The sequence below is a fragment of the Gigantopelta aegis genome, chromosome 9 (genome assembly GCF_016097555.1).
Source record: "Gigantopelta aegis isolate Gae_Host chromosome 9, Gae_host_genome, whole genome shotgun sequence".
Taxonomy (NCBI): Eukaryota; Metazoa; Mollusca; class Gastropoda; order Neomphalida; family Peltospiridae; genus Gigantopelta; species Gigantopelta aegis.
Window position 1 is genome coordinate 55,423,434 of NC_054707.1, and position 144,179 is coordinate 55,567,612.

Consider the following 144,179-nt stretch of genomic DNA (forward strand, 5'->3'; position numbering starts at 1 on the left):
CTGTGTACTTCACACAGCCAACTGTGTATTTCGCATAACCCATTGTGTACTTCATATAACCCACTGCGTACTTCACCGCACCCACTGTGTATTTCACCGCACCCACTGTGTACTTCACCGCACCCACTGTGTACTTCACCGCACCCACTTTGTACTTCGCCGCAACCACTTTGTACTTCACCGCACCCACTGTGTACTTCATGAAACCCTGTGTACATATTTGCGTCCATATAGCTTCATCGTCTGAAGTGCTGTAGACTAGTACTCAACAATTGGTATGTGTTGTCCTGTCTGTGGGAAAGTGCATATAAAACATATTTTGCTATTATTTTTGACACTAAATCTCTGTCTGTCTGTTCAATATCTCTGTCTCTTTTCATCTCTTTTTCTCTCTTGTCTGTATTATAGGCGTAATCAGATGGCAGCGACTGATGGGGAAGTTATTATAAATTAGGTTTCAACTGGTGGCTAAAGCATCTTCACTTATCCCCCCCCCCCCCCCCCCCCACACACACACACCCAATCCGTCCGTCTCTCTCTCTGTCTCTCTCTCTGTCTCTGTCTCTGTCTCTCTCTCTCTCTGTCTCTCTCTCTCTCTCTCTCTCTCTCTCTCTCTCTCTCTCTCTCTCTCTCTCTCTCTCTCTCTCTCTCTCTGTGTTACGTTTTAGTGTTGTTTTCGTCTAGGTTAATTGAATTTATTATGTATGGTAGGGCGTTGTCCCTCCGTAATCTTTTCGTTTCCGGAGCATATCTTTTTTATCAATTCATATACGATCATCAAATCGTGCATGTACAACTTGGGATGGCGGTGTATCGCATACCATAACTGGGTCACAGCGACCTACGTTTCACGCATCACTGCACATGAAAGGAAATCCTTGTCCATGCCATATCCTCCTTGTCCATTCAAATCGGATCATCAAACCTTGCATGCAAGTACACCATGGGATGACGGTGTGTTGCGTACCATAACTGGGTCGCAGCGACCTACTTATCACACATCGCTGCACATTAAAGGAAATTATTGCCCCTGCCATATCTTCCTTAACAATTCATATAGGATCAATCATCAAACCATGCATACAAGTACAACTTGGGATAGCGGTGTGTTGCGTACCACAACTAGATTACCACGAGCTAGTTTCGACAAGCGTGTTATGTACCTCACCGGTACTCTTGTTACTTACTTTCTTTGTTCAGATACACTAATTAATCTATTCTTATTTTACAGTAATTCTATTTCTGAAACTCGTATAACAACATTTCTGTATATGAACATAACATAGAAATTACATTATGTATTATATTACTATCCTGACAGATATCTCATATATAATATTATTCTACCTTTTTTATTGCTTTTTTTAATTTAATTTTTTAATATTTTTTTTAAAGAAAAAAATTCGTATTCTATCTAGAGCACTTTAATTTGGTTTTGTCTTATTTCATTTCAAATTAATGTCATTTTAAAAGAAAAGAAAGAAAGAAATGCGCAACATCAATTGTTATAAGAGGTTTTTTCAGTTGTTAAGCATGGTGTTTTCAACGAGTGCAAATTGCACCTAATAACAAATCGATTTCCTCTCGGATTTGTACAGTTTTTTTTTATGACCAACAATCTCGGCTGATCATTTCCGGTCCCGAACTTGAACAAGGTGTTTGGGTTTAGCCGCGGATAAACCCATCTGGATCCCCTGGAAGCATAAATAATGACCAGATCTTTTATTCCAGGTCATTGATCAGCCAGAATACATCTGTAGCACGAGGTGTGGCTAAATGTACTGATCCGATGAACGGTTTAAATCAATTAAAGATCTTAGCCCAAACTGGTCGAGATTGAAATTGCTAAAAGGCGGGCTCCTTGCTAATATACCGGCCTCGGTGGCGTCGTGGTTAGCCATCGGTCTACAGGCTGGTAGGTACTGGGTTCGGATCCCAGTCGAGGCATGGGTTTTTTAATCCAGGTACCGACTCCAAACCCTAAGTGAGTGCTCCGCAAGGCTCAATGGGTAGGTGTAAACCACTTGCACCGACCAGTGATCCATTACTGGTTCAACAAAAAGGCCATGGTTTGTGCTATCCTGCCTGTGGGAAGCGCAAATAAAAGATCCCTTGCTGCCTGTCGTAAAAGAGTAGCCTATGTGGCGACAGCGGGTTTCGTCTCAAAATATGTGTGGTCCTTAACCATATGTCTGACGTCATATAACCGTAAATAAAATGTGTTGAGTGCGTCGTTAAATAAAACATTTCTTTCTTTCTGTGCTAATACTTTCCAAACGACGACGGCGGGGCATAGAAGGAGCGGCTAAATGGTAAAACTCCAATCCGTAGTTCTCTATGGTTTATTAGTGATTGCAGTTAGTAACCCAATAGATTTATGTATGTTGAACTTTTGTTTGATTGTAGATTTGTAATACTCAAGTGATGAAGTGGTTAGGTCCACGAGCTTAAGGCTGGTCGGTACGTGGTTCGCATCCAGGTACCAGATCCAACTGGGCGTGAGATGTTTACGGTTCACTACACCAACTACTACTAGTATCTCACTACCTCTAACCATTAACCCATGTCATGGGAAACAAAGATAAAATAGCTAAACTAGTGTGTGTCCAAGACAGCGTGCTTAAACCTTCACTGGACATAAGCACGAGAAGCTTAAATGACATGTAGAAACGTGGCTACATCGCTGTTACAGGTTGTGGTATGTGTTGTCCTGCCTGTGGGAAAGTGTACATAAAAATCGCTTGTTGGCGACTTGAACCAAACGTTTTCGTAGTGAAAACAGGTTTTCCCTCACCTTGATATTATAGTTATCTGTCCCATATGAGAAACAATGGTTTTAGATATTAATTTAATTAAATATATAACCAGCTGAGACATGGCTATATTTTTAATTGTGATATATCATTTATTATAATATACTTGTTATTAAATAAGTACACAACACCAGTGATGCAGAACAATGTCCGTCGTTTATTCAGTTTATCGCGTTTCAGATTATCTCGTCAAAATTATGTTTTGTTAAGATCCATAACTGGATTACAAAAGACATGCTTTTATATGGATAAGTCAGGAAGTAAGTAATACTGATATTTATTATTATTTCACTGTTTAAGCAAAACATTTATGACAATTTACAAGACTGGTCAGCTGGTATAAATAGCCCTGCTTCATTTATTACTACTACAGGCAGATGTTGAACGGTACTTGCAACTTAATATTTCTTAACATTATAAAAGGGCCTTATTGAAGTTTAGACGCAATCGGTTTGGATTAGCAGTAGATACTGGTCCATTTAATAATACAATGTATGAGTAAAGATGGAGGAATTTTTTAGGAAATAATAACGAATCTTTCATTGACGATTTCTTGTGCGTAAAATTATACACTGATTTGAGAATGTGTTTTATATATATATATATATATATATATATATATATATATATATGTATCACCATCGATTTTTTTTTGGTGTAAATCTATCATTGTTTCTGTATCATGTTTCTCTAACAAACATGTAAAAATCCTGTTTAAAAAAAAAAATGTATTTTGGACCAATGACCTTAAAGTAAGTCGTCTGTGTGTGCTGCCATTGTAATCCGTGTACGACTAACAAATCCTTTATTGATGTCTCAAACTACATATTAATGACTTTTTCTTGTTTAGAATATCAGTGTCTGTATAAACTAGGTGTGTGTTGTCGTCCAAATGTCTGTAGTAGCCCAAACCGGATTTTATCTTACAATAAATTCGTACGTACGAAATAAGTATATATATTACGAACTAAAATGAAAAATGACTGCTATAAACATGCTATAAACATTAGCACACGACCGCTAACACATTGAATATACAGACACTGGTATTGTAAACAAGTTTAGTCACGAAAAGTCACTATTATTCGAAAACATCTTATGATTGCTACAACTCAGGCCAGTACTTTAATAATGTAATAAAACTTGTCTAAATAAGCAACGTCAGTACTGCATAAAATGTCCGTCGTTTACGTGCACCATACACCAGTGTCTGACTAATTAATGCGCATGTTACTTTTAACTATTCAAGTCAAAAAACAATATGTAGAAGTGATACGATTGACACGTGCATTTGTAAATTGTCTTGTCTAAATCAATTCCTATTGTCGATACTGTTGGAAGTTTTCTTAAAACAGACATAAGCAGCGCATCTACCACCAGGTAGCAAGATAATAGGAATGTAACTTGACATGTAAGAGATTTTAAAAATATTTTATTAGCATTCGTTTCCACCCAGAAAATCGCAGTTCCATTTTGTACCGGTTTTACTACATAACAACAAAATAAAAGCATATAGATTTATCCTTTTTCCTGCATTTTTCCTTATTGTTTATATACTGGCAAGATAATTGTATTGATGATTGATCAGATAAATTTCTATATTTTTTGTTACTAATCAAAAATATAGTTTTTGGGAACAGAACTACTTTTAGTAATAATTGTCCTCTATATAAATACAGATAATAGTCAGATTTGTGCCCCTACAGATAATAGTCAGATTTGTGCCCCTACAGATACTAGTCGGATTTGTGCCCCTACAGATAATAGTCAGATTTGTGCCCCTACAGATAATAGTCAGATTTGTGCCCCTACAGATAATAGTCAGATTTGTGCCCCCACTGAGGCGTGTTCCCACCCTCCACCTCCACCTCCACTCTAACTCTAGATACTGTTCCTAATGGTATATCCATTTATTATACAATCGCTATATATTTAAATTTCTGTATTTTCTGTCACTGATTAAAACTATAGTTTTTGGAACAGAGCTACGTTTAGCTACGCTATGTTTTTCTTGCTGGGGTGTCGTCAAACATTCATTCATTGATCGGCGATGTTGACCTGTGAATCTACAACGTAGACTCTAGTGTGTTATAGGTAGTATTAAACCAAATAACTTCCGGCTGGGTCAAAGTTCGAGGTGCACCCAACTTTTGATAGAGAAGTGAACACCACAAGTCCTGTGATCGGTTATAAATGTGAGTGTGTTGGTTGTAAAAAATAATAGTTTCATCTGTGTAAACAAATATGCAATTTTATTTCATCTAGTACCAATGTTTTCAAGTAGCCTGGGTTACCTGTAAAAAAAAGTACTCGAATTTTGTGCAGAACTAGGGTAGTCATAGACGCTACCCGATATCTCAGAAACGAGCAGCTTAACCCCCAATTTTTTCGGATTCACTTTAAGTGTGAGGGGTGGTAGTATTTATATCCGTGGTGTTTATGTCGATTGATACGCTGCAGGTAGGAGTTTTAGCCACATATGTTACTGTTGCCGTCTATGGGATTTGATTTGGTAGTATACACCCTTTATAGATATTCAATCAACCATTTGACTCGTGCTTACATCCACTGAAAGTTGAAGCACGACTGTCTTGGTCACATTCTTCGAGATTCCCCTGTGGGTGTGTCCAAGACAGTTGTTTAGATATTCTAGCGACAAGGCAATCAATACGCGTGACCCTACTGCTCAGTAAAACGGTTCATTTGTGTTATTTTTCATATTGTATACGACTGCAGGATAAATACAATAACCGGTCTCTATCTTAAGATATTAGCCTTACAATAATTAGATCGAATGGCGAATACCTCGCGGCATTCATCATTAACCTTTGCAGGGTAAAACCAATATTTTAAGACAACAAGCATTCTGAGAATACTGCTAAAGCAATACATGTCCCCTACCGGGCCAAAACAATTTTTGTTTAAGAGCCATAACTCTGTGATAAATTGGTAAATCGTCTTGAAAGTCAAACTTGATCTATAACAATATATGATAAAACTAAATACAAAATGTCAGCTGAATATCTTGAGGCATTGAGAAAACAAAGTCCGGAAAACCATATGTCTATATTCCCCTCCGGTTGTATCGGTAGGGGACTAATAACTAGTTATTCGTTTTTCACTGGGAAGAGATACCAGAATGTTTACAAATAAACAATATAACATGACCAATCAGAGAAGCAATTGATTTTACTCCGTAAATTTAATGAAACACAAGGCGAACTCGACAGTCATAACTTTCTAGGCGGGCGGTCAGTCTCACGATATATATTACTTTGGAGAGAGCGAAAAACAGCGCTCACGGCGGATCTGATAAACGCATAATGTCGGTGATCTAAAGGTGTCGAGTACTGCCGGTCTAGTACTTGGCAGTCCATAAAGAAGAAAACGAACGGAAAGAAATGTCTGTTTATTAACTCAACAGCCCGTTTTAAAATACGGCTATTATATGTCTAATATGTAATGGCTGCCACTCTTGGTTTAAAGAGGGAGAGCGGAAAGCCGTTGCCGCCACATAGGCTACTACTATCCAACAGCGGCCAGGGATGTGATACATCCACGTTGACACATATAGAGTAGCACATATTATCAACTTTCACATAGTAGTCGTGAAGCGCTGTCTGGAATGGGAAAAATCCAAAAATGGGTTCGCCGAAGGGGGTCGATCCTTAGACCCATCGCACCTCATTGGAGCTCTCTGTTATTGAGTTAAATCCAGACCGCAGAGCGTGAGACAAGAAATAAGGCAGTTTTAGCAGGATGACACGAATTAAAAAAAAAATACATAGGATTAATCAAAGAATTCATCGGCTATTGGCTTTCAAACAAGTACACACATGAAGTGATAAAACACAAAGGATAGACTGGTTTATAACAAAAATTGACTCCTTTCTTGTTGATATTGCGTTTTTTAACATTGCTTTTTCATTTATTTCACAATTTTGTTTAAATACCTTTTGAGCCATGGCTTGCCATAATCTCTTAACTTTCCTTCGACTCTGTACTGTGTAGAAATACGGCCTTGACCAAGATAACTGTTTCGTCGTTATATTTTTACAGGGATCTTTAATCCAGATAAATAACCCATCAAATATATCAGAAAATAGCGTCTCAGATTTTCATTTCATACTAAAATATAAAACAAACAAGGAAACACGAATGTTTAAAAACATTATGTTTTAAAGACAGTCAAAGACGAGCAACCAGAGTAATATTCACTCAGCGTTGAGAGAAATTCTGTCAATGTTTTGAAATAATGTATGGATGGTGTACTACAGGGAGCGATGATATCACCACTACTTTACGTAGTAGAAATGTCCAGGTCGCCGGCTGTGTATTACGATGATGACTGATGCTGCAGGTTCGAGGCCCGCCAATGTAGAGGTTGTGATTGACAAAGTTGCCACTGTGTTCTGTACTGTCGATAGACTAAGCGTAACAGCACGGACGAACTGAGTTCTGAGCTCATGTCATCCAGGTTGATTCATATCTGCAAATGAAAAGGAGAAAAATAACCATTAGTAAAGTGTTAATATATTTGAGTACAATGAAAACTTTATAAAATTCAGTAAAAGAGATACAAGACCCGGACTTAATTAACGGTAGCCTTTATAAGGAGGTAAAAGTTAAAGTTTGTTTTGTTTAACGTCACCACTAGAATCAGAATCATAACTGGGTTTTTATGTGCCCCTATACTCCCATGGTTTCGGGCACGTCCATCTCAGGGCCGGTGTCTGGCATAGCCAGTGAGCCGACCTGGAACAGGAACATTTATATTTTGGGGACAATTTTTTTTATATATTTATAAGTGGGGGAAGGGAAATAATTATTTTTGAAAACATCAATAATATATATATATATTTAAATAAAAATTAGTGTGGTGCAACATTTTGAACGGGCATTGCCAAAATTATAAAATTTACCAATTCTGCAATCATGTATTTATATGCTCTAAGGAGGTTGGGTTTGGGAGGGGTGAACCAGCCTCACGTGAGAGGTTAAGGTTATAAGTTTGAGAAGGAACCTTCCACTAGAGCTCATTGAAATATTAATTTATAAAGAGGTAAAATGCAGAATTGGAAGTTATCTATATACTAAAAACATAGCTTATGATTTGTATGCTGTCAGTGTTTAATTATATTAAACTTAAAACTTAAAATGAATGGGTTTGGGGTAAAATAGATGATTAAATCTATAAGGAACAAAAAGGTACGGCTATAGTAGATTCAGATGGAGGTTCCCATTGATTGAGTTCTGGTGGTAAGCAAGCAAAGCTGGGTTAGCTAGATGGCGAGAGGCCGGACGCACCATCGAAAACGCATTTACCAGGGAAGAGTTCAAACCAGACCGAACAGAAAAATGTTCGTTAGACTGGTTAAATCAAATGACCACATCGAAGGCCAGTCATATAGTTCGCGAACGTTAGCGTCGCTGAATACGGGGCACAATTCATCAACACGGCGGGATGTAGCTCAGTGGTAGAGCGCTCGGCTGAAGGTACGATAGGTCGTATTATATTATTGATCGATCTTAATAGATGTGTCTGGGTTTTTTATTGAGTCTTAGTCAATGATCCGTGCCTGTATGTACGTCCTTGCAGACCTCACCGTTTACGGGGAGCTATCACTCTCGCTCCCCATCACTCCCCCGAGACTAGTTCAAGGACAATCATGTTTAGCTCCCCTTAGCTTAGTTCCCAGTAACCAATAAGGTAACATCTTAATTGGCTCCCCATAATCTAAGTTAAGGGAGCAATTAATCCCTGTTCCATGTCGAGGTCTGTCCTTGTGTTTTTGAAAGTACATATAAAATATATCTAGCTGCTTGATATTGGATAGGAGTAGTCTATTTGGAAGCAAGGGTTTCCTCTGTCACTATAATAACGTAAGTGTCAAAATAACCACGTTAGACACCAAATAACCCTGGTGTACAATTGGCTGAGCTGTCGTTTAACAAATATTCTTTTACCAATATGCAATGTTAGTTAAGGATGTTTGAGATATAATAAAATGACGGTGAAGAGGGGAAGCACGGATATTATTTTGCACGCAGCTGGTTTGCGAGAAATGTTTTAATGTAAATATTGCAATATTATTGATTTGATTCTATAGTAACGTTGTAGCGAAGGACGGCAAACAAACTTCCCCTACTCATTTCCCCTAAGTCACTAACCTCCCCACGTATGCAATCATTCTGGAAGAATGCTCATTTGACAGAACGTCTGGTTTCATATTTATTCTCTGTAACTAATACATCGACAGAATGACGAAAAACGAAAAACACTCCTTGCATAGACAGACGTTCTCTTGGCATCTTGAAAATAATACCAGAATTAGAGTTTGACTCTCAACTGAAAGAATGAACACCGTGCTGTCAATTAATAAAATTGAACCATACTTCTAAGAACAAAAAAAAATAGTTACCTTTTTTTTTCACTCGACATGACTGAATTGACAAAACTCGTTGGAGGGAACATGCGCATGTGTTTGTTTTATTGATGAATAAACGAACATTATATAGAGATTATTATTCGAGCTTGTGTGTTGGTAAAATCAGTATGACTCACACGCGAGTGTAATAATTTCTTTATTATCAATATTATTCCCCCCTTCCCAACCAGTGCACCACGACTGGTATATCAAAGGCCGTGGGATGTACTGTCATGTGTGTGGGGAAAGTGCATATAAAAGATCCCTTGCTGCTAATAGAAAAATGTAGCGGGCTTCCTCTAAGAGTTCGAGTAAAAAACCAATTACCAATTTTTTTTACATTCAGTAACCAATGATTAATAAATCAATGCTCTAGTGGTATCGTTAAACAAAACAAACTGTAACTTTTACCATTTGCTGGTATACGGCTTTAACCTTATTGGCAGAAACAACTGTAAAAGATAACCAGAACAGTAGGATATTTTGGGGAAGGTAGTCCGGGCCCGGACTGTATCAGGACCATACGTGGGGGAGGGGAGGGCGGCAAGTTCAAAAAGTATTCTGTTCGCAAAGTACGACAAGACCCAGTGGTAAAGCGCTTGCTTGGAGCGCGGTTGGTCTGGGATCGATCCCGGTCGGGGGGCCCAATGGGCTAACTCTTGTTCCAGCCAGTGTACCATGACTGGTATATCAAAAGCTGTGATATGTGCTACCTGTGGAATGGTGCATATAAAAGATCCCTTGCTACTAATTCAAAAACAAAATGTAGTGGGGGTTTTCTCTAAGACTATATGTTAAAATTACCAACTGTTTGACATCCAATTGCCAATGATTAATAAATCAATGTGCTCTAACTTTAACTTGTTTTAACCTTATAGTAGTGTCATGATTCTTTTTACTGGACTCTCCCAGCTCCCAGCTCCCAGCTCCCAGTTTGTTTAGGTTAGGTTCGACCCTTTTCTCTTTTTTTCTCTTTTTTTTTTATTTTTTTTAGATAAACGGGTATTTGAAATTCGAGTTTCTGCCAGCCCTCTAACTACGATCATGGTTGTGACATTTTAAAGGGACTATCCAGAATTTGCTGCTATTCTAACAATGAGTGTTTTAATCACTAAAATTATTTGTGAAATGCACTTTATAGTTTAGAATATTAGTGTGTCTTATCGCTCAAAAACCGCGAAGAGATTGTACCGCAATATAATTTCGTAGGAAGTAAAATAAACTTTTAGCTACTACAATCATAAGAGCGACCAGAAAAAAAAAGCATTGGATAAACAGGCACATACATTTTAAACAAGAAAATGTATTCAACGTGTAAAGTTAGTTGTTAAAAAAGCACTGTCAGAAACATTTTACAATGACAGCACCCTCAGGGACAGCGCCTTTAAGAGGAAACCAAATCTAAACTACCAATGTCAATCAGGGCAAATGAACACTATGATCTGTGACGAAACATGTTCCCGGAGAACAAAGCTCAAAACGCGGACTTGTTATTACTTGGCTGAAAAGACAAACGGAAATAAGCAGCTACAGATCACTAGCGGGTTTTCATCGTTAAGCAGGGATGTGCGTTAGAACCACTGAATTAAATTTACTCAGCTGCGGGCACATAATTACGCAACGCGATAAAAGTATCAAAGAATCAAAAAGTGTTTCTAGGAATTCTTGCCCCGAGCCATAGCGGAAAGCGGCGATGTTTTTTGTTTGTTTGTTTTTTTGTTATCTGCTGCACCTATGTGTAAATGAAAGAACGCGTAGCACGTGTGTAATCATCATTTAATAATTTAAGCCGAAAGTTTTAGCCACTCTGATGGTTAGCGTTAAGTGTTCCAGAAATATCACAAGTCAATTGGATTTTAACACTCCAAAATCTACAAAATAAAATTAAAGTACTCTGGCATTATTCATTAATAAAATAAGACCTCTCCGTTATATAACATCTAATGCAAAATACAAACACATCTATAGTTTCAATAAATTATTTTTAATAGTTATCGTCAACTGCCACCATACTATATAACATTAAAGTCTCGTTTTAAAATATACTTTTTAAAGTGACAGACCCTAGTTTCTAAACAATACGGTCTATTTTTCACACTGTTGGTGCCGTTTTTGATAATTGAAATTAGACAAAACATCCATTTTATTGTCTAGATTATCCATTTCCGTACATCCAAAGTGTTTCTAGCTACCCTATACCCTAGTGTTTGTAACACGACGAAATGCATTTTTGTAATTCTAAAACGCACGTACCTCTAAAATGTTTCAGTCTATTTAGAGGAAGAAGACGACGAAAAGGTTAATCCTTCTTTTAATGTCACAGATCCTTGTTTTAGTCTATTGTAACTGTATCTATATAGATTACTTGCAGGATTATAGTTTAACCAAACTTGGTGTCCATTTTTACGGATTGAAACTAGGGTCTGCGACTTTAAAAACACACGCTTTAAGTTTCTAACTGGTGTTCTACGATTAGTATAAAAAAAAAGGTCGTGGTATTTGCCATTTCATGTTTGGGGAAAGTGAATTTCAATATGACCGGCGAGCGTTGCAAGTAACAGCCGCTGATTAAATTTAGGTCCCGGGTTCAAATTCCAAAAGTTTTATAACCATAATTTCCGGCGCACCTTTAATATACTAAATAAGAAAAGAAACGCAAATATTTCTTTAATTTACTTAGCATTGTTCCGGTTTTTTTTTTTTAATCTTTTAAATTATCAACATCTTATGAAAATTTTAGGCCCATTTCGACAGTTACTACCGAACCACCCCCCCCCCCAAAAAAACCCAAAAAAAACAAACCCACCCTAACATTTGTTAATAGATTTGCGTTTCTTTTGTAGTTCAGTATATTTGTTTATTTGCAACAAGGGTATTTATATTAACTTTTTGCAACGACAAAATATCATGTGACACGGTCACATGTGTCAGTCGCGGTCATTGTTAGGATTGGAAAATTAATGATGGGTCCACTAATCTAAATGTTTGTGTTGTTTAACGACACCACTAGAGAACACTGATTTATTAATCATCGGTTATTGGATTTCAAACATTTGGCAATTTTGACATATAGTTTTAAAGAGGAAACCCGCAACATTTTTCAATTAGTAGCAAGGGGTCGTTTATATGCACCATACCGCAGACAGGATAGCACATACCACGGTCTTTGATATACCAGTCGTGGTGCACTGACTGGAACGAGAAATAGCCCAATGAGCCCATCCTAGGATCTATGACCCTGAAATAAGCGAGCGATGTGGAGTTTATAATCCTCACCTGCGTCAGTTGACAGACCTCTTCCCTAGCTGGGCTGCATAGCCGAAGTTGTCCAATCCTCTTTTGCCCAGTTGTGGAGCGAACCCATACATATCTGTAGACTTTTTACCCAGCTGCGCGCCAAATCCAAATTTATCCGCTGATTTTTTGCCAAGCTGTGGGGCAAATCCAAATTTGTCACCAGACTTTTTTCCTAGCTGTGGGGCGAATCCGAACGTATCTGCAGATTTTTTGCCGAGTTGTGGTGCAAATCCAAAATGATCAGCGGACTTTTTCCCTAATTGTGGTGCAAATCCGAAGTGATCCGCAGATTTTTTGCCAAGTTGAGGGGCGAATCCGAACGTATCTGCAGATTTTTTGCCAAGTTGTGGGGCAAATCCGAAATGGTCCGCGGATTTTTTGCCAAGTTGTGGGGCAAATCCGAAGTGGTCCGCGGATTTCTTGCCAAGTTGTGGGGCAAATCCGAACGAATCCGCAGATTTTTTGCCAAGTTGAGGGGCAAATCCGAACGAATCCGCAGATTTTTTGCCAAGTTGAGGGGCAAATCCGAAATGATCCGCAGATTTCTTGCCAAGTTGTGGTGCGAATCCGAACGAATCTGCAGATTTTTTGCCAAGTTGAGGGGCGAATCCAAAATGGTCCGCTGATTTTTTGCCAAGTTGTGGGGCAAATCCGAAATGATCAGCCGATTTTTTGCCAAGTTGAGGGGCAAATCCGAAGTGGTCCGCTGATTTTTTGCCCAGCTGAGCAGCAAATCCGAATTTATCTGCAGACTTTTTGCCTAATTGTCCGGCAAATCCGTAATGATCTAATCCTCGCTTGCCCAACTGAGCCGCGTATCCGAACGAATCGATTGACCTCTTTCCAAGACGAGCTCCGAAACCGTAATGGTCGAGCCCTCTTTTCCCGAGCTGCGACAAGTACGCGAACTGGTCCAGGCCCCTCTTGCCAAGAACCGGGGCAAACCCGTAATGATCCATAGCACGCTTGTAAGCATATCCGAACCGTTTCCCAAGCTGGCCCATAAATCCGTACTGGTCTATGGCCCGTTTACCAAGTTGTCCCATAAATCCGTACTGGTCCATGGCCCGCTTCCCTAGCTGGGAAATATATCTGAACTGGTCCATACCCCTCTTCCCTAGCCTTGCTCCAAACATCACTGGATCGATCTTCTGTTTTTCCTGATCATTGGAAAACATATAAGAGTCCATTCCCCTCTTGTTACTAACGTCATTAAGACTCTGTTTTGAATCTACTCCATGAAAGTATCCTAATGAATCAGCACCAGAGTCGCCGCCATAGCCATTGTCGTCTGCTCTCACTACAACGGCTATCAACGTTATTGTGAACAATCCGAGGCCGAGTGGTCGGTGTACTAGGAACATCGTCACGTACAAGCTGAAAAACAGACAAGACAACAGTTACTTATTGCAGTTTACGACTATTGGTGTATAATATAATTATGGTAAGGTTATTTTGTCGCGTACAAGCTGAAAAACAGACAAGGAAACAGTTACTCATTGCAGTTTACGACAATTGGTGTATAATATAATTATGGTAAGGTTATTTGGTCGCGTACAAGCTGAAAACAAAACGCAAAAAACAGTTACTCATTGCAGTTAACGACAATTGGTGTATAATATAATTATGGTAAGGTTATTTGGTCGCGTACAAGCTGAAAAACAAACATAACATTGGGTATAATATTAAAAAAAATTAAACACAAACTTAAGAAAACAGTTACTTATTGTAGTTTACAACAATTGGTGTATAATATATAAAAAAGGTGAAAAACAAACTTAAGAAAACAGTTAATCATTGCAGTTTACGACAGTTGGTGTATGATATATATAATAAAGTTATCTGGTCACATAAAAGCTGAAAAACAATCAAGAAAACAGTTACCTATTGTAATGTACAACAACTGGTGTATAATATAAGATAAGGTTATTTGGACAGTTAATCTAGAGTGAGAGAGAAAACCCGCTCCCGTTACATAAACAACTACTACTACTGCTTCTGCTGCTGCTGCTGCTACTGCTACAAGAACAACAGCAACTACTACTACTACTGCTGCGGCTGCTAATACAACATCAACTACTACTACTACTGCTGCTGCTACTGCTACAACAACAATAACAACAACTACTACTGCTGCTACTGCTACTGCTACTACTACTACTACTACTACTACTACTACTACTACTACTACTACTACTACTACTACTACTACTACTACTACTACCGAAAGACAACATGCGATTTGTATATATGCCTTTTCCCATATATAAGATAGTACATACCACGACCTTTATTGGCTTTAAGGCATCATTTGATTGGATCGTACTATTATTTGTTGTATGGCATTATTTGACTGGATCCAACCATTTGATACGAAACTGTGGTGTTGAATATAACTGCTGTAGAGGAAGCTGGATTATCCTGTCTTGGATAGAGGAGCCGGCCAAGGCCGACACCTGTGCCCATGACAGGCTTGCGCTACAACAGCTTGCTCTGAATGTGCGCGTAAATCCCTATGACATGACATGACAAGTTGAACTCGTGCCCAGGATGAACGTGCTTGAGCCTTTAGTTGATATGGACAGAGTTTTCCTTCCTCCTCCTGGCCGAAAGGGAAATTACTCAATGGGTTCCCAACCTAAATGAGTTCAATCGATTTATGAAATTTCTCGATCTACCGATGTTGAATGAACCCATTGGGGGTGCAGCTCAATGGTAGAGCAGTCAACTGAGATGCGATGGGTCATAGAATTCACCGCTTGTGGCCTGTGTGGTAGCGGAGGGTTTCTTCTCTCTTTATCAACACAAATCATCAGAAGAACCATATACTGAACACCCTATAGTATGATTATGTGCTGAGGTGTTACACAAATATTCATTTCTTTTACTTTATTTTTACCCAGTGGATTCATACATTGATGGGAGGAGCGGTGATGGCCCGGGGGAACGGGGAGGGAGGGGGCGGGGGGCGGGCGGTTGGTCGACCCTGTGACACATTGCACACATTGCTACACAGCGTTCTGGAAGTTGTAAACTACCACAATTAGAATGCGTTTTCCAATGACAATGTTCTCTCAATTACGACTGCCTGTTTTGAAGACTGACCAGAGAGTCTTGCTGGACTCTCAAACCGCTACCACTGAAGCGGTCGCCGCGGTTACTCGACGGCACTGATTGCCGGCGCTGCTTTGTTAAGATGGTCTAAATCTTGAAACGAGCGCGCTGGATTACTCTCCAAGCCTGATTCATACGCTTCATAATATCTGGATGATAATAAATGGGTGAATTTCAAAAGATATGCCATTATCGTCTCCAGAGCGGTCTTGTTAGCTTTGCTCTATCATTGGACAAATTGCAGTACTTTAAGAGGAGAAAATGTCCTCAAAAGAAACTCGCTCTCTTTTTTCGTAGCATTGGAATTTTTTTATAAAGCAATCAGTTTGGTGTGATTGAAGCATTTTCTTTTTTATTCTACTGGTAATTTATAATTCAGATTTAAAAAAAGTTTTGAATTGCGTGTATTTATATATAGCAATGGTTATATTGCTATTTATGAAAATATGCTGTTCAAAAAGTAAAGAATGATTGATATATATATATATTTGTTTTATTGGGATAAAAAAAAAACGATTATAAAAAATTAACATCAATTAAAATCAATAAATTTAAAGGTTAAATTATAGTAGCTAATATCAATCACTATAATACTGCATTTTGTAAAATAATCCAAATTATATTAGTATTCCTATATCAGCATCATATCTCTGCACAAAGCAGAGTCGAAAGGGTGTTAGGCAAAGTCTAGATTGCTTCCAAGATCCACCACAAAGATGGTCGTCCTTAGGAGGACTGCTACTCCCCTAGGAGATACGTAACTGGATGTTTCATCCTACTTGCACCGCCCGTAATACAAACGTGTACAGGATAGAGCTCAATGGAATATATATATATATGTGTGTATATATACAGCTATTTTCTAAATTTTATGTAAATAAAATTAGAATACCGGGTACATTGAATTTTCTAAAATTATCAGAATTAAATGTAGTATACATAAATGGTCGTTTAAAACGTATTATCATTTGGTTGTTTTAGTTTTAACACTATTTTAACTCGATAAATGTTTGTTAAAGAAATGAACTAGCTAGTAACATTGGGAGTAGAGTTTTAATTCGGAATGTTGGTAAAACGCAGATCGGAACGGAATATTAGGGTAAAATGCCCATTTTTCATGAAGGCATGGGGAACATCTGAAGGGGCAAACGAGCGTTTTAACTGTTTTTCAGTGGACAACAAAATGAGCTATAATAATATACGGATATTTCCGCTTTCTCACCTGTCTGTGATATTGTTTCAGCCGTATATATATATAGCAGTGGCGGATCCAGAAAATCAGTTTAGGGGGCCCCCAATGACATGAGGCGGAATGCCAATGGAACTTTGGGGGATGTTTGGAGGGGAGCGTAAAGAAATCACAATTAATATATCATTAAAATTATAAATGTCGCAAAATTTAGGGGTGCCCGGGCTCCTACCCCCCCCCCCCCCCCCGATCCGCCTCTGTATAGACACTCTATTATGCTATAAAAGTATTATTATGTCACATTACTAGACTGTTTTCCGCGAATGACACCTCATGACATGGTCTACGGAATGAGATCGAAACCCCGCTGACGTCATATAGGGTACTACTACCGAAAAGCAGAAAGGAGTCTTTCCTATGTGCACTTTCCTAACAACAGAACAACACATACCACAGCTTTTGATTGATCAGGCGTTGAGCGATAGTTGGAACAAGACTTGGGACAAATTTCCACCAAGGGGCTATTTTTACCCCAGAGGTAAATGCGTTTACATTACAAACTTTACCTCCTAGGGGTACTTTTGCACCACATGGTAACGTTGCCCCAGGAGTAAATAAGTGCATATAAACAGGGCTTAAAGGTACATCGTTATACCAAGGGTTCAATGCACCCAACTGACAAAGCTAAATCACCGAGTGTGAATAGTCAACAACAAACGGCGAGGTGTATTTAACCAACATCTGGTTTATTAATAAGATTTTTATCACTTTGTTTATCTACTACGTGACAATAAATGTGATTAAAGTTATTTGTGCGCAAATCGTGCTGAAAGTTTAGGATTTTTCACATCAGCAGATAAGAATGCAATTCGGTATTGACCAAAACGGGATTAGTGTTTATCGGCACCACGAACATATACTGAAATACTAATAATAATATAAGTGTAATAAAATGGTTCAATGCGTCGTGGAAAATAGTATATAAATAATATATTTGAGAAATAATTATGATATCGATGATTATTCATCTTGTCATGAATTTCGGTGTTTGGAAGTCATAATTAAGGTGGCGTGGAGTGGAGTGTTTTTATGGTATAGTGTTGTAGCAACTTAAAATGTCCTAACTGTCCATGACAATCCTGGCAATTACATAAATGACCACGGCAAAAAATATGCCGTGGAAAAATAGTGTGCACGGCATTTTCCACGGCAGTTTTAAGGTTCTTGTGTACGAGAGTAGTTTGATTTGTCAGTGTTACAAAAATAAATAATTACCTAAGAAAGATGAGACAGAAAATTAAAACGTCGCGGCAATCTCCACGGCACTGCCGATTGCCCTGATTAATCGCCAGGCTTACATAATACCCCAGTGTGATTTGTTTCGGTTAGGTGTGGTTTGTATAGAGTATGTATAACACGTATAGCACTTCAGCGCACACCATAGCAATAACTATGCCATGCAGAATAATAGATTAATTAATTCATTCATGTTATTTTCGTCTTTATATCCAATTAAGGTTCAAGTACGGTGTCCTTGGCACACACCCCAACTATCAGGACTGTTTGTCCAGGACAGTGGGTTAGAAAGTAGTGAGACGCCATTATAGTGGCCTTACATTTATCCACCGAGTGGTTAGACTCGATCTGGGTGGGATCCGGTCCCGGGAAGCGAACCCAGTACCTGCCAGCCTTACGTACGGTGTCTTAACCACTACTACCCCCACGGGGGTCGACCGTAGATTAATGGCAGATCATCAGTGTGTATCATGGCCCTGGAGCTGGGTCAGTGCAGTTCTTATCCCATCAACGATTACACGCTGACGTATTAAGTACACATCTCCTCTATAAGATTACACACTTTGCGTATTCTACCACCTAATGGCACTGTGGAACAAATTGGTTGATAACCGATTTTCCCAAAACAAGTTGCTCCGTTTGTGATTTAGTTTACACGAAATGTCAATCAGATTTGAAAGACCGGTTGTCATAGTCGAGTGGCGCCAAAATACATTCGCTGACAGTCGTATGGGAATTGTTATAGGAGACGCACCCGGATCAGTCGAAAGAGACAAGGCGTTGAAAATATGATGGTTTTTCGATGACTGCTGTAATTAAAGGGATCTTAATCCGAACGCCAAAACATGTCCTTTCACTACGCGTCATTGCTTTTAAATTGGTGTTTAATGTGGAAAGGTAAAACTTTCTACAATCGAGTAAATACAGAAACGTCTTTCAACTGACTTTATGACAGAATAGTGACAGTTGCGAAATGAAATCGTACAACTGGGCTTTTCCAGTGACAAATCTTATTTTGTTGAGATATTGTTTCTTTAATTTTCAGTATTAATACATTTTTGAGGGTTCAAGCAAGGAAAACGTAGTAATTTTGATACTTCTGATAATAAACAATAACCATAATTACCATATTATGAGAATGAAATAATTAGCTAAGACAGCCATCGGAAGATAATGGCAACTTGGGATGTCAGCTTCATACTACTGCTACTGCTACTGCTGCTGCTGCTGCTGCTGCTGCTGCTGCTTCTGTTGTTGTTGCTGTTGTGCTACTACTGCCATTACCATTACCAATATTTATTTAACTACTACTACTACTACTACTACTACTACTACTACTACTACCCCTGCTACTACTATTACTACTACTACTGCTACTACTACTACAACTACAACTTATACTACTACTACTAATACTAATACTAATACCACTACTACTCCTACTCCAACTACTACTACAACTTATACTACTACTACTACTACTAATACTAATACCACTACTACTACTACTACTACTCCTACTCATACTACAACTTATACTACTACTACCATCACCACCATTATTATAACTTTCATTAATTTGTTTATTTATTGTTTCTATTCATTCATTCATTCATTCATTTATTTATGTTGCTCTGCTAGCATTCTAGTGTTATTGTTATTGCTATCGCGGTGGTCTAACATACTAGTATGCGAGACACGAAACTGGGCGTTCACTAACACAGTTTCCCATGCAAATATCTGTATCTAAACCCCTATCTCACACCATCTAATATGAACAGCGCAATTACAGCTAATTTGAGTGGCCTGCTTTCTAATGACAAGGACGCGAGGTGGTCAAGTGGCGTGGTTCTATCTCCAGCCACTGACCGACCTTAGATTGGTGTGTGACCACTGGGCGGACGTCTTGTTGCATATATATATATCCCGTGAACAGCATGCTTCTCCAGGAAATGACACAGAAAAAGAACCAAACATCTCATATTTAGTGGCAGCGAGTTCTCGTGTGTGTGTGTGTGTGTGTGTGTGTGTGTGTGTCGCTCTCTCTCTCTCTCTCTCTCTCTCTCTCTCTCTCTCTCTCTCTCTCTCTCTCTCTCTCTCTCTCTCTCTCTCTCTCTCTCTCTCTCTCTCTCTCTTTCTTGCCTCTGTCTCTCTATGTGTCTCTGCCTCTGTCTATGTGTATCTGTCTTTGCCTTTGTCTGTCTATCGGGCGTAATAGAGTCGATAAAGTTATCACCGAAATATCATGACTGGTTGGCTTTCAAGAGTCACAATCAAGAGAAAGGTAAGATATTGTTTTTGTTATTACCTTTACAATGCACATGAAGTATCCGTTTAAAAATCGAAAATGATGCAGGTTCAGTTTTTGCCTCGCATAACACAAATATTCTTCACTCCCAAATTAGTCACGTGACGAAATATGTGACGTCACAAGAGGGAATTGGTGCATTCGTCAATTTGTTTTGAAGTAGGCCCCTAGTGACAGAGCTACTGAACAGTTGGTAATGGTCTTCTAAAATGCACATTGCTGCTATCACTTTCTTCTTCACTGCTTTAGATCGTTATTCGTGTAGTCAACAACAACATGTTGACAATTGATATATAAGTGGTTTTGTTCGAATCCACAGCTCCGTCGTCTTTTATTGACAAACATAATATAGTGTATGTTGTTGGTGGTGGTCGTTGTTTTCCTCCCTCCCTCCCTCCCTCCCTCTCAGGTGAGAGAGAGTGTCTGTGTGTGTGTGTGTGTGTGTGTGTGTGTGTGTGCGTGTGTATGTGCGCGTGTGTGAGAGTGTGTGTTTGTGTGTGTGTGTGTGTGTGCGCGCGCGCGTGTGAGAGAGTGTGCGTTTGTGTGATGCTGTGGATGTTATGTTAACTGTAAGAGAGTGTTTAGTCGTTAATCCAAATCATTCATCTTACAGTTGGAAGCTGTCTGTTTCTTTAAAACCTCTCACACTCCTAGACAAAATAATTGCTGTTGTTTTGGATATTACTTTTAAAATCAGTCTAGCTCATTTCGAAGGGATCATTTGGCGTGCAGTAATGGCGGAAACGTTAGCTACAAGGACAAATGCAATCTTTCTTACTGTATTATTTTGAAAATCCAGTCTAAATTTAATGTAGTATCCCTTGATGCACTTGGCTCAAGGGTATAAACACGTCGTACAAGACGCTTCAAATGAGATGTGCTGTCAATTAGCCGACAGAGGGCGCCAGGGTTCACTGAGTGACTAGCTTCGATGATGTCTGTTATTTCCATTATTGCTTTGTCATTAATTTTCCCTATATCATCTTAGAACGCATTTTCAGTAATTTCTGTCGTGTCTTCAGAGCGCCTTGTTCATAATGTCTTTCAGTTCATTCATAGCGCCTTTTACAATAATATCTTCTCAATTATTTGCAGCACCTTTTCAATAATTCGTCTCTGTTTATCTGTACACTTTCTTTGCTTATCATTTATACTGTTTTGTCAAATATTTCCGTACCAAATTATTTTATAAATAATAATTATGTTGTTGTTGTTTTGTTTTGTTGTTGGGGGGGGGGTTGGTTTTTTTTTTTGGGGGGGGTTCTTTTTTCTTTTTTTTTGGTAGGGGGGTGGGGGGGTTGTTGGTTAACCGTTATTTTCGTGTTTTATCCTACTGCCCCCTTTTCTTTCTCTCCCTTGAATTCCATCTCATTTTTTTCCCGATCTGGCAGCTCCTCTTATCTTTAAACTTCTTTTGCTGTCCATGTCTACCAGCGGTCGTTAGTTAGTGCCGTGGGTCAGACCAACTTTATTAGCGGCAGAGAACGAAGATGCCACGTGGGTGCAGGGAAATCTACAGAGACTGCACCCGTGGAGGAAGTTGAGACCGATAGGTGATGGTGTGGACAGCTCAGAAAACAGAGTCGGAGGAAACTGGCAGAAAGGGTCAAAACAGACTGAAATCGTGGGAGAAATTGGAAAGGTGTTTTTTATATATTAAGATAATGAGAATGATAGGCAGAGGATGATAGATGATAGCTTTGACGGGATAATAATTATAGTTAATTTCTACACAAAATTACAATTTGTTTGTTGATAATTTCTTCTCAACGTATTTTTAGTCTAAAAAAAAATGTCTGCCTATAACACTTTTTGCTTCTTGTCAGTGTTGGTTTCTATATCATTTATAGCGTGTTTTTTTCTTTTAAAATAACTAATTTGTCACAGAATCGTTTCAGCCTACCAAACATCTACAAAGTCTTGGAGAGCTTTTAGGAAAAAAAAATTCGGAGACTTTACATGATACACTCCAAATGATTTTGTTTTAAAAACACTATGACAGATACACATAGCCTGCAGTAATTTAATAGAATATAAGACCATGTCTAAAACGAATGCCTTTTTAAGCGTAAACGTGGAGAAGACACTACATTACTTTGCCTTCGATGTTTCTTTACACACCCATCATTCCCGTTATTTTGATCTTGGTATGACACGACTCTGGAAGATTAATGGCGATGTCTTTCAAATTTCATTCGATTAAATCAGAATCAATTGAATTTGTCGACCCTATACTAAATTTGATTACAGACACTCGTTTACGTAATCACACCGGTATTCTGATTGGTATTTGATATTTTGTTTCGGAGAATCTCTCGAAATTATAGTCTGAATATTGCTCTATTCTCAGAGACTGGTCTCGGAAACAAAGTCTCTCAGACTTTGACGATACATCATGAAACAAGTGTCGAAAGCAAGGACTCGATCACTTGTAAGTCTCTGAGATGTTATAGGTGTATGGTATGCTTTACAGTGCCAGGCTCATTTATAACCAACCTGTCAACAATTTCTCTCTAAACATTTAATAAAACTTTATCAGTAATATCTCTCCATGTCCATAATTGTATTCAACTGATTGTCTTGTAGCCCATAGTTGCGGCTTAACCATACATAAAACATGACAGTGGCAGTCCTCTTACAGGCAGATAAGGAATATGTCATCTGATGAATGGCAGTCTTCCTTTAGTCAAAGCACATCATAGTGCTCCCGAGTGGCAGTTATGATCTTGTCAAAACATAGTTCACCTCTGTTTATGCACAGATGCGATGTTTGATTCTGATACGGTTTTGTCGTTCAGATTAAACCTGATGTCTATATATACATACATTTGCAGCCAGCAGTGACGTCTAATTAACATACATGTAGGCGCCCTTTACAACAGGTGATGTATGTCTGCTTACGTAGACGACGGCAAAGACGTTTTTACATTAGTACAGTCAGTGTCATACATCGATATTAATATGGACAGAAGGTATGAGAAGATGGTCGTCTGCTTGCGAAATGGTCTGTAATTACATCTATACAATACGCCCCGCTTCCCTGTCTGCCGCAGTTCCACGGATCATGTAAACTGTGTGAACCGCACGTACGTTCAGCTTCGATTTTTGCACCAAGATCAGAGTCCATCAAAAGATAGGTCTAGTTTTCCTCAGTAGTAGATTTTCTCACATTAAAGAGACGGTCCCGAGTCTGTTGTCATTATTAAGGTGACAGAACAGTTTTATAAAGCCCGTCTTTGACGGGTCTCATTGTGGTATGGCGTTGCCCGTCCGTCTGTAAACTTTTCATTTCCGGAGCATATCTTCCTTATCAATTCATATAGGATCATCAAATATTGGATATAAGTATAACTTGGAATGGCAGTGTGTCGCGTACGTCAACTAAGTCATCGCGACATAGTTTTGACGCATTTCTGCACCTTAAAAGAAATCCTAGTCCGGGCCGTATCGTTCGTATCAATGCATATGGGATCATCAAACATTGTAGACAAGTATAACTTGGGATGGCAGTGTGTCGCGTACCTAAACTAGGTCACCGCGACCTACTTTTCGCGCATTTCTACACATTAAAGGAAATCCTTGTCCGAGACGTATTGTCCTTATCAATTCATATAGGATCATCAAACTTTCCTTGCAAGTACAAATTGGGCTGGCGATGTCTTGTTTACCATAACTAGGTCACCGCGACCTACCTTTGACGTGTGTATCATGTACCTCACCGGTACTCTTGTTAACGACAAAGATTACATGTTAAATACAAGATTACATGTTAATACAAGTAGAGATCAGTTAATGCAGGATGATAAATAATGTAATAAATGTAACTTATATCACTTTATTTGTCCATGATTATATGTAAACTACACCCACCATTGTTTTGTACGTGTGCATTTTGTATAGCTATGTTGTGTATTCAGCTGATGAGTTGTAAAACTCAAGGCAAATAAAGAATGTGAACTTGAACTTGTATGTGTGTTCAACGTCTTGATCGTCAGTGTACATAAAATGTAATTTTACTTCCTTTCTTTTTCCATATGAAATTACTGGGAGCTACAATCCCGTTTGAGATACTGCAAGGATTAGAACTGCCAGAAACATACCGATTATTCAGTCACTGACATTACAAACAAGAACATGTATTTATTATGTAATATTAATCGTTAAAAGACTATATTTGTAAGAAATATTACAATGGAAAAATATTAGGACAGTCACTTGAATTTCAAAGCTGATTGTTGAAAAAACAGAAGGATAACTGTTATTGGGTACAAAATCCGTATCTCTGGATCGAGTTCAATACTAATAGCGAGTTCAATACTAATAGCGAGCGAGTTCAATACTAATAGCGAGTTCAATACTAATAGCGAGTTCAATACTAATAGCGAGTTCAGCTGAGTGAACGTAAACCATTGTTTGTTCATGTCGCCATGTTGCACTATTATGATAAAAGGCAGTAAGTGGCGAATTAAAGATTTCGAAAAATTCATTTTTTGTGTATTTTTAACCATCTTGTACAGGCGTTTTTAAGTCTCTGAATGACTTTGTTTCTCTAGGTTAGTGCTTCAGGAAGGTATTTCGCTGGTATCTGTTATTATTACCCATATAGGTAAAAAAACAACCCGAACTACTTCGACGTCATCGATTGGCACAACATAACCTTACAGTAACGTCAACCAAACGAATTGAATGATATAAATTCAAGATCGATTATGGGTAGTAAAAAGGATATTAAACTTGCTACCATTTCGTATCATGTTTATGTTCCGAGTGAAATAAGTTTCAATTGTCACGAGCTTTAGCGAAAATCATTTCACTAATTTGATGATGATTATGTTGGTGTTGGTTGTTTATGATGATGATGATGGTAGTGGTGGTGGTGTGTTTGGTCGTGGTGGTGATGATGATGGTGGTGATGATAATGGTAGTGATGATGATGATGATATTGAAGATGATGATGATCATTGTAGTGGTGGTGGTGGTGATGATGATGATGATGATATGATGATGATGATGATGATGATGGTGATATTGAAGATAATGATGTTGGTGGTGGTGGTAGTGATTATTAGAATAATATGTTTTGTGTTTCTGATAAAGGTTCGAGCACGCTGTAATGAACATTCAACTCATTTGCATGTTCTAAAGCAGAAGTGTATGTGTGTGTGTGTGTGGGGGGGGGGGGGGGGGGGCTTTTGTCAAGAAAAGGTACGTTACTCTTTTCTAATAGCCACATAATATTGTTCTATCATACCAGCAAATAGCTAAACTTTGTATTGTTTGAAACGAGGAGGAAACTTAACACATGGAGGTGGCACTCTAAATGACGAGTATTTCACTAATAATCAAAATATAAAAGATTCCTTTAAATCACGTTTATATCAAGCACAAAATAAGCGCGGTTTTGGGATTGACCAACAGGCAACGGTCAAGGTATGTTGCTAATGAAAGAAAAAAATTGAATTGAAAATTCATACAGGCGTATTACAGAGACACATCCAAAGTACTTGTGCATTTTATAGATACGTCAGAAGGAAATATCTTAAAAAACTCTTTGTATATTGATTTAACACCAGATCATTACGGAAAACCTAACGTCAATGTACCGCAATAAAAAAAAAATCCGTTTGACATCACTAAAAGCGTTTGATAGTGGCATCGTCATTTCATGGTGGGCTGACCGCCCGTGAACAACGAGGCAATGACACATACATCTTTAGCGTTAGGTGTAATTGTCGCCCATCCAGTGAGTACTTCCTCCCAGTTCCCGAGTCTCCAATTTGACAACACGAATAAATTCCATTACAAAATGGCCGGTACGATTTTAGAAACCTTTTTCAAAGATAGTGATTAAAAGTTGGTTACTGAAATCAAGTTACGTAACAGTGTAGTGATAGGAGTAACTGAGGGAGAACATCGCACGTGTGCAACGTTACATGTTAAATTTACGAAACTAGTGCTTAAAATGTTTTAGTTGCTGGATTAAAGCGAGGGTAATGTATCGAGATTATTGCATGATCCTGTGTGCCATAGACATTTGCGTAATCTAACTCGGTCGATAGAGAGCGCTCGCCTGAACAGATTGGGTCGAAGAAGCGGACTCCCTTGGTGGACCCATGCTCTTATTGTTTTGTTTTTCCGTGCTGCAACCAGTGCCCCATGGCTGGTATATCAAAGGCCATGGTATGTGCTGTCATTTCTGTGGGGAAAAATGTATATACAAGATTCCTTGCTGCTAATGGAAAAGTGTAACGGGTTTCTCTAAAAACTACGTGTTAGAATTACAAATATCTGATGGTTTAATTAATAAATGTGCTCGTGTTGTGTCATCAAACAAAATAAACTTTGACTTTAGATATTTCAATTCGGATAATCATAATAAAAACACTAGGAGGTGTGGGCGGCCTGATGTGCGATTGGTCCTAGGATAAACTCCCAAGATGGAATGGGACTTTTCCAGTCGCAAAGTGTTCCGCAACAAGGGTACATTAAATGTGCGACCTTTTTTAAAAACAATTTTTAGCAAAAATTAAACTAAAATGGGCACCTTTTTGTGTTTTTCTGGAAGGTTTTTCTGCTAGTTATAATATATAAACTCCGTCTCGTTTACAATATAGTACATGTATTACATTTCTACGACATACCACGGATTTTGGTTTTCCAAGTTATAACATGCCAGTGATTTTATGACAAGGGTCTATCCTTCAGCCCATCGAACTTCAGGAAAACAATATTACCAACGGGCTAGACATTGTTCTCTTCGCGACATACGTTTCTTTAAAACTAAAACCAAAATTACTGCACTGCGCTATCGTCGCTATTCCATCGCGTTCATAGCAAACCATATGGATCCATAAATTATTTACAGGCAATATAGGAAGTATAAAACTGGTAAAACTGCACGGCTAATTCTGTTTGTTGGGTGTTGCTCAAGATTGGACATTGATTGTATGGAGTGGTCGGCCGTCCATCATAATGCGGCTCCCCGTAATGGCCGCCTTTCCAAGCTGATGACCGACGTCTCTCTGATGCCGCTTGTTAAAATAATAACATTTCGCCGGCTTCCTTGACAATATGCTAAAGTAATGGTTTGCCACTTGCACGGATGATGAATGGAGTAAAACACAAACGTTCATTAGCACGGTTCTGAGAGTCAGCCTCGATGTTTTAGACCGGGGTTGTTCTTCCACAAACAGCCAATCTATCGATACTTCTTCGTATATTGGTGACGTAAAAAGATATCAGCGCGGAGACAATGTTACGAAGATGGTGCCTTATTAAATAAGGGCATCAATTACCGTTAAATCGGATGCCGTGTTAATCACCGCGTCGTGGAACGAAGAACAAAAAAGTTTCAAAAGATTGAATGATGTAGTTATCAAGAAGTATATTGCGAATTTGCGATACTGTACTTTGAAGATTTTCAGATTTTCGTGCTAACATCCAATTAAGGTTCAAGCACTTTGTCATTGGTACACACCTCGGTTAGGGGGCGGTGTCTAGCTTAGTATGTAGAATGCTCGCTGGCGATGTCCAAGTTTTGGGATTGAATCCAATAGATGGACCCATTTTTATTGTGTTTTTCCCGTTCCAACCAGTGCCTGGTGTATACGACTGGTATATGAAAGGCCATATTATGTGATGTGCTGTCTGTGAGGAAGTGCATATGTGTAATAATAAGTGCTTTTATTTTTTGCTTCCAATATATATAGGCTTATGGCCTTACATACAATAATAGAATTGAACTATAAAAGATCCCTTGCTGCTAATAGGAAAATGCAGTGGGATTTTCCTGAAGACTATGTCAGAATTACCAAGTATTTGACATTCAGTAGACGGTGATTAATAAACCGATGTGCTCTAGTGGCGTCGTTAAGGAAAACCAAACCTTAACACCTTGGTAATGTGGACTATAGTTGTTAGTGGTTAGTGAGAGAAGTAGGTGAACATACTGGCGTTACGTCTCCACTCCGAACTGTTAATACTCACTTTGGATGGGAGCTGGTACTGGGATGCGACCTATGGTTTTCTGTATGATTGTCTGCACTTTACATACATTTTACATTTAGAATATAGCAATTTTTATGTACAATACATTTTGTGGAGTGCTTTTTATCCCATCCTACTCTGACATGTTACTATGTAAAAGAACTTAAAATATTAAGAGTCCTTGAGCGTTATTCGTATCTCTCAATACCACGGTGCTAAACTTCGGAACATGACCCCCACTTAGAGAGCTTTATCAATTAGGTCAATTATTTAAGATTGAGGGTTTTTTCTAATGTTACATTTAATTCTTAATGAATTCTTGTTTTTTTTGCATACGCATGAAAACAAACCTAAAGACCAAAATATTACATATGTAATTCATCATCTAAAATACACAAAGTTTAGTTATTTCAATTTTAAATAAATTCCTCTAAATTTTGAATACAAGTTCTTTTTTTGTTTTTACTTATAGCTGATTCTGTTTGTATAACATAACATTAGGGTCTGATGCCATGTGGAGGTCATTATAACTTGTTTCATTAAATATGTGTCATTCGTAACGACTGATATACAAACACCAAGGTGTGTGCTGCCCTGTATCATATTGGGACAGCGCATAAAAAAGACCACGAACAACTAACCACTAACCCACTGTCCTGAACGTGTGTGCCCAGAACAAAATGCTTGAACCGTAACTGGATCGAAAATAAGCATAATAGAAATAAAATAGTTCACATAGATGGTAATGTGCCGAGGTGTCGTTAAACAAACATTCCTTCCGTTTCCGTTTTCGCTTAGGCTGGTCGGAATTTGCAAATGCATTTTGTTATCACGAAGCTATTCAAAAACATTGCCATCTCTCTCGCTCCCCCCCCCCCTCTCTCTCTCTCTCTCTCTCTCTCTCTCTCTCTCTCTCTCTCTCTCTCTCTCTCTCTCTCTCTCTCTCTCTCTCTCTCTCTCTCTCTCTCTCCTCAACCTCACGCACGCACACACATACGCACACACACATTTGAATCCCGCTTCTATTGCAGTTGGGAAAGAAATCGACTGTAAAGGACCTCACAGCGGAAGCCTAGATAAAAGTTAGTACTATTACTCGGTGGGGATAATTACCGGCTTAACATCAGTCCAGTTAGGTTAATAACATTAGGTGGAGCAAACCTTAGTCAAGGGGCTCGTTACCACGGAGGACAGTTTAGAGAAATGGCTCCTAATTTCTTGTGAAACACACCCAAATTGTCGTTGTCAGTATAAGGATTGTTCTCATCAACACGAGCGATTCAGGGACCTCAGGGAGGATTCCATTATATCAGTTAACAAAATGGACGCTCAATTTGATTTGACAGGTGAATACTGCCTGTAATACATAGCTGTGTAATCACAAATCACCACAGAGGAATGGTTTCGATGGCTGCGAGTTCTGAAAGTATTTATGTTTCTCTGTGAGAATTAGCTGGTCAGTCATCATGAATTACAGTGTCATTAGTATAAACTGTGTCTTAGAATTCGCTGGCCTGTAGGAACGCTATCTGGAGGGTGGGGCACAATCTTTAGTGGGTTGGGGGGAGGGGGCACATGCTCTGGTGGGATGCACAAGCTATATTTTTGCCTTTGTATAGAGTAGGAAAAAGAACGTACATGTTCGCCCATGAGGGGGGCATAGGCCCCCAGCGTACCCCCCCCCCCCCCCTCCGGTTTCTACAGGCCTGATTCGTCTTATTACTTCCATGTTTGCTAAGAGTTTCTGTTCTGTAGAGAATATGACGACATCCGTTCTTTTTAATCTTAACAATATTGGTATAGTGTAGAAAGCAATGGATAGTTCTATAACGCCGTGGCAAGAGTAATTTCAGAAATGATCACCTCAAGGAAAAGCTTTTGTAAAGTTCACAAAACACAGAGTAAAATTAATTTGAATAAAACACCCCAAAATGTCCAGTTTTGGAACGCGAGTTTGCACATACACATATTAAAAAGTCACACACATCCTAAACACATCCAATTAAGAAAATGTCTACGGTAATAATCATAATAAAGAAATGCCCTTGAAAAAAAGAAGAAGAATATAGTTCAAGATAAAAAAAAAAGTGCCAAGGAGAGTTGGCGATTGCAGGGGTGGCATTCCTCCTACGGGCGGTGCAAGAGTGATGAAACATCTTGATATGTATATCGTAGTGGAGTGGCAGTCCTCCTAAGGTTGTTTCCTTGATAGTGGAATCACAACTTTGTCAAACTTCCTTTCGACTCTGCCGTATGCAGAGATACGATTTTGATATCGAAATACGGTTTTTTGTTCAGATTAAATTTATTGCTTCAGAACCACCAGACACAAATAACTCTCTTGTAATAACGGTTGGAAACAGTACTTACGTATAAATGTTTTTGCATTTACCATAGTTTGACACCCAATAGCCGATGTATTTTTCGTGCTAGGGTGTCGTTAAACATTCATTCATTCATTCATTCATTCATTCATTCATTCATTCATACGTATTAATATAAGAGATATGGGATTTTTGTCAGCAGCTATTTTTGAAGCAATGACACGTGAACTAAACAAAAAAACGTTGCTGCAGAACTCTCTTTGTAATTTGTGTTCTTGATCAATGAAATAAAAAAGGTTAAAAATAACGAGACTGAAAAATAAAATGGCGAATCGCATGACAAAGTCAAACTGTTATTTCCCAGAAAGAAAGAAAGAAATGTTTTATTTAACGACGCACTCAACACATTTTATTTACGGTTATATGGCGTCGGACATATGGTTAAGGACCACACAGGTATTGAGGGAGGAAACCCGCTGTCGCCACTTCATGGGCTACTCTTTTTGATTAGCAGCAAGGGATCTTTTATATGCACCATCCCATAGACAGGATAGCACATACTACGGCCTTTGATGTAGCAGTCGTGGTGCACTGGCTGGAGCGAGAAATAGCCAAATGGGCCCACCGACGGGGATCGATCCCAAACCGAACGCGCATCAAGCGAGCGCTTTACCACTGGGCTACGTCTCGCCCCGTTATTTCCCAGAATACCTCTTCGAAGTTGATACAAAAGACGAACTGCACTGCTCTGACCAAACTAATCACAGCAAAATTATATTTGTGTGACCGTGAAACTTATAAGGTTGTCTCCGCCGTTGTAATAAGCAGTGGAGCGTGGGAACGAAGCCTACAAGAGCGCGAGCTGTGTTTCGCTAATTACAAAAACAATGATGTGCTCTTCAAGTAGAAAGACGACATTAAAGGCAACGCCACACGAAACGAGTGTTCGTACGATCACAGCCACGAGAATTGCCGATTTTGACAAGACAAGCATTACGATTTCATCAGTTGCTTTCCAGTCGGTTATTCTCGTATGAGGAACTCGTGTCGTGTGGCATCGCGTTAACGCAACCTGTTCTCCAATACGTCTGCAATCATAGACGTTTCCACAGTCGTCTTTCTGATATTGGGGGCAGGACGTAGCCCAGTGGTAAAGCGCACGCTTAATGCGTGGTTGGTCTAGGATCGATCCCCGTCGGAGGACCCATTGGGCTATTTCTCGTTCCAGTCAGTGCACCAAAAGCCGTGGCATGTGTTATACTGTCTATGAGATGGTGCATACAAGATGCCTTGCTACTAATGGGAAACTCTAGCGGGTTTCCTCTCTAAGACTATATGTCAAAATTACCAAATGTTTGACATGCAATAGCCATTGTTTAATAAGCCAGTGTGCTCTAATCGTGTCGTTGAAGAAAACAAATGTTAACTCTGATATTGGCATCAGAAACAGGACCTTATTTCTCTAAAAATCGATAATAAATAAAAATTACATTAAAGCCGCACACCCTAGTTCCATCCAGCGAAAATAAATTATAATTTGGTTAATCTATAAACCTGTAACACACTTAGATCACGTGTTTATCAAATGGAGTGAAAAAGCAGGTTTTATATCGATAAATACCATGGGAATCCCCATGTCCCAATTGCTTGAAATAATTTTGAAAGTTAGTATTCTGATGTCACCGGTAGATGTCGCTCGAAGCACAACAATGCCTACGTCACGACACATTTCACAGACTTGGGGTGCGTTCCTTTCACCTCTCCTGGACATGTTCCAACTGTTCTGTCCTGGTTGTGTCCCCACTTCAAATATCGTAAGACTTAGCAAAATTATTGGTTTTAAGGGTTTGTAACGTTTTGTATTGAAACACTTACTTGTCTGAACTTTATTGTTACTGAAAATTTTCACGAACTGTGAAGAAATATCTCACAAATGAACAACAAGCAAACGACAACAAATCGGATGTTGATTGCGCGAACCGTGCACGAGAAAACAAACCGAACCAAAATGATAACGGTCACGTGGTATACCAACGTCTGTGACGTTTACACAGGAAGATTCCCTCTAAAAATAGATTTGACCTCGCTTGCTTAACGGTTTTTTCTCGAGTGCGCGCGGCATTTTAAGAAATACAAAAAATGCATTTCGTGGTTTTACAAACATCAGGATTACCAGGATTACCAAAAAGCACTTCAGGTGAATGGAAATGTCCCTTTAATTGTTAGAAACTAAATCTAGCTATTGCATCACCCTAACTGAACGATGATGGAGTGAAATCCACGTCATCCTTCTCGGCAATTTTAGTTTTTGAATTATGGACCATTGCCATAATTCAATTATTTTTACAAAATGTCATTAATAAATGGAGTATGGTGGTTATGAAGATGGTTGAATAAAGTACATTTAGGGACAAATCAAATTATTTTTGTTCAGGAAATACTTTGTTAGACCATTAAATGGACTCTTTAGTTCAGTAAAACTATAAACCTCTAACACATTTAGGTAAAGTTACAACAGAGTTAAACAAAAGTCTGTGACGTTGACAGGGGGAAAACACTTTTAAAACATAAATAGACTAGTGTTCATCTTCATAACCGTTATTTCTCAGAGGTACATGTGTTTGTTTGTTTTTTAAATATGAAAAATGCATTTGATGGTATTAGATACACCAGGATGACCAAAAATACTTCGGATATATATGAAAATGGATAATTTAAACAATAAAATCTAAGTAATGTGTGATATCAATGATAAAAAAAAACGGCTCCAAAAGTGAAAAATAGGCCGTAGAAAAAACCCCACCTAGGGTCTGTCATTTTAACTAGAGGCACTAACAGTAGTAGTGAGAGTAAAGATAAAGTTTGTTTTGTTTCCGTTAAACGACACGGCTAAAACACACTGATGTGTTAAACACTGACTAATGGATGTCGAACACTTGGCAACTTTTCACAGGTGGTTTTAGAGAAAACTCGCTATATTTTTCCATCATCAGCTAGGGATCTTTTATATCCACGTTCCCACATACCACGGTCTTTCGTATACCAGTCGTAGAGCACTTGCTAGGACGAACACAAAATCGGATGATGATGATGATGATGATGATGATGATGATGATTAGTTTGACGTGCTCATATACCACAGAGGTTTCGAACCCGCTCATTACGAGTCCGATCTCTGTTATCATTAGGGGACGAGACATAGCCCAGTGGTAAAGCGCTCGTTTGATGTGCGGTCGGGTTGGGATCGATCCTTGTCAGTGAGCCCATTGGGCTATTTCTCGCTTCAGCCAGTGCACCACGACTGGTGTATCAAAGGCCGTGGTATGTGCTATCCTGTCTATGGAATGGTGCATATAAAAGATCCCTTGCTGCTACGGTAATCGAAAAAATTAGTCCATGATGTGGTGACAGCGGGTTTCCTCCCTCAATATCCGTGTGGTCCTTAACCATATATCTGACGCCATATAACATTAAATAAAATATGTTGAGTGCGTCGTTAAATAAATCATTTCCTTCCCGTTATCATCAGGGCGAGACGTAGCTCAGTAGTACAGCGCTCGCCTGATGCGCGATCGATCTAGGATCGATTCCCGTTGGTGGGTCCATTGGACTATTTCTCGTTCCAGCCAGTGCTCCACAACTGGTGTAACAAAGGCCGTGATATGCACTATCCTGTCTGTGGGATGGTGCATATAAAAGATTCGTTGCTGCCAACCAAAAAGAGTAGCCCATGAAGTGGCGACAGCGGGTTTCCTCTGTCAATATCTGTGTGGTCCTTAACTATATGTCCGAAGCCATATAACCGTAAATACAATGTGTTGTGTGCGTCAATACATAAAACATTTCGTTACTTCCTTCCTGTTATGATCAGAGACCTGACTTGGGACAAAACAAAATCAGAGAATGGGTTCATGGACGGTGCTCGATCCTATGACGCAAGCACCTCGGGCGAATGCTCTACAGACTGAACTGGGAAGTAAGAGTGCTAGTAGGACAAGTAGCAGTAACATGAAAACAAATGTTTAACACATTGTAGTACAATTTTATATATACAGCATCTATTTAAAATGGGGCTCCAGTGGTGTCGTTAAACAAAACAAACGAAGACGATGGTTGATTCACCCGCCATCTTTTTCTACAACAGTCCATAGCATTTGTTTCTGTGACAAAAGGCATTTCCTTACGTTCTGGGGTTATCTTTACCCATTAATTTTGATATTTCCTTGTTTAAGCCCCGAACATCAACTGTATGGATTATTTAATATGAGACTCTACTACAAGTTCCTGGTAAGCTGTGTTCACGCTTACATTGTCTCGGACTGCGACTGGAACTCGAGTGTCTGATCAAACCATACGCAATCGTCTGAGAGCCAATAATCTACGCTGCCGTCGCCAGGCTGTTCGACCACCACTCCTACCACGTCACAGAACGGCCAGACGTCACTGGTGCACGCTTCATCTGCGGTGGCAACGTGTTCAGTGGGGTCGAGTGATATTCACTGATGAGTCCAGGTTTAGTCTCCAGTTCAACGACGGTCGGGTTCGTGTCTACAGACGTCCTGGGGAGCTCTTCGCTGACGTTAACGTTAGACAACGTCACCGGTTCGGTGGTGGCAGCGTCATGGTGTGGGGCGGCATCTCTATCCACCACAGGACCCCCCTCTATGTGGTGGATGGCAATCTGAATGGAATCCGCTATCTAAATGAGATTATCCGGCCGTTGGTTCTCCCAGGCCTTCAGCAGATTGGCGGCGGGGCAGTTCTGCAGGATGACAATGCCAGACCCCACCGTGGTAACGGACTTTCTCAGACAACAAGGTATCGCCAGGATGGATTGGTCAGCATATTCGCCTGACTTGGCCCCAATAGAGAATACCTGGGACGAATTAGGCAGGAGAGTTCGGGATAACCATGCCCCTCCGGCCAACCTTCATGATCTGGGTCAACTTCTTATGGCAGAGTGGCAGGCCATTCCCCAAGAGTTCTTCAGACGTCTGATCAACAGCATGAGGCAACGATGTGTCGAGTGTATTCGCGCCAGGGGTGGATTCACACACTATTAAACGAATGTTCTAATGTGTAAAATCCATGTTTGACAACCTTCAACTTTGACAGCATGTCATGTGACTTTTTTGTATACAGTGACGTTTATTTGTGGTTTTTTGTAAATATGGAACAATAAATTAAATTGTTGGTGTAGTTTACATCATCAATCTAATACACTCTGAAACTTATTTGGTTATACATTTTTGACCCTTAAATTCTTTTGAGTAGTATACGTTAAACTGGACTATGGACTACGGACTATGTTACGCCGTTGCTAACGCACTCGCTGCTTATTCTGACTGTGGCGTCACTCTCACTTCCGCATTATACCAGTTTAACTAAAACGGTTTTCGTTCACACTTACATTTAAACTGATTTAGTTATACCAGTTTAACTAAAACAATATACCGAAGCTATACCGGTTTAGCTATACCGGTATAATGAAAAGATTGCGGGCACACTTCCATTTTAAACTGGTTTGGTTATTTAAGCTAGTTTATTTAAGCTAGTTAAAAGTGTACCGGCCTCGATGGCGTCGTGGTTAGGCCATCGGTCTACAGGCTGGTAGGTACTGGGTTCGAATCCCAGTCGAGGCATGGAATTTTTAATCCAGATACCGACTCCAAACCCTGAGTGAGTGCTCCTCAAGGCTCAATGGGTAGGTGTAAACCACTTGCACCGACCAGTGATCCATAACTGGTTCAACAAAGGCCATGGTTTGTGCTATCCTGCCTGTGGGAAGTGCAAATAAAAGATCCCTTGCTGTCTGTCGTAAAAGAGTAGCATATGTGGCGACAGCAGGTTTCCTCTAAAAAAAACAGTGTCAGAATGCCCATATGTTTGACGTCCAATAGCCAATGATAACATAAAAAAATCAATGTGCTCTAGTGGCGTCGTTAAATAAAAGAAACTTTAGTTAAAAGTGTAAGTGTGAACGCGGCTATAGAAGAACTTAAAAAGGAAATGACGTTGAGGAGCTAAGCCCCGAGGAAGGAAAGCAGTGTATTTCGTCCTAAAAATAAACATACTACATGCTGAGACGAAAGAAGATGCTGCGCCAATTGATCATCGTTTTCAGTACGTACAGTAAATGTCAAAGTGAAAACTTTATTATCAATGGACAGTATAACAATTTTCCCTTTCGGCTATTCAACATTAAAAAGTAGGATTTTTTATTTGATTTTTTATTTTTTGCTTTTTTTAAATTATTATTTAGTTTTTTTGTAAATTATATATGTACATCGAAACTCCACAAATAAAAAAATCGGCAGAAATGAACTGCTGAATGTAGAGTTAAATTTGATTTTTTCTTTTTTTCTTTTTTTTTAAGCAGGAAAGAAAGATGAGATTTTTATGATTCCCCTGTAAATCCGATCCCACTAGTTAGGGAGCTGTTAAAGGCTACTATTACGCGTAACTGCACTGGAATTAGAGAAGGACGGCCGCGGAAAATGTTAACTAATGCCCCGCCTCGCGGCTTGCTCCGAGATGATCACTTGCGCCGGCATGATGTGCGGTTATTACACGGAGCGGTCGGGGCGGCCTGCAATTCCATCCCTCTCGGATATATTAGCCGGTTAGTAATGGCAGATGAGCGCACAATTGGCGAAAGCCTACAAGTGATGAAGAAGGTCCAACACGGTATATTGCCCGCAGTGAGCCGGAATAATGACAGGATCAAGCATCGTCCACGAGGAGGCCCCGGGTTGTAGGGCACATTAGGGGATGATCGTCACCACAGACGGAGAGAGAGAGAGAGAGAGAGAGAGAGAGAGAGAGAGAGAGAGAGAGAGAGAGAGAGAGAGAGAGAGAGAGAGAGAGAGAGAGAGAGAGAGAGAGAGGGGGGGAGGGGGCCTTTTTAACATACTGGTGGATACTGGGTTCGCATCTCAGTACCAGCTCAAAGACTTAGTGAATATTATCAATGTAACAATGAAAGAAAAACTTCTTTCACTCACTAACCACTAATAACTAACCAATAACCTCTTGTCCAAGCATCCGTGGCCATAGGCTTTTTTTTTAAAAGGCTGGTGGGTAGTGGGTTAGCATTCCATTACCGGCTAAAATCATTAGGGAGTATTAACGATGTAAAAGTGTAAGAAAATCTTACAGGGTTCTCTCGCTCACTAACCACTAATAACTAACCAATAACCTCTTGTCCCTGCATCCGTGGCCAAAGGCGTTTTTAAAGACTGGTGGGTACTGGGTTAGCATCCCATTACCGGATCATAACCCTTAATGAATATTAACGACGTAAAGGTAATAGCCTTATGAGTGTCCAGGACAGCGTGATTGATCCTTTATTGCATAAAAGCACAAACATGCCCCAAGTTCAGCCAGCAAACGTTTCGCTAACGTTCGCGAATTAGTTAATTGGTTCCCGACGTGGCCATTTGGTTCACTGTGAAGCGTAAAAAACAGTCTAGCGGACGTTTTTCTCCTCTGTCTGGCTAAACTCGACACTAAGGCTTGTCCATTGCATGTCCGAGTATGGATTCTCCCTGTGATGGACTGCTGGAAAGATTTTCTCCCATTTCTCTGAGATGATACCAATTGTTTTTGGTAGTCGTGCTATTTGTACTAGCTCGAAATACTGAACATATTGTTCCTTTTTTTAAGTACACGTGTTTGAAGAGTTTGTGGTACGAATTTTGTAGCCGAAGTAACAAAAACAAATGCAAACAAAGCTGGTCTATTATTAGTAAAACCAATTTTGAAGTGACAATGTTGCATTCGGAGTACTACATGCGGATGCATACTTCTAGCGGATTAACTTCCTCTACTAATACCTGAGTGAATCGGTTATCAGAACAAGGCCACATGGACAAGCCTGTTAAAGTCTGACGCCGCGTGCTGTGGCTTCTACAGTTGATTGATCTGTACAGCAATCACAGGTTTAGTGTCATTCGGGTGGTTTTCGTGTTGCACATATCCTGCTTATAAACCCTTATAAACCAGAGGTAAGTAAATATGTAAAACACCGTGAGGAGAGACCATTTGTTGCTAATTGGTAAACGAGTCAAATGTATCGACAGCGGGTTTCTTCTCTCACGCTTTAAACCACGTTTCGTAAGCACTCAGCTATATCCCATCCAGTATGAGGAATGGTTTCTGTGGGATTGATCCCTTGAATGGTTTCCCTTGTAATAACCTGTGCTCCACCACTGGAATATCGAAGGTCGTGGTATGTGCCATCCTGCATCAAATAATATACAACACACACCGTTGCTAACCGAAAAGAGTAGACTTATGTTTTTGGCATCAGTTTTCCTTCCACACTAGAAACACACTAGAAACTCTGGGTAAGTAGCCGAAGGACATGGATTGCGTACCCAGGATAGAGGCCTTGCGTCTTATTTGGATACATTGAAAATGTTTCCTGAATGGTCATTAGGTGTCATTTATAGAGGATCATGGAAGCAATCACGACTTTGCCTTACACGTCCTTACGATTCTGCCTTGTGCAGAGTAATCACGGAATACGGTTTTGTGATTCAGATTTACCTTACAACGAATTGTTTGAAAAACGAAAGTGAGGTGGATACGTTTTTAAGCAATGGTATCTAACGTATTTCATACGTATCCTCAAATAATAGGTTTAAATTAAGATTTTTTTTTTTTAATGCAGTTTCCAAATAACAATGTCTTGTGTTTGCACCATTCACTTAGGTGGAAATCAGTCTCGGTAGTGTTAATTTCAGTGAATAGTTAGGCTTCGACGTGATCTGGTTCATCACCACGGAGCAGCCAATCACAAGGTTCTCGCCAACGCGTGTGTCTGAAAACCACAAACCTGTTTATATCAAGTAACCATGCCGTATGTAAAACTATAGTGACCTGCGGGGAGGTTGTTTTTCGGTGACTGTATTTAGGTGCGTATAATCAATGTTTCCTACACGTGTCATTACCACGACGACCTACTCTAAACCACATCGCTTACCGCCATAGTTAACTGTTCAGCCCATCCTAGGTTGCTTAATTGATTCAGCGAATCATTGGATAAATCACTCTTTTTTGATAATTAACTTGAAAAAAAAATATTAATGAAAAATAACACCCTCCATTATTCACATCGAATAAATTTTAATAAAAAAACAACCTAAAAACATGCTGGTATTAGAAAAAATTAGAAAGTATGCAGGTCTTTAGCTAATTAACTATTATTTTAACGTTTTTGTTTCTCGTATGTTTGTTTGTTTGGTTTTTGTAGTTTTTCTTTGTTGGTTATTGGGGCAACTTAAGTCACATATGTAACAATGGTCGCCTGTGGGATTTGATTTGGTGATGTAAAGCACCCAGTACAGTGTGGGTAATGTAGTGTATACTACAGTAATCCAAACTCTTGTAATCCAAACCGGCTGGACGAGCTCTGTCGTGATTAAGTTGGCACGGCTCTATAGCTGTTCACGGTGTTGATGTGATGTTAATAACATCTCCGACTCAATAACGTCAGTCCGGTCTAGGCGAGTCAGTTCATTTCTACTTGTCTGTCATATGAAGACGCTATTAAAGTTGTCATAATCTGACATTCGATTTTATTATCTTTACGGAGCTATTTCTCATTCCGGCCAGTGCTCCACAACTGGTGTAACAAAGGTTGTGGTAAGTGCTATACTATTTGTGGCATGCTGCATATAAAATACCCCTTGCTGCTAATCAGAACGAGCACCGATAGCCAATTGTGGGGCTGTTGTGGGATTCCTGTCTCATTATCGCCGATGCTATATAACCGTAATTAATATTTGTTGAGTGTGTTGTTAAATTAAATTTTAAAAATTAAAAAAAAAAAAAAAAAAACGCAACATTCCTTCCTTTAAGGAACTGCAAATATTGTATAAGACACGCATTATAACGATATCACGCGCAGTTATGCAATATCACGCCCCCTCTGTAGGACGTTCCTGAAAACTTCCTATTGTAGGTGAGACTGACAACGCTCATCTTAAAAAAATAAAATAATATTGAGACACATGGAGCGCCATCTTCCGGTAACAGTGTATTTGTGGTTCGTGCAAGGCTGTCGTAAAATGTCCGTTCATTCACTAGTTGGCTCTGGTCAATATCAAATACAGGGTTCCAGTATAACCATACGGAATGGATGAGTGTTTAATGACAGCTCAGCATAAACAAAAACAACTGCAAGGTCAGATCAAACGTTAAGAATAAATAAACGAACGAATGAATGAACGAATGAACGAATGAATGAATGAACAAACGAATCATGCATGCATGCCAATATACAACTTATTTTACTAGTATATAAAACTAGTATATCAAGAACGATTTTATGAACATTAACTATATAAAACTTTACACAAAAAAAACCCCAAATAATTGAAAAAGAGTCATTCAATCATTTGGCACGTATTTCGATCCACTTACCTACAGGCGTGGGAAGATACCTGCAGGTAGACTGGTCACTAACATATTAATTTGCCTTCCAACGGAAAAGTGGGATGTATTATTTTCAGACTTGGAGGGCCTAGTGCCCCTGACCACCCCACACACGTTTCCGACGTCTATGCTAAGTTACAAGCACGTCTATCGTGGGCACATTATCAGAATTCACTGCGAAAACATGCCCAAAACAGGGGAAACAGCTAGGCTGTGTTCAGCCAGACCGAGCAGAAAAAACGTCCGCTAGACTGGTTTATACGCTTCACGGTAAACAAATGGCCACGTCGGGAACCAATCAAAGAGTTCGTGAACGCTAGCGAAACATTAGCAGAGCGGCGTTCAGACAGACCGAGCGAAAAAACGTCCGCTAGACTGGTTTACGCGCTTCACATTTAACCAAATGGCCACGTTGGGAACCAATCAAATAGTTTGCGAACGTTAGCAAAACGTTTGCTGGCTGAACTTGGAGCTGGTTGAAATTGGGGACGGTCTCTAACTGTGGTATTCGAGGTAATACACTGCAAATTAGGAAACGTGAACACGAGGACAGGTGATTACACGCAAATGCATTTTTCATTAATATTACATCACGTCAAATCATATAACTTATACGAGTTACGTCACAGAGAGAGAGAGAGAGAGAGAGAGAGAGAGAGAGAGAGAGAGAGAGAGAGAGAGAGAGAGAGAGAGAGAGAGAGAGAGAGAGTATCTGAGCGTCAGTTCGTGACACGGAGACTTCTTTCGGGCGAAATATGACAAGACATTTTTATTCTTCACTTTACGGAAATCACTGCTGTCTACATTATAAATGATGTGGCGTCTTTCAGACATTTCATTGTAAATAGTAACACATTTCGTGGTTCAATTATTTTTATTTTTATTTAAAGGTCCACCGTCATTTCCGCTAAAACTAGTAGTTAATTACTAGTACATGGTGCTAAAACCTATTTCTTTCTTTTGTAATTGTAGTCCTGCCATTTCGAGCATAGCTGATTCGTTCTCCAGAATTGATAGTCGGAAATGAGCTGTTATTTCATCTGCTATAAAATTATTTTATGGACGATTTTTTTTAAGTGCGCAACAAATCTGACCTATTTATTTCATACAATTTCATGTATCTGATGCTTTTAAAGCTTGATATAAATTGCTCACAAAATGCTGAAATACGATCTTAGATATGATTCTATATGTGCCTAAATTTCATCTAGATAACACTCCTATCAGCACTCACCCCCCCCCCCCACCACCACCACACACACACTATTTATGCCCCACCTGCACCACCACACCCTTAAATTCACAGACCTAGATTCAACTCGTGAAAATGACACTGAGTTTGGTTAACCTTCAAACCTATAACACATTTGAATAAACTTACAATAGAAAGAAAGAAACAAAATGTTTTATTTAACGACGCACTCAACACATTTTATTTACGGTTATATGGCGTCAGACATATGATTAAGGACTACACAGATAGTGAGAGGAAACCCGCTGTCGCCACTTCATGGGCTACTCTTTTCTATTAGCAGCAAGGGATCTTTTATATGTACCATCCTGTAGATAGGATGGTACATACCACGGCCTTTGATATACCAGTCGTGGCGCACTGGCTGGCGCCAGAAATAGCCCAATGGGCCCACCCAGAGATATGTGCGTTTTTAGAATTATGAGAAATGTATTTTGGGTATTACAAAGACCTGGATGAACAGAAACACTTCATATGTACGAAACTGGATACTATGTTCCAAAACGGATCTACGAGTGAAAAATACGTCGTAGTGTTTAAAAACTAGGGTCTATCACTTAAAATGCTAAATAAGTCATGCAAATATGTTTTTATTTCAATAACCCACTGTTTACGAAGTTTAGACCTAGCTACCGATATGTTTTCTTGTTTTGCTGCTAAGTTTCCTATATTATGACATTCAGCTAAAAGCCGCGGCGTGATATACGCCTTGAGATGTAATTAAGTGTCGATGTAGCGATAGATCACTCGGCTACACCTGGTCAAAATTACCAGCTTGACATTTTCCATTAGCTCACATACGTAAAGATGTATTAACAACATCCTTGCGAATGATAAACGGGTGTATGGTATTCAGATTGTATGGTGGGAATGACAAATACAAAATAGTTAATATTTACGATGTCTTCTCTATTAGGTATTTTTTAATATTTGTTTTTAATTACCTTTATGGGGCGAGACGTAGCCCAGTGGTAAAGCGCTCGCTTGATGCGCGGTCGGTTTGGGATCGGTCCCCGTCTGTGGGACCATTGGGCTATTTTCGCTTCAGCCAGTGCACCACGACTGGTACATCAAATACCGTGGTATGTACTATCCTGTCTATGGGATGGTGCATATAAAAGATCCCTTTCTGCCAATCGAAAAGAGTAGCCCATGAATTGGCGACAGCGGATTTCCTCCTTCAATATCTGTGTGGTTCTTAACCATATGTCTGACGCCATATAACCGTAAGTAGAATGTGTTGAGTGCGTCGTTAAATAAAACATTTCCTTCCTTCAATGACCTTTATAAACATATGTGTTTTAAAAATTGGTATTGTTAGGGGTGAAATCTAGACAAGTCGGTAGAGCGCTTACGCGAGGTGTATGGTTCGGTGGACACATTCTCTGATTGGATCGTTCCCATTCCAACCAGCACCACACGACTGTCATCTCATAGACGGGGTGTATGCTGTCCTGTCTGTGGGAAAGTGCATTTAAAAGAACCATTCTCTGATTGGATCGTTCCCATTCCAACCAGCGCCACACGACTGTCATCTCATAGACGGGGTGTATGCTGTCCTGTCTGTGGGAAAGTGCATTTAAAAGAACCATTACTGATAAAGGAAAAATGTATCGTGTCATCTCATAGACGGGGTGTATGCTGTCCTGTCTGTGGGAAAGTGCATTTAAAAGAACCATTACTGATAAAGGAAAAATGTATCGTGTCATCTCATAGACGGGGTGTGTGCTGTCCTGTCTGTGGGAAAGTGCATTTAAAAGAACCATTACTGATAAAGGAAAAATGTACCGTGTCATCTCATAGACGGGGTGTGTGCTGTCCTGTCTGTGGGAAAGTGCATTTAAAAGAACCATTACTGATAAAGGAAAAATGTATCGTGTCATCTCATAGACGGGGTGTGTGCTGTCCTGTCTGTGGGAAAGTGCATTTGAAAGAACCATTACTGATAAAGGAAAAATGTATCGTGTCATCTCATAGACGGGGTGTGTGCTGTCCTGTCTGTGGGAAAGTGCATTTAAAAGAACCATTACTGATAAAGGAAAAATGTATCGTGTCATCTCATAGACGGGGTGTCTGCTGTCCTGTCTGTGGGAAAGTGCATTTAAAAGAACCATTACTGATAAAGGAAAAATGTATCGTGTCATCTCATAGACGGGGTGTGTGCTGTCCTGTCTGTGGGAAAGTGCATTTAAAAGAACCATTACTGATAAAGGAAAAATGTATCGTGTCATCTCATAGACGGGGTGTGTGCTGTCCTGTCTGTGGGAAAGTGCATTTAAAAGAACCATTACTGATAAAGGAAAAATGTATCGTGTCATCTCATAGACGGGGTGTGTGCTGTCCTGTCTGTGGGAAAGTGCATTTAAAAGAACCATTACTGATAAAGGAAAAATGTATCGTGTCATCTCATAGACGGGGTGTGTGCTGTCCTGTCTGTGGGAAAGTGCATTTAAAAGAACCATTACTGATAAAGGAAAAATGTATCGTGTCATCTCATAGACGGGGTGTGTGCTGTCCTGTCTGTGGGAAAGTGCATTTGAAAAGAACCATTACTGATAAAGGAAAAATGTATCGTGTCATCTCATAGACGGGGTGTGTGCTGTCCTGTCTGTGGGAAAGTGCATTTGAAAGAACCATTACTGATAAAGGGAAAATGTATCGTGTATCCTTTGAAGACTACGTGTCAGAATTACGAATTTTATGGCATACAAATAGCTGATTATTAATTAATCAATGTGATCTAGTGGTGTCGTTTAACAAAACAAAACTTTAACTTTAGAGATGTTAATTTAGCATTTATTTCCTTTTCATTTGCGTCGTTAATTTTAGCTAGAACAGGGGAAAACACCCCACCAATGGGTTTACTGACGGTCATCGACCTTAAGCCCTACCAGTGGAAGGAAGCTTTACCTCAAAATGCCACCGCCTTGGTTATAGCAGCAAATATGATACACGTGTATGTCCGAAAATCCAAGAATACCAATTGGAAAATGATCAAACAGCCATATAAGTAATACTTTTCTTTTGTCGTCATCTGTATCACTATATCAATCGTTAGCGTGAACGATAGGTCATCTCGAATTTGTTTCTAAAGACAATTGACAAAATAACACTACCCGGGCGCATCTTCTGGTTTTCAGAACATATGGCTTCATTTGTAATGAAACCAAACTCTTCATGTATTTCGAGAAGTTCTTTTGTGTCAAAATTAGAAACAAAACACAACAACAATGAGTCCAATGATCGTTGGCGTGAATCCTGATGATGTATTAACATACTAATGAGTATTCGTGGTAAACATGACGCGTGAAGCGCACGTATCTGTGGAGGTAATTAAAAGTCACGAGTCGTTGTTCCAGAGGTAAACGTACCTTCACGTTGTGTAGAAAGTGTGTTTCCAACTACTACAAATAGTACGAGTACAACCAGAACTTACTGAATTTTCTAAAATATATAGATAATTTAAGTAAGAAGTAAAATGTACACTTCCTTTTAATTAGGATCGAAGCCATCAAAGAGTTCGTTTTCTGGTCAATATATTTTAATGTATAAATAAAACAACACTGCTTTACTTTAAAAACTATTAATATCATTAATTTATCTCTGTTTGGGAGGGGTTTTGGGGGTGGGGTTTTTTGTTGATGGTGGTGGTGGTTTTCCTCCCTCCCTCCCTCCCTCCCTCCCTTTCTCTCTCTATCTCTCTCTCTCTCTCTCTCTCTCTCTCTCTCTCTCTCTCTCTCTCTCTCTCTCTCTCTCTCTCTCTCTCTCTTTCTTGTAATTCTTGTTTGGTTTTTGTCTTGTTTTTTTGTTGGTTTCTTTGGGGGAAGGGGTTGGTTTTTAACGGTTTATTTATTTTGATATATATTGCAATTTTTTATTAACTCATGGGTGCATTAAAAAGTTGACAAATCGAATAACTAGCAACAGCTCTGATCGCCATGGGTGCTCTCTGTCAGCTTAATGGTGAAAAACAGTTCTTTAAAATACTGTATCAGGGTCTGTCATATCGCTAAATCTCGTATGATTTTGAATTTATCATTCGTGTATGAGTCCCCGCAGACGGCGGTGTCTGAACAGCACATTCCTGACATCTGCGGTGCCTGTTCCATTGTCAGCTTCGTATAATCTAAAATGTTACGCAATTCTCGTGAGAACAATTGACGAGACAGACAGCCAGTCAAGTTGGAGAGAATAATTCCAATTTGTTCGAAACAGAGCGCTAGGGACGTTTCTACTGCGATAAAATTATAATCCAATCAAACTACATGTGCAATATGTATACACAAAAAGGTAGTTTTTTTTGCGAAGGACTTTTCCTAGGGAGTGACAAGAATTCTAAATAGGGACATCTTGAATGTCGTGTCACCACACACAACCACGCGCACACGCACACACACAACCACGCGCACACGCACACGCACACGCACGCGCACACGCACGCGCACACACACACACACACACAACACAACACACACACACGCCATGGAAAGTGAATTAAATAAATTCTAGAACTCCTGCTTTAAGATTATTATTATTATTATTATGTTTTTTTTTTTTTTTTTTTTTTTTTTTAATATTTATTTTCCCCAGTCCATTCTGACCATGTCAAGGATGGGGAGCCTTGAATTCATGGCCTTACATCAAAGTAATATAATTTATATACAAGTACACATATCTAATTTGTTGTATAATAATGTTATATAGTCATATATAACAATTTGATACATAAATGCATTTGTAATGTTTCTGTATAAATTTAAGATTACAAGTCCCCTTTATCTCTAGTTGGTTTTCGCTAAAGGACTGACATTTTCAATTTCTGTTTTAGATTATCAGGAAGAAATAGTCTTCCACGGTCCCGGCGAAAGCCATGGGTTCGAGACGCCCGTTCTTGGAAATAATCCGCCCTTGAGTGATCTATCATACATCATAAATTACCTAACACCTCGGGCGGACATTATTTCATCGAGTTATATCCGGTTCTCTTGCCAAACAACATCAACAAAACACTATATATGAAACAAGATGGAAACCCCTGAACATTGTTCTAGAAAAGAGCGCAATATGTCCTCCAAGCCAAACATGTTTTGTTACGACACAAATGAACGAAATGCCTTGCATGTTGGCGCGGAATGAAGCCACTTTGTGCTGTTGTGATTGTCTCCTGAAGCATAGCTCTTCCAGGGTGCTAATATCCAGGGTATCATTGGGTCAGTTTGTTCTTAGCGTGTGTTCTTTTTTTTTTTAAACCAAAAGAAATTTTTTACCCGAAGCTAAATGGATCAGTAAAAAAGTTCACAAACTGGAACACAAATGAATGCATTGGTATGTACAGGGACTTCGCCCTGAAAAGGAAAAGGTTTTTTTTCTTTTTCTGGGGGTTTTCTCGAGAAAATTGACTATATTATGGCATTGTGTTAATCTACTTTAACATTATAAAATGATCAAGGTGCGTAATATAAGCCGTAAAATACAGGACTAATCTTTCATTAGCATATTCAATACCGTATCTATGTACAAGACTTATTCCAAAAGACGTTCTGATGAAATCGTTAGGGTACGCAATCATGATTTTTTGTCATGTGTTTTGCCTTACATAAGAGAACTTATTTTGACCATGATATGTGGTTTTTACACTATCAATAAGAGGACTGCCATTTTATAGCACAAACCTGTTCAGGATCCAAAAACCTTTCTACAGTTCTATAAACAAATGGACGTCTGAATGCACACACGGGTGTGCATATAATACTGTTTCAAGTAAGAAACTGTAAGTAGTTTACAAAAAATATTGCTCAAATTCTTTTAAGCGAGAAGTTCCTTTAACAAAACAGGCATGAAACACCTACAAAGGAATGACGCCTCTTTTATATAGAAAACCTATTCTGCACTTTTTTGTGTAGGTTTAAATTCGTCAAATAAAATTTCGAGTGGTATTCTTTCTACAAAGTATAAAACCTGTAATGTTCTGGGGAACGGCAGTCTTTCTATGGGCGAAACGCGACCTGTGGGAGCAGTCACACCTTTAACCAAACAGTCTGTATTCTCTGTTTCATGCACAGAGATACGGTCGATTTTAAACTCACTGGACAGGCGTTGTTTTCATCACTAACACATAGTAACATTGTACTAAAAATTAAGAATGTATCACATTCCTAGTTCGCCCCTTTACCAGTCTACCAGTTTCCAGATTCGTTATTGGCGACTTCGAAAGAAGTTCAAACCCAAATGCAAACAGTGTTATCTAAATAGGGCCGTAGCCTAGAATTTTTTTTTTTTTTTTTTTTTTTTTTTTGGGGGGGGGGTAACTGAGTAGTTAATAGTCTAAAACTCCTTAAACGGTTAAAAAGCTATGGCCCTGCTAAATGCAAAGAGATGTTTCCTTGTTAAACTTGTCATTCTAACATGTTTTGACAATCACAGCATTTTAACAACTAAAATTACACATGAAACATATTTGCTTGTTTTAAAGTGTAAGTGTCTGTATGTATACAATATGTTTCTTGTTATCCTAATGTTTGTAGTACCTCAAACTATAAATTATCTCCAAGTACAAAACAGTTTATATTAGAAAGAAAACAAACTGGAATCTGAACTACTAGAAACATTAGGACGACCAAACACGCATTGAATTATATACACACACTAATATTCTAAACAAAGTTTTGTATTCAGTTGTTAAAAAGGATTCACAATTTGGAAATATGTTACAATGGTTGCAGACTCGGAACAGTCGCTTTAATGTTCGTATCTATAAGAATGGCTCAGACAGGTCTATCCCGGGCGCTACTTTCAACATCGTCAGTGCGGAAGGAGATTGAGAATGAAGGCTGCTTAAGTTTGAGCTTGGTCATATTTGCAATAAAGGCATCTTAATAAAATACAATATAAGACCGTCATATGACTGGAATATAATTCAGAAGAAAAGTGTGATTGCGATTTGAAAGATGCGCCAAGAGAGTCTAATTCTGGCCATATAAACATCGCAGATGTCACGGGTGGTTTGTCGTTTTGCCATTCATACAATATTTAAACAACCAGGCGCAGCAACGCCTCGATTCCTGCTCGTCTTTGATCGCGACTTTAGCAACACTCTTGGTGACACTTATCCCATTTCACAACCTTTTGTTCTTCGCTAAAAATAATTCGTTTATTTTAATAATTAAGAAATATCTTCCAACCCGATTGTCGGCGCATTTCAGGGTATTGCCAGGAGAGTTGTGTCCCTTTAAATATTCATTTTGATCGTCTGACACTTTGTGGTTGCTTACACCTCATTCGTTTTAACTAATAGTCTAATGTGTTCATCAATCACCATTTCTGTCTGTACTTCCGTTCCGCGATCTTTCACTTCCATTTAACGGACAAGAAATTCTGTAAATAATTTGTAGACCCTGCAGGGTGCCTTGTCTCTTTCACGTATTCTGTTTCAGATAAATGTATCTCTTTTTCTTGCTTTTGTTCACCTTAAGTTATTAGTTATTGTTGCGGTAAGTACTTAAAAGTCGAGTCAACAAGTAAATTACCCGGATTGTTGTCTTCAAATGAACCATTTCCACAGTATTGGAAAATATGGTATATCTGGCGATTTCTGACTGCTTTCGCTCTCGTCGTTCCTAAATTTAATTTCAATATTTTACACCCATTCGTGTAATGTCATTCATATATTTACCTTTGTTTGACACCCAATGTTTTTTTTTTCGTGACTGGGTGTCGTTAAACATTCATTCATTCATTCATTTATTTATTCATTCATTCATTCATTCATTCATTCATTCATTCATTCATTCATTCATTCGTGTGTCTTATCAAAACTTATCTTGCTTCTAATTGTAAACGAGAAACCTTTTTTACGGCTATTGGTATTTTCTTGGGAATAAACACACAACTGTACATCATACGCTATGTTCTTACAAGCAGAATTTCTATTCTATTCGAAGCTTGCTTCTTTTTTCCCATCACCTGTTATATTCGCCTGTCTTCCCATACTTACTTACTTAATCCCATTCGTGCTAAGAAGCACATACGGCTGTAACCAGAGATCGCCACTGTTGCCTGTCTTTTGCCAGCTTCTCCAGCAGCCCCCAGCTCAGACTGCCCTCTCGAATTTCCTTCTCTACCCTCGTCCTCCATGTTTCTTTCAGCCTTCCTCGTTTCCCTTTTCCAAGAGGAGTCCATCGGAGTGCCACTCTTGGTAGGGCTGTTTGAGGCATTCTGATGACATGGCCAATCCAGCGCCATCTTCGGCGCTTGATCTCCGATACCAATGACTGTGTGGAGGTTTGTTTATGGAGTTTTTCGTTGGTTAAGATGTTGGGCCAGAAGATATTCAGAATCCTGCGAAGGCACCGATTTTGAAAGACCTCCAACTTCTGACCGATGGTCTTGGTCATTTTCCAGGATTCTGCTCTATACAGTAGAGTGCTTGCGACAGTGCTTTTAAAAAGGCGTACCTTTGTCTTCAAACTAATCTTGCTTGCTTTCCAGATGTTTCGGAGCGATGCAGAAGTCTGGCTTGCCTTGGAGATACTTGAGTGGATTTTTGCTTCACTGTTTCCATCGGCTGTCATCTTAGAGCCAAGGTAGGTGAAGTCATCAACTTCTGCAACTTTGTCACCATGAAGGATGATGGATTCGTTGGACTTGGTGTTCATTCTCGTGATTTTTGTCTTAGGAATGTTGATCTTTAGTCCAATCTTCTCTGCAGTGGTTGCTAGGTTTCGTGTCTTGGCCTGTATGTCTATATGACGGTGAGAAAGTAAACAGATGTCGTCTGCGAAATCCAGGTCTTCGAGCATGTTTGCGAAACTCCACTGGATCTCTCTTCTTCCTGATTGTTCTACATTCTTCATGATCCAGTCTATCCCAATTATGAATAAGAATGGTGAAAGAATACACCCTTGTTTTACCTCAGTGTTTATGCTGAAAGGGTCACTAAGAAGTTGTCATTTATAATTTGAGAACAGAAATCTGTATATGACAGCATGACGATGTTTAAGTTTGGAGGGTATACCACAGTGTATGAGTATCTGCCAGAGCGATTCCCTGTGAATACTGTTAAAGGCTTTTTCAAAGTCGATGAAGTTGACATGAGTTCCAGGATCTATCTCAAGGTGAAGGTGTTATCTCTGTAAGACATTTCTTTCCAAAATCTAGCTTGTCTTCCCATAACACTTGTAAAACAGACTCGCACTGCATCCCTTCCCAATGTGGGTGCCCCTCCTCTAATGTGGGTGCCCCTCCTCCAATGTGGGTGCCCCACCTTCAATGTGGGTGCCCCTCCTCTAATGTGGGTGCCACTAATCCAATGTGGGTGCCCCTCCTCCAATGTGGGTGCCCTCCGTTAATCTGCCGCTCGCCATTATTACATGTTTACATTCATATAATTCAGTTCATAAATAGTAGTAAATATAAGTATTTGGTTATAATGTTTATGGACATGCAATGCAAGCTATAGTCTATACATTTCATAACAAAAATGTATAAATATATTTCCCCAATAAGCAACTTTAATGCTCGGTGTAAGCGGAATGCAAGTCCGATAGGTTCCCACAGACCTGCGTTCTGTTTACACCGGCACCGTGACGCGATTTAGGTTTATCTACGCATGCACACGTTTAAACGCCAGCGTACGATAGTTCAAAAGTGAACCAATGAATCGGCATGTAACGCCTTAATAAAAAACGTTACAGCTCATATAAAATCTTATTTATTATTAAGTTTGAAACCCACACCAACTCAAATCATATTTTTGGTAAATAAAAAACAAACCATTTCTTCACAAATTGCCTTCATATGCCTTAGTTTCTCCTTTTTTGGATGTACACAAGGATGAACGTAACTGATGGAACACCCGATGTAAGGCTATTGCACGTGCAATTGTTCCTTTAGTCGCCGTGTACTGCAGTATCGATTTCTAATAACAATTTAGGTGAAACTGCCTACCTTTCCATAATTTTTTCTTCATCCTTGTATTAAAAAGAAGATTTAATTTATAGAATTTGTGTTATTTTTTAAGAAACTTTAGTTATTAATTTTTGTGAAAACAAAAATGTTACTTACTGGAGTTGCTTTGGCTTCAAAACTTGATTAAAATGTTTTTCATATGAGTTTTAATATTATTCACTACAATTACAGACCAATTCTTCGGTTCCCTTTGACACAAACGGACTATAGTTCAGACGTATTTGCATTGTTCACTGGACTAATGAGTGTCATGGTGAACGATGATTCATTTCAGGGTCATGGTATGGGAAGCAGCAATGCGCGCGATCATTTCACTGACAGCTTTTATGGAATAAAGTTGACACATCATTAGCCAATTTTGTCCGTCCTTTTGACAGCCCCTTGGTTGAATGTTGCGAGTCGCGGAGTTGCGCTATGCATTACCGTTCACCAAAAGACCGGTATGTTCCCGACAGTGGTCGTTATTTAGTGACGGGGGGTCGTGAACGCACGTTTAGTCAAGGAGGTAATTAATAATTTTAGTAAATGTAACCTGACGTTGAGGTTTATCATGCAACCATACTTCCTATTGACATAACCCCTACCTGATAATTCGAAGTGTTAGCAGGTCACTAGGAAATGAGTTGTGCGCATGATGGATGTTTGCTAATAGAGCTGGGCGGTATGGAAATATCGGTATCGGTATTTTGGGGATGATTTACCTCGGTATCGGTACGGTATTCGGTATTGATAAAATACCGATATGGATATCGATACCGATATCGAGTGGTATTTTCGGTATACTCGGCGTTAAATACATGTATGAGTTAAGTCTCACCCGCTATTGTCATGTAAATAAAATAAAATTCCATACACAAGGCCCTTATCTCTATTCTTTTCAGCTGTTTTGTGTTCGTCAGATATATTGTTAGTGCTTTACTAAATGGTGGATAACAGTTTTCAATACGAAAATTTCGGTATTTTGAAATTTGTTCAGTACGGTAAATCGGTATTGACATGATACCGATACCGAACGCTGTATACGGTATACCGCCCAGGTCTATTTGCTAACTTTTCATGTAGGTCGTTCTCTCATTTTTCAAACATCCATTTACAGCAATAATTGTTAAACTGCATAAATAAATATAACATTTACACTCCCTGTAACGTCAAATTGCCTCTTATTTTTCAATTCTTCATTATTCGCTCCCATTTTTAACTACCCAGCGTTTTTAATTAAGAAACTTTAAACAAAAAAGTAGCTTCCTGCAAAGAATGCTTACATTGGAACAGCGTCTGACGTCACAGTCACTAGCAGCCAGTGATGTAGATCTTCTTCAGGTCACACATAACTTGAGTTTATTTTCACAGGAAAAGGTACAAAAATTGTAATGTTGTGACACAACAGACTTTGAAATATAATCAAAGTATTTTATTTAAAATTTGGAAACACATAACTTTTAAGCTTTCGGGCACCTGCTATTGTCCGACTTCCGGTAGTAGTTTCTACACGATAAAACTAATACTTTCTATACCGCTTTTGACTAAAACATAAATATAACATGAAAGGGGTTGCATGACAAAAAACAATATTAGGTTACTACGTTTTGATATCGTGGTTATTTGGCTCGGTTCGATAACGGTGTAAGCTGAAGCTCGCCTGTTACACCGTTATCTAAACCTCACCAAATAACCACGATATCAAAACGTAGTAACCTGATATTATATATTTATCAGACCAGTGTTAGGAGTGGCGGACCTCTTCCTACCGAGTATTCGTGAAACGTTTTTTTTTAAATATTTTTTTTTTAACAATACCAGTAGAGCACATTGATGTATGACTCATCAACTATTGGATGTCAAACATTGGTAATTCTGATACGTGGTCTGTAAAAACAAAAACGCTACATTTTCCCATTAACAACCAGAGATCTTTCATATAAGCTACGACTTTTTATATACCAGTCGTATTCATTTTTCCACAGACAGGACAGTACATGCCACAGTCTTTAATTTACCAGCCTTGGGGTACTGGTTGGGATGGAAGAAACCAGTTAGAGAATGGTTCCTCCGAGGAGATTTGATCATTCGACTCGAACACCTTAGGCGAGCGCTGTACTGACCGAGCTAGATCCCGACCTAAGACTTCACGAGGATTGCCACTCGACAAGACTATATATCCTTCCTGCACCTCAAGTCGTTAAAGCTCACACTGGGTGGCCGTCGGTACCGGGATGTGAACCCGGTGCCTACCAGCTTTACGTTCGATAATGTTTTAAAGCAGTACACCACCAAGGCTGATTGTAGACACCAGGCCACTTCATTTGCCAATTCCTGAATCAAATTATGTCTACACGCGGGACAAGATCACGTTATTTGCTAATGCTTGTCAGATTTCGTGCAAATTTAGGACCGGCCTCGTGGCTAGTGTTGTAGTGATTAAGACATCACATTTTAGGTTGCGAGTTCGCCTCCCGGTACCGGTTCCAACTTAAACTGAATTTTAACGGCTCGGCGAGATCCTGGGCTACTGCACTGACTGCTCTCTAACTGCTTTAACCATTAAGCCCTGTCCTGCTTATGTGTATACAAAGAACAGCGTACTTCAACAGGCCTGTAGGAATCGGGGTGCAGGGGTCTGTGCCTCCCCCACTCAAGGATGAAAATGTACAGGGAGGGGGGGGGGGGGGTTCTACTCCACATAAATAACTTTTAAAATATTTGGCTTGTGCCCTCGCGCCACTATGGAGGCTGTGAATACCCATGGCCACTGGAGATTCAGACCCTAATTTAGAATTGAAAAAGTAGGAGAAGTGATATCTCCCTTTCTGAGAAGAAAGGGGAGAAGTTTGATGAAAATAAGCGAAGTGAACATTTATCGGTACATTTCGTGACGTTTCGTCAGTTTCCGCGTTCAATCGGAAAATTTCAGAATTTTACCTCAGGTATCCAGATATCGTTTCTATGGGCCTGCTTCAATCTCATCAGGAAATAAGATAGAAATTGTATTAAAATAAATATGTTCCAGACGACTAATAATTGCTAACTGAATAATATTCAGAGCTGTCGTTAAACAAATCTTTCTTTTCCTTTTGCCATTGAATACCATCGGTGTCTTTTTTAACTCTGGTTATAAAAATAAAATAATAAGACATTAAAGGCTTAGTAATTTTTTGTGTTTAGCTCTGTGAATCCTTTGATATAAAGGAAAACGACGAGCTCGCCTCCTGATAGACCCACCTACTGATGAGCTGTGTAATATCACATTACAATTACGTCCAGATCATTACGCGTTTCACAATTAGATGATCTTTATGTCGTCTTGGTAATAAGTGCAAGAGGGGTTAATAGCAAATGAAGCGTCACCAGTTGTGTGAAAAATAGATTTAACAAGGTGTTTCTTGCGGGCTAACAGTGTATCTGATGTATTAGCACGAACATTTGCCACGGTTAACGACAGGTGAGTTTAATGTAACGTACTTTGATTTACCGATTCGGATTATTTAAACACCATTATCCTAGATATCGGGTGAAAGTTACGCGTTAAAGAGTGTGTTGGTTCATTACGCCAATTACCGCGCTCGGGTCGTTACATCAAAGCACGCGACCGACTACTTACGAATCCAGGTAATAAACTATAATCCAAGCCTAAGGAAGGAAAGGTGTAATACGTATAACGACATCTCGACACATTGTTTAATTAGTGGTTGTTATAAATCAAAGAAAAATAGTAATTGTGACAGTTAGTTTAGAGAGAAACCCACTGTTTCTAGAAAATTAACGATGTTTCGTTTAATAAAACCCACAAGTGCACGTTGATTAATTCATCATCGGCTACTGGATGTCAAATATTTGTTAATTTGGACACGTAATCTTCAGGGGGAAAATATTTCTATTAGTAGCAAGGAACGTGTTTATATGTACTTTCCCTCGGAGTACGGACAATTGCTCACCGGACAATTGCCCACCGGACAATTGCTCACCGGACAATACCTCACCGGACAATTGCTCACCGGACAATTGCTCACCAATAAAGTGAGAAATAGGACAATTGCTCACCACAATTGCTGATTTTTTTATCAATAAAAATTTAATTTAGGTTATGGTATGTGTGTAAATGGTTGGGTGGGAGTGGGAATCTCTGATATTATCAGTGGGTATGGTAACCTCAGTTTATTAAACACCTTTAAATAAAATAACAAAATTAATTCTAAATCAGCTATATTTTAAACAAGTTCAGCACATCAGTTCAGCATAGAAATGTCAATTAAACACTTATAGGAACCTCAGAAACTTCTGTAATTAACACAACTTTAAAGTTGTGCCTTTAGAAATTCTATGTTGTATGTTCTTTTTTATTAACAAAAGAAAAAATATAAAAGGTGATCACGATTACATAACTCCATTGCCTTCTAAAAATTCTGTTATTTTTTATTAATAAAATAATAAATAAAATTTTATTAATTAAAAAAACCTAAAGGTGAGCAATTGTCCTATTTCTCACTTTATTGGTGAGCAATTGTCCAGTGAGCAATTGTCCGGTGAGGTACTGTCCGGTGAGGTATTGTCCGGTGAGCAATTGCCCTATATTCCTTTCCCTCAGACAGGGCAGCACATACCTTTGGGATGGGGAAAACCTAATGGGTCCACCGAGGAGGTTTGATCCTACGACTCACGTACTTCAAGGGAGCGCTCTGTCCCATCGCTGCTTCTCGAACGGATTGGTTGGTTTTGTTAACAATATAATATCACAATGACAGGGTTCGAATTTTAGTACGGAAATGACGGCATGTGCCGTATTTGCTCTCTTTTACTTGCCCTTGTGCCTCGAAAATCGGACGGTGTTGACAAGAAAAATGTCGTGGAGCTCTTCCCATATATGACATATTTTATATGTAAGAAATACCAAGTATATACTAAGTAATCTGGTAAAAGGCATCCGTATTCAACAAACTGCATAGGCATGAGCTCAAGACACCAGAGTGAAATCAATGGTAGAAAATAAATTGCATTCATGCCCCTATTTTGAAGGAACAATTTTCCTTCGTGCCTCTCCAACTTGCATGTGTGCTCTAATTTCTGTTATTAAACCGAAGGCAACACTTTCTGTATCCCCTCTCCTCCTAATTAAAGTTTGACCCCTGACATTGCAATATTAGTTCTAACAAACAGAGAAACGATACCGCACTGCAGGACATACCTTTTATTTAGCAAACAATAGTATTTTATATGCATGTTAAGACGATCACGACAACACATACTATGGCGTCATTCTTGCGTCTTCTTCTTCTTCACCGACGCCATATAACCGTAAACAAAATGTGTTGAGTGCGTCGTTAAATAAATAATTTCCTTCTTCTTCTTTCTCTTCTCTTTTTGAATAAAAATAAGACTTGCCTGATTGTCAGAAATGCATATCCGTGTGATTCTGATCGACTCAATGTTTGTAGTAACTCAAACGTCATTTAATTTCTTGATATAGTTTGGGTTTGGGGGTTTTCCTAAGTACAAAATTATTGGCATACAAAATCTAGTTTGGGTTATTGCAAACACTAGGACGATCCGAAATACGTTTTATTTACCAACTCTGATACTCTAAAGTTATCTCAAACAGTATTTACTATGTCATTTTAGTTCTTAAAAAGGCTTTATTAGTCGAAAACTTCTACAATGACAGTAAACTAAGGCACTTTCTTTAAGTACAACTGTATGAATTTCTCTTTATTTCTAGATTTCACGGAAATGCCACTACTGTTTCATGAGGCTACTAGGTTTTTGTGTCGCGAGGTTAATCCATAAACTTATTTTAATATCACAAATATCATTGCGTTTTCTCAAAATAATTTATCGATTAAGAAAAACTAATAATCTATTTTTATCAACTACATTTTAAACGTCACCGCACCTTGCGGTGTATTTGATTGATAATCTATGAAACAAATTAAAATTTAAAACCAAACGGAAACTAGTCTAAAAATAATTGAAGCTATTTTATACGCACTAATCTGCTACAAGTTGGCTTATACGCTTCCAAATGTATATTTGGTATAACGTAATCCAAAAATAATTTTAAAGATTTAAAAAGGCTTAATTCTGGTTCCAAAAATTAGTATAATTTTTAAATTTTAAATTGAGATTCATTTTGGTCGTATTTTAATCCTTATAGCGGAAGCACTTAAGATTACGGAGTTTTAAGCTACCGGTAGCGATTTTGGACTGGCGAGATTTATGCCAAGGACTAAAAGCTTTGCACTTTTCACCATACTGATTAACACGGACTGTGCCGACTGGTAGTCGGAAAACTTCGACTGCTGGCATGTTCAGGGGAGAGAGTGCTTGCAATCGCTTCTAAGACTTGGTGTTGTTTGGGGTGTTTCACACACAATAGTCCATGCATTTATTATGCCGGGATGCCGTTAAACATCTATGTTATTCTATTCTGTTCTGTTCTGTTCTGTTCTGTTCTGTTCTATTGTATTCTATGTCTGGGGTGTTTTGTACATGACGTATAATAAATATGGTATGACTGGACACATTGATGATACCCGTCAAACTGTCCGAAAGCGCTTGCTTTTATGAACACATCACGCGATTGTATATTGTCCATTATCTAAATTCCATGGCCCATTCCATTAATCAAACCTCGAGAATACAGCAGTTGGCAACATGCTACGAGTCTCTGTCAACGTTTATTCTGTATTCGGGTTGAAGAAATGTGATTCACTATACGAAGGTCAACAGTTAAAACATGCACACATTGTATTCATACAGCTGTTGTAGTGTATGCTTGTGTATTCGCTACTGGTATATCAACGATCGTGCTATGTACTACCTTGTTAAGGAAAAGTTAATATCAAAAGTTCATTGCTAATATTAAATAGGAGAGTGGGACGACAACGGATTGTCCTCTCTAACAAGATCAAGCTTGGAAACAACTATACGTTAGAAACTAAATAACCGTAGCTTAATGCTGGGGTGTCGTTAAACAAGCATTCATTTTCTCTCCATTTCGTTCAGCTGTTATTCTATTTTCCCGCTCGCATGTAGGTATTTAATATACATATAATTAGCATTGTTACTCAGTCAGACGTTTATCTTTGGATGCTGTCATGATGTGTTCATTTTTATAAAACTTATATTTGGTCTCGTACAAAGATACGATTTTGAACAGAATACGGTTCGTCGTTTAGAGCCATCGACTGTTTTTATTAATCAATGTAGCCTTTGTAATTGTTTTTGTGAATTTAATATATCAATGGTCAAGGTCAACTAATATAACGTGTACATTCAGAGCAAGCTCTTTTAGCGCACGCCTGTCTTGGGTGCAGGTTTTGACGTGTTTCAGCCCTTTCGTTCAAAACGTTTGTTTTGTTTAACGACACTACTAGAGCACATTGATTTATTTCGGCTATTGCATGTCTAACGTTTGCTTATTCAGACATATAATAGTCTTAGAGAGGAAACCCGCTACAATTGTTCCATTACTAGCAAGGCCTGTTGTATATGCACCATCCATCCCACAAACAGGATAGCACACTCCACGGCCTTTGGTACACTGACTGGAACGAAAAATAGCCTAATGAGCCTACCGACGGCGATCGATCCTAGACTGACCACTCATCAGGCGAGCGCTTTACCACTGGGCTACGTCTCGCTCTCACCCTTCCCCTCCCCTTCCACCCAAGACAGGAAGATGTCAATGTATAATGGTCTACAGTATTTCTATACATTATATGGCGTTAATATATGATGTTTGGTTATAATATGGATTTAATGTATTATATATAAAAACAGTTATTTAATGTGCACTAGTGGTGACGTTAAACAAAATGAACTTTGATATACAATGTATATACCATGATAACGGTGTATAAATATTGTTCGACCTTGGTTCCATTGATTGTGGTGTTTATGTTATGACCAAGCTAGATCTAGTTTCGTCCACCTCGCCTTGCTCGTTTTCTCCTGGAATGACGTAGTAGTTCAGTACCATCGCCGAAGATTAGCTATCTGGAAACTTAGCATTGGTAGGATTTCATCAACAATGCGGCAATTGCTTTCTTGTATTTTGTTTTTCCCATTTTACTTTCATTTGTTTTTCTCAAATTTTTTCTTAAATTAGGTTTTCACACAGAACACAATTTGAGTGACATAATAATTTTAAATTAATCCCGTTGGATAAAACGTCTTTCCAAAGAAACAGTACTGGATTAATTTTGCGTTCTTCACATTAAGGCGTGTTCGTGTGGTGTAACGACTGCTAATTCTGTGTCCCATGTTATGGAAATGCTCTGTGGAGAAAATCTAAATCGTAATGATTTGGGCATTGTCGGTTTTAAAGAAGTTAAGATGATTAGAACCTGTCCATTGTCATATCTGTAGACCAATCATAATAAACAGTGTTGCTATAAGTCGCACCGCAATGACGCACCTTTATTGAAAATTATAATCAGAATTCCTGATCGGATTCCGGTATGTTGAATTCAACTGTAGAGTCATCGATCCAAACATATGTTTTCTTGTCAACAAGAACGAGACCAAATCTTGTATGTCACTGCGTGTTTATGTTCGCGTGTGTATGTGATTATTTGTGTTTATATGTCACAGTTTGTTTATGCGTATTTGTCTGCGTGTATGTAGACTACATATATATGCAGTCAAATTAAATCAAAGTATGACGCGTAACGGGTTTTAAATGCTTAAACTATTCCAGAAAACTCACTGAGTTTTATATTTGTTAATCGACGTATATATTTGTATATGTCCAGAACAGTCAGTTCAGTATTCTGAATTGGGCGTCCAGGACATTGTGCTTTGACATTTTGAGATAAGCACGTAAAATCATATCTTTTTCCTTGCCTATATTTGTTAACATACAAGACATAATGTATGTTAGTTTTTTTTTTTTAGTTTTTTTTTTTTATCTCCACTAAACTGCAATCTTCAGGCGCGTGTACAGAAAATAATGTTGGGGTATCTAGACTATGACGTGCGAATTTTCTACGGGGCTTGGGGTCATACTTTTCCGGAAAATATATTCGAAAAAATAAGAATTTTGTTTTCGCTATGAGTGGGGGTTAGACCCCCTTCTCCGCCCCCCCCCCCCCCCCCTCTTTCCCTGGTCTTTCTAAACCAGTATATTATTATAATTTAGGTTCCAAAGCATGCACGTTTAATTTCTCATAATATAAGAAAGTTAACCATATTTTCTCTATTTTTGAATGTTTTGTTTCACAACAAAGCGAAAATATAATTACAGTTACTATTTCTATATTATAGTACTGGTATGACAGTAATGAAACGGTAATAATACAACGTTATGCTCATTTGATGACCGTTGATGTAATTACATGTGGCTAAACATCTTCTATCCGTGGTTACATGGGCGGTGTTGTGGTCGATTACAACATATTGATAATAACTTGCCGTGATCCGTCGTTAAGCACGCGATAACGAGACTGATTCGCCAGTTTGTGGAACTTATCCCTGTATGACATGTACTCGCAGTGCGTAGTTGTCGACACTTCTGGAAGACGTAACACAATCGGTCAAACACATGCAGGCTAAATTGGGGGGGGGGGGGGGGGGGGGTCTTTTTTTAAAGGGACTGCCCTGAGTTTGCTGCAACTGTAAGACTAATACAGTTTTTTCAACTACTAAAATGGCATTGTAAACATATTTTCTTGTTTAGAACATCAGTATCTCGATATTTAGGGTGTTTCTGACCGTCCTAATGTTTGTAGTACCTTAAATTTATTTTTATTTCTTAATAAATGTATATATTTTTTCGTACGTCGGAAATTATTGGGAGATAAAATTTAGTTAGGATTACTACAAACATTTAGAAGTTTGTTTTGTTTAACGACACCACTAGAGCACATTGATTTATTAATCATCGGCTATTAGATGTCAAACATATGGTCATTTTGTCACAGTCATAGAGAGGAAACCCGCTACATTTTTTGCATTAAAGGGACATTCTTGAGTTTGCTGCATTGTAAGATGTTTCCGACTAATAAAATATTTCTACGATTAAACTTACATATTAAATATATTTTCTGGTTTAGAATATCAGTGTCTGTATATTCAATGTGTTTCTGGTCATCTTAATATTTGTAAGAAGCACAAACTGGATTTTGTCTTCAAATAATTTCGTACGTATGAAAAAATCTATATTTTTGGAAATAAAATGAAATTTAACCTAGTACAAATATTAGAACGATCAGAAACATGTTTAATATACAGCCACTAATATTTTATGCAGAAAAATATATTTGATATGTAATTACAATCGTTAAAAAGTGTTAGTCGATAACATCTTAAAAAGTGCAGCAAACTCAGGAATGTCCCTTTAATAGTGTCACGGGGATCCTATAATACCCGTAACTGAATAAAACACGATTATCCAAATATCTCTCCTAACTGTATATCTATTTGATCTCTCTGTATTGGGCAGTCCAATACCCGAGTGGCTCGGCTCTAGGTATATCAGAGATACGATCTTATATAAATATATATATATATATATATATATGTATAGCACGTTTAGTTCACTAGAAAACACAACAAAACACAATACACTTTGGAATCTGTATTAACACTACGCTGTCAAATGTACTTGCCGCAGTAGTTAATTAACAACAACAATATAATAACAACCCAGAACTAATCACTTAATTAGTTAATCACTAGGTGTCTAGTTTACACAATATTCTAATCACTTCACCGTGATACAACACGCACACGTGTGATAACTGAGAAACGCTGCCAGGGGAACTTAATTAATAAAGGAATTACAACTCTATTCCTAACTGGTTAATTTTTAATTAACCCTTAACTACTCATTCAGTAACCTTGTAATACAGAATTAATACTAGTACCTATCACGATAAAGACAATAACCTACAGTTTACCTAGGTCCTCTAGGATGACTGGTTAAGCTTTAATCATTTTAGAACAGTGAAGCCTACAATTTACTTCGTCAGATTACCGGAAACACTGTCTAAATAATATTGGTATAATACAGTATTAAAATATTTAAAGTCACATCATTCACATCAAGGTTATACAACAGAGCAGAAATAACGTTCCCCGGGAGCCTTCCAATGATTCTCCCCGATATCTCTAAAACCTATCTATTTATTACAAAACCGAATATCGCCTGGGGGCACATCGCGGTACTCCCCCTATCATGGGATATTTCCACAGCGACGAAGACGGCATATTTTCTTAGAATGACCAGACTTACTGTCGCCATTCCGCTAGGAATACAAGGTCGTAAAACAGAACTCGCGGAGATATTACGTAACCACTGGCCACATGGCCTCCACACCTGGTCTGGGTGTGTATTGGGGGGGGGGGGGGGTATGGTCGCGCGGAGGTATTACGTAACCAAGTGCCCACCTGGTCTAAGTGCATATTGGGATGCACGGTCGCGCGGAGGTATTACGTAACCTAGCTGCACACGGCCCTCTAAAACAATTAACATCGCCACAGGCGAAAAGATAAGAGCATGTTCCGTCACAAATAGCAAGGGATCTTTTATATGCACCATCCCATAGACAGGATGGCACATACCACGGCCTATGATATACCAGTCGCGGAGCACTGGCTGGAACGAGAAATAGCCCAATGGGCCCACCGACGGGGATCGATCCTAGACCGACTGCGCATCAGGCGTGCATTTTATCACTGGGCTACGTCCCGCCCCCACAAACATTAGAAAGACTAGAAATTCATTGAATATACAGACACCGATTTTCTAAATAAGAAAATACATTGCATTTATAAATGGTAGTCGTTATAAAGGTTTACACGTCGGGAACGTGTTACAATATTCATTTCAACTTATTCTCGTGCTTATATTCAATTAAGGTTCAAGCACGCTGTCCTGGGCACACACCTCAGCTATAAGGCTGTCTGTCCAGGACAGTGGTTTAGTTGTTAGTTGTTAGTGGTTAGTGAGAGAAAAGAAGGTGTAGTGGTCTTACACCTACCCACCGAGTCGTTAAAACTCGCTCTGGGTGGGATCCGGTACCGGGCTACGAACCCTGTACCTACCAGCCTTATGTCCGGTGACTTAACCACGACGCCACCAAGGCGGGTTTGTTACAATTGTAAACTCGGAACAGTCCCTTTAACGATTAGGGGGGTTGTTCCTGTGTGTGTCATAAAACATAACTAAAATATACACATGGAAATTAATTTAGCACCACCTGAATTGCATTGCAGCCAAAAACGCGCTAAGAGGTAGTTGTCCGTTCAGACGATTTTTAAAGATGATATTGAGTTTTTACAAGTTCTGTATCTACTGGGTATGTACCAAGATAACGTGAATAAATGACACCAGCGTGATTATAGCTCCATAGTTAACTGACATACGTTTTCATGCGTATTTATTGTTCTGTGTTTTCCTCTAAAACGCACTAAATATTGATGTGACGACAGTGGTACTTGCTAAGAATCGTTTTCAATATCCTCTGCATACTTAGAACATTAACTTCAGTGTTTTGTATCCACGAAATGTTCAGTTACTTATGAATGTATTATTCTATTTCTTACATATCTTCAAAAACCAGGTTTTAAGCACATTTTAACATCTTTTTCGACTAATAGTCATTTACAGCCTTTGCACTTGTAGCTAACTTACGCGTTACAAATGATTGTCAGGTTAACTATACATTACAGTGTAATCGATTTCGATCGTGCTGTTTTTTCATTGGATGTATGGCATTGATGGCCTGGCCATCACCTAGGAGCATCCAGTCGTATGTCGTGAAATTTTTAACCCACGTACATGTGTAAATAAGTATGTGTTATTAAAAATAATGAATGGCGTCTCACCAACGGGTGTGTAAGAAAGAAAAATAAACTACTAAAAAAATCCGAATAAATGTCACCCACGATTGGGTTGTTGATAAAGTTTGGTTCATAAAAAGTAATTAATGTACCAAATTTCACTTATTTATTTACCCGTACCCCGTAACAGAGCAGCCAAAAATGAAAAATGAAAGTAAGGAATGGTCTTGTTCAGAACTACATAATATATGTTTCCTGACCTTGAGTAGATCCCTCTAATAAAAATGTATTCCAGCGACCGTTGCTAAATTATTAACGTAAGTGCTGCCTCTGGCGATCAGCAACTTATTAGCGGTGATCGGTGTCCGTGGCATGTCAGAAGCAATTGGTTGATAGACAGGGAAAATGTCAATTGTTTTCCATTCATTAATCGGTCTGCACAACGGGTGGTGTCAACAAATAATGGGAAAACTATCATCAATCTTAATTAGTTGTTACAAACAACACCAGATCATCCACCCTTGTACCGACCTCTGTGGAGTAGGGATTAAGGCATCGGGCGTAAGCCTGGTAGGTACTGAGTTCGCATCTCGGTACCAGCTCCATCCCAAAGTGAGTTTAGCGACTCAGTTGTTAAGGCCGCTACACTGACCTTTCTCTCACTAACAACTAATCACTAATCCACTGGACAGACAACACATGTTGCTGAGGGTTGTTCCCAGGATAGCGTGCATGAACTTTAAGCACGAAAATAACTTGAAATGAAACGAAAAAATATTCACCCTTGTTAATGATTTAGTGAGCGTATTTGAGGCACAGCCCCGAGGGTGGGCCCATAAGGCTATTTCTCGTTCTAGCCAGTGCACCACGACAACTATATCAAAGGCCGTGGTATGTGCTATTTTGTTTGGAATGGTGCATATAAAAGATCCCTTGCTACTAATGAAAAATGCAGTGGGTTTCCTCTCTAAGACTATAGTGGTGTCGTTAAATAAAACAAACTGTAACTGTTTTAGCCACAAGGTAAACCATAGTCTGGTAACTATCACTCACTTTCAACAACCATCAACCCCCTCTCAAAAAAAGCCCCACCATTATTCACAACTGATAAATTGTAAGTCAGTTTCTAATTTCTAACATCATAACCAAGCCAACTGTAGTAACTCAGGGCCTGTATCTCACTGTATTGCCATCATAATGAGGTGTCTGGATGACAGTGTATTTATAAACACCAACACTGAATCAGACATCCGGGTCATAACACTCTTCTGCATTTCCATCATTACGTCACCACCATTAAGCTTACGTGAAAAACAAGATAAACGGTCCTTGCCATTAAAGGGACATTCCTGCGTTTGCTGCAGTTTTTAAGATGATATCGACTAACAGAGACTTTTTAACGATTGTCATTACATATCAAATATACTTTTCTGCATAAAATAGTAGTGGCTGTATATTAAACGCGTTTCTGATCGTTCTAATATTTGTAGTAGGTTAAATTTCATTTTATTTCCTAAAATATATTGTTTTCGTATGTACGAAATTATTTGAAGACAAAATCCATTTGATATTTTAAGCAAGAAAATATATTTTATGTGTAAGTTTAATCGTAGAAATATTTTATTAGTCGGAAATATCTTACAATGCAGCAAACTCAGGAATGTCCCTTTAAGCAGAACAGAATTTAATTATATTTATATTCAGTATTTACAAGCAGTGTAAAATATTCCTTACTATTACTGTCGTTTCACCGTTGACTTATAAATAGTTACTTCAACTTTTTTATTACGAGATCCACTGTCAAATCCAGCGAGTTTAAGTTCGTTCCGGTATTTGTAATTGGCTCAAAATTAATGTTATGTGAATCCAAAATGTTACGTACCTTGAAAACTGTTCAAAATTAATTTTATGTGAAACCAAAATGGTAGGTTCCTTGAAAATTAGTGTCAACTACTTTAAAATGTCAATGACGTACATTACAGTATACAATATTCATCGTACTTGGTGATACTATTGGGTCAAGAAGATGATGTTCAACCAAAATTTAAAATCATATTCTTGTACAAAGGATATTCTTACACAGTGGTGCTATCACTGCGTGTGAACTTACAGGAAGTTAGTTCCGTTACACGCTGACGTATCTAAAAATGTACACACACGTACCATCATCCTTCTTACCTAATTATTATTAAAGAAAATAGTGCAGAAAAAAAGTGAATGAACACTCACTATCATGGTTCTCACTAAAAAATAAAATAAAGTTGTTTACAGTTTATGAAATTAATATTCACAAGGTGATAAGCCGACTTTGCCTATATAAATGCACCTTGCATTTACAGAACAAAACCATTTTAGCTGACATCCGTATTTTAGATGGGCGCCACAAGGATTCTCCGTGTCCGAGCCTAATGGTTTTTTTCTGACGCCCGTCTGCTTAAAAACATAAGAACTCTGTATGTAATTCATAAAATCCAGAAGGCTTATTAGGGACTTATTCCCTTCTCATCACCTTTCGATAATTCTTCAAATTCATATTGATGTCACCGAGATTTAGAGGACAGAATGTTCCTCAAGGTCATCGCCTGACTGAAGAGCTTGGAATTCTCTCTCTCTCTCTCTCTCTCTCTCTCTCTCTCTCTCTCTCTCTCTCTCTCTCTCTCTCTCTCTCTCTCTCTCTCTCTCTCTCTCTCTGTATGTCTCTTTATATTTATTTATCTATCCATCCATTTATCTATCTATCTATCCGTCCGTCCGTCCGTCCGTCGGTCGGTCTGTCTGTCTGTCTGTCTGTCTGTCTATTTGTCTCTCCCTCTAAAAAAATCTCTCTTTCCCTCTACATACACTAATAAATCCCACAAATCACCAGTGCTCCAGAGAATCTACGATTCAGAACGTTTTGGCACGTGCATATCCTCGACCTTTTCACGAGTAGCTATCAGCCATTATAGGAATGCATCGGTTCACCCCACATCAAAACCGACCGCACTCTATGAATAAGATATTAGTGGCAGTAGACTGGCCATTGTGGGCAGGTTTATTATTGGCGCTCGCTACTCTAGCTCGTTCTAAATCACTGAAACGATAAAACGCACCATACGGAAACACACTATAAGAAGGAATTGCTAACGCAATTATAGCATTCGCCTGTTCTTATTGTTTTATTGTACTGCTACTTTATCCTTCCTATTATCTTAGTCCAGCATTATTGTGGCAATAAACACTAAATTAGAAATAATAATGCCTCCCACGACACCCACTGACCATTTGAACGTACGCGTAACGTAACTGGGAAGAATAGTCAATTCTACTTTAACATGCATAACTTGTAGTCTCGTATCAGCACATACACCCCTCCCCTACTTTGTTCTCATGTACGTCAGAGACAACTCTATGATGAAAATGCGGTATTTTAACCTACCACCGAGTAGGCAAAGATTCCCGCTGTAATACAGCAATAATCCATTGTTTGACGTTAACTTGATAATTTTTTGGTTCGTTGATAACAAATCCCGCGTTTTCGTTATAACGTGCTTTCTGACGGCAGAGAGCGATTATAACAGTCCAAGTGTCTGTTTAGCACTCGAACGGCACATCTACTTCGTGAGATATGATCCGTTATTAGAAATCGTTTTGTGTGAACGTACCGTAACACAAATAATGGACTGCATATGTTAATCTTGTTATTAAAAATGGAAAATATGAAAATAAAATGTGGAGAGAATTTATGTCGTTGGCTTCATCCATTCCACACATTTAATGAAACAAGCGTTGTGGGTTTGTTAAAATGATTTTTGCTAAGAGTAAGATTCTTTTCTCTAATAGCTTTAATCAATAAAATTAATGACAATTTTTTTCAATAAATTCGCGAATCTAGTGCATGCATATCATTGTATATACATGTTTATATGATAGAACTGATGCAAAAAGCTTTATAACTTGAAAGAAGATTTGAAGATAATTCCTTTTCATTCTACGTAGTTCTTATGATTTAAAAGATTTTCTTATGACACAAAATGGTATTCCTGCCCAACACAGATTACTTCTGTTATGTGTATTGTTATATCAAGACGGCACAACAATGGTCGCAGAATATTTGCACAAAGCAAAGATTTACATAATCTCAAATTATTATCAACTATCAAAATTTAAAGTTGCAAAATCGCGTCATCATATTATATGTTGTCTTCATACAAAATACACGTGTTTCGCCATATATGTATGTATGTATGTATGTATGTATAATGTAACACAAACTAATAAAATAAGGACCTTTGCCATACATAAGTAAGAAGAATGACGTGCGACTGTAGAAAACGTAATGTGAACTATTTAAAAAAAATTTTTTAATGTAGGCCTACTCGAGGTAGCAACTTTAAAAATCAATATTCACAAAGCATGATTATTATTTCTAATAATTTGATATCACAAAAGAATAACTGTTTAAATTGGAACTTCCACACTGTTATCAAATTCTTGTACTGTGTGTTTCAGGACTGGTGCTTATAAACCTTTGAATGTCCACATTTGAGACATCAGGTCAGGTCAGGTCAGAGTTTTAATGTGAACATTCAGAACAAGCTGTTGTAGCGCACGCCTGTCCTGGGCACAGGTGCCGGCCTTAGCCGGCTCCTCCGTCCAGGACAGGAAGGGAGTGGGATGAAGGGGGGACCGCCTGCACTGGCTGGTGCAAGGGAGCACCAGCAGTCCGACCGGTGCCGGTAACAGACAGAGGGTGGTATGGTGCTATGCAATTTGGAAAGTTCCGTAGGATTAAGCCAAAAAGAATGGGTGCGCACTTTTGTGAAGGAAATTAGGCGCAATTTTGAACGATCCGCCAAAAAGTAAAAATAGGGATTGAGCCACCAGTAAATTCTTCCCATTTAAACTAATCAGGCATACAAGCACGGTGACTGATTTTAAATTGTTTTCTCGTACGTTTTTTAAAAATAATTTGTATTTGACATTATCGTGACGGTGGCTGTAATCAGATATGTCTCAATTTCTTTGAACTTCTGCTACATGTACAATTGCCTTTAAGTCAGAGTATTAAACATTTAGTAAATTACAGACAAAAACTTTTAAGCGGTCTATGTTTTGTTTTTTTCGCAAAGTGGCAATGGGCGGATTCTTATGCAGTGCAGATATATTAAGTAACTTTAAGTATGTTTTTTCTTCTTTTAAATCATTTTAAATAGACATTTTCTGGTTTATGTTGAAGCATATATTTATTTGATAACTTGCTAAAATACAATTTACTTATACATGAAATTTTGTAGTGCAATTTTTTGTCAGTTTTGGAGTAAGTAAGATAAATGTTTTACATACGAGAAATTGACAAATGGTAAGTTTCACTAATGTTCTGAAATACGCGAGTACGGTGAAATTCATAGAACTTACGTAAAGCACATATGACACGTTTAGTTAAAGTTCTAAGCGATGTGATGCGAAATTGATGTTGTAAAGTTTCATTAATTTTTCAAAATATGTAAATACATAAACTAAGTTTGGTTAGAGTTCCAAAATAAATTTATGTTAAAAACAAGTTTTATTAAAGTTCTAAACACAGGCTATGTGAATAAAACCAATTTAAATAAAATTCTAAAATGCATGAATACAAAAGTCTACTTCTGATAAAATTTTAAAATACGTCAATTCAAAGAAACAAGGCTTCATTAAAGTTCTAAAATACATGCTAACAAATTAAAGACCTCTTTCGTTAAAAAGTTCAAGCATACGCGAATACAAAATACAAACTTCTTTAAAGTTCTAAAATACGTGACTGCAAATTAAACACCAATTCCGTTAAAAGGTTCATACATATGTATATACAAAATACAGACTTCTTTAAAAAGTTCTAAAGAACAGGAATACAAATAATAAAATGTGAGAATAAGTTCCAAAATAGGTGAATAAAAACTCTTACCTTGTTTAGAGAAAAATAAAAAGCAAGGTTCCCTTTATCCCGACCGAGTGTCGAATCACGTCACGGCTATCCTCGATGATCGTGGCAAGTCTCGACGCCTGTGGTTTTCAGATTCCACTATTGGGTGAGAGCGGATTTGCGACTGTCAAGCCGGGAAGGATGTTTATATACAGGCCCGGTCGTATTGGCGCGGCGCGACGCAAGACGCCACTCGGATCGATACCCGTTTCAAGAATCGGCCAATCTGACGGTGCCAGACAAACTGATGGAAACTGTTTCTGCGGAACAAACAGTACGCGCGGTGTTGGTAGATCTCCTGTAAATTGTGAATGACATGCGTTGGTGTATCGTAGTAGTCATATTAAGTAGTGGGTCCGGCCTTGTCTTGAAGGGAGGATTGGGTGTGTAGATTCGGGAACGACCCGGCTGAAGATAAGGGTCGGGTCTAGAAACTCGTTCTGCACAGTCCGCGCAGTGTTGGTAGATATTTTGTAAATTGTGAATGACATGTGTTGGTGTATCATAGTATTCATATTAAGTAACGGGTCCGGCCATGTCTTGAAGGGAAAAAAGAAAGAAATGTTTTATTTAACGACGCACTCAACACATTTTATTTACGGTGATATGGCGTCAGACATATGGCTAAGGACCACACATATATTGAGAGAGGAAACCCGCTGTCGCCACTTCATGGGCTAGTCTTTTCAATTAGCAGCAAGGGATCTTTTATTTGCACCATCCCACAGATAGGGTAGTACATACCACGGCCTTTGATATACCAGTCGTGGTGCACTGGCTGGAACGAGAAATAGCCCAATGGGCCCACTGACGGGGATCGATCCCACACCGACCGCGCATCGAGCGAACGCTGTACCACTGGGCTACGTCCCGCCCCTGTCTTGAAGGGAGGCGGGGGTAGGGGGGTAGATTCAGGAACGACCTGGCTGAAGATAAGGGTCGGATCTAGAAACTCGTTCTGCGGAACAAACAGTCCGCGCGGTGTTGGTAGATCTCCTGTAAATTGTGAATGACATGCGTTGGTGTATCATAGTAGTCATATTAAGTAGTGGGTCCGGCCTTGTCTTGAAGGGGTGGGGTGGGGGTAGATTCAAGAATGACCCAGCTGAAGATCAGGTTTGGATCTAGAATTAGTTGACCAGCGGGATAACGGGCTAGACTTTATTCTCTAGGATCGATCCCCGTCGGTGGACACTGAGGGTTATTTCTCGTTTCTCGAAAGAGTGCCCCTTTCTGTGTTTTATTTTATTGGAGCTAATTTGATTGTTAGGTTATGTGTTTGAATAAATGTTGAAAGGTAATTACTGTGTAAAAACAGAGTTGATTTGATCTATAATGAATCCAGAACCACGGGGCAAAGGCCGTAGTATGTGCTATCCTGTCTGTGGGATGGTGCATGTAGGGATCCCTTGCTATTAATGAAAAAATGTAGCGGGTTTGAAAAACTATATATCAGAATTACAAAATGTTAAATATCAATAGCCCATGCTAAGGCAAATTTGTGAAAATGTGCGGTGTTAATTTAGGGCATACAAGCTTTTTATGGGTATTGAAGGGTGCTGAACTCAAATCTGCTGTATGCCCAGCTCAAAAATGGCTGATAATGCCTCAAAATTGAGAAATCCAAGATGGCCACCACCGCCGAGCTGAAATGTATTTATGTACATATCATTTTGAACAATGTAGAAACTTTAATGAAATGTGCTTTTGTAGGTTTTCATATATGGGGAATCCAATGCCATATTCAGTTTTGAGATCAAATGTCAAGAAACTGCTTGAAACTCATATTTATTGCAAAAATGATCGTTTTTAACGTTGAATAATTCGTTAACCAAAAATGATCCACAAGCCCCATCCCTCTCCCTCCCCACCAGGAACACAGACCGCCCATTTTTTATAAGCCCAGAGGCACACTACATATGATTTAAATGTTGGCAGGAAATATATTGCATGAGTTGATCATATCTGCTGTCAAGCGTTATTATACAGTCCCTTCATTGTGTGTACATACAGGTAGATGTGCACACATGAACTTATTCCTGGTCGTCATGAGAGTTCCGGCAGTTGTTGCCAAGTTTCCTGCAGGTGCACGAATCGATGCATTCCATGCGGATTTTCCTGCAGCTGCAGTTTTGGCTGAGGCACCCCTTCGTACAACCACATGATGTGATCTCCCTGCAAGATTTCGGGATAGGTGGCAGAGAGAGTAGCCGTGGCACTAACTGACCATCCAGGTGCATCCATCCCATTTCGGTCACTGGAGGAAGATCAGGCTATGGCGAGTGTGCTTGGTTCCAGACACTTGCTTGATAGTGTGAACGCATGATGTGAAACGTTGCCGCATCTGAGGTTGGTGGCAGAGTCTCATGTGGACGAACCGATACAAAACAACTTGACTCGTGCTTTGTTGCATGTATCAACCTCGGGCACGCCATATATCTTACAGATGAATTTCTCTGCTGATATAGCTATGTTTTCGGTGAGAGTGCCCTTGCCAAGGCCAATCAGATCAGTGTAATGTTGCTGGAAGACCGTCCAGGTTGTTTTCTTACCATGACCACTGAACTGAGACACACTATCACAGCCGGTTATGGCATGGAAGGCAAGTAGTGTATCCACTTGATCAGCAGATAGCAACATGCGAATTTCATGTACTGGGAAATACTTTGGAGCCTTCGACATCCCAGCTTTCATGTAGAGACGTGTACATCCCATGCTGTCATAGTGTGCTATAAGTAGAAGAAGCACATCTGTATCACGCACTGACACAACTATCGTTTTCATATGAGCATGGATGCAGTGCAAAATCAGCTGGATATCAGCTTATTCGTGTTCAGCGCTCAGAGAGGAGACATCGAGATCTGGATTAGATGACTTGACAGTGGTCGCTTCGGCAGACCCCCTGCTACTACAACCACTGGTTTATCTGTCGGGCTCTGTTCAATCAGATGGTTTGAAAGTAGTAGAGCGAGATCTGTTTTATTTCCCTCGAGTGCCATAAAGCTAGACCAGTTTGATGGGAGAGGAACTGATGCATCGTTTTTTATTTTACGACGTACCGGTCGGTGGCGCTGCTTGTGCTTGGTCCTTGTGCCTGCTTTGATTGATTTGTTTTGATACCTGTCGAAGTCTACGTCGATCCTCTGGTATTTTTCTCCCATCTTGAACACAGCGTTAGCAAAGGTGTTGGCATAGTCACCAAACGTTCTAATGTCAGGCGGCTTTCCAAGTGCCATCACGAGTGCTTGGCCATCAATGAGTAGACAGCTGGGTTCATCGAGAGTAACATTTGCAGGGGTTTGGACTTGCTGCATCAGTATGTTTGCTAATATAGACTTGTCGGTGGAATGTAGACTACCACTACTAGTGGCCAAAGATAGTGGGACGGTCATAAGTTCATGCTGCAGGATGTTTTCTAGGTTTACCTCGCGCCCTGCTCTATAAGCTGTTATGAGCCTTTGTAGAATGTTCCTGTCCACTTTGATAAGACTTTTGCTTGCCCTTGGAAGGTTGCACGACTTCATACAAAGTGACAAATATATTGGCCTTATTCTTTTGAATGGGTGATTTTAGATCCAGGTGCTGGTCACTATCTGGAGGCTCACACAGACGTTTGTCCACGAAGACTTTTAGTTGCGCCTGTCCAAGGTGTTCTGCACTAAGCAGAGATTCTTGAATCGCAGGCGTCACCACATCCTTGTTGATTATGTTCCTCAATGTGTCACCGCCATCTTGAAACACGCCATGCTGTTTCAACGATACAACTATGCTGCCTTCATCAGAGTTGTCTTTCTCCATCCTACTTTTCGTGCACTCATTGTGTGTGTACTCATCGTCTTCATCGTCCATTGTCAGTCTCAGCATTACTGTTGTCTGAGAAGCTATGACCGTTCTCAGATTATACGACAATGTCCTACTGAGTGCGGATACTATTCTGGTGACACCTACTAAGCCCCCACTCTTCTTTCCTGTAGCGTTTAGCCATTCCGTACTTTGGTCCGGCGAAACCTGATTGAAGCGTCGATCTGTGCGTTTTACTACGTAGTTGCCTTCCTGGAACTCAAGGAGGACTTCTGGTGGGAGAACCGACATCTCAGCCAAGTACACAGTAACCCATCTGGCGTAGTTAACATGATCGTACCTGAAGAGGAATGGCAGCATACGTTTGAACGCATATAGGTGGAGATCCCATGATCCATCACGTTGCGCTCTTGTGAAGCAGAGTAGGATGCTGACCATAGTCATATAGTCCCATCAGAATTCAGCATTCGGGTCATCAACTGCAAAAGCTGCAGCGAACTCGTTCATGGGCTACTGAAATCTGTCGGTAGTCAGTTTGTCGACCATCTGTGCAATGTGATCGGCGTCTATGGATGTGCAGACATATGAGAGTTCCGCTCTCCGTGTAACATCAACCCCATCCAGGTATGTATAGAGCCGTGGAAGGAGTATTTGCCAACGAGCCTGTAGGGTAAGTTTTTGCAATAAATGAGTTTCAAGCAGTTTCTTGACATTTGATCTCAAAACTGAATATGGAATTGGATTCCCCATATATGAAAACCTACAAAAGCACATTTCATTAAAGTTTCTACCTTGTTTAGTCAAAATGATATGTACGTGAATACATTTCAGCCTGGCAGTGGCGGCCATCTTGGATTTCTCAATTTTGAGGCATTATCGGCCATTTTTGAGCTGGGCATACAGCAGATTTGAGTTCAGCACCCCTCAATACCCCTAAAAAGTTTGAAAGGAGCATAGCTTGTTGAAAAAAAGCAGAGGGACGTTAGGTATCGGGTATCTCCCCTAGTCCGCGGAAACCGACCCTAGCTATGGGTATATTTTTTCAATGTATTAAAGTAAGGTCGACAAGGGAAGCTAGTTTTACTGAAATATCAGAATATATTAAGAAATAAATCTTGTCATTACGATATGTCCCTTCGGAATTTTAATGCCTTTGGTGTCATCATGTGTATCATTGAAATATGAGTCCGGGCCACATCAGGTTCGATCTGTATTTAATTAGACATGTCGAATTATATATTTTCGAACATTTATATGTAGATTAATGTTTTATCTGAAAGAGACGAATGGTTATTCATGAAACACCATGTGGTTGGTTTATACCACTCTGCCGACAACAATAGCTCAAATTAAGATAAATAATAATTTTTCCCCTTAGTAATCTTCCATTTGTCGTCATTGCAATTTTTTTCTTTCTTTCTTTGTTTCTTTTTTTCTTTATTTCTGTTTTTTCTTTGTTTCTTTCTTTGTTTCTGTCTTTTTTCTTTCTTTCTTTCTGATGTCTTTATAACGTCGTTTGTCAAAAGTTAATCTCGTTGGTCGTTCTTCCATTCATTGAACATCCATGACATGGTCGTCTAATGCAAACGTGCCACATGTTCCCAGCTGTATAGGGGATTGGCCATGTAACTCACAATTTCTGAAAAATAGTGGAAACCTTTTTGTGCGGAGTTCCATTATTTTCAGGAATAGTGAGACACGATGATATTCAACTACTTAAACTACACCACTAAATAACTACATGTATATATGTGATTATAATATGAAAGTGCATGTGTACATTTTTTGGTAACAACTCCACGAAAATTTCGTGCGTAGGTGTATTGTAATGTTAATGATTAAAAAAAAAAATCAAATACTCAACCTGCAGTCAGTGCATGTGTAGCATCATCCAGATTCAAAGCGGATGGTCTAACTACTCTACTATCGAGACCGGTAATAAATATTAGTTTCCTTTATGGGGCGGGGTGCAATGGTAGAAGGAAGAAGCAAATGTTTTATTTAACGACGCACTCAACACATTTTATTTACGGTTATGAAACATATGGTTAAGGACCACACAGATATAGAAAGAGGAAACCCGCTGTCGCCACTTCATGGGCTACTCTTTTCGATTAGCAGCAAAGGATCTTTTATATGCACCATCACACAGACAGGATAGTACATACCACGGCCTTTATTATACCAGTTGTGCAGCGCCTGCTGGACCGAGAAATAGCCCAATGGGGCCACCGACGGGGTTCGACCCTAAACCGACCGCGCATCAAGCGAGCGCTTTACCACTGGGCTATGTCCCGCCCCCTCATAAGTGGTAGACTGCTGGCATGAGGTGCGATGGACCGTAGGATCGATGTCCTTCAGTGGACCGTCATTGGTGTAGCCACGCCCCTCGAAATCGCACATTTTGCTTTTCCAACCACATGTTTGACTCCCAACAGCTGATGTATGTTTTTGTGGTGGGGTGTTAATAAAACCTTCATTCATTCCTTTCATATTTTCCTGTCCGCTCATAACACGGCTCACAGTTAGTGTGGTTGCCCTTCGTCGCAGGATCGATTCACCTCAGTGGATCCGTTCAACTGATTTTTTTTTTCTCTCGTTCCAACCAGTGTACTACAACTGGTCAAAGGCCGTGGTATGTGCTTTCCTGTCCATGGGAAAGTGCATATAAAAGATCCCTTTCTGCATTAAGAAAATGTAGCGGATTTCCTCAATTGACTACGAGTCAGAATTACCAAATGTTTGACACACAATAGCCGATGATTAATATATCAATGTGCTCTAGTGGTGTCGTTAAACAAAACAAACTATAGCTAAGCACGTAGATATAGACGTGTATACGCAATGCGTGTATCATACGCACGTATTTATCAAAAGGGCTAAGGTTGTGGGGGATTTTTTTTTTTTTTTTTTTTTGTACGTTTCCATCAGAGAACTGTTGTAACACAAGTTGTTATTTCGCCAGAGATCTGCCCAAGAAGAGGGAGTGGGTGGGGGAGAAAACACCAACATGTATGGAGTTGCATGGATTAGTTATTAATTGTCGTGATGTTCAAGAAGCAGAAGACCCAGTATTATCACCCAGTGTTGTGAAAATAGTATTTAATTGTAACTGTTTATCACCCGCTGTGTCAATATTGACACACACTGCGTCTTCGACTTATCCTGTAGTTCACGATTACATCGATCCCGTTTACAAAAACGAATTACATCCTTTACGTTCTTCGCTTTCAACAACAAACATGACAGCATACACATGTAATTACACACCCGATGGTGAAAACACCGTTCGTTATTTATGATATCACATACAAAACATTATCATTGTTATCGATTTAAAGACATACGAATGATTGATCCTGGGTCCTGTGGCCAAGGGGGCAATGCCCTTTCTCCCCCTCCTCCAACAACCTGTATTAAATGTTATAAAATCGTACGTACATACATACATATATATATACATACATACATACATACATCATACATACATACATACACACACACACGCGCGCACACACACACACACATACGTACGGTACATACGTACGTACGTACGTACGTACGTACGTACGTACATACGTACGTACGTACATACATACATACATACATACATACATTGGTCATTCTACAGAAAGCGTCACTTTTCAAACTACAAATTCAAGATATGTTCTGGGGGCAATAAATCTTTAAAAAAAAAAAAAAAAAAAAATTCATTATAAAAACAATTAAAAGATATAAATTTTTATTGTTAACTTTTGGAAACTAGATGAACAAAGAAACATATAATTATATCTGACCACGCAGAACTGTAATCGGCATGCACGTGCAGACACGTTACTCTGTGAACAAGCTCATTATGTCATTGGTGTTGCCGGACAAGTGGAATAGTTCAGCAGTGTGATCCAATTGGTTTATAGTGATCAAGAGCACATTTGGGTGTCTCTAATAACAATGTGACTTAAATTTTACACTGTGGCAGTTTTAATTATTTAAAAATATGGAATCCTTCAAAATAAATTTCATCAAAGTCATAAAGGTAGAAGGTATGCTTTCCTAAATAAACAATTTAAATTTCAAAAATAAAGTTTCTTGAGAAATGACAGCTAAAATACCAATGACAAAAACGTAACACCAATGACAATGTTTAACACCAATGACATTCAAAACTATATCCTTGAAACACTATTATTCTTGAGACGACCACTACTTGTTAGCAAAAGTATGTAATTAAATGTTGGATCAGCCTACAACTATTAAAGGTCTATTAGAATAATTGTGTGTTTCTGTATTGATAAGATACGGCCGGTCAGACAGTTTAAAAATATACTAAATTAAGTAGGCCTTCCACGAGTCCGAAATATTGGACTCGAATACTCGACGGCCAAACCCGACCTGGACCCGAGTACCCGACACTTACACTAGATGATAATGAGACTAATAAAATAAAATAGCATAATGCATCTAAATTCCAGCGCTGAACATGGATGCCAAATAATGCCACTGTATTGGTTGTTACACATTCAACTTGTGCTTTCCCTCCATGTCTCATACCCCTATAACGTAACCGGCGGCAAGCATATGGCAAAGTGAAGTAAAAATTATATACACTGTAATTAAATGACAGTGCTCTTCCGTGACCGAGTACTCGTGTACTCGTAGAGACACTAAAATTAAGACACATAATTTTAATTTTGTTTAAATATTAAATTAAAGATTTATTCATTCATTCATTTATGTAGTTATTTTCTTGCTTATATTAAGGCTCAAAATCTATTTTACAGTATACATGTATTCCTAATAACGAGTAAAAAGTTGTGATCCTACTTTTGCTTTCACGCACGCACTGCAAAACTCTACGTTAAATGTTCCAAATATTTTCAGAAAACGAGGAGGCCTTACAAATACGTGATGTCATTCTAATGTTTTCATTGCATACACTATACAGCAAATCAAACAAATTACATCACTATTCAAGAAATAAATAATACGAACTGCGTCATTATTCAAAAGAGTTAACTCTTTCCTTTTAACTAAAAAGCTATTTTAATGCAGCATTTTCATTATTGTTAAAAAATAAAATTTAAATAGCCTTTATTGGAAATGAAAACATACGTAATGTAATTTTCCGATATTTGACTACAACTAGGTAATACATTTTCTGTATTATTTTAACTTTTCTTTATGATAAAGTTAACCTCTTAAACAGGAAAGGTTAGTAGTTTCTAACTGTTTAGCATTTGGCAAAATAACATTTCCGCTCATGCACGGTTCGACATTTTCGATTTTTAAAAACAACTACATGATGAAATATATATTTCTGAACTATGCACAGCGGACGAACACTTTGTTTAATATGTTTGGATTTTTTAAAGGAACAAAATCAGTTTGTCCAGCGTTCCGGTTCCTTCCGCGTTTTACCAACACCCATCGCTAAAACCTGATGTCAATACAGATAGGCATTACGTTCATACCAGTGAATAGATTGTAAAATATCAATTTTATAACGAGTTGATTCTTAATTAACAGAATTTATACAATTATTTGCAATTGTTACGAATGGATTATTTGTCTACTATTCACTACAGTCGAGTCACATAAATGTAGCATAGGCCTACCTTTTGCAGATCCAATATATAATAACTGAAAACAAATTCTAACAATAGGGGACTTAAAAGTCATAAATATTAAATGGTTTGACTTTGTTGATCTGGCACGTACAGGGGCGTAGCGTGATCTGGACCTGGGGGGGGGGGGGGAGGGGGCGGGTTCGAATGTGAACTAAGTGGACCTTTTTCTATTTTGTTTTTGCACCACCAGAAACTCCATATGTATAAACCTTAATGTTTTAGTTCCGAAAGCGGACCATTTGCTTTAGCGGGAGTGGGGGGGGGGGGGGGGGGGGGGGGGGGTCGTCCGAACCCCCCGAACCTCCCTAGCCTACGCCCTTGACGTATGAGGACATGTGAGACACGCACCGAATGTTAATCATCTTCCTCCATTTTAAGTCTATTTCTACGAGTCAAGTGGGACCGATATCGATAATGTTAAGGAATAAACAAAAACGACTCTTAGTCGGTTCCACAGGGAACGCCTTTTTTATACTATGAAATTTACTACATGTTATTTATTTCTGAGCCGATTGTTTTGTAAATTGGACAAAAAAAGGTATTTATTTTTTATTTCCAAAACACTTTTACTTGTTTTTTTATTGCATCTTATTAAAACGCATTGTCATTGATGTTACTAATGGTCATTGGTGTTACTCAGTACCTGGTAACAACAATGACAGGTAACGTCAATGACAAATACGTGCATAATTAATTCATGCTCTCTAAAGAAACTGCTGAAAACCCCCCAGAAAAAAAGTGCATGTTGTAGCAGACACACGATGTCTATAATAACATACAAAAAGTTTCTTAAAATTAGTAACCATTACATAAATACGATTGTAACACCAATGACAGTGAATAAACATACTTTTATATTTTGAAAACACAATCTTGACATTTAAAGAAAACTATTCACAACTGTTCATATGTCTGCTGTTTTTGACAAATAAGTTTGATGGCCGGTATCTACTGGTGGATTGTTTCATCCAGAGAACATTTAGTTTCTTTTGTTTTCTCACAAGTATATACAGTAACACCAATGACATAAAACTCCAGGGACAAGCTTATATTGCCCACCATCTTTTGAATACGGAACATATCTACAAGATTCCTTCTTTAGTGAGTAAGTCAGCCATCAGTACGTATTACATTAAAGGTATTCAGTGTTATGTCTTCTGTTATATATTTTAACAGTGCATGTTATGTATTGTGTTATGCTAAGGACAGGTAACACCAATGACATTTTACACTAATCTCGAATAAACTCTTTGTCAAAGCTGATTACCAGAGAGAAAAAAGCTATGACAGGATGATATTATTAATAAGGTATCGTTAAAGACAACAAATTTAGTTTTGTATATATAAATAAAAAAGAAATTGTGCAGGCACATAAAAGTGACACTTTCTGTAGAATGACCCACATACATACATACATAGTGTGGGTTGCCCTCTCCCCCAATAGTGAGTTGCCCCCTCCCTCAATAGTTGGTTGCCCCCTCCCCCAGTAGTGGGTTGCCCTCTCCCTCAATAGTGGGTTGCCCCCTCCCCCAATAGTGGGTTGCCTCCTCCCTCAATAGTGGGTTGTCGCCTCCCCCAATTGTGGGTTACTCCCTCGCGATATAAAATCCTGGCTACGCCAGTGCCTAGGTCATAGTCGAATATAATGAAATAAGCACGACCGAAATTGATTGCTCTGTGACGTATACGTTAAAGGAACAATCAGTTCAAATATGAGCCTTATGTGTTGAAAAGATGCATACCCAGACCACCAACACATACTGACAGAACAATCCCTAGGGCGGATTCAGTGGGGTGGAGCAAAATAGCGCACGTTTTATATATAATATAATATCAATGATATGTTTACCGTTTTAGTTAATTTCCCAATATACTTGTTGATTTTAAGCAAGCATTCCTTTGACATGAGCACCACGACTGGTACATCAAAGGCCGTGGTATGTGCTATCCTGTCTATGGGATGGTGCATATAAAAGATCCTTTGCTGCTAATCGAAAAGAGTAGCCCATGAAGTGGCGACAGCGGATTTCCTCTCTCAATATCTGTGTGGTTCTTAACCATTCTCTGACGCCATATAACCGTAAATAAAATGTGTTGAGTGCGTCGTTAAATAAAACATTTTCTTCCTTCCTTTGACATGAAACGCTTAAATTACCTGTAAATTTAGTTGGAATTTTATTTCAAACTTGCGGTTTTAGGATACTGTCACGACGAAGTTGGCCAGCTCGATGGATTGTGTTATAATTTTCCCAATTCCCGATTAACAACTAATTGGTCGTAGGAATTGTATACGACGAGAATCGAGTTGTAAGAGCGCTCAGACTAATAACTGGACAGTCGTAGAAGTTGAGAGATCGGCGAGTTGGCCAACTCAGTCGTGACAGTTGATGGTCTGAGTAATAGTAATAGATACTTTTTATCTTAAAATCGTTCGCTCGTTTGAGACAACTCGTAAGTTAGATGGTTTCTTACTTATGTAGTATTCTCTATTTAGCATAATATAAATAGTATCTAATGGCCACACAGGTAGTATATATGTGAAATAGGAAGGAAATGTTTCATTTAACGACGCATTCAACACATTTTATTTACGGTTATATGTCGTCGGACATATGGTTAAGTACCACACATATATTGAGAGAGGAAACCCGCTGTCGCCACTTCATAGGCTACACTTTTCGATTAGCAGCAAAGGATCCTTTATATGCACAATCTCACAGATAGGATAACACATACCACGGCCTTTGATATACCAGTCGTAGTGCATTGGCTAGAGCGAGAAATGTGAAATTGTGCCACTATAAATAATCAAAAACAAGCCACTAAACATCAGCATTCAGGAAATGTCTACAATGTCATGAAGTGGCATTCAGTTATAGATGTAATAAGTGGTAAAGCGTTAGCCTGCTGTGCGATCGGTCTAAGATCGGTCCCTGTCGCTGGATTCTCTGAGCTATTTCTTGTTCCAGCCAGTGTTTCACAAAGTGTGTAACAAAGGCCATGGTATGTACTGTTATATCTGCGTGAAGGTGCATATAAAAAAAGTCCCGTGCTACTAATCGAAAATAGTAGCCCTTAGTTTAACGGCAGCGGGTTTCCTCTCTCATTATCTGTGTGATCCTTAACTACATGCCCGACGCCATATATATTACCGTAAATGAAAATGTGATGAGTATGTCGTTAAATGAAAATATTTCTTTCCGTCTTTCAGTTATAGTTTGTTTTGTTTAACGACACTACTAGAGCACATTGATTTATTAATCATCGGCTATTGGATGTCAAACATTTGGTTATTTGACATATAGTCTTAAAGAGGAAACCCGCTACTGCTTTCCATCAGTAACAAAACGGATATTTTACATGTATCATTCCGACAGGTTAGCACATACTATGGCCTTTGATATACCAGTCGTGGTGCACTGGCTGGATTCAGTTATAGATGCAGGAATCAACCCTGTTTTATACAATAATTATGGCAGTCGATTCCCTTTCAATACTGTTTCAAAAACATAACCTAACAATCAAATTAGCTCCAATGAAATAAAATACAGACAGTGGCACTCTTTCTAATGGAACTAAATTCATAATAATGGTATAATCGCTTTTATTACTATGTAGAAATGTGGTAGTCAAATAAATTGCCTATAAAACAAGCCTTGTGTGTCTGAATGTTTTTCATAATCGCAGTCTCGAGGGAACTACTTTTGTTACTCCATGACTTGTTTGACAAATCTAAACCTGCATAAGACAGACTTCAGTGGATATTTAGAGTTAAGATGGCATGTGCTCATGAATCACTATCAAAATTGTGATGATACCAGGCCCCGTGCTTATAAAACGTTTAGTCTAGACTCGAGACTCTAATAGAGTCTGAGACGTGAACGTCATGGCAACGCCATACAAATTGTATGTGTGTGACGTCATTAGAGATTGAGTCTGGACTCTTAAAACGTTTATAAGCACGGGCCCTGGTGTCGTAAAATTGGAGCATATTTTGCCGCACCGGTAGCATTCGCAATGAGAACAGCTTGTAGTTGCAAAGTGTGCTGTATATAAAAGATCCATTACTGCTAATTGGAAAAGGATGCCAATAGCGTGGCGGCAGCGGGTTTCCTCTCTCCTTATCTCTGTGGCCCTTAACCATATATCCAACGCCATACAACCGTTATTAAAATGTGTAGAGTGCGTCGTTAAATAAAAACATTTCTTCCTCCCTTCTTTAAGACATCATTTTGCCAATGTTCAGTCATATCGAGAAATGACATCTAAATTGTCTACAATAAAACGTTCTGAAAGCCTTCAGGAGTCCTTGAATGTCACAACCCTGATGAAATAACTTTTGTGCTAGAATGATAATAGTAAATTATGACGTTGTTTCAAATCGGCATACAGTGAACATGCCCAAAGGTATCTCAAAAGTTGTGATATGTAGACCGGGCTACGTAAAATCCATATTTTGAGACCTGCGATTCCAGACGCGATATTTATAAGACTGAAGTTTTCGAAGTGTATGTGGAAATTGTCTTATGCGTAGTCAGTCTAGGATCGATCCCCGTAGGTGAGTCCATTGAGCTATTTCTCGTTCCAGACAGTGCACCACAGCTGATATATCAAAGGCCGTGGTACGTGCTATGCTGTCTGTTGGATGGTGCATATTACACTGTGTTTTAATTCAACTGTTGCATTTTTATATTGATATTGATCATCTCTTTATTTTTGCATTTACCATAGTTTGACACCCAATAGCCGATGTATTTTAGTGCTGGGGTGTCGTTAAACATTCATTCATTCATTCATTCATTCATTCATTCATTCATAAAAGATCCCTTGCTACTATGAAAAACGTAGCGGATATTTTCCCTTAGACTATATGTCAGCATGTGCTCTAGTGCTATTGTTAACAAATGTCAGATATTTATGCAAACTGCATTAGTGGGGCGGGACATAGCCCACTGGTAAAGTGATCGTTTGATGTGCGGTCGGTCTGGGATCGATCGCTGTCGATGGGCCTATCGGGCTATTTCTCGTCTCAGCCTGTGCACCACGACTGGTATATCAAATGCCGTGGTATGTGTTATCCTGTATGTCGGATGGTGCATATAAAAGAACCCTTGCAGAAAAATGTAACGTCTGTCCTTGCGCTAAGACTGTACGTTGAATTTACCAAATGTCTGACAGCATCTGATTAATAAATCAATGTGATCTAATGGTGTCATTAAACAAAACAGCACTAATCAGGAGCGGTGGGTTAACACCTCACTGAGGGTGGATGAGTGGCACAAGCACTATATAGCATAACATTTCAGAAAGAAGTGTTGGTTTACCACCTGTTTTATCTTACCTCCATTCATCAAGCTATTAGGGCAATAGCTAATAGTCAGCTAATAACTAGTAGTATCGTATACTCGGCACGAGTGAACCGGTCTGCGTTCTAAATAATGCTGAATCGCTTTACTTCATCAGGAAGGAAGGAAGGAAGGAGATGTTTTATTTAACGACGCACTCAGCACATTTTATTTACAGTTATATGGCGTCGGACTTATGGTTAAGGACCACACAGATATGGAGAGAGGAAACCCGCTGCCGCCACTTCATTGGCTACTCTTTTCGATTAGCAGCAAGGGATCTTTTATATGTACCATCCCATAGAGAGGATAGCACATACCACGGCCTTTGATGTACCAGTTGTGGTGCACTGGCTGGCGCGAGAAATAGCGCAGTGGGAAATATTTGTTGGCGACGAGAGGACGAGTTGTAGCTCAGTCGGTAGAGCGCTCGGCTGAGGAGCTTGGGTCGTATGACCGAAACTCCCTCGGTGGGCCCATTCTCTGATTGGGGTTTACCCCGTCCAACCAGTTCACCACAACTGGTATTTCAAAGGTTGTGGTATATGCAGGGAAAGTGCATAGTTTTCACACGAAAAAACTGTGTGCAATATGTTTGCACTTATTACTGGTGAGATTTTACTGAAACTATGTTTAAAAGTCGTCTGTGATCCAGACTTGCTAAAATAATGTCACACTAATAAAGAATTATCAAAAGGTTTACTGGCTGGCGTTTAAATATTCTCATTGAGAATATTAGTATAGCTAGTTTAGTTATCTATTATCATAGTGGGAAAAACGTTTGCGTTGTGTAACGACACCACTAGAGCACATTGTTTTATTAATCATCGGCTATTGGATGTCGAACATTTGGTAATTTCGACATGTAGAGTTTTAGAGAAAACCCGCTACATTTTTGTTCCATTAGTAGCAACGCATCTTTTATATGAACCATTCCACAGACAGTATAGCACATACAATGGCCTTAGATAAACCAGTCGCGGTACACTGGCTGGAACGAGAAATAGCCCAACGGGTCCACCGACTGGGATGGACTGCACATCAGGCATACTCGAAGTGCTTGTGGTTAATACTTCAAAAAGTACACTCAGTTTAGTAATAACAGACGCTTTTTACTACATGTGTTTTGGTAACATACACACGTATAGTCAATGTTGTAGTTTTCCGATTAAACAGAATGCCAGGATATTTCTATTTTAAATCCGATTTCTAAGTGCAGGGCTGCGGGCATTCAAGATGAATATATAAATTAACTAGGTCATGCCAGACGTAATGACTTGTTTTCAGATTAGGGCTTCTGTCCTTGTTATTCCTGTTGTTCCGAGCATCACAAAAACAAAACAACATTTCACAATGTTGAGAGAGTATTTTTAACTGAATTATTCCGCCGTGGGCCATAAACCGCAATATCTAACAACTCGTGTGTTACAAATAACACTTGTTTCACGGCCCTCGAGCATCCGCCATCTTTGATATTCTAAAGAGGAATTGGACACCCCAGAGGAAGACGCTAGTTCTGGTAGGTTTTTAAGTCCCGGGAATATGCAGATATAAAGGCAACAACAAATGACTAAATAGAGAGATCGTAGTTTAAATATCAATTTAAACATCATCAGCACATCCAATGTATTTGTTGTAAAAGACAGAGTTGGAGAGATTACATAAACGAAGCCGTGACATGATGACAGCAAGGGCGGCACAGTGTTAACAAAAATTAGTGGTACGGCTCGATGTTGCCAGACTCTCCTTTCAAATTCAGGATATTTTCACAAATACAACAAATATAAAACACACAAAAAAGTTTTACGGACATGCGACCGGCCTCGGTGGCGTCGTGGTTAGGCCATCGGTTTACAGGCTGGTAGGTACTGGGTTCGGATCCCATTCGAGGCATGGGATTTTTAATCCAGATACCGACTCCAAACCCTGAGTGAGTGCTCCGCAAGGCTCAATGGGTAGGTGTAAACCACTTGCACCGACCAGTGATCCATAACTGGTTCAACAAAGGCCTGTGGGAAGCGCAAATAAAAGAACCCTTGCTGCTAATCGGAAAGAGTAGCCCATGTAGTGTTCGAATTTGTGTTCTCTTCAGCACTGTGCTTAACATGTTGCCTATCTGCCGATATTATTTTACGGTTTGTCGCAAACATCCAACCTTTAAACAGTGGTCATAGTATGTATTCTATTGTATGATAAGATTGCAAGAGTCATTAAGTTATATTCCATTCCGACCATTACTTTATACGTAGCCCCACCTTCCCTACGACCAGATAAAATCGGAAATTGTTTTAGCCGAAAGCTTTTTAGGCCAAATCTCCCGATTGGTATTTTCTTTTTTTTTCCTTTTTTTTGGTGTGTGTTGTTGTTGTTGTGTTGCGGGGTGGGGGTATGGGTGTGTTTTGGGAGGTTGTTTTGTTTTGTGCGGGGGGGGGGGGGGGGGAGGGAGTTGGGGGAGGTTTGTTGTTCTTGCTTGCTATTCTATATTAGCTATTACCCTAACAGTTTGATGAGCGGAGGTAGTGAACCAATACTTCTTTCTGAAATTACATAGCTTTTTGGCAGTAATGCTAATTATCCAAGATGTCTAAAACAAATAAATATTTGGCAGTATTTGGTCAGCTTTAATACAATATATAATTGATATACATGAATATGGTATATATGTGAGGTCATCGAACAGAGCTCAGTATATGTATATGATTGTATGTATGTATGTATGTATGTATGTATGCTTATATATATATATATATATATATATATATATATATATATATATATATATGTGTGTGTGTGTGTGTGTGTGTGTGTGTGTGTGTGTGTGTGTGTGTGTGTGTGTGTGTGTGTGTGTGTGTGTGTGTGTGTGTGTGTGTGTGTGTGTGTGTATCGTGAATGATTTCTTGTAAACAAGGAAACACAATATTCAATGGCACCAGGGATACACAGTACCATGAATGATACAGGTCCACAAAATAAAGATATATAAATAACCGATATATTTATAAAGATACTAGAGATCATATCTCTGCAATTCCGCAGATATTGGTGAAACAAATAATTAATTAATGTCCCTGTATAAAAAAAAAAAGATAAAAAAAAGAAACATATACTAACGCGTCGCCAATAAAACTAAATTTGCGACAGTAAAACCACCGATATACGTCCGCAAATCGGAAAACACCTATCCCCTAAGTGAAGCACTGTTTATGACGTCAAAACGTATCTAGGGGAAAAAAATGGGGGGTTTTCTTTCCCTAGGGAAAGATCACTTTTCTTTCCCCACTTCTTGTATAATTAAATTTAAAATTAAACTTAAATTCTATTAATATGAATAAATGTTATCCAGATTCGGGCATTTTCGATTAATTCGGGCAAAAAATCAGACTGCCCACCTAGAAAAATTAGAGCCTGTACGCCTATGGATTTATACAGGGGAGGGGGTGACCTAGACATAGCGAGCTCCACTTGAAAATATATTGAACAATTGTTTTTGCTTGTCCGTGAGTCCAGTCGTTCATAAACTAGTGCTTGCGTCACACTCTGTGTTGTGGGCACAGCATAGGTGTTAAAGTTTTTTAAATGTTCAAGGCCAAACTTCGAAATATGCGTATCAGTTTGTACCTTGGCTGGAGAAAAATTCGTCCTAAATTCCCTTTGTAGTACAGTAAAGTGCCCTTTAACTGTGTAGAATATAATTATCTTCATGCATTAGTTATGCCTGACATCTAGTTTGATTGTTCGACTAGGCGCATATGATTCCCATGCGGTGTTTTTCACGATTAGAAAGGTTGTTCATTAATAATGACGAGGGTACGTATTATGACGTCATTGGCGGGACTTTGTGAGAGTCTGATAATAATTAAATTATGGAACAGAAAGGATACGAATGTGTGTTTAATGAGACCCCAGTATGTTGGTTAATCATTGTCTATTAAGTATTGAGTGTCAAGCACATGTTAGACACCGACTAACCGCTAGAGTCCAGGGAGCTTACCTTTACAATTAAGAGTAGGCCTGCTCGTATTGTACTTTCAGTCACAATTAGTAGCACTAAAGCTCAAAACACACCGAAGCTTGGTCTGGATCTGCATCTGGCGAGTGTGGTAAAGACACCATGTCAGTTGCGTAGGGGGACCACGGGGACCATGCCCCACCCCACCCCCAATCAAACCTCTTTTAAAACTGTACTAACTTTTATAAAATCATACATACATACATACATACATACATACATGCATACATGCATGCATACATATATACATACATACATACATACATACATACATACATACATACAGTGGATTCTCCCCCCCCCCCCCCACCACTCCACCACCCCCATATAATCCTAGCTACGCCAGTGCATCATGTGAGGTATATTTCGACGTCTGGTTCTGTGACTGTTACGTGTCATCAAGATAACAGCCCAGAGAACTGAGGTGTGTGACCAGATATCGTGCTTGAGCCTTAAGTGAATAGAGGTAGGAGCATAATTCGGAGACTGCCCTGACTTTAGTGTCAGTGTTACCATGTCACTGACTGATAGGCCCTTTTTAACCGTTAAAATTACATACTAAATACATGTTCTTATTTTTTCAGTATTGTCTCTATATTCAATGTGGGGCGGGACCTGGCAAAGCGCTCGCTTGATTCCCGGTCGCTTTGGGATCGATCCCCGTCGATGGGCCCATTGGATTATTTCTCGTTCCAGCCAGTGCACCACGACTGGTATATCAAATGCCATAGTATGTGCTATCATGCCTGTGGGTTGGTGCATATAAAAGATCCCTTGCTACTAATGAGCAAAATGTATCAGGTCTCCTCTCCAAGACTATATGTCAAAATTACCAAATGTTTGACTTCAATAGCCGATGATTAATAAATCAGTGTGCTCTAGTGGTGTCGTTAAACCAAACAAACAAGCAAACTATATTCAATATGCTTCTGGTCGTCTAAATCATTTCAGTAGCCCAAACTAGATTTTGACTCCTAATATATTTAAACGTACGATAAACAAAATTAGAAGTTTGAGCTACTAAAATCATTTAGAACGATCAGAAGCACATAGAAAATAGAGGTGCTGATATTCTAAACTAAGATGTATACTGAGAGAAAGACATAAGGAAACGCTTGATATGTTTATAGACCAAATCTCAGCTACTACTGGGGTCGTAATGTCTGTATGAAGTACAAAGATATAATGCGGAATTCAATGTCAGTAACACGGTCAGCTTCCTGACACAGTGGATGAGTGTGTTCGCTGCGGTCTCTATTTCCTGTTATTGTTGGTGTGGTCCCCTTATTATTATTATTATTGTGGTTCCATCAGTATATTGGATAGTTCGTTTAAGTCGTTGAAAAGGTTCCTGCTACTGAAAAATACGTTACAATGGCAGCACATGTACACTGACGACAGTCTGTATAAAATGAAATGAAGGAAGGAAGGTAATGTTTTATTTAACGATGCACTCAACACATTTTATTTACGGTTATATACAACATATATTCCGTGCACATGGCCAGACACTAAAAACCAATGTCACCAAAGTTAACTGCACGAGTTACACAGGCGGAGAGAAACGGAAGTACGAAGGAAGGAAATGTTTTATTTAACGACGCAGTCAACACATTTTATTTACGGTTATATGGTGTCAGACATATGATTAAGGACCACACAGATATTGAGATAGGAAACCCGCTGTCGCCACTTCATGGGCTACTCTTTTTGATTAGCAGCAAGGGATATTTTATATGCACCATCCCACAGGCAGGATAGTACATACCACGGCCTTTGTTACACCAATTGTGGAGCACTGGCTGGAACGAGAAATAGCCCAATGTGTCCACCGACGGGGATCGATCCCAGACCGACCGCGCATCAAGCGAACGCTTTACTATTCGTCTACGTCCCGCCTCCGGTGAAATGAATGAATCCCTGAGCTGCACACCGTTATTTAAAAACCAGAGGACATACCAACATCTCTGAATGCTAGACTCTGCTCTGTTATTGCTCCAGAGTCTTGTGCACTATTATAATATTAGTTTATCGTGATCCTTTTATCAACGTTTATTATTATAACCTATGTTTCACGTCTGCTGCAACTAAGCAGTCGTTGAATGGTCTATTGCGCATGTCTGTAGGTCTCGATGATCACGTGGTCGACTGATTATCCCACTTGCGCCATGATCTTTTGGGACCAGTCGAAGTGTAAGATGTGAAACCAAGGTCAGAATAACACACCACAGATATCAACAGACTGTCGCCTACGAAATATCTATACAGTCGACAGATGTATCAACAAATCAACATTGTGGTTACCAAGAGGCTTCGTGCCGTCATAATCAGGAAGACATTCATACTAGTGATCCATAAACAAAGATGCTACATAATATGTCACGGCCAAACTGTACTCACCATGTGTTTAACAACACCTCAGCACATTTTAAACTAGGTATTTAGAGTCTTATCATTTGGTTATTGCAATACTTGATGCCAGGTGCCGGTGGAACGACGCCATTACACCACACCACACGTGCTTTGATGTTGTTTTTTTTCAACGACACCACTAGTGCATTTTGATCTATCGGCTATTAGAGGAAACCCGCTATATTTTTTCAATTAAGGGATCTTTTATATGCATTTCCCAACGAAAAAAAATCATAGATTGGATTCACTGGGGTGGTTCGATCCTACAATGCATGCACGTCGGACGAACGCTCTACTGAGCTATTTCCCAGTCTTGGTGGTTGTGTCAAAACCCGTGGTATATTGCTTTTCCCCTTTTATTTACAGTTTCATGTAAATGCGTAAATAGTTCTAATATTTTATAGGTTCTTTTTTAAATATAGTTTTTGTCTCTCATAACTCCATAGGAGTAGATTGTGTACTTATACCCATTGTATTATTTTTATTGTTGTATCTGAACACAAGGTGAGGCGTAAATAAATAATGTATGTGTCTGTAGATGTCTATATGTTTTCCTGTCTTAGAAACTCGTATAAAAGATCCCTTTCTTGTTTGGTAGAATTATTTTTCGAGGCTGCGTGCTTCTTCAAACTCATTCTATATCAAGTTTTGCAATGGTCGTTCGTTAGACAAGAAAAGGCTGTTTTTTAAAATGTCTGGGGTGTCGTCAGCTTCTATCCTTGTAGTCTGATTTGGACTAGATAATGAAATGGAGAATATAAGAAAAAAGGAAGATGGGAAAGATTAGGTTGAGCAAAACATTTCTTTTCTTTCCCGGTCTTCGTGCGATCGAGACTAATTCCAATCGATTGCGGTGGGCGTGGTTCAATTATTCCCATTGCTCTTAGGTAGTGGAGGCATCAGGACTGTCATGACGATGTTATTGCATTGGGACACAGTGTAATCGCTTCCTCATTATGAACGCGACATGGTCAAAAAGGAATTTTACGAGCATGCGGGCAATATGGCTGTTGGACACGAGATTCCGGATGTATGTGTAATGTAACTTCACAACACGACGAGTAGAACATATACTGACGTCGAAAAGAAACTTTACGTACATACAATCAGAATAATTTGATAAATATTGTTGCTTATCAAAAATAACCAATTTAGAAATCACCTTACAAACACTTTGCATGTAGCACGAAGAGCACTGATTTTATAAACTTCACATATGTACCATTTAAAGCATACATCCATATTCCACCGTACCGTTTGTTGGTTTTCTATAACACCGTGTCATGCCTTCTAAAGTTTCTTTTGAACGTCAGTATACACGTAGTAGTAGTAGTAGTAGTAGTAGTAGTAGTAGTAGTAGTAGTAGTAGTAGTAATAGTAGTAGTAATAGTAGTAGTAATAGTAATAATAGTAATAGTAATAGTAGTAGTAGTAGTAGTAGTAGTACTAGTAGTAGTAGTAGTAGTAGTAGTAGTAGTAGTAGTAGTAGCAGATACCACATTACATATCAATTTGATATCCGTTTGTCTGCAGCAAACAATGGTGGAATTAAAACAAATGTCCCAAAAGTATTATATGCAAAAATGAAATATCGTGATGCTCTTGACTTCTGTATAAATAATTAACAGAAATACGGCCAAACTGGATGATATTCGTCATAAATTAAACATTAATAACAACAAATTACGCAATGCAATATGTGGTACGAATTATGATATACTCACCAGCATAAGTTACGTAATGCCTGAAATGCAGTAATTATTTTATATACACATACTTTGGACTGCCTGAACCTGTTATTTTCAAACATTGCACTGTATTTAACATATGGAGGCAACATTATTGAAGTATGATTCAGTATGTACATCCTACACTCAACAAAATTAATTAACGAACAGTTGATATTTTCAGTATTTGTCTTTAAATATGGTGAAAGATTTTCAGCTTCTTCCATTGTAAGAAGAAGGAAATGTTTTATTTAACGACGCACTCAACGCATTTTATTTACGGTTATATGGCGTCAGACATATGGCTAAGGACCACACAAATATTGAGAGAGGAAACCCGCTGAACCCACTTCACGGGCTACTCTTTTCGATTAGCAGCAAGGGATTTTTTATATGCACCATCCCACAGACAGGGTAGTACATACCACGGCCTTTGATATGCCAGTCGTGGTGCACTGGCTGGAACGAGAAATAGCCCAATGGGCCCACCGACGAGGATCAATCCCAGACCGACCGCGCATCGAGCGAACGCTTTACCACTGGGCTACGTCCCGCCCCCTCCATTGTAAGATGTCAACATTGTGGCCTGTTCTTAAACTTGATGATTTAAACAACAATTTAGAGAGAACAAACGTACGTACGTATGAACCAACGTACAACGAAACCTTTCCTAATTCGCATTTTTTGGTATTTTCATAAATACAATACACGATAAACGCAAGATTTTTGTGTTTATCACGGATCATATTTTCATTGCAACAGTATGTAAGAATCATTTATGATAAAACTTGGTAAAATAATATGATACCAACAAAGAATTATTAAAATGTTTACTGGCCCTTAATTAATTTTGTTGAGTATATGTGCAACCGTGTTAAAAAGTCGGTTTTGTGTAGCTGATTTCGTTTGCATTACATGCACAATTTATCTGTTTCTTAGCAATTCGTGTTACACTAGTCTACAGGTGTTTCTAATATTTTTATATTTTCATTTTTATTTACATTAGGGGCGGGATGTAGCTCAATGGTAAAGCGCTCGGATGATGCGCGGTTTGCCTAGGATCGATCCCAATCGGTGGTTCCATTGGGCTATTTCTCGTTATAGCCAGTGCTCTACAACTGATGTAATAAAAGCCGTGTAATGTTTAATATAAAAGATCCCTTGCAGCTAATCGGAAAGAGTAGCCCATTACGTGGCGGCAACGTGTTTCCTCCCTCATTATCTGTGTGGTCCTTGATTATATGTCGAACGACATATAACAGTAATTAAAATGTGTTGAATAATAAAATAAATAAAATAAAATATTCCTTCCTTTCTTCCTTCTATTTTCATTGTGCTTAACTTATGTTCAGATGTATATATACTTGGTATCTAAATCGAATAAGGGGGCGGGACGTAGCCCAGTGGTACAGTGTTCGCTCGATGCGCGGTCGGTGTGAGATCGATCCCCGTCGGTGGGCCCGTTAGACTATTTCTCGTTCCAGCCAGTGCACCACGACTGGCATATCAAAGGCCGTGGTATGTACTACCCTGTCTGTGGGATGGTGCATATAAAAAAATCCCTTGCTGCTAATCGGAAAGAGTAGTCCATGAAGTGGCGACAGCGGGTTTCCTCTCTCAATATATGTGTGGTCCTTAACCATATGTCTGACGCCATATAACCGTAAATATAATGTGTTGAGTGCGTCGTTAAATAAAACATGTCTTTCTGGGGGTTTTTCTAAATCGAATAATGTCGTTAGACATATCTAGCAGATGGAAAGTTTCGACTTTTATTCTTATTCCTCTGTATTGTCGTATAATTAAAATATGTCTTCCATGTTCACAATTATTGGGATTCTCCTTCTTCAACCCTTGCTCTGGTTCTTCCTTTAGTATGCCCACCAGCTCTTATGGTACATCATGTCACTAACCGCCAATTTCACCCCGAGCGTTCCTTCAGAAATTGCTCAGCCATGTCCATCTGGTTGAGGAATAGCCTGGACTGCCTGATATGCCTGCTACCTAATGTGTGTATTCTCAGAGAATCTCTGTAGGGTAGAGAAGGTTTATGTATAATCTACTTTTGTTCACTGTTATCACCCTTGGTCTTAACACCAAACATTTCCAAAGTCACAATTTGTTTGTGTTATTCGCACCTGCACCCTCCGTAAAGAAGGTGCATGTATACGAAATGCTCTACTTCTTAAATATATGAACATCAATTTCAGCTGATCTTCTACGAGGTAAAAAATATATCAAGATAAAAACACACCAATCCCCCCCCCCCCCCCTGTTTTCCCACTGTTGGTATCGTAGCCAATAAAGACAGAAATTGCTAGTCAGTGTCCTCACACCTTTAATGTTACTGTGTAGATCTATAAGATTCCTCTTTTTGCCATGTTGAATGTATAAATATGTTCATATCTGGGACGGTGAACTGTTGACAATGTACAGACATTGATGTCTGGTGTTTGTGTCTGCATCTTAATGAGTATAATTCCACTTTACAACCCCCTGAACAGGATAGTATATACATATATGTATGACCTTTGATATACCAATTGCGGGGAACTGGTTGTAAGAGGAAAACACCTTGAGTCCATAGAGGGTAATCAATCATGTGACCTATCGTGCATAAGGCGAGTACTTTATCATTCAGCTACATTTGCCCCGTCACTGAAAGAGAAGTCAGTGTGGCGATTGTTATATCTTCTTGTGAGTGGTCAAAAATCACTCTGGCTGAAGCCTGTACCGATATGTGAGTCTAGTATCTATCAGCCGCAATACCGATGGCCTAATCACTAACAGCGTCAATTTTATAGATATGCACTTGCAAACACGGAATCTGTGTGTGTCAAAGTACAGCGCTATCCCCACTAACAGGATATTGCATACTATGACCTTTGTAGGCCACTCCAGTCGTAGTGCTTTATTAAAGTCTATATTATCCAGTGTTCCCAGGCCGTTACCCATCCGGGTACTAGCTGAATCCAACATTCCGTAACTTCCGTTACTTCTAGAGTCCATGTTTGAACGCGGATAGTGGTATAACCGTAGGTTTCTTTTTATCGTTTGATGTCAATTTATGTCTCCTCTGGGTTGGTAATATAGACGGCCGAAATGGATGGATGATAAACAGACGTACCATTAATTATTTAGCAATCACTTCTTAGTGCTATCCGCAAACAGGTCTTTGATGTCACTAACGCCGAAAATAGAGGAAAACTTTTACGATAACTACAAAAGGAATGGCGTAAATGGGTTATTAGGGAGACCATGTAACAATGCATCTGGCAATTATCGGAAATATAGTTTTCATGAGAACACACCACATGAATCAAAGCGGCTGTAATATGTCGTGATTACTCTTGGCTTTATAGCGCCAAATTGAATAACGTCATCAGAAGTCGAGCAATATGGGGTTATATGGCCGTAATAAAGGCAAAAAACATTGCCGGTGATTTATACGTGTTGATGATGTGTCATAAACTGTGGTGTCAAAACAACAAACCTATCACCGCGTCTCCTGCCATCATCGTCTGTTTCTGTTCCGTTCCCTCCGTCTCATCCGGGTCACCGGCTCATCTGATTCTCATATATCTCTTTCAAAATTCCTATGCTACGGTTGTAATCGTTGGCATTCTCGTCATTCATCTTGACGCACTGCTCTTCGTCCATCCGTCCCTCCGTCCATCTATTCATCATTCATTCAGCATTCATTCAAACATTCATTCAAACATTCATTCATTCATTCATTCATCCATTCATTTAAACATTCATTCATTTCAGTTTTTCAGGTTTTACATTTTAGCACGGTGTCCTAAGGACATACTTCGGCTATAGATCTGGGTCCCGTTCCATGAAGCGATTTAACGCTAAGATCATCTTAAGTGTATAAGGTATATAGTTATGCGCTTAAAGGCATACTGTCACGAATTTAAGGACCTTATTTCTTTGAAAATGGATAATAAATAAAAATTACATTAATTGTTGGAAACCAAATCTAGCTATTGCATAACTTTAACTGAACCATGATGGAATGAAATCCATGTCAACCCTCTCGGCAATTTTAGTTTTTGAATTATGGACCATTGCCATAATTCAAATATTTTTACAAAATATAATTAATAAATGGAGTATGGTGGTTATGAAGATGGTTGAATAAAGTACATTTAGGGACAAATCAAATAAGTTTTGTTCAGGTAATACTTTGTTAGACCATTAAATAGGTCAGTGGTCTGTGACAATATGCCTTTAATTATAAGGTGATCTTAGCGTTAAGGTTTCTTCGTGGAACGGGGCCCTGGTCTGTTTGACAAGGACAGTGGTTAGCAGTCAGTTGTTAGTGAGAGAGAAGTTACTGTAGTGGTATTATCCCACCCTGAGCCGTTAAATGTGTGTAGAAGCCAGTACTGGGATGCGTACCTTGCACCTACCGATGGTTAAATTAGAATACATGTCTGCTGAGTTAGTAACCGCCAGTGGTATGAGGATTATATAGTATTGGGAATGTCTCTTAATATTTATTCATTTCAACTTATTTTGGTGCTTATATCCAATTAAGGTTCAAGCACGCTGTCCTGGGCACACACCTCAGCTGTCTGGGCTGTCTGTTCTGGACAGTGGGTTAGTTGTTACTTGTTTAGTGAGAGAGAAGAGCGTGTAGTGGCCTTACACCTACCCATTGAGCCCTTAAGAACTCGCTCTGGGTTGGAGCCGGTACAGGGCTGCGAACCCTGTACCTGCCAGCCTGTAGTCCGATGGCTTAACCACTGCGCCACCGAGGCCAGTGTCTCTTAAAGGTAGGGTCAACTCAAACAAGAGCCTTATGTGTTGGAAAGGTGCATACCCGGACTACCAACACATACTGACACTTTAGCAAATGAAAAAAGCGTAATTTTAGAGTTAATAAAAAAACATGATTATTCCCGCTAACTGGGGGCAGCCATTTTGTTTCGTTTTTGTGACGTCCGGTGGGATAGCTTGGGGCGAAGTGACGTCAGCTCCTGTATGTACAGTGTAAACAAAAACAGTAATTTTCGACAAGGCGCTTCTCTTTGATCAACCTGACTTGTAAAACAGCATAAATGACGTAATAATATAATAAACTATTTAACTAAATATATTTCAAGTTGCATTAACGGAACAAAATGGGGTTATAGTATTTTTCTCTGTTAAATAATCCAAAGGAAAAATGTACACTATTAGGCCTATTGATATGCTACGTTGGAGCAAAAACGACAACCCACGATACCCAAGTGATAATTTTATTTTATTTTGGGACTACGTAATTGGTCAGTTCTGTGGTTTTAGATGGAAAAGTCTACTTAATCAATAGTTTTATAGAACTATTTACAGTAATAAACTATGTCCATTACCATTTTAGGGGTGACAGGTAATATTCCACAATACCGGCATGTGTTTGTGTCTAGACAGCGTCAATTAATTGGCTCGTCTGGTTACCAATCAAATACACACCTGCCAATCAGGAATCACAGGTATAAGCAACTAACAGCATAGACCAATTAACTAAGAAAACACTCCGTGTATCATTTCAGTACGTAGGGTAATGCATGGACAAAACATTGTTAATTATTTCGACTTGTTGTGTAGCCACTTTGACAATGGTATTTTATTTTGTATAGAAAAATAATATATATAGTGCTGGATATACTTATTGCTGGCTTACTGGGATGTGTATTATTACAGAATATTGCAATGTATGACTATTTATCATCCCGCAAAACCCAGGTAGATTGTGTGTCTTTAGTTCTAAGGCTCATTCCTGACGTTACGCGTTAAGTATTACCGAACCACCAGCTCGCCAGAGGGCGTACTCACTGAGATGGTACAAAATGGCTGCGCCCGTTATATATAATAGCCGTCACATTTAACCGTTTTATTAATTAACTATACGATTATACTTGTTGATATTAAACAATAATGTGCATTATATATCGTTGAATATGCATACCAGGCCAAATGTCTTAATTGTCCCTTCCTTTAATAATGTTGAAAACGAAAACCTAACTATATACTCAGAAATGATCAGAATTTAACCCCAAAGTGGGGAAAAGCGGTAACATGTTTAGGATGGGGAGTGACCGGGAATAATTTGACTGGTTTTTATCCTATCCTGTCCTATCAGAATCACGTCAGACCTCACTTTTAATGGAAGCTATCACTCTCGCTATCCATCACTTCTCTGAAACTAATTCCAGGTGAATCATTTTTAATTCCCTTTAGCATGTGAATTTATATGGTGTCAATATGGTAATATCTTAAATGGCTCCCCAAAATCCAAGTTAGGAGAGCAATTAATCACCCACCTAAAAAAAGCACACAAAAAAACCAAACCACAAAAAAAAAAAAAAAAAAAAAAAAAAAAAAAAAAAACCCACCAAAAGAGGCAGACAGGCAAGAAGACAGCCAGGTCTAATGAAACGTGTATATTTGTTTAATTCCTGTGCTAATGCATATTGTCTCTGTGGCTGTTGCGACTAAAAAAGGACAAACCATGATTTGATTTCTCGCTACGATTCGTTTATAATCGGATTCAAAGCGCACCATTTGTTTCGCGGTTTCAAGACTGCCGTCAAATTAACCTTCAGTTCAAATATGAAACTTCTGAAATATTTATCGCGTCCAAAGGTGTTAACAAGGAGAGCGTAGATTATTGAATAACAAGCGTTTTCGTCCAATTTGATTGCCGTATAAAGTCGGAGGCTGCAAGTTAAGGCGATTAATCGCTAAGACTGACGTATAAAATAATGTAATAACCCGTGTCTTGCAAGACAACGGCGAAAATGGCTAACATGACGCTAATCTATGGGGGCGATATTTTGTCCTCGTAACGAAGACAGAAGCGCTTTGAAGTTCCGCTGGCCGACATAAACATGAAAGAGACTCGGTGACGGAAGATTCAGCGCCAATAACGTCCGTCTTTCATGTGCTCTTTGTGAAGGAAGAACACAAAAACCGACGTCGACATAAATCCGGATCTGGATTTCTTTTTTTTAAATTATTTATTTATTTATAAAAGTGTTTCACAGTTTGATAAATACAGTTATTCTGTTTTGGACATCTCTGCCCTTTTATCTTAAAGAGTTAAAAGATAAAGTGTTTTGTTTAACGACACCCCTAGAGCACACTGATTATTATTCGATGACAAACGTTTGGTAATTTTGACATATAGTCTTAGTGAGGAAAGCCGCTACATTTCTCTAATAGAAAGAAATGTTTTATTTAACGACGCACTCAACAGATTTTATTTACGGTTATATGACGTCAGACATATGGTTAAGGACCACACAGATTTTGAGAGGAAACCCGCTGTCGTCACTTCATGGGCTACTCTTCCTATTAGCAGCAAGGGATCTTTTGTTTGCGCTTCCCACAGGCAGGATAGCACAAACCATGGCCTTTGTTGAACCAGTTATGGATCACTGGTCGGTGCAAGTGGTTTACACCTACCCACTGAGTCTTGCGGAGAACTCACTCAGGGTTTGGAGTCGGTATCTGGATTAAAAATCCCATGCCTCGACTGGGATCCGAACCCAGTACCTACCAGCCTGTAGACCGATGGCCTAACCACGACGCCACCGAGGCCGGTTTCTCTAATAGTACCAATGGATTTTATATATGACGGGTATCGATCCTAGACCGACCGCCCATCAGGACAACGTATATAAACCACTGGCTAAGACCCGCCCCTTTTTTATGCTAAAGAGTATGCCCACGATTTACATGCTTGAACCTAGATTGGTTTATAATACGCATGTTTAATTGTTTTATTCTAATCCCGATCCTACTAAAGAAAGCATTGCTCGTGGTTCGTTATGCCATGGGTAAACTACGAGATAACGTTGATTATTACAAATTAATAGGCGAAGATCGCAATGTATTATTTTTCACAATCAACGGTTCGGGGGTTTTGTCATAAATAACATAGGCGTCGGAAGATGATAGCCACTAAAGAGCCAAGCTATATATTAATTTGACATTCATTTGAGAAGAGCTAGGGCATTATGTCTTAATAATCTATAACTCTCTTAATATTTATCCTCATGTTTGGTAGATATGTATTAACAAGCATTCCTTCTCTTGCTCGGGGCGGGACGTAGCCCCAGTGGTAAAGCGTACGCCTGATGCGCGGTCGATCTAGGATCGATCCCCGTCGGTGGGCCCATTGGGCTATTTCTCGTTCCAGCCAGTGCTATCTTGTCTGCGGGTTGGTGCATATAAAAGATCCCTTGCTACTAATGGAAATATGTAGCGGGTTTCTTCTATGACTGTGTCAAAAATGACCATATGTTTGACATCCAATAGCCGATGATTAATAAATCAATGTGCTCTAGTGGTGTCGTTAAAGAAAACAAACTTTAACTTTTTATGTTGTTTCTTTCAATGCGGTTGGCCGCAAACGCACGGATCACTATCTCCAGTATGGATGCTCTCAATGACAGAAATGTTTTCTCATTTTTACTCACACTGCACACATCGGCCGCATCTATTGTAGACCAGCTATAAGGGAGGAATTTAAAATTCCAGTGACGTTTGAAGCTGACAAGCAATGGAAATGATGTGCTAATCGCGGGCGTTCGGGTCTTACTTGAAGTTTTTAGGTGTTTGATAACACTCATGCGCGCTACGCTATATTTTCACGAGTGTTTCATCAACTGGTACTAATCAAACACCTAGAACCAGCAACCAGGATCCCAACGCCTGTGGTGCTAATGGTAGATGCTAAGTTAGTATACGAATACCGGATCCACACCAAGAGCGAGTCTAAACGGCTGAGAGTGGAGGTGTAAGACCACACCACGGACTTCGAACTTCTCTCTCACTAACCACTAACAGCAACTAACAACTTAACACTAACCATTAAGAGCAACAAACAACTAAGAACTACCCATTAAGAGCAACTAAGCACTAACCATTAAGAGCAACTAAGCACTAACCACTAACAACAACTAAGCACTAACTATTAAGAGCAACTAAGCACTAACAACTAAGCACTAACCATCAAGAGCAACTAACAACTAGGCACTAACCATTAAGAGCAACTAACAACTAAGCACTAACCATTAAGAACAACTAAGTACTAACCATTAAGAACAACTAACAACTAAGCATTAACCATTAAGAACAACTAACAAATAAGCATTAACCATTAAGAACAACAACTAAGCACTAACCATTAAGAACAACTAAGCACTAACCATTAAGAACAACTAACAACTAAGCACTAACCATTAAGAGCAACTAACAACTAAGCACTAACCATTAAGAACAACTAAGCACTAACCATTATGAACAACTATGTACTAACCATTAAGAACAACTAACAACTAAGCACTAACCATTAGGAACAACTAACAACTAAGCACTAACCATTAAGAACAACTAAGCACTAACCATTAAGAACAACTAAGCACTAACCATTAAGAGCAACTAACAACTAAGCACTAACCATTAAGAGCAACTAACAACTAAGCACTAACCATCAAGAGCAACTAACAACTAAGCACTAACCATTAAGAACAACGAACAACTAGGCACTAACCATTAAGAACAACTAAGCACTAACCATTAAGAACAACTAACAACTAAGCACTAACCATTAAAAACAACTAACAACTAAGCATTAACCATTAAGAACAACTAACAACTAAGCCCTTTCATAGACAGACAACCCAAGACAGTTAAGGACAGCGTGCTTGAACCTTGATTAGAAATGAGCCTGAAAATACAGGGGAAATAACAAAACTTACATGTTCGGCATGATGATTGTTTTATTATTTTTTCAGTGTTTTTTTGTTTTGTCTCTTTGGGTGGGGTGGGGGGGGGGGGGGGGCGGCGGGGTTAATGCATAAAAGACCGATGGGTCAGAAGTCGAGTGATCCGGAGACTGTTTGTGACTTATGCACACTCTCGGAAGTAAAGTTTGTTTTATTTAACGACGCCGCTAGAGCACATTGATTTTTTATCTTATCATCGGCTATTGGACGTCAAACATATGGTCATTCTGACACTGTTTTTAGAGGAAACCCGCTGTCGCCACATAGGCTACTCTTTTTACGACAGGCAGTAAGGGATCTTTTATTTGCGCTTCCCACAGGCAGGATCACTCTCGGAAGAGTTCTAAAATGGATTTCTCTACTCTTATTAAAGTGGCAAATGTGTGTTGTTCCGTTCATCCATGCTTCATCATGAAAAAGTGCACCTCTACAATTGACTGTTACTGTACTTGGTGACCTACTTATAAAACGAGAATGAGTAGCGTAATAATGTGAGTAATGTGGCTTTTTCTTTCTCTTTTTGTATGTTTTCTTTCTGTTTGAATTAATATGGTTGTACGCTGTTCGTGTTCTAGACATTAATAGGCTTTGTGTCCTTATCTCTTATAGTTTAGCAATATACAACTGCCCAGGGCCCCGTTCCACAAAGCGATCTTAGCGCTAAGATTACCGTAAGTGTATATGTTAGGTGTGCAGTTACGATGAACTTAGGGCTAAGATCGCTTCGTGGAACGGGGCCATGAGCGTTATCTGTCAAGTAAGTAACGGTCAAAGACATTGATATATTAGGAAACTATTACAGTTTTTTGTCAAATAAGCATTATACTAATCTGCACTGTCATCATATATATGTGTGTGTGTGTGTGTGTGTGTGTGTGTGTGTGTGTGTGTGTATGTATGTATGTATGTATATATGTATGTATGTATAATCTGTCAAAAAAGAAACGCATAGGTGATAGGGAAAGAAGAAAAGTGTTTGATTTTACAATGTTGCTGAATGACCATGCTTGTTAATGTTCCTGGAATGGGACAGCATGCCCAAATGCACCTTAAAACTAATTTTACGCACGTTGTGCGACAATTGCAGGAAATCGGTGTCAAATGGACAGATTTTGGCGAATGCACTTGAAACTCGGGGAAAACATTGGGGTAGTGATGGGTATTTAAAGCGGCAATGCTCCAAATGATGCCTCATTTCCATTTCAACGTAGACGAGTTGCAAGATGTCAAGACAGCCTGCCGAATCGAAACATTGCAATAGGCCGCCTCCAGTGTTAGGTGAATCGCAGTCAACAGTCGCATGCCACATGAACGTCCATCAGAGCACCATTTCACGTCTTTGAGACAGGTACCAGCAGTTTCAATCAGCTGAAGACCGGTGTAAACGGAATGAAAGTCCGTAGGAATGGTAGTCTCCCCGGCAATCTAATTAAAATTAGCTCTACTATTACATGTGGATCTAACACCAGCCAGCTGGAGCTCATTTCCACCAATCAAAACCTTACTTGCAGAATCCAGTGATTTAAAACTAACAACACTGCGTAGTCCCCAATGTCCAGGTAACATTTCGTCTGTAAATAATAATTTAAATATTGACCAATCACACTTCGCCTTTTATAACGTTATTTGGGAACATACAAATTCTAAAAAATCGGGCGAGTCTATTTTAGTGGCCGCAGTACAGCGAACCATACCAATACGTACGGGGTGGGTTATCAGTCTTCAATTTTACATTAAAAATTATTTATTTATTTATATAAAAAACTAACTAAATCAGTCTTCAGTTTTACATTACAAATTATTTATTTTATAAAATAAAACATATTTTAAGGCATTCGTAATTCACACGAAACATGTCGTATACCCTCAGGATAATTCGGAATGTTTTCAAATTATTTTTAAATCACTGGCAGGATTCTGTAAGTAAGGTTTTGATTGGTGGACATGAGCTCCAACTGGCTGGTGTTAGATCCACATGTAATAGTGGAGCTAATTTTAATTAGATTGTCTCCCCGGACTCTAACTCCTAGGAATAGAAGTCCTAGGACTAACGTATCTAGGAATTCAAGTCCTAGGACATAGGTTCCTTAGGATTGCTAGTCCGACTGCCAGGAATGCATGTCCAGGTAGGACTTACATTCCCGCACAACCAAAATGCAAGTCCGGTGGCATACAGGCATACTATAATGCAATGCAAATACAAAATACAAACACTTTAGTTTTTTGTTTTTTTAATTCAACAATTTTAGGCATTTTGCGTAATGGTGCCTCCTCCCACTGTTTCAGATTAGCCCCATTAATAGAACTTTTCAGTGCTATTCCATCCATTGTTGACAATAGATAGGACCCACTCCTTGTGATCGCCCGAATTCTATAAGGGCCTAGCCAAGGCTTCTCCTCTTTTCCCCCTTTGCGATCTTGCCGCCGCAGGTTTTTCTTTAGAACTTTTGTTCCGATAACGAAATCCCGAAATAAAAACAACAACATTTAATCATAATTTATGTGTGTGTGCGTGTGCGTGCGTGCGTGCGTGTGTGTGTGTGTGTGTGTGTGTGTGTGTGTGTGTGTGTGTGTGTGTGTGTGTGTGTGATGTGTTATACCAAAAATATTACTATATTTTTAATGTATATTTTTCTGTGTAAAATTTACAAATGACGTACATGTTATAGCTATAATATGATTTACATAATAAAAATAGCAGTCATATTTTAATTAGTTTGTTTTAAAAACTACAAACCTGTTGTGACGTATGTCTTTGATCGTAATTTCTGCTTTTGGCGAGTTTGTGCCTCTTTGATATTGCCAACAGCCATTTTTCCAATGACGTTTGACATTTTGTTTCATCCTTTCATTTATTTCAATCTGGCAATTTCAATTGATAGTATAATGTAACAATATAGGGTATTAGATTTATCTGTTAATCCGTTACATTGCGGGTGGTATGCAATGGTACGACGAGGTACAATCTTCAGTGCATCTGTAATCCCATCAACCACACTGTTGTTGAATTCTCTTCCCTGGTCACTTATTATTTTTTGTGGGAAACCAAAACTAAAAAATAAATTATACAAATTAAATAAATAAATTAAAAAAAATACATTAATTATGACTACAGTCAAACCTGCTCAAGCAGCCACCTGTATTAAGCAGCCAGCTGTCTTCAAAGGTCACCTTAATTTTCTCCCAAATCAGATATTTTAGTACAATATAACCTATATTAAGCATCCACCTGTCTTAAGAGGCCACTTTTTGTTACTCCCTTGGGTGGCTGCATAAAACAGGTTTCACTGTATATGTAAATACAACATGTAAGAGAAAAACATATGGTTTAAAATTAATAATAAAAAAAAAGAAGTTCTTTTTAAAAATAAGTTAGCGTTAGATATTATTAAAATTATAATATAATAATTTAAAATTAATTTTACCATAAGAAGAGGTCCAATAACAAGTGTGCGACTCCAGATGCTTGTTTAGTAGGCAAAGCTTTTGCTTGTGCCCACTTTGAGTAATAGCAGGTATTTGTTTCCATTAGTAGTTTCCCTCAAAGGGCAAACCAGATCTATGCCAATCTAAAGAAACAATGAAAAGTTAAAATTAAAAACTGCAAACACATTGAATTTTATTATAATTATTACTTTATAATTATATATATTTTTATACAATTATTTTTTTTACTGTGAAATCATATATTTTTAAAAATTATATTATATTTATAAAAAATATTTCTTGTAATTAGGTGGAGGGTCTTTTAAATTATATGCTTTACGTAAAACTTAATACATTTTCAAAACTACAAATGTATGTGTACAAAACGATCTTAATATAAGACAGTAAAGTAGTTTTGTTTTATTTAAAGATGACACTAGAGCACAGTGATATTTTTTTATCTTATCAGCGGCTATTGGACGTCATACATATGGTATTTCTGACACATTTGTGAGAGGAAACCCGTTGCGCCCACATAGGCTACTCTTTCCGATAAGCAACAAGGGATCTTTTATATGCACTTTCCCATTAATAATATAAAACAGTACAACTAAAGTATTTTAATAAAATAAAACTTACTGATCGCCAAACTTGAGGCTTTGTAACTAGAATAGGTTGTAAAGGTGGAGCAATTTTATTTTGTTTTCTGTTCACTTTCTGGCACCTCTCGCAGGTTTGAAGGTATCTTTTTATATCTTCTACCAAATTAGGCCACCAATATCTTTTTTCAATCTTATCAAGCGTTTTGTCACGGCCAAAGTGACCACCTAAAATTAAAAACAAAAATTAAAATATTAATCTTCATAATACCGTATGTATTTTTTAATGATGTAATGTAGTATAATGTAATGCATGAATGGATGTTTAACGACATCCTATAAAAAGAGGATGTTAAAACGATGGTAAGCATAAGAAAAATAATTTATAAAAATATTTCAATACATTAAACAAAAGTAAGGGGCAAATTTTAATTAAATTAAATAGTATACGTGTACGTAATCCGCCTTCCATAAACATAACTTTTCATTCAAATATATTAGTAAATTTAATTTGTGCGTCCGTCTCTATAAATTATAATTTACTGAAACGTATACATATACGCATTACAAACAAATGGAAATTTTCCTTTACACATTCGCTAAAATTAATGATGCTATAATTTAAATGTTACAATTATTAATGTAAACTTAAAATAAGTACATACCCAATGGGCTAGAGTGCATGGCATTGATGGCTTCTTCAATTTCCTCAGGTGTGATGAGGACTTTTCGCGAGTTTTCCAGTGTATCTGACGTTGAGCTGGAGTCGGGAATAATATCTGTTGTCGTCTTCCTATTGACTTTATAGTAAAGGGTGCTTTTATCAACCTGGAAGTAATTACAATACATGTGTATCTTAATATTATAGTTTTTGTGGTATATTTGATATTTAGATAATATCATGTGTACTTCCACATTTAAACATGTTATTGTTAAACTATTAATCAAATGGCACATAGACGTTGTAATGAAAGTTTAACGGACCAAACAGTTTCATTAATAAAATACAAGCGGACTAATAGTACAGGAATGAAAGTGCCACGGACTTAGAGTACTAGGAATGAAAGTCCCACGGACTAGGATTCCGAGGAATAAAAGTCCGACTGAATAAAAAGTATAAACAACACAAGTTAAAAAGATAAAATTGTACAAGATAATAACTAAGTGCTTACTTTGTAGTTGGCCTTTGCTGTTCTTCGAATAACACGCTTATTTGACTCGCTTGTTCCAGGTTGATAATGTCCAGTTTGCAAATAAAAAAATATGTCTGCAACTTGCGGCTTGAAGCGTTTTTTGCATGTCTCGTCTGACATATTGAATGCACGAACATGCTTTTGAGTAGCTGCTTTATATGCGTTCGGAAGAAGCAAGATGCACGTTCTGTTTTCATCTTCTAATGAAAATATAACATGGTTACAAACATTCAATCACGTGTTATATCCAAGATTATAAAAAAAAAAACAAAAAAAAAAACATTTGTCATAAATAAATAATGCGGCATAGAGATTTGAACCAGCAATGATATTACTGAAGTTGCACTATCTTATCGACTACACTACGAGTGAAGGCTGCCAGACTCTCAAATTTCAATCGTGCCTTGCAGTTGCAGATAACTCGTGCATATTGCTGAAGGTAACATAAATACATCTATTAATATGTCGGACTTGTATTTATGTCGGACTTGTAAGTTTGTCACTGCTGTAAAAGGAATTTAAGTCCGGTAGGAATACAAGTCCTAGGCTTACTATAAAAAAACCCAGAAAAATATATCCGGAATGCAAGTCTGGGTAGGACTTACATTTGTAGGAATGGAGGTCCGATAGGACTACGCTTCCTAGGAACCGAGGTCCTGCGGACCTCGGTTCCTACGGACTTGCATTCCTTTTACACCGGCCCAGAAGTGGAAGACCTCGCATAACAACTACAGCACAAGATCGCTACATCCGGGTTCTGCACTTGCGTCACCGAACTGCCACAGCAACGAACACTGCTGGACGCATACCTGGTTTGAGAAGGGTGTCTGCATAAACCATTCGGAACCGACTTCGAGAAGCTGGTTTACGGGCTAGGAGACTGTATGTTGGCCCCGTCCTGCAACGTCAACATCGACATTTACGTGTTCGCTGGTGCGCGAATGTACAGGGGTGGACCTTGGGAAACTGGCGGCGAGTATGGTTCAGCGACGAGTCACGTTTCCTTCTACAGCGACGTGATGGACGACGTTTACAGACGCCGCAATGAACGTTTTGCGAACAACTGCGTCGCCCAATTTGACAGATTCGGTGGAGGGAGTGTCATGATGTGGGGAGCCATCTCATACACCGGCAGAAGTGAACTTGTGTTCGAAAAAGGCAACCTGACAGCTGTACGCTACCGGGATGACATTCTTCGCCGTCACATGCTTCCCATTTTGGATCGACAGAGAGAACTTTTTCAGCAGGACAATGCCAGGCCACATACGGCACGTGTAACAATGGATTTCCTACAGAATGAGAACATTAATGTGCTGCCATGGCCATCAAGATCGCCAGATCTCAACCCCATTGAACATCTATGGGACGAACTGGACAGACGTGTACGCCAGCGTGACTTGGAGCTTCAGACGCTTCCGCAACTGTCACATGCACTGCAGGAAGAATGGGCTAGGATTCCACGTGCCCGGATTCAGAGACTCATTCAGTCTATGCCAAGGAGATGGCCTCAGACCACAATTAATTTCGCTATATGTTTCTATATAGCCTTAGTGGCTATAACATTTTTATTAATATCAGCAGGCCCGTGAAGTTTTGTATGTACCTTTGCCTGCATGGGGGACACATACCCTGAAAAGGACAACCCCTGTTGTCCAGCTCTTTCTCCCAGCATATTGGTTTAAACAGACACACCCTCTAAACCAGGCCGGAGTACACCCATTTTACACAAAAAGCACTACTTTTGCATGGGCCGGAATTACCACAAACAAGTCTTCAATGTCAGCAAGTTACACATGTTTACAAACTACATGCTATCCCCTGTCACTTCAGTCAAACAGTTGCCACTTCATAGCTGTCTGCAATGAAATAATCACAGTCAAACAGCAGACTACTTGCGCGGTGAAACTTCCGGATTTTGGACAACCAAATGGGAAGATAACTTTAATCTGAGGCCTATCAGTCCATTTTCCCCCCTAAAAACTGGCCCACACTAATGCATTCCAATGATATACATATTAAAGCAATGCTCAGTAAGTATCAGGATGTCACCTTTAAACTGAGAGTATATAGAGGCTGTGTTAAAACACCTACCACAGTGCCTTGCCATGGCCAATTTTAGCAATGGAAACTTGAGGGACACCAACTTCAAAATGTAATAACTTTATCAAATTTTGGAATTTCTTCATACAATGAGCAGCTATTTTTTCTTCTACATATGTTCTATCTGCACAGTGTTGTCTTGGAAAGATTTTGAAATATTTAAAGGAAAAAAATCAATCATTAGATTTTACTTCATTTTTAATGAAATATTAAACTTAAATTTAAAGTTTAAAAAAAAAAAAAAATCTAAAACTGTAAAATTTTGCATTTTAGATATGATAAGTGGAGGCTTAGTAAAGATATGGTGACTGAATTCATGATACATTATTAAAAATGTGTCAGAGGGATGGTGAAAGTCACAAAATTGGGGCCATTTGCAACAAATTTTTGCACACTAATTTCAGGGAAAATTAGACATGATAGGCCTCAGATTCAATTTTGACCTGCTGTATTTACTTGATCTACTTCATTTACTGTGTTAGACATGTAGCCACTTTGTAAAAGGCAAAACAGTCCATATAAATGCATATTAATATGAATATGCCCTACAGATATTACTTAGGTATACACCATAATATGTTTTTTGTTGACGACAACTTTGAAAATGAAGATTTTGTCACAAAATGCTGATATAAATGCTACCAAGAGGTACTTGCACCATATTTTTCAGTTTCCAGTGATAACTGTCAACAAGTGTAGTCATGTGCCAGTGTCTTGGATACCTCAGTGTAGTATTTCTTGATTGGAAGGATGTTTGTAGTAATGACCACTGAATATGCATTATGGATTATTCTGCCATATGTATTACTTGCCAAATGTTAACCTTTTTGGCAAATTTTTTGAAATAAACTTGACAAGTATACCAGCATCTGATTACTGAACACAATAAATACATTCAGACAGCAAAGAATATTAGCCTATTAGATTTTCTAAGGATGAAAGACCATTTTTGAAAAATGACTGACCTTGATGACGTCACGTGACCTCGTCCTACTGGCCCTGACCTACTTAGACTGACCCTGACCTACTTAGACTGGCCTACTGTGCCGTGTGCAACGTCCTACTGACCCGACCCTGACCTACTTAGACCGGCCCCTGACCTACTTAGACTAGCACGAAAGAGTATAAAAAGGCTAGATACGGTTTCATTGTCATTCGCTCGCCGAAAACGATCAGATCTACGTTCAATCCAGAGATGGCCTGTTCCACAAGTGATGAAGCGAGATGTCGTCTAGAACTTGGAACTAACGTCTACGTGGTGGCCAAGTTATGGAAAGGGGACACTGCTATTCACATAAGGAAATTTGACAGTGACAAGGGGAAAACTTTCCCCACCAAGCGAGGTATTGTCCTTAGTCTTAAACAGTGGATCGAACTGTGTGGATGTAAAAGCCAAATTGACGAAACGATTTCAGCATTAAACCAGGGGAAAGACGAAACATTGTTCAGACACCTTGGTGCCAACGTCCAAGTCAGCGTCGACAAGAACTTTGCTGGGGTGGACCTGCGTCAGTGGTGGTGGTGTGAAGAAACTAAATCCGTGAAACCTTCGAAGAAGGGAATATTCCTTTCTCTACAACAATGGGAGAAACTGAAAGGCTGTTTCACAGTCATGTGTGACTTTGTACCAGAGCTGAACTCGATTGTGCCCTGCGCCATGCAAGACGACCATCAAAACCAGATGGGATTTCTTCAGTGTAACTTCTGCAACCCTAACGAGTGTCACCAGTGGTGAACGAGTTTTGTTTTTGGATGAAGGTATAAAAGAATGGATTTATGGTTTACACTTCATTTGCTTTGCGACTGTGCTAGAGAACAGACGTGTTTTATGATTCTGACATTCTTGTGTCTTGTTGCACTCTATCTGGAACGAAGAAGATGGCATCGGGATATTCGAGCAGTCTTAGTAGCAGCAGCAGCAGCGACGAGGACGACGTCTTGGTCTGCAAATGTTCAGAAAGACATACAGTCAAAAGAGTGACTACCAAACCTGAAGAACAGTTCATGGATCAAACGGATGCTGCCTGTGACAATATGGATGAAGATGGTGAAATCAAAGAAGCCACAGATCAGACGGATGCCGCCCGTGACACAGACGCTGCCTGGGATGAAGAAGACTGCTGTTCGAGACGTTACCTGTTCTGTCATCATCCCGAAATGAGACATTTCTATACCCGGATGCAGACATTTGGATGGTGGCCCATACAGTTACGCCAGAAACCGAGGGAGCTCGCCAAGGCCGGTTTCTTCTACACGGGAGATCACGATGCCGTCGTCTGTTACTGTTGCGGACTACGTGCCTACCGATGGCAGAGAATGGACGACCCAGTGATGGAACATTACAGACTGTCCCCGAGATGCCCCCATGTGAACAATGTGTTCAGACATTATCAGTTTTAAACACGCGTGAGACACGTGTTTTTGTCACTATGTTTTGTCATATTTTTATGTACTACATTTTTTTTTGTTTAGTAATAAAATTGTGTGTTGTATCCTTTTGTTATTTATAAATAGCATGACTTTGTGACACGTATGTCAGTTGAGAACCATGTCTCGGTGGGAAAGGTACCTAGAGTCTATTTACTACGATGCAAAGCACCCTGGGAGTTATGCAGGTCCTAGTAAACTGTATCAAGCTGTTAAAGCAGAGGGTAAATTTAACATTCCTCTGACACGTATTAAATCATGGTTGAAAGGTCAAGAGACCTATACCATGACACATCAAGTGAGGCGAAAGTTTCCACGTAATACCTATGTTGTGGAAGGGTTAGACAGTCACTGGCAATCTGATCTAATGGATATGATCAGTTTGGCTAAATACAATGACGGGGTGAGATACCTCATGATGATCATTGACCTGTTCTCCAGGTACTTGTGGGTGCTACCACTCAAGTCGAAAACGGGGAACGACGTGGTAGAGACTTTGATAGAATTCTGGAAATCAGAGTCCAGAAAACCCAAGCTGTTTCAGTCCGATTCAGGGTCAGAATACAAGAACCATAAGGTCAAAGCATTGTTGAAGTCGCAGGGCATAACGCAGCTGTTTGCTCTAAATGAAACCAAAGCAAGTTATGCCGAACGGGTCATTAAGACCATCAAAATGCGTCTCTATCGCTACATGTTAAAAAACTTTACTTACAAGTACATGGATGTTCTAGAGAAAGTCGTCTATAGCTATAACCACACCAAGCATCGAATGTTAGGTCAAACACCAGCCAGTGTCAACCAAACGAACGAAGAAGAGGTCCGTCTGTCTCAGTACCTGATCAAACCTAAAAAGGCAATCCACACAAAAAGAAGTTTACATTTAACATAGGTGATAAAGTACGAGTCAGTCATCTTCGGGGCACCTTTGATCGGGAATACCAAGAGAAATGGTCTGGCGAAATATTTACCATTGAGAAAAGGTACTGGTCTCAAGGTAAAGACTTGTACAAATTAAAGGACTGGGGTGGTGATGCCATCGAAGGGACATTCTATGCAGCTGAACTTCAGAAGGTAAATGAGAATCCTGATCAACTGTACCGTATCCAAGACATTGTGAAAAGGAGAACACGGAACAAACAGAAAGAAGTGTTGGTGAAATGGCTTCACTGGCCTAAGAAGTACAATTCGTGGATTCCAGAAGCAGACGTTGTTCGATATCAGACAGTATAAAAGACCTCAGTACATGTTTGACTTTTCATTATCATGGAAGAAATTGTAGAGACACAACCTCTGTCAAGAAGTCATTCGGGTGATACCTGGACATTTTTTGGTAAACGTGTGGCCAAATCGGAAACGGTATTTTTCTCTCAAATCATCATCATATACGTGGTGGTGATTACGTGTATCATCAACTTATCTCTCGATCGAGGTAATTCTAACTTGTGGACAGCACTACTCAGCAGTAGCTTGGGTTATTTGCTGCCAAATCCCAAGATCAAAACGAATAAGCACCATGGATAAGTACATTACCATTCGAAGTACAGACAGTACGTCTTACTTTCCCGACAACACACACTGGTCTTTTAGAGTCAATCTGTATGACCGACTACATCTGGGAAAAAAGTGGACCGACTACATCTCGGAAAAAAGTGGGTGGTAGCAGCCACCGAAATCACCATTCAGAACTGGGACGTCTCAAGAAAATCAGACTGTCGTGACATTTACGTGTGTTCCAACATCTGCCACAGCTCACACGTTGGAGAAAGAAAGGAGCCCTTGCTGAGACGCATCTGTTTGATGGGGAATAAAAAGGAAAAATCTTTTGTGTTTCCAAACTACCATTACGTACCCCTGAGACTGGAAGATGTGCAGATCGTGGACATCTATATACAGGACGCAGATGGCAATCCAGCTTCATTTATTACAGGACCAGTGACGGTGACACTGCACGTGAAACCACAGCCTTTTTGGTTTTAAGACATGGACCAATACGTGTTGAAACATTACAATTATTTAAAAATGATGACGAACATTCACGATTACCATATGACTCTGGGATTACTGAATGATATGAATGAAGAACAAATGTTGGCCTTGGTGGCGATTGTTCAAGGGTTGCTGGACGGACGTATTAACGTCACAGCAGGGCAGAAACGTCGATTTTTACAGTCTAACAACGAGTATCTGAACATGTTGAAAATGCTGGTATCACCTGCCGTGATGAATAGAACTAGAAAACGTATATTGAAACAAAACACACCCTTGTTAGCCTTCATTTTGAACGACAGTCACTTGGATCAGATGAAAGCAAAAACCGTATGGTCAGTGGTCACGGATCGCTGGAGATATGCAGGATCTCTATAAATAGGATGTCTGTCAAAAAACATCATCATTTGAGATAGAACCTACAGAGGAGCAACATGTCAGACCAATACAAGCTATATGTTCCAAACGTCGACAAGTGGACCCGTTTCTACAAGCTGCAGGCACAAGGCAAACTTCAGCCGCACTTCGAAATTCAACGTGGTGGAAAGAGTCAGATCATGTACAGTGTGGATCGATGCCTAGAACTCTACGACCCCACGTGGAAAAAAGAAAAAGAAGAACAGAACAAGTCCCCGACACCCAGTGTTGTCATGGTCTCCCCAACGCAGCAAGTAGTAGAACAAGCTAAGGCCGAACAGAAACGTCTTCTGAAAAGTATAAAAGGGAAAGCAACACCACGACCAGTCAGTTCGTCAAGAAAGTGCAAAGGAGACACAACGAGCAGAAGCAATCAGAAAAAGCAGAAGACAGATAACTTTAGTAAAAAGAAATAAGATGGCTTCGTATATGAATAAAGCTGAAGTAGAGGCCCATGCCGAAGAATTATCTATTTTTGAACTTCCACGTACATTCACTTCGGTGGAAAAAATCTATTATGAGGACACGAGACCCACATCTCAGATCACCACGGAAAACAGTCCTGTGGAGTTTAACGTGTATGGACAAGGCATCGATTACATCGACCTGCAACGTACCAAACTACACGTGAAAGCCAAAATTACCAAAGCCGATGGCAGCATCTTGACAAAAGATGAAAAGGTGGGACCCGTCAATCTATGGCTCCAGAGTTTGTGGTCTCAAGTGGACCTGACCCTCAATGGAAAACTCATCACTACCTCGACCAATCTGTATCCATACAAGAGCTATCTTAAAGTGTTGTTGTACGTCCACAGCTAAGGAATCGTATCTGCAATCTCAACTGTACTACAAAGATGATGCACAAGACATAGACAGCTCAGATCCTATAACAGGCATCAATTCGGGACTTGCTAACAGAGGTGCTTTATGTGAAACCATTCCATTCCAATATTTATTTACATGCTTATACACCACGAAGGTTTCAAGCATGTCTGTCCTGGGCATAATCTCTGGCCTTTGCCAGTGACTAAGTCCAGGACAGAAAAGGGTGGGGGATAAGTTTGAAGTGGGCAGATTTTGGAATAAGAATTTAGTTGTGTCCAGCGACTGCACGGACCGACTAGTAGACACCGAAAATGGGCCGTGTTCTGACTGGCGTAATTTCGATTCCTTCGGGTCTATCTAGAAAAAGCTAAAGTCTACGGAGAATAACTGCACCTAACATCATGTCCGGACTAAGAATTTAAACCCAAAAATAAGTTAGACTGCTCGGCCGAAAAGGTTTTAAGGTGATTTGAGCAATTGAACGGGCGCCAAAGTAAATTGCGTTGGACTATTTATAAAAAAATAAACATAGAGATTTTGAAACTCGATCGAAAACGTTTAAAGTCCAACTAAGCCCAAAAAGGAGGATACCTGTCCTAGTTAAGGTTGGTTTCTCGGGGATCCTGGAGTTTCTCGGAGAGACGGCAGCTGGTCTTTTCGCCGGCATAGAGCCTGTACAACCGTGGAGTAACCGGGGCCGCAGACTGCACTGAAGAGACCTGTTGTCAATCTTCCAAAACAAGACGCACTGTCTGTAGATCTGCTCCCTCCGATGGGTCACGATTACTCCCGGCGTACGTGTAGATCCAAAGGTCTTGTAATGGATTTCGTAGCTGCTGCCGTCCTCCATTGGCTTCCAGTCTATGTTGGCGTAACCTCCCCGGAGTTTTGTTGGTTGCGTGGTGTCCCCTTGCATGTATGGGTGGAGCTGATGTCGAAGTCCACCCAGGGCCAGGCTCCATTCGTCCTCGTCCTCGTCCTCGTCCTCATTCTCTTCCTCTTGTAGGGGGACGGCTTCAGGCGGCGGCTTAGTCTTTGCTGGTTGAGTGGTCGGTGATGACGCCTTCCTTTTTGGTGCCGCTACCGCAACAAATCCTGGTGACGACTCAACGGGAGCGGTCGTTAGAGTTGACTGCTGCACCGAAGTCGTCTGTTTTGGAGTGGAGGTCCATTTTGGTGGTGTCCTACTGGCCGGCTTGCACATTGCAGTGTCCATTTCCGAGTAGGGCGGATCCGGGGATGCGGGTGCCGATGGCTGTCGCGTCCTCTCCGGAGAACTCGGTGGGGGCGGCGACGCAGAAGGGACCGCCACTGGCGGTTGAGCCGCCAGCTTTGTCCCCTCCTGAGCCGTCCCCAGCACGGGTTTCTTCCTTCTCCTTCCTCTTCCCGTTCCTCCGGTCCTCTTCTTTGGAGGCGGGTCTCCATATACCAAGGACACGGTCGCCCGTGACCCGGTATAGGTGACCCGAAACTCCAATAAGGATCCAAAGCTGGCTATAAGCCCCCCCCCCCCAGGTGGGGGGGCAAGTCGAGAGCGCACTGACACACGTCTAGTCTCATCAAGAGTCAGCTGGAGAAAAAAAGTATGTGAAACCAGTCAAACCGTGGATATGGAACGACCGCTGTACGAAGACTTTTTCGACATCAAACGTTATCTCATCAATGGCGTCAATCTACAGATCAAACTGTTCCGGACCAGGCCTTCCTTCAGTTTGTTGGCAGGAGAAGATAATCCTGATTACAAAGTCAAGATCGAAGACGTATACCTCAGAATCTGCAAAGTGCGACCCAATACGGCCATCATCACGGCCCATGCCAAAACACTGCAGGACACTGAAGCCAAATATCCTTTCACGAGGAGCAACATCAAAGTGGCCTCCATACCCAAGGGACAACTGAGTTTCACCTGGGATCACTTGTTTCAAAATAAATGTCCCAACAAAGTCGTGGTGGCGTTGATCTCTGCCGAAGCAGTGAATGGCAGTTACACCAAAAATCCATTCAATTTTGCCATGTACGATCTGGACACGATTGCCTTGTACGTGAATGGTGAATCCTTACCGGCTCAACCTCTGCACGTAGGCAATAATCAGTACATCTCGGCCTACAACAACTTGTTTGAAGGAAGAGAATCCATAGGACTGGACGTGTCTAGAGAGGATTTCTCAAGTGGATATGCTCTGTATCAATTCACCTTGGATCCTTACCACTTGAAGGACGGATACCTGGATCTTATAAAAAGGGGTAATCTTAGACTGGACTTACAGTTTAAAAAAGCCTTGCCAGAAACGGTCAACTGTTTGATCTACTCGGAAGACAACCTTCTGCTTCAAATCGACGGAGCCAGGAACGTCTTGTATGCAGAACCATGAACACTTTACAGTTGGAATGTGCTCTGAACGCTGATCCAGTCACGAGACATGTCAGAGTGTATGCTGCAGATGAACTTCCACGGCACCGACTGACTCGTTTTCCACGAGGATTCATCGTCAATACAGAACCCTCGACGATGAGAGGACAACACTGGGTGGCCATATGGTGTTACGGACGCCTGTCTCCAGACGTTGTAACAGCGAAGGTGGTGAATTACTAAGAAAATATATATACTATGGTTCGACGAGCCCCCAGTCTGCAGAAATGGCAGACGATTAAACTAATACTTCAGTTTATAATGAATGATCACTTCTGACTTTCTCTAAACAACAAAACCAACACAAATCAACATGTAATCATTTAATACATAAACAGCTAACTGTCACCAAGGTGACTTACACTGAATACAACAATCTGTTGTACTGACCACTGCTCAAACTACGACACTCACTTTATATGTTCTCTATACAAATGTTCAATGATATCATCATGTAGATTCATTCAGCTGATAGGACGGTTCCCTCAGTTCAGCTCTGCGGCACTTCAAACGACAGGTAGATAACTGGACTTCAATAAGCTTCAGTTCTGTGACTCTTCAATAATATGTTACTCCAACAATATTGTCCTCTGTGGACATCAGGTACGTGGTTGTACACTCCGACCCTTTCTTCAGTCAAACAGCCGTAACGTCGCTTGGCACGGAGCTTCTATGGAACTCCTACACCAAACCTCAGACAAGACTTTTATGCACCAGGCATGGTCCTTGGAGATATGAGGTAATCTCACGTAACATTATATAGTTCACATTGGATTCACAAGCACCAACCGTTTTATGTTGGCAGTAAATACATTATACGCTTGTGAATGACACATGATAGTTTCTTTGACTTCCACAACAAATTAAGCTCTCATCAGTAGCAGATAAATAGATAGGCCGCGTTGTTTCCACAGCTTTGTAATGAGTGTTCGTAGTGAGTGTTCCAACGTTTAATTATTGTTAGTTGCACACATATGGTGGTTAGTGAGTTTAGTGTCGTTGGGATGTTTAAACAGATGGCCTTACACATGATGTCTGTCTGCTATACATCTGACATCATGACATATGGTTAGACAGTGCTAACCATGGAGAATTCTTTGACAGTTTTGGAAAGCCTCCAGCATATTACCAGAGACAATTTCGAGCCTTTCTGCAAAGAAACAGTACATGCACCCATTACAATGACAGGGTGCTTCAAGACGCCAACAGCAACTCGTGTGGACTTTTTGCTTTGTCTTACGTTGCTATGAAATCGACGAGATCGTCGCTCAGAGACATTCAAAATTATTTTTGTTCAGATATTATAGTCAACGAAGCTATCGTGTATCAGTTTGCCGTAACATATTTTAATCATTGTACATTATAGTGTTTGCCCTTAAGGCCTCTCGGTGTAACCCAATGTGTGTCCATTGCATGTGTAGTTGTCTCTAGAGAGGACGGTTGGGAGGTATGGCACTGTGTTCTGTTTTTACTACAACATAACAACTAATACATTTTTCAAATCATTTATTTGCTCCCGTTTCAAATCAGTAGATATAAAGGTTAAGGAGCAGACCTTTATTCCACTTTACAATGATTTCCATTTAAATGTTTTCTTTCTCCTAATTTTCTTGAGCTTTCGTTGTGGTATTCCTGGTGGCCGCTTCTGTATGCTTGCTTCCATCTTTATTGATTTCTCTGGGGTCAGCATCTTCTTTGGGTCCATTGTCTTCACAACAGCCACGGGTTTGTACACTGTAGGAGGTGTTTGCCCTTTTCCATCTTGACCCTCTTGTGGGACATCCATCACTTGTCCTTTTAATAGTCGTATATATTTTTCTTCAGGCACCAGAATGTTTTTGGCCACGTGTTGCATCATGCAGTTTTTAACAAGGGTGCTATACTCTGTAGCACGAGCACGATGATACCAGCTCTTAACACTTGTTTCTTCTTCTTGATAGAAACGGTCTTGTCACCCAACACACGTAATACGTTTTTGTGTTTCTTCAACTTTTCAAACGCCTGTTTAGAGAGTGGAACGTCACTATGCAATATGTTGGCAATGATGAATGTCAGGGTTTTCAACTGATCCTTGGTTATATGTTTCAACAGCAGACTTTTCTGTTTTGTCGATTTGCCAGACAGCAAGAACTGTAAGAACATCAGGTTCTCCTTGATGACTTGAGACATTTTGACGTGGCTTTGAAAGTGCAGTGCTATTTATACTCTCGGGACGTAGACGATGGAGTCTTCATTGGGAAATATCCGAGTTCTCAGTCTCAGCTTATCATCACCATGGGGCGACATGTCCACCACTAAATAATTAAAAGGGGTCTTCGTGGCATCCCTGTATGCTTCTACCAAAACACCAGCACGGCCAGGAAACAACTGACGGCCCAGCGTCATGATCTGTGATGTATCTCTCACATTTTTAAAGAGGACAAGATACCAGGTGTTGAGAGCAATGGTTCTGGCAGACATTCCCTGTCCATAGAGGTTTGGGTAATGAATACGACACTCAGTCTTCTGTGATGACATCCTTGTGTAAACAGTAGCTCTATGTCTTTGTGCTCTAGTACGTGATTCATCAAGTCATCCAAAATGACAAGTCCATGTTGTCCGTCGGCAAATTCTTCTATTTCTGTCTGCGTGGGTAACCCCGAATGAAACATTAGGTTAGCTACAGTCTTTTCCATTTCGTCGTAAAGTGTCTGGTACACGCCGCCATAGCAATACATGATTTTCTTTGGAGGGTCTTTGACGTACATGCCATTCAGGTTCTTCAGAAGTCTGTATACCCACTGAGTCTTTCCAGCACCCGTTGGGCCTGATACACACATACTCGAGCAAGGTTCAAATGGTGTCAAACTCTGTGTTTCCCACCAAGGACGTGTGGGATCCACCACTGCTTCGGGACTCCACGAAATGGCACTCTTGGGTAACGTGGGTTTCACTGCTTCGAATGTCTCTTTTGTCAACCATGATACTCTGTTTTCCAAATTGTGTACTTGAGACAGATGGTTAGGAAGTCTCAACAAATTCTTGGCCTGACATCCAGGAACGGGACAATCTTTTCTGACACGACCCATAGCGACAAATGTATCTATTAAACTAAACTACTTTGCAAATCACAACTATTTTTATAGAGTGGCCCTGACGTGGCCCTGAGTGGCCCTGGCGTGGCCCTGAGTGGCCCTGTGTGGCCCTGACGTGGCCCTATGTGGCTCTGACGTGGCCCTGAGTGGCCCTGGTGTGGCCCTGAGTGGCCCTGTGTGGCCCTGACGTGGCCCTATGTGGCCCTGGCGTGGCCCTGAGTGGCCCTGGTGTGGCCCTGATGTGGCCCTGATGTGGCCCTGTGTGGCCCTGATGTGGCCCTGACGTGGCCCTGAGTGGCCCTGACGTGGCCCTGAGTGGCCCTGATGTGGCCCTGTGTGGCCCTGATGTGGCCCTGACGTGGCCCTGAGTGGCCCTGGTGTGGCCCTGAGTGGCCCTGACGTGGCCCTGAGTGGCCCTGTGTGGCCCTGTTTGGTCCTGTGTGGCCCTGACGTGGCCCTGTGTGGCCCTGACGTGGCCCTATGTGGCCCTGGCGTGGCCCTGAGTGGCCCTGGTGTGGCCCTGAGTGGCCCTGATGTGGCCCTGTGTGGCTCTGACGTGGCCCTGAGTGGCCCTGGTGTGGCCCTGAGTGGCCCTGTGTGGCCCTGACGTGGCCCTATGTGGCCCTGACGTGGCCCTGAGTGGCCCTGGTGTGGCCCTGAGTGGCCCTGATGTGGCCCTGATGTGGCCCTGATGTGGCCCTGAGTGGCCCTGAGTGGCCCTGAGTGGCCCTGACGTGGCCCTGAGTGGCCCTGTGTGGCCCTGTTTGGTCCTGTGTAGCCCTGACGTGGCCCTCTAACATCTAAATGTATGCTATGATATTTCTCTCCTGTTTGCCAGAGATATAAAAGTCCCTGTTGCCCCTTGTTTACCACGTGGAGGTCGGAGAGATTCAAACAAGATATACCAAATTTGATGTTTTTATGGAGAATGTAGTGGAGGGAATATACCAAGTTTGATGTTTCATACCGAGTTTGATTTTGAGGAACAAGTTTGATGAACTATACCTGTGATTGTAAAAATTTTTTTAATCCAAAACATTAATTTGCAGCTTCCCCCTTAAACACAACTTGTTTGTGTCCAAGAGGTGAGTGGAGAGTGGGATAATGCATGGAGAATTTAGATTACTTCTACACAAATTTTGAATTGCTGGCCTAAAATAACGGAGTATTGACTCCATAAATCACAAATGTATCGGACTATTTAAAAAAAAATACAAAAGTGAATTTGAACTGCACTCAAACAAAGTCCGATAAAAAAAAAAGTTACCGTGTGGAGACTAATACCAAGTTTGATTTTGGGAGATAAATACCAAGTTTGATGTTACATAATTTGAAATGGAGGAAAAATACCAAGTTTGATGTTTCATACCGAATTTGATGATTCAACTTTAATAGCCATAAGGAAGAGTGTCCAAATTGTCTTGAATGACACGCTTGGTGTACACTATCTTGTACCTTTTCTCTTCCACTTTGTTGTAAATTTTTCTCTTCCTTTTTTCTCTTGAAATTTTGGATGGGTTCGTCACGGTCAGGGTAGCATCTCTGGTGGGTGACAAGACTATCTCGCGGATAGCTTCAAAGTTGATGAGCTGTGCATTGGCATAGTTTAAGGAAAAACCTCGCACCTTGCACACTTCTGAGCCTTTATTGGTTCTGTAGCCATAATTTTTTGGACCTCCACTGACAAATTCGGTGATGAACTGACCATCCAATTCGTCAGTCAATTCACCAAGATAATCTCCCAGAGGGGGCTGATAGTCTCCAGGTCTTGCCACGAAAATGACCGAGTCCGTGTCGTAGTACAACACATTTTCGCCCAGCTGTTCCAACACACTGTATAACTTCAATCTCGCCCAGGAAGTGGTAAACGTCGCCAGAAAAACGTTGGTTTTTAAATCTTCTGGGATGAAGGTGGATTTGTGTTGGTATTCGAGCTGCAAAATGGTTTCTGTCAACACGTGGAAATCGATAACTTCTTTGGTGGTATCTGCCAACATCTGGAAGAAAACGTCTGCATTGCTTTCGTGGATGAAGGCAGACTGTTTCATGTTCAGACGTTGACCATACTTCCCCCAGAAACTGTTCAGACACAGTTTAGCCAGCGAACGAAGTCCCGGATTCTTTGTGATTTTATGTTTATCCAGCTGTACGCCCTCTTTGTCTCGATATTGCCTCATGTATTGGTCTTTATCTTCATCTGTCAAACACCATTCAGGCCATCCACTGGCTTCTTGTTTTAGCTTGAGAAAGGTGTTGATGTACTCGGCAAAGAGACCGCCGTCACATGTTGTTGGATCGTACTGGGTTGTTTCAGGCCAATGGTAGACCTCGTACACTGTGGTGACTTGGTACCCCTTTTCCACGGCTTTAAGAATTTCGGGTATGCACCAGGTTCCAATGATGTTCCTCTCTTCATCCGAATGATGGCATGGTGTTTGTAGTTCCTGATCCGAACAGGTTCTGCACAAAGGAAATTTGAGTTTTCCATTGGAACGGTAAGGCAGAACAGGATGGTACAGTTTTCTAGGAGGGGCAACTTTCACCTTGGCGATTCCAAAGTATTGATGCAGTGGCTTGAAATCCTTGTGTATGATTTCAGGATGTCCTACGGGATACTGACAATATTTGTTGACCCAAGGATATAGAGACGTGAAATCCACGTACTTGACTTCTTCCCCTTCTTTGACTTTATAGTGCAACGTGCTGGCATTCGTTCTTCCTCCAAAGAATGAATCTCTGGGATTTAACCGGTCTTGAAGATCCAAAGAGTTCACAAATTGCTTCAGCTCTGGGTTGGATTTCAGAAGATGGTTAAACTCGTGTTCCCAAATTTCGATGACTTTGTATCCTTTCAGTTTCAGTTCTTCTCTCTTTCTACAGGTTAGGGCATACAGTTCTTCAATGGATTGATTGGTTCTAGGATGGATGGTGTTAGAACGCTCGTGTGGGAAGCAGTGTCGACAGCCGTGCCACAAGCAGCCATGGAATTCAAAGGCCGTGTTTGTCTTAGCACAGAAACCATCCAGTCGGTAATGAGTTCCTGGTACCTGATGTTCCCCTCCATTGAGTGCATGCTGTATCTGGTACTTGTTCTGATTTCGGTGTTGAACCCATTCCAACCACTGGATGGACACTCTGCTGAACTGATCTTTTTGGATGTACCCCTCACTTGGAACTTGGGCAATGGGACTGGGTACAGTTTCAGACTCGAAGATGGTCATCCCACGATCTCTCAACTCTTCTTCCGTCAGCCACGTTGCACACGGTACAGTAGGCCAGTCTGAGTAGGTCAGGGGCCGGTCTAAGTAGGTCAGGTCCGGGTCAGTAGGACGTTGCACACGGCACAGTAGTCCGTGACGTCATCAAGGTCAAGGTCCCGGAAAGTAGGTCATGGATCTATACAGGCCCCCTTACTACTAATTGCAATAATTGAGAAACTCATTAAAATTCAATATGTAAAAAAAAAATTAAAATCTCAATATTGACTAACAAAATCCAACTTTTGCTCTTTTTTACCAAATTATTAGCTCAAAACTGTTAAAAAATATTGCAACAACCTGTAGTAACATCAGAGGTAATTTTATGCTATTTTGGAGGATATTGAAATTTAAAAGTTGAAAATTTTAATTTTAATTTTTAATAAATTCAAAAAAAATGTTTTTTAATTTAATAAAATATTTAGAAAATAAATAAATTAGTTTTCATATTCCTTGTGGTATTCACAATCAGTCTGTGTAATTTCACCTCTCTGGTTATAATACTTTCATCAGAATCAAGCATTTAACCGGTGTAATGTGTGAACTATATCAGGCCTCAGACCACAATTAATTTCGCTATATGTTTCTATATAGCCTTAGTGGCTATAACATTTTTATTAATATCAGCAGGCCCGTGAAGTTTTGTATGTACCTTTGCCTGCACGGGGGACACATACCCTAAAAAGGACAACCCCTGTTGTCCAGCTCTTTCTCCCAGCATATTGGTTTAAACAGACACACCCTCTAAACCAGGCCGGAGTACACCCATTTTACACAAAAAGCACTACTTTTGCATGGGCCGGAATTACCACAAACAAGTCTTCAATGTCAGCAAGTTACACATGTTTACAAACTGCATGCTATCCCCTGTCACTTCAGTCAAACAGTTGCCACTTCATAGCTGTCTGCCATGAAATAATCACAGTCAAACAGAAGACTACTTGCGCGGTGAAACTTCCGGATTTTGGACAACCAAATGGGAAGATAACTTTAATCTGAGACTAACTGTAATAAAAACTGGCCCACTGAGGCCAGAAGTGTCGCGCAGTAGATTGCTGCTGCTGGTGATTGCCTGCTGGTGGCCACACAAGGTACTGATTTCAGCGCCCTCGTGCGACGCTGTTTGGTGACGAGAACATTGTCACATACGTCAAATTGGACTGTGATACGAATATAAATAATGAAATTATGCCACTTTGTATTAAAGAGATAATCCATGAATATTTCGCCTATGCGTTTCTTTTTTGACAGAGTATATGTATATGTATATGTATATGTATATGTATATGTATATGTATATGTATGTATGTATGTATGTATGTATGAACATGTTGTGATATTTAACTGCAAGACAGGATCCACAACCGGACTTCAAATCTATAGCTAAAGCATGATAATTACTACATAGCTTGAATATAGTGCTGAAATGCATAGTAAATGTAAATTCGAGAATTATTGTTTTTATTGTTTTCTTTCTTTCTTTCTTTCGTCCGTGCCTATATCCATGCACGCTGGGCTATCTGTCCCAGACAGGCTAGGGGTTAACGATTAATCTTTGTTAAGTCTGGTTTCCATTAAAAAAAAAAATCCGTAGTAGATCGACTATCGAGACAGACCGAGATGGTCACAGAGTGACGCATATCGATGCAGGGTGATGCATATCGATGCAGAGTGACGCATATCGACGCAGAATGACGCACATCTACGCAGACTGACGTAGATCGTCGCAGACTAAAGCAGATTAACGCAGATCGTCGCAGACCGATGCAGATCGCCGCTGACTGACAAAAACAGAAGCAGGTCGTCGTAGACAGACGCAGACTAATGCAGATCGTCGCAGACCGACGTAGATAGATGCATACTGACGTAGACCAATGCGAATCAACGCAGATCAATGCAGATAGACGCAGATCGTCGTAGACCGACGCAGACCGATGCAGACTGACGCAGATCGTCGTAGACCGACTCAGATAGACGCAGACTGACGCTCATTAACGAATATTGACGCAGATCAACGCAGAGCGATGCAGACAGAAGCAGATCGTCGTAGATCGACACATATTGACGCAGATTGTCGTAGACGGACGCAGATCGATGCAGACTGACGCAAATCGTCGTAGACCGACGCAGATAGACGCAAACTGACGCAGATAGATGCAGATTGACGCATGTCGACGCAGATCAACGTAGACCGATGCAGGTCTTCGTAGACTGATGCGGATCGTCGCAGACTGACGCAGAACTTCTGTGACTATTCCCATAACCAATTTCTTGTTATGCGTCGATGTGCGTCAGTTGGAGACGTGTTACAGATTTGATAGAAACAGACTTTAATGGTTAGTGACTGAGAGAAGTTGGGCAATGGACACCTCCCCATCAAGCCATTAAAACCGACTTACCGCTACAGGGATGCGAACCCATTACTTATCAGTTTTACGACTTAACCACTATGCCACCGAGACCTGCTTTTGTCATGGTGTCCTTTGTATTCTATAAAAGCAACACGTTTAACGGTGAACGTGATGGTTATCATTTTGTTTTATCAGGGGTTACCAATATTTCATTTCAATTTATTTTCGTGCGTATATTCAATTATGGTTCAAGCACGGTGTCCTGGGCATACACCTCAGCTATCTGGGTTGTCCGTCCAGGACAGTGGGTTAGTGGTTAATGAGAGCGAAGAGGGTGTAGTGGTCTTACAACTCGCTCTGGATGGGAGCCGGTACCGGGCTGCGAACCCTGTATCCAGCATTATGTCCGATGGCTTAACCACAACACCACCGAGGCCGGTTGGATAAAACAACAGCACAAACTCGTTAGAGGTGGGATTTGGCTCGGTTGGCAGAGCGCTCGCTTGAGGTGCCTGCGCCCTAGGATCGAACCACCTCAGTGGACATATTCTCTGATTGGGGTTTTCCCTGTCCCAACCAGTACGATTGATATATCAAAGGATGTAGTATGTGCTGTCTTGTCTGTGGGACAGTACATATAAAAGAAATTACAATTGGAAAATGTAGCAGGTTTCCTCTAAGGGGCCGTCCATAATTTTCAATATTTTCACGAGCGTACAAACCGTACGCGAGTAGGGAGAGGGGGTTATGGGACCAGCGTACACTTTTTTTTAAAATGAAAAATGTCGATCAATATTTTTCATTTGGGGATGTACACTTTTAGAGGGGAGGGGGGTGGTCAAAAGCGTACGGTTTGTACGCTCGTGAAAATGTTGAAAATTATGCACGGCCCCTAAGACAACGAGTCGTTCAATATCCGATGATTAATAAATATATGTGTTCTAGTGCTGTCCTTAAAAAGAACTTTGACTTTTTGTTTTTGGTCAAATTCGTTACTTTGTTGTGTTCATTTAAATGGCAGAAGATAAATCTTATAAAACGTATTTTTCGTGCTAGAGTCTCGTTAAGCAGCCATTCAGTCAGTCATTCAGGGGTGGGAAGTAACCCAGAGGTAAAGCATTCGCTTGATGCGCGGTCGGTCTGGGATCGATCCCCGTCGGTGGACCCATTTGGGCTATTTCTCGCTCCAGCCAGTGTACTACGACTGGCATCTCAAAGGTCGCGGTATGTGTTATCCTGTCTGTGAGATGGTGCATATAAAAGATCCCTTGCTGCTAATTAAAAAGAGTAGCCCGTGAAGTGGCGACAGCGGGTTTCCTCTCTTAATATCTGTGTGATCCTTAACCATATGTCCGACGCCATATAACCGTAAATAAAATATGTTGAGTGTGTCGTTAAATAAAACATTTCCTTCCTTCATTCATTCATTCATTACCTACTTATGACTATATTCCCTCGCGCTTTGTTGACATTTGAAATTGAGTTGGTAAATAAGCGTATGCTTTTACCTGGATTGTCTTTTTTATAATCATATGAGATGTAATTATGTTTACAATGAAGACGTTGCAAGTAAAATGATATTTTAAGTAGCATGTCAAATACTCAAATAGACTAATGACAATGAATTGATGTGTAAACGATTTCCATGAGGCCTAACAACTGAACTGATTTTTCCCTGTTGATTAAAATTTAAAAGATTCTCTTTATAAAAACAGATCGGTTGGTATGGGTATTTTAAAAATAAATGTACACAATTATCTGAAGAGAGAAAACGTATCTCCTCACCAAATTATAACATCATTTGCTAATTTAGCAAAACACAATCACAGCTACTATTATCCTGTTCAATTATTTAGACCCAAAGTTTTTTGCAAATGTTACGTTTATTTCCTATTCGATATTTGTTTTCTTTGCATTTACATGAAAACAAACCCAAACCCCGACAGGTTTTATATACAAATCATCATATAAAATGCACGAAGTTGACTTAATTCCACTTTTTAAAAATCTCTGTGTCTTTTGAATGCATGTTATTTCTCCTATAAATAACTAAGGTCATTTGCATATCAAAACATTGGGATCTGAGGCTACGTGAAGGCCATTATAGCTTGTTTCACTAAATCAAGGTTATTATTGTTTTGCAGTGTGTAACAGCATTGTCTAATCTTTCCGTTAAACATAGATGTAAACAAACAGAACATGTAACCCTTTCTTGTAGGTGCATTGTATTTAATAAAGTTAGCTAATGTATTATGTATTTTTTATTTTATTATATCAATTATATATTAGCATACCATACCTAACCTAACACAACTGAGGTGTAGCACAGTAATAAACATAAATCACCTCACACACCGCAGGAATGTGCTTTCCAAATTTATAAATAAATTTAATGCAGGGCCGGACCCAGAAGACCTGGGGGGGGGGGGATAAAATGTCAAAGGCCACCAACATCAAATAATAATAAAGATGTTATTTAATTTGCCTCTAAATTGGGAACTCATACGTATATATATATATATATATATATATATATATATATATATATATATATATATAGTATTTAGGGTGGTGCTAGGGGCTGGGGTTTGGGGGTTGGGTGTTACATTTGTAATGCGAAAAACCAAAGGGCTATTGTTCGGACTCGTATGGGTTCAACCACTTTTTCATCCCGCAGACACAGCCCTGAATGTTCAAAATACGATAGCATTGCTTGGTCAATAACATCATTATTTCGATCTATGACTGCACGTGCTATTGTAGTAATGTGTAAACCACGTAAAATACAAGTTAGGTAGGGTATATAAATTCATTGAAAATGTATTAGTTGACATTCTTGTTATTGTTATTTGAGGAAAAATATGGGTAAATCGAAAAACACTTCAGTTGATGTAAAATCGTGTATTAAGAATGTTTTCGATTATTTTGAAGATGAATATCAGCGCGGTAGACCTAGGTATGCTTCTTATCGAATTGTCGATCGAGTTGCCGTTGCACTTAAAGTTTCGGTTTCAACAGTAAAAAGAACTGTGAAAAATCTAAGCTCTACGAATCCAAGCACAGAAATCACTGTTACAAAACGCGACCGAAAACTCATCGATTTATTTGATAAAGATGTTATTAGACGACGAGTATACAGATTTTATAGAGAGGGCGAATTACCTAAATTGCATAAGATTAACGTGGCTTTAAGGGAGGAATGTGGAATCAACATATCCATATCAACTTTACGAAGAACACTCCATGACCTCGATTTTAAATACCAACATATGTCTACAACCGGAAAAGTGATTTTTGAGGACGCCAATATATCAGACAGGAGACTGTCCTATCTCCATGAAATATCCAGTTTACGAGAACAGGGGTATTTAATAGTGTATCAAGATGAGACCTGGGTGAATGTCAACCACACAACATCCCACCACTGGACAGATAGATATCTACCCGGGCACAAGTACCGCCAATCACCTGCCGAAATCAGACGCTGCTGATCGAGTTCCTAAACTCTGTTCGGTGACTGGGAAGGGAAAACATGTAATAAAGATCGAAGAAGATTTTAGAAAACAAAATAGTTTTATAAGAAATAAAATACCCCCTGTGATAGTCCCCCTTAACGAAGATAGTGATGAAGAAATGAGTTCGTCGACTGATTAAGTTATTTCTCCATACCCATCAGGAGTATTACTTTAATGTATGCATGAACTCTTTAACACTAAAAACAATTTATTTCCATATCATTCACTATCAAACAACCTAACAACCTATAAACTAATCGACTAGAAATGCATATAGACTACACATACATACGAGAGAAATGTTTATTTAACGACACACCACTCAACGCATTTGATATACGTTTATGTGGCGTCAGACAAAACGGTTAAGGAGCATTATGACAGTGAGAAAGAAACTCGCTACCGCCACATCGGCCACTGTTTTCGATAAGCAATTTTGATAAGCAATAAGGGACGTTTTATATGCACCATCCCATAGACAGGATAGCACATACCACAGCCTTTATACATCAGTTGTGGTGCACAGGCTGGAACTAGACACAACCCAATGGGTCCACCATGTGGGATCGATCAGTCGACCTACCATGAGCGAACGCTTTACCTCTGAGCTACGTCCCGCTCCATATACAAAAGAAGCCTTAAGTGGGGTTGGGTTTGTGCAGAGGGTCACACCTCCACCAATCGCATGCATACCATATTCTTCTCTCTCTCTCTACCTATAACCATATAACCATAGATTAAAATATGTTGAGTGCGTCGTTACATAAATGACGTCTCTCTCTCTCTCTCTCTCTCTCTCTCTCTCTCTCTCTCTCTCTCTCTCTCTCTCTCTCTCTCTCTCTCTCTCTCTCTCTCTCTGTCTGTCTCTCCCTTCAGCGCTCGCGCTTGTGTATTGCACAATATAATTATAATATTTGATACATATTTATTTTTCAAACTGAGGTTTTGTCACTTGAACTCCCCACCTGAATCCGCGCCTGCTTCATGTTTACAGATATTTTCTTAAATATAGGTCATACTACGATTTGTGCGGATAGGACGATAGAACCGAACATTAGTTTGAAACGCACTATAGAATGATGCTTTTGATATGCAAATGACCTTAGTTATTTATAGGAGAAATAACGTGCATTCAAAAGACACAGAGATTTTTAAAAAGTGGAATTAAGTCAACTTCGTGCATTTTATATGATGATTTGTATATAAAACCTGTCGGGGTTTGGGTTTGTTTTCATGTAAATGCAAAGAAAACAAATATCGAATAGGAAATAAACATAACATTTGCAAAAAACTTTGGGTCTAAATAATTGAACAGGATAATAGTTGAGTAAATAAACATTAAAAATTCGGTCTGATCGTAAAGGTGCGTACAAATGCAATTTTAATGCTTTTAAATCATAGTTAGGGGGTGTAGATGAAGAACATGACGGGTGCCCCATTGGCATTGGTCATTTACGTGCACATTCATAACAAGCTGTTGTAGCGCATGCCTGTTATGGGCGCAGGTGCCGGTCTCGGCCGGCTCTTCCGTCCAGGACAGGAAAATGTCGGGGTGGGTGTCATTAACAACAAGCCTGCAAAGTAATTCTAAACAATTAATAACAAGGAAAACAAATATATATGTTTATATGTACAGAACTATAGTGCTAAGAGCTGAATATTAGCTGAATGGATTCTGGTTTAAGCCATAAAGTGATCACTGAAATATTTAGAATATATATATATATGTATATGTGTGTGTGTGTGTGTGTGTGTGTGTGTGTGTGTGTGTGTGTGTGTGTGTGTGTGTGTGTGTGTTTTGGGGTGGGTTTAGTTTTGAGTGTATTTGTTGGATATCCTTTATACAGTGTTAATTGCATTGTTGTTAAATGTTCAACATTGCTTTGCAGTCCTGTTGTTACTCCAGTTTGTGACAGTGGGAGACGGGACCGCCAGCGCTGGCAAATGCAAGGTATTACCAGCAGCACGACCAGGGTCGGTAGCGGACGGGTGCCCCTCGTCAGTGGGTCCAGTGCACCACGACTGGTACATCAAAGGCCGTGGTATGTGCTATCCTGTCTATGGGACGGTGCATATAAAAGATATCTTGCTGCTAATCGAAAAGAGTAGCCCATGAAGTGGCGACAACGGGTTTCCTCCCTCAATATCTGTGTCGTTCTTAACCATATATTCGACGCCATATAACCGTAAATAAAATGTGTTGAGTGCGTCGTTAAATAAACCATTTCCTTCCTTCAACATACACGTCTGTTTTCGTATTCTGTAACACTAAATGTAAAACAATGAAATGGCGCCCCGCTAGTATGGACAGTGAAACCTGCTCTAGTTGGTTTAAACAATCTTTATTTCTCTTTATATATTAACAGATGGGTTTGGTCAACAGGCATAGGCTATATAAAGACCTTTCCAGGCATTATACAATTGACTTAATAACTGGTCAACATGGACATGTTGAGAAAAATACAAAATGTGCATTTAGTGTTGGAAAAAAAGTAAAACTATTGTATTTTTAACCTGTCAAAATACAAATATTTGTATATAAATTACAATCAGAAAAACAAGAAGAATAAAGGAGAAAGTCAACGGTTTTATCAGTCAAAACGTTTGCTTTCAGCACTGAAATGTTTGGATCGCCATATATTAATGTGTTGATATCTAAACGTATATGATTTAACCTAGATCAGTAGGTCTGGCGTTTTCTATTGTACAGAGGGCAAAATAACCGGAAATGTTCCAAATCTTCAACGTAATGACAACAGGTACAAAATGGATTGCCTCCAACGAAGCGTGTAAATTGTGGCCATTTAGATCACTTACTCCTAATCGAAGTCTGCAGTGCAGTATTTGTAGCTTTCTTTCGCCTTCATAAAACTGTGCAGGGACTGCCAAATCGTTTGCTTTTAATTTATTCTTATTTTAAACACAGATGTGGAATTTTTAATATCCATTGATAAATGTTTCCAGAAATTAATGTTAGATGGGAAGAAAGATTCAGAATATAATTTTGAACGACATCGATACGATTGAAATTGTTCAGTATTCCGCAAGGAATATCTGTTTATTTGACACGACAGTTCGAGCTAGTTGGATGGATACATATCTAGGAGACCGTTGCATAGTCTGTACGAACAGCTCCACAGACGGTGCGTAGACAATCAAGCTGGATATTTTCTATCTGCTCTAAAAAAAATAAAGGGTACAGTTATTCCAAATAATGTCAGCATAATCAAACGCTGGAAGAATAAATGAATACTATATATTTTTAGCGACTTTCTAGAGAGCCGGTACTTTAGCGAACGGAGAAAATTGGTCATTAATTTGCTTGTTTTTCTATAATGTTCTGGATATGAAGATACCATTCGCCACTGTTTTGAAAAGTTAATCCAAACTGTTTGTGATGATCAGTTTCTTTCCCAGTAACGTTGTCTAGGTACAATTTTACAAATACATGGGATATTTTGTTTTAGTAAATGTTATAGTGTCAGATTTTTGGGGACTGAATTTGACGAGCCACTGTTTTGCCCAGTCATTTATATGTTCCAAGTCACCGGCGAGTTCTTAAGGGCTCATTGGGTAGGTGTAAGGCAACTACACCCTCTTCTCTCTCACTAACCACTAACCAACTAACAACTAACCCACTATCCTGGACAGACAGCCCAGATAGCTGAGGTGTGTGTGCCCAGGACAGCGTGCTTGAACCTTAATTGGATATAAGCACGAAAATAAGTTGAAATGAAATGAAATGTTCCAAGTCTGAGTTCAGAATCTTACTATATACTTCAGGATTTTCTACAGTAATGTACAGTGAAGTATCATCAGCAAATAATCGTATATTAGAATCTATCCCATTGATAATATAATTTACAAATGTATATATATTCAAAATAAAGAGGTCCTAAGACAGAGCCTTGGGGTAGGCCTACGCCCGTGGGGGACATGTTTATCCGATGAGGAGTAACTACACGTTGCTTGCGGTCTGTTAAGTAGTGTTTAAATCAGTCCAATAAATTAGTTGTGATACCTACTGACTTTAATATATAAACTAGACTTTTATGCTCTACCCTGTCGAATGTCTTACTAATACTTATATCACAGAATACTGCTCTCTAACTTCTTTACCTTGACCCATAGCTTGCTCTAGTTGTTTCCTGTATATTAAGCAGCCGTTTGTGTTGAGAGACCATGTTTTCATTCTCCCAAACCGTCAGTTTATAAACTGACCTGTGTTAAAAGGCCACGTTTTTATTCTCGGAAATCATCTAACGGGAAGCGGGAAGCGCATAGGTAGGTCGTTTAGACTCACTAAAGGAGGCGCTACACGACACGAGTGACTCGTACGACAATAGTCGATTGCATAGCAACCGATGAAATCGTACTGTTGTCTTGTCACAATCGGCTATTCTCGTGGATATTCTCGTTCGAGACACTCCTATTGTGTTAACAATAAATAGCGTTGTTAATCACAAATGCATCGTGTATGTTAAATCTGTTTCAGATGATATCGGCTGCACACACACACACACACACACACACACACACACACACACACACACACATACACAGATAGATAATATAATATTTATAATGAACGTTTTCTAAGGACACAAGATTCATTTTCCCATCTGCCCGTTTCATTTGGTTTAACAATCTAAAACTTAATAATGGGCACCATTGTTTTCTCTCTATAATTGTGAGATAAGTCTCAAAATTAAGGCAACAGTATTTTAAAAATAATTTATAATTTGAAGCTTTGGATGAGTTATCAATGAAAGTATACCATGATTGTAAGTATTGGTCAGTAAGCTTTGTGTTAATATATGTTTTCGACATAGAAGCACTAGTAATATCATTACACTGTGATAACCATATATATATATATGCATGTGTGTGTATATATATATATATATATATATATATATATATATATATATATATATATATATATATATATATATACAGTGTATATGCTTGTTTTAGCATGGTGCAGCAATAATCTAGCACCATCTTTCCTTAACCTGTGCCATGCTGCACTAAGATTAAAAAAGCCTTTTTCAATAATTAATTCTAAAATTGCCTTGATTAAACACTTTAAAAATATATTATTAGTGATAAAAATATCTCAGTTATATAGTTTGCCATTCATTTATTAAAGCAAGAACATTAATTACAGTTATGTTTATTTCAATTATTATTTTTGTCTTTAATGTAAAAAAAAAAAGGGCCATGGAAATGGCGAAAATACCCCCAAAGTGTTTTGTCTACCATGCCTTGCCAAATTTCTAAGGAAAACACTATATATATGTATATGTGTGTGTATATATATATATATATATATATATATATATATATATATATGTGTGTGTGTGTGTGTATATATGTGTGTGTGTGTATATATATATGTATGTATGTATGTATGTATGTATGTATGTGTGTGTGTGTGTGTGTGTGTATGTATTGATGTATGAATATCTATATATTGTATGTATGTCGAGGTTGACTATTACATACATAGATATTAACGCACTGGCGCAGGGGATAATTAAATCCTTTCTGGCCTTGCTGGGACTCGAACCTGTGGCACCGATTCGCCCGCAAATTGCAAGACTAACCACGATACGCTCTGAGCTATCGAAGCTTCCATAAAAGGAAGCTCTTTTAACTCAACCATATGCATGGGGCCTACAATCTACGCGGTCGATCCCGCTTACGTGCATGAAACAGTGGGCAGACCTGGCACTGGCTAGTATGTATTGATGTATGAATATCTATATATTGTATGTATGTCGAGGTTGACTATTACATATATAGATATTAACGCACTGGCGCAGGGGATAATTAAATCCTTTCTGGCCTCACAAATTGTCCAATGCCGTTGCTGGGACTCGAACCTGTGGCACCGATTCGCCCGCAAATTGCAAGACTAACCACGTGCACATTCATAACAAGCTGTTGTAGCGCATGCCTGTATGTATGTATGTATGTATGTATATATATATATATATATATATATAGAGAGAGAGAGAGAGAGAGAGAGAGAGAGAGAGAGAGAGAGAGAGAGAGAGAGAGAGAGAGAGAGAGAGAGAGAGAGAGAGAGAGAGAGAATGTGTGTGTGTGTGTGTGTGTGTGTAGATTGTAAGATAGATGCCATTATGTATTATGTGAACTTGTGGCTTCATTTTCATTTGATGTTAGAATGTAAATACAATACTGATGCTAAATTTCTATTGGGTTAATCAGTATATACGGACAGTTCTACTATTAGAGTAGAAGACAATGGGATAGTAGTTATATTGTCTACACTGATTGACGAGTGCTGCAGTTGATGCTAAACACACCTAAGGAAGGAAGGAAGGAAACGTTTTATTTAACACACGCAGATATTGAGAGAGGAAACCCGCTGTCGCCACTTTATGGGCTACTCTTTTCGATTAGCAGCAAGGGATCTTTTATATGCACCATCCCACAGACAGGGTAGTACATACCACGGCCTTTGTTACACCAGTTGTGGAGCACTGGCTGGAACGAGAACATACCTAAGGAGTTTGGTGAATTATGAGTATTCATGAAAGTAATCACTGATTACGATTGCGAGTACATAGTATTTCCAAACATTGTAATCGATTACGATTGCGATTACATGAAAACCTGTAATCGATTACAATCGATTATGAAACCTGATTACATATACAGTGGACTCTGTCTAAACCGGACTCACTTCGTACCGTCGAAATAGTCCGGTTTACATAGAGGACCGGTTTAGACAGAGTTCATCCAGAATTATGGTTCTTGAATGATCGACAACTCGCGATCAGCAATGACATTTGAACCCAAGGATGGTTGGAAAACAGTCATATAAGCCAGACTTGCAATCGATTATTTCGCAGACATAAAAATATACTTAAAGGGACATTTCTGAGTTTGCTGCAATTAGTGGCTGCATATTAAACGTGTTTCTGGTCGTTCTAATATTTGTACTAGGTTAAATTTCATTTTATTTCCTAAAACATTATTAAATTTATTCGTACGTACGAAATTATTTCAATACAAAATCCAGATCTAACGGCCTACCGCAATAAGAGTAAACTTCACACGAGTGCGATTACATTTTATATTTGATCTTGCGACGGCGTCCTGATTATTTGGCAATTGACGATCCTTGTTCAACTAATTAAGCAGCCCGTCGTTCAGTCAAATCCCAATCCGGTGTAGACAGAGATAATTAATGCATGAACGGTTCTTTCGTTCTTGATTTTTGATCCGGAGTCCGGAGTAGACAAAGTACGGATTAGGCAGAGATTTATACCTAAGAGATAAACGGTAGCTGGACGGGACTTTAGAAATGGACCGGTTTACGCAGAGATCCGGATTACACAGAATCCGGTTTAGACAGAGTCCACATATATATACCACCATCTTGTTAGTTATATTGGCTGGTGTATGTATATGGCCTCATATATCGTAGATTATTTATGGCCTGGGTGTAATAAAGTTCAGTTCAGTTCAGTTCAGGGTCCCGTTCCACGAAGCGATCTTAGCACTAAGATCATCTTAATTGCATTAGTTAATATGCATTTAAGGTGATCTTAGCGTTAAGATCGCTTCGTGGAACAGGGACCAGGTGCCTTGGTGTGACAGTACAGGAGCTGTGGCGTTATCGTACCTAACATTTCTGATGTCTGAACGGCAATATTTTTCATACGTGTTCATCTGATCACGTTTTAATGAAAGCATTTTGCCAAGCTATCATTTGCAAGGTCTGGCTGTCCAAAAGGGGCTTAATTATGGACATCACTGTATGTTCCCGGAGCGATCACTGATTAGGACCTAAATTTTGTATCATATAAAAGAAAATGAAGCAGCGCATGCGCAAGGCCAGCGGAAGTGGGAGGCACACGGCGTGGGCTCTATGAACAACGCCTTATTAATGTACAAGGCTATAATCAAAAGAAAACCATTATCGTCATTCTCCAAAATTACAAACAATTCATGCTGATTTTATTGTCAGATTTTTAAATAATCAGTCAAACTCATTCGGGGTCATATTAAGAAGGAATTAGATTTGTTTACTGGACAAAAAGTACATGCACATGTAGGTCTATTCATTTGAAAAATAAAATGTACGTATAGTGTAAATGTCATGCCAACACTATATATATTATCATTGTAGCTACTTCTAATATTTATATTAGGGTCAAACCAGCAGAACGTATCATATATAGGCCAAGATGGAAGTTATTTTTCTAGGTTAACCAACGAACTGAACGACACAATATGTTTTAATTTCCGGTGGATCTGGCAGACAAGGCAAGAATTTATTTACACACGAACCGTTGACCATAAACCTGATTCGCTTTTCTGTGGTAAATATTGCTGTTTTGTGGACCTAGGATTTCCAGAACTGTTATATTTTCTAGCTATGTTGAGGCAAACGAAATATTGGTGAACGTTGGCAAGCAATCTAATTAAAATTAGCTCCACAATTACATGTGGATCTAACACCAGCCAGTTGGAGCTCATGTCCACCAATCAAAACCTTACTTACAGAATCCTGCCAGTGATTTAAAAATAATTTGAAAACATTCCGAATTATCCTGAGGGTATACGACATGTTTCGTGTGAATTACGAATGCCTTAAAACATGTTTTATTTTATAAAATAAATAATTTGTAATGTAAAACTGAAGACTGATTTAGTTGGGTTTTTTTTATAAATAAATAAATAATTTTTAATGTGAAATTGAAGACTGATAACCCACCCCGTACTTATTGGTATGGTTCGCTGTACTGCGGCCACTAAAATAGACTCGCCCGATATTTTTAGAATTTGTATGCTCCCAAATAACGTTATAAAAGGCGAAGTGTGATTGGTCAATATTTAAATTATTATTTACAGACGAAATGTTACCTGGACATTGGGGACTACGCAGTGTTGTTAGTTTTAAATCATTGGCAGGATTCTGCAAGTAAGGTTTTGATTGGTGGACATGAGCTCCAACTGGCTGGTGTTAGATCCACATGTAATTGTGGAGCTAATTTTAATTAGATTGGTTGGCAAGGGGAATAGTTATGATATTGCAGTACGGACTTCGACAAATATCTTATGTCTGGGATTAGTCGATATTTTACGTTACGGTGCCGTGTCTAAGACAGGGTATGGTATATTTAGGACAGGGTATGGTATATCTGTGCAGTGAGTTACTGAAAACAAACGTAATCTACAACAGGCGTAACAAGCTAATTGTGCAATGTTTCAAGTATTTATTGTGGTTATTTAGGAAATAAAACAGATTAGGTGGAAAGCAGTGGCAAAAGCTAGAGGTATTCGAATACAGTTTGAAAATGCATTCGTGGAAATATTTAGTTCTACTGAAAAAAAATGTTTCGCCTAAGTAATGTTTTAAAAGGTAGATCCATTAGAATTCTGGGAACACGCCCACATTCTCCCCCTCTAATCTCAAAAATATATCACGCTATGCTAGTGTAAAATCGAAGACAATCTTTGTAATCTTAATTAGTGGAAATGCTTTTAGAAAATTTTCCAATCATTTAATCAGCAATAGAACGAGCGAGCGAGCGAGAGAGCGAGAGAGAGAGAGAGAGAGAGAGAGAGAGAGAGAGAGAGAGAGAGAGAGAGAGAGAGAGAGAGATGGAGGGAGAGATGGAGAGAGATAGAGATGGAGAGAAAAAGAAAGAAAGACAGAGAGAAAAGGAGAGAGATGGAGAGATAGAAACAGAAAGAAGGAGATGGTGAGAGAATAGGAGAGAGACGGAGATGAAGAGAGAAAGAGACAGAGAGATGGAGAGAGGTAAAAGGAGAGATGGACAGAGACAAAGAGACAGAGAGGAGAGACAGAGGAAGGGAGGAGGGAAATGTTTTATTTAACGACGCACTCAACACATTTTATTTACGGTTATATGGCGTCGGACATATGGTTAAGGACTACATAGATATTGAGGGAGGAAACCCGCTGTCGCCACTTCATGGGCTACTCTTTTCGATTAGCAGCAAGGGATCTTTATATGCACCATCCCATAGACAGGATAGCACATACCACTGGCTGGAGAGAGACAGAGAGAGGAGAAACGGAGAGAGAGAGAGAGAGAGAGAGAGAGAGAGAGAGAGAGAGAGAGAGAGAGAGAGAGAGAGAGATGTTTGAGAGCAATGTTAGAGGGAGATTTGTTTAAAAGTATAATTTTTCACTATCAACTTGAAGAATACTATATCACTGTTTCCTGACTATCTTTATTACTCCTCACCCCACCCCGACACACACACCCCCACACCCCCACACCACCTACCCCACCCACACCCCCACACCCCCACACCCCACACCCCACACCCCATCCCTGCTGTTACGTTATTCCGAGTGCGATGGTATCTCTGCCATCACCATACAAACCCAGTATGTGTGTGTTAACTCGTCTGGAAAAAACCAAAATGGATTACGAGTTTCACGCTTGCTGACTACACGTAAGAAATGTAGAGTACGTCTGCGACATCGAGCGATGTGATTGTTCTAAATGACAACCCATTAAGTAGCACACCATCCAGGCTGGTCTAATGGACTTAATAAAACTACAAAACACTAATGTGCTTTAATTGTATCACGTTTCATGTGAAAACAGTCTGCCAAGAGAAATCGCTAAAACTTTTTTTCAATATATGAAGGACGTACGTGACTTTCCTCTCTGGAAAAAGGAAAGGAATGTATGTTTAAGGACACCCGGGAATGTTGTATAACGACATCTAAGTACATTTTAAACTGCGGATATTTGGTGTTCAAAGTTCAGTTATTTCAACTGGATTCAGATGATTCGTCCACAGACGATTCGTCCACTGTTGAACTCGAGACGATTCGTCCACAACCAAAAATTGTTCTTAGACAATTCGTCCACTATAAAAAAAATATATTAATTATTTACCGTATATTTTGTCCACGGACTAAATAAATGTACGGACACTTTATTTTTGTGGAATATCGACACAGAGAATTGTCAGAGAAGTGCAGATTGTAACCTAACCTAACAGCTTTGCCATGCCTATATCTCGGACATCGCCAGTGGCTTTGCCCGCGGCAAAAGGGGGGTTACTAAGTATGATGTGGGCAGTTTGATAGACATAGTCTATTATAGTTATAAGATTGTAATTATAATAGGGAATGGGACAATTAAAGTAAATTTATTATGACGCTATTTTTGAACGAGCTCTCAAAATTAAGATGGAACGCACATGCTCTTTTTTTAAAAGTAGCGGAGAATATATATGCTTTTCCTATAGACATGAGAGTACATACCATGGCGTTTGATTATTATTCGTGGACCACTGGTTGGAATGGGAAAACATGTAAGTCAATCGATGACGATCGACCCTACGCCCAACTACACATCCTGGGAACGCTGTGTGGGGATTTGAACCCGTTGACGTTACAGACTATTACAGGGTAAAAAAAACACCGTTTGTTTCTGATAATTGTGGCTAATGGATGTTGTTGTTATGAGCTTCAATGTACAGTATTGGTGTGGGATTTTTGTTGTTGTTGGTCGTTGGGGGACAGGGCGATAATTTAAATCAGCTCTTCTGTTCTGTCCTAAACTGAGTGCTGTAGAGCTAACCAAGGTAGGATTACCGTTAGAGATTTACGTCACTGCTTTCGAATCCCTAGACACCTGTTTTTATTTTTACTCTGAGCGTATTTTAAACAATATGCAAGTTTTAAATATTTTTAACGATTTCCAATTACGTTTTGAAATTCCACATTCGTTTGAATGAATCTAGTTTAAATCTAAGCAATGCAAGAGTTATTTTGTAGTAAGCTGAAATGAAAAATGGATATATATTTAAATTATGAATGAAATCTAAATTTGTTTTATTGGGATTAGCTCAGTGTGGCGAAAACTGAGTAGAGAGAGAAAAAAGGAAAATGTCAAATGCTATATTTTAAATTACGGTTATTATTAGCAGAGTACGGGAACGTAGTAATTATTTTACGACACTCCAGCACAGTGTAAACTACGGCTATTTTGGTGTTTAATAATTAAGTTTTGTTTAAGATATGGGTTTTTTCGATTTTTGAAAGTGGGTCCGGGTCGCTACCGCCGCTGGTAAGGCTGTTCTACTTAGAAAACGGCGAAGGATCTTGTACAAGCTTTCATATATTGTATATCATATATTATATTACATTATACGACGTTTGAAATACAAAACGTGAGGCACTCTTTGGCACGCGAAAAAACATGAGTCCACCGAGAGCGATCGATCCTGCGAACTACTGCACCTCAAACAATCGTCTTCTCTACGAGTTCTATCGAGCCCCTGTTGTTAAATGATGGATTCACTATTTCTCAAGTGCAGTTCCCTATAATTTACAACCCTTACTTAAGGTCATATTCAAAGGGAGGGATATTTCACTTTAATAGTCGCCTCTCGCAAAACAAAAACAAAACAAGCAAACAAATATGATTTTGTTTTTAGGGGTGGGCGTGGTGTGTGTTTGTATGTGTCTATGTCTGTGTTTGTGTATGTATGTGTGTTTGTGCTGCGCGTGCGCGCGTGTGTCTGTGTGTGTGTGTGTGTGTGTGTGCGTGTGTGTATTTGTGTGTATTTGTGGTGTGTGTGTGTGTGTGAGCGCGCGTGTGTGTGTATGTGTGTGGATTGTGTGTATATGTGTGAATTGTGTGTATGTGTGTGAATTGTGTGCATGTGTGTGTGTGTGGCTGTGTCTATATGGCTGGGTGTGTGTGTCTGTGTGTGTGTGTGTGTGTGTGT

At 39.4% G+C, this 144,179-nt stretch overlaps 3 protein-coding genes across 3 annotated transcripts; 1 reads left to right on the top strand and 2 right to left on the bottom strand.

Annotated features, from left to right (window-relative positions):
* Positions 1-5,989: 5,989 nt before the first annotated feature.
* Positions 5,990-71,244, bottom strand: LOC121382371 (buccalin-like). Its single transcript, XM_041511957.1, has 3 exons — positions 71,114-71,244; positions 12,518-13,915; positions 5,990-7,302 (listed from the first exon to the last, which is right to left on the bottom strand). The coding sequence occupies exon 2, from the start codon at positions 13,900-13,902 to the stop codon at positions 12,523-12,525; it is 1,380 nt and encodes a 459-aa protein (XP_041367891.1). The 5' UTR covers positions 13,903-13,915; positions 71,114-71,244; the 3' UTR covers positions 5,990-7,302; positions 12,518-12,522.
* Positions 71,245-118,417: 47,173 nt separating this feature from the next.
* Positions 118,418-119,179, top strand: LOC121381653 (uncharacterized protein F54H12.2-like). Its single transcript, XM_041510992.1, has one exon. The coding sequence runs from the start codon at positions 118,418-118,420 to the stop codon at positions 119,177-119,179; it is 762 nt and encodes a 253-aa protein (XP_041366926.1).
* Positions 119,180-123,679: 4,500 nt separating this feature from the next.
* Positions 123,680-125,512, bottom strand: LOC121381654. The gene has a single exon (XM_041510993.1). The coding sequence runs from the start codon at positions 125,510-125,512 to the stop codon at positions 123,680-123,682; it is 1,833 nt and encodes a 610-aa protein (XP_041366927.1).
* Positions 125,513-144,179: the final 18,667 nt, after the last annotated feature.

Excerpts from the sequence above, each read along its gene's own strand:
- LOC121382371 (XM_041511957.1), bottom strand. The coding sequence starts at position 13,902 with ATGTTCCTAGTACACCGACCACTCGGCCTCGGATTGTTCACAATAACG.
- LOC121381653 (XM_041510992.1), top strand. The coding sequence starts at position 118,418 with ATGGAACGACCGCTGTACGAAGACTTTTTCGACATCAAACGTTATCTC.
- LOC121381654 (XM_041510993.1), bottom strand. The coding sequence starts at position 125,512 with ATGACCATCTTCGAGTCTGAAACTGTACCCAGTCCCATTGCCCAAGTT.